The 113,018-nt window shown below is 37.4% G+C and overlaps 1 protein-coding gene and 1 pseudogene across 3 annotated transcripts; one reads left to right on the top strand and one right to left on the bottom strand.

Annotated features, from left to right (window-relative positions):
- Positions 1 to 18,493: 18,493 nt before the first annotated feature.
- PNPLA8 (patatin like domain 8, phospholipase A2) lies at positions 18,494 to 85,177 on the top strand. 3 transcript variants are annotated; one of them, XM_090287365.1, is made up of 10 exons: positions 18,494 to 18,585; positions 27,149 to 28,298; positions 28,446 to 28,595; positions 40,941 to 41,092; positions 45,292 to 45,386; positions 56,404 to 56,575; positions 62,633 to 62,690; positions 64,729 to 64,923; positions 79,288 to 79,483; positions 82,894 to 85,177. In XM_090287365.1, exons 2-10 carry the CDS (start codon positions 27,237 to 27,239, stop codon positions 83,166 to 83,168), a joined length of 2,355 nt encoding a protein of 784 aa, XP_090143491.1. In that variant the 5' UTR covers positions 18,494 to 18,585; positions 27,149 to 27,236; the 3' UTR covers positions 83,169 to 85,177. The 3 variants fall into 3 exon arrangements, with proteins under 3 accessions (XP_090143491.1, XP_090143492.1, XP_090143493.1); XM_090287366.1 differs by having other exon boundaries at positions 18,494 to 18,628; XM_090287367.1 differs by lacking the exon at positions 18,494 to 18,585 and adding an exon at positions 18,668 to 18,830.
- On the bottom strand, positions 49,032 to 50,568 carry LOC150001794 (keratin, type II cytoskeletal 8 pseudogene; annotated as a pseudogene).
- Positions 85,178 to 113,018: the final 27,841 nt, after the last annotated feature.

The raw sequence follows: 113,018 nt of genomic DNA, 5'->3' as shown, positions 1-113,018 counted from the left end.
TATGGAAAGTTGTTATTCCAGGAACTGGAAGGTATGACCACATGACTCTAGCAGGCCAACAGTCAATTCAGCCTTTACCCCAGGGGGTCTGCAAGCCATGGAGAAGGTATCTGAGCCATTGTGTTCAAAGGAGCAAACACTCACAATGCAGTTAAAGAATTGTTAATCAACAGATAAAGAAATGCTATGAAAAATGACTGCAAATTTTATCCAATTAACCTTTTTCTAAACCCTTTACCTACCCTTCTATCCAATTAACCTTTTTCAAACCCATTATCCATCCTTTCTTCTCCTTATAATAAAGTCAGCTTGAAAGGAGATGTTAAGACAATTTTGAGGGTACATAGCCCACCATCTTTTCAGATTGCCAGCCATAATTATTCAATACTTGTTTCTACTTATTGGTTCTGGTAGTGACAGGCAGGATGAACTTCAACTTTTCCAGTTTCATATTCTAGCACCCCCATGGGACACCTTCAGGGCTGTTTGGTAAGTCTGGATATTTGATGGGGAGTCCCATTGGCTACTTGGACTGGGTGGAAGGGGAGAGTCGTGGTGCAAATTTGGAGACTCCCTAGCACCTGCCAAGTGATTTCACTTGGGGACTCTTCCTCTCCGATTCTTCACACTCCTCCTCATCTCCACTATTTATTGAATCACTGCATTTTCTGGTTCAGGAATGCAGTTCCAGGTTAATTAAGGTACCTTCTGGTTTATAGCACTCAGTCTGGTATTAAGGCGTCCTCTGGCACCTCCTGGTTTACAGAACTCTGGTAGAAAGGTGCCTTCAGGTGCCTTTTGGTTTACAGAGCTGTGTCTAGTAAAAAGGTGTCTTCTGGTGCCTTCTGGTTTATAGGGAACTGTCTGGTGAAAACGTGCCTTCTGGTTTAATGAAGGTGTCTTCTGGTTTGTGTGATATTACAGAGTTATGTCTGGTAGAATGGGTGGGCCTCTATTCCCAGAAACAGCCCATTGGGGTGACTTCTTTCTTGTATGTGTGATGTTACAGAGCTCTGTCAGGTAGAATGGGAAGGGGAGCCTCCATTCTGAGAAACAGTCCCTTGGGGTGATTTCCGGCTGATTGGTCAATCATGCTCATGAACCTAAGAAAATGATTTTTATTGTAATACTGCTCGGCTTATGCATAATCTGGACTCAGGAGAACACTGGCTACTGAGCATGTCTTTAAACTACTGTACTATACTGCAATTAGAGTTGTTTTGTCAAAGATCAGGGAAATGGGAAAATGATCCAGAGGAAAAACAAAATCTGCCTGTGGTAGATAGCTGATGCTCAGAAGAGAGGAACCAAGAAGATCAGGATGGCTGCTGTGAGCATGGTCAGGGCTTCCACAGCCCCTCCAGCCCTGGGGGATCCTCTTCTTAACTCAGCTGAGGAAGCCAAAGGAGGTGAGGACAAACCCCTACTGGGTCAGGGCAGTAATATTGCAAGGGAAAGGGGCACTGGAAAAATGAGTGCCCCAAGCAAGAGAAAGGAGATCAGAGTCTGAGAATTTAGGTAAAACTAACAGTGAAAAAACTGTAGACACTTTTTATTGAAACCAGAGTGGCATATCCCATGGTCAATAGACCTCTAACTGAACTATAACTGGAATTTCTTAAAGTTTTGAAAGCCAATTTTTCTTGACGCCATTAGAATGTGCTGTTGGAGATACGGTTTTTCTCTTCTGGGAAGGGAATTGTCAAAACTCCAAGCTCGAATTACTTTCACTCCAGAAGAACAACAGCTCCACCTACAGGTCCCCACAGTACATATCTGGCAGTTTCTTCTGAAACTGCAAGAAAGAGGGAAGCAACCCTGGCCAGAAGAAATTGAGAATCAGGTAAACACTGTGGGCTGCTGGAAGGCCAGGGAGGGTTAAACAAGCCTCTCCTGTCAATATTGACCTTGTCAAACTAGGGGAAGGGATTCCCAATAAGAGGCAGTAACCATTGTGAAAGGAAACCCTAGAAGGAATATGACCAAAAATTCAGAAGTTTCAGGAAAACCCCCTGCTCCTGGTACAATAGAAGGTTTAAAGGGTCATAAATGACATTGTACAGAACATTTATCCCACTGTTCCTAATCCTTATACCTTGGTTTGAACAGTATACCCAGGGACAGCCTCTGGTATTCAGTATTGGACTTAAGAGAGGCTTTTTATTTTTTTTATTTTTTTAGCATTATGGTTGACCAAGACTCTCAACTGTTGTTTGCTTTTGAATGGCAAGACCCAGAATCTCAGGTCAAGACTGAGTACTGCTGGGCAGTCTTACTATAAGAGTTCAAGAACTCCCTTGTGATTTTTGGGGAGGCTACGAACCAGGACTTAAAAGATCTAACATTAGAAGGAAGAACTCTTTTACAATATATAGATAACCTCTTAATTACAGGAGCATTTTTTTTTCAGCAATGTCTAATACTATAGCTTCCTTGAACCATTTGGCATTGTATGGCTATAAAGTATTGTTACAGAATGGGGGTGTCCAAAAACCCCCAGAGCCTGCAGGCTGAGGGATGGGAAAAGGAAGCAGCTTTGAGGATGCCTTCACATGCATGAGGCTAGTGGCTAGTGTCTTTGTTATGCAAATGGCTTTGATGCATCCAAGGCCCCAAGAAGATGGGAGGGGTCTTGGACCATGGGATGGTATGGAAAGAGCTTACAGAGCCTGCATGAGGTTCTGTGAATGGTCAGAACTGGGTACCATGCCCACTGCATCACAGAACGCAGTCAGGGATTTAAAAATAAGTGGCAGGCATTTTTAGGTGTGCACTCGATGCGGTTTTGAGAAGGGGACACCATTCTGCTTTGAAAAGAAGGGTTCTCCATGTGGTTTGGAGAAGGTGCTCTCCATGCGGATCAGAAAAGGGGAACGCCATGTGGCTTGGGAAAGGAAGTGTGAGAAACGCTCACAATAAAAACTGGGACACAGGACTTGAGCAGTAAAGTGAGGCCTTTATTCACGAATCTGCAGAGCCGGGCACACCCTCACAGCTAGGAGAATGTGCGCGCCAAGTAGACAAAGGAAACTGGTTTTATAGTCTTGGCTTCCCCACCCTAAAATCGCCATCCTAAAGTGATTATCTTCTCCACCCTAAAATTGCCACCCTAAAGTGAGAGCGATTAGCTTCCCCGCCCTAATGCAATTAGCTCCCCCTCCCCTCTCCTTCTTCCCCGTTTCTCCATGACTGGTTACTCCGGAGTTACAATCTAACGTGTTCACCTAAATGCCTCTATTGTGATTTGTGAATATGCTAATGCTGTCAACTCCCTTCTCAGAGATCCTTTAATTACATTTGCCCTTAAGACCCTTTAATTACATTTGCCCTTTGTTACCAATGACTTTTTACTGGTTTGGGAGTCACTATGTTCTTATTTTTTACAGAAGGAACACCATGCAACTTTGACAATACCTTGCGGCTTGGAGAAAGGGGAATACCTTTGTGGTTTTGGAAAGGAAAGACTGGGAATTCACATGGTTCTGGATTAAAAGTTGGTGGACACCACAACACAGAAAGACCTCCCCAATCAGGATTGAATGATTGGCAGGTACCCGTAAAGCTGAACTGTGTCTAGGAAGTAGGAAAACGTTTTCTCTAACTTTTCTAAAACTAGCCTGGTTTGGTAGGGGGAGGCAGAAATATGTATGGGTGGGTGTTTTAAGGAAGATAAGTCTTAATGGCAGAAATCTGCAAATAATATAAATCTGTATAACTATTAAATAAACAATTCTTTTTCTTTTCACTAAACTCTTGTATTGAAAGTTATAATTCTGGCGGCAGGCAATGAGGCCCCTAGCAAAAGAGCCTGTGAGTTCTGTTTCAATTGGAGCAGCCCAGGAGTTCTGTTACAGTATCAGTACAGAAAGCTCATATTTGCAAACAAGCAATAAGGTTTTTGGAATTCCTGAACCTGGAAAAGGGAGTCTTATTGGAAATAGAAAAGGAACAATAATTCAAATTGTGACAGAACCCCTGGGTCCTCCGATTTGAAACAGAACCCACAGTTTCTTTTGCTAGGGGCCCGATTGCTGGCCGCCAGAATTATAACTCTCAATACCAGAGTTTAGCGAAAAGAAAAAGAATTGTTTATTTAATAGTTATATAGATTTAGATTATTTGCGGATTTCGGCCGTTAAGTCTTATTTTCTTTAAAACACCCACACACACATATTTCTGCCTCCCCCTACCAAACCAGGCTAGTTTTAGAAAAGTTAAAGAAACCGTTTCCCTACTTCCTAGACACAGTTCAGCTTTACCGGTAGCTGCCAATCATCCAATCCTGACTGGGGAGGTCTTTCTGTGTTGTGGTGTCCACCAGCTTTTAATTCAGAACCACGTGGATTCCCAGCCTTTCCCTTTTAAAACCACAAAGGTATTCCCCCTTCTCCAAGCAGCAAGGTGTTCTCAAAGCTGCATGATGTTCCTTCCTTGTCAAAGCCGCCTGGTGTCCCCTTCTTAAAATATCTGCCATTTATTTTTAAATCCCTGACTTCATCCTGTGATGCAGTGGGCATGGTACCCAGTTCTGACCATTCACAGAACCTCATGCATGCTCTGTGTGCTCTTTTCATACCATCCCATAGTCCAAGACCCCTCCCATATTCTTGGGTCTTGGAAGTATCAAAGCCATTTGTATAACAAAGACACCAGCCACTAGCCCCAGGCATGTGAAAGCACCATGAAAGCTGCTTCCTTTTCCCTGTCCCCTAGCTTTCAGGCTCTGGGGACCCCTGGACAACCCGTACTGTAACAAAATGAAGGTTAAGTTAAGAGGATTCTTGGGAATGGAGGGCTACTGCCAAATTTAGATTCCAAACTTTGGGCTCTGAAGGGACCAGGGTAAAGCCCTTTAAAATGGATGGAGTGCACTCAGGTTTTTGAGTGCCTGAAGTCACACCTGGCTTTTCTACCAGCTTAGGGCTTCCAAACCTACTATAGCCCTTTCAATTATACATTCATGAAAGACAGGTCATTGCCCTAGGAGTCCTCAACGAAATGCTTAGTAACATTTCACAATCCATTACATAGTTGTCAAAGAAACTAGATCACACTGTTCAGGAGTGACCATCCTGCTTGAAAGCTGTGGCAGGCACCTGTGAGCTTTTATAGGAAGCTGAAAACTTTTGGGTGGTACAACCTATCACCATTTATGCACCTCCACCAAGTGCTGAGCCTGCTAAAGCAAAAAGGAAATGTGTGGCTTACTGCTGGAAAAATAGGCAGGTACCAAGCAATTCTTCCGGACAATCCCAACATGTCCAGAGGAAACAAACAAACACAGGAGACTTCCGGCCAAGATGGAGGTCTAGACTGACACACTCCGTCTCCCTCCACAACTAAGAAGGAATACAACTACCGCAAAACCAGAAATAACCAGAAGTACCCGAAAATAAATGGAAGCCCAACATATGAAGTTATAAAGAGGTGGGGCTCATCTGGACAGGTAGGAGGGGTGAAGCTGCGGAGAGAGTTCAAGCTCAAGCTGTGCTGTCCACAGCTTGAACAGCTGTAAGCACAGACACCTGTATTTAAGGGGAGGCAAGAAGCACCTGGGGAGAACTCCCAGCTGCAGACCAGACCCATCAGCTTGTGATTCCAAAGCCAGGGAAGGCAGACCTCCATTGACCTGGACTGTGAGGCCCAGAGGGGGTGGGTATGGAGGAGGTGGCTCCCAGTCTCTCAGCAGAGGGTGAATGGCAGGAATACATCTTGGACCCCCATCCCCCTAGAAAACACCACAGCATGGTGAGAAGGGTCGCCCGTTTGTGACAAGTGCATGGGGCTCTGCCTCCTATAGTGTAGGAGGTGTGACAGCCCTGCCCAGGAAGCAAAGGTAAACACAAAATGGTCAGAATGGCACAGATCATGATAGAGATCCCGGTGACACAGTTGACCAGACAGCAAATATCTAATCTAACAAAGCAGCAGATAGGAAATCTTTCTGAGGCGCAGTTCGGAGCTTTGGTTATAAAAATGCTTACAGACCTGACAGCAGATCTTAAACAAGACGGGGAAGGAATGAAGGCTAGTCCTGCTGAAATGAACAAAAACATATACAAAACTAGTGGTGAGGGCAAGAAAACCAGGGTTCAAATCAACAAATCGAAACATAGGGAAGGAACAATCAGTCAACCAGTGCAGAAAGAGGAAATGAGAAGTGAGGAAAATGAGGAGAGGCTCAGAAACTTATCGGACAACTATAAGCGGGTCAACATCTGAATCATAAGGCTGCCAGAAGGAGAAGAAGAACTAGAAATCAAAAATTTATGTGAAAACATAATGAAGCAGAACTTCCCTAAATTGTGGAAGGAAATAGACTTACAGGTCCAGGAAGCACAGAGAGTTCCAAAACAACTGGACCCAAGGAGAACCACACTAAGACACATTATAATCAAAATGTCAAAAATTAAGGACAAAGAGAGAATCTTAAAAGCAGGAAGAGAGAAGAAGAGAATTATGTACAAAGGGGCCCCAATAAGACTGCTGATTTCTCAAAAGAAACTCTGCAGGCAAGAAGGGACTGGCAAGAAATATTCAAAGTAATGAAAAGCAAAAACCTACAATGATGATTACTCTATCCAGCGAAGCTGTCATTCAGAATAGAAGGGCAAAGAAAGTGCTTCCAGGACAAAGTAAAACTGAAGGAGTTCATCAGATCCAAACCACTGTTAAATGAAATGTTAAAGGGACTTGTTTAGGAGAAGGAGGATCAAAACTATGAACATAAAATGAAAACTGTAACACAACAACCAACAGAAGCTATGAAATTGAAACAAAGGCCGACTAAGTAGGCAACGAGAGTGGGAAAAGAATTATAGGTATGGGGAATATTTTGTGGGGTGGTCAGTGGGGAGAGGGAAGGAGGGAAATGTAGGGAGATGGTACAGGAATTAAGAAGCATAGTAGGAGGGAGTGGAGTAGTCAGGAAGATGTTGAGAAGAACTATATGCACAACCAATGTGCATGGACTAAGGAGGCGGGACAACTGGAGGGAGGAGGTCAGTGGGTGGAGGGGAACAAAGGGAAAAGAAATTGGGACAACTGTAATAGCATAAAAAGTAAAGCACATTTTTTAAAAAAACATTAAAAAAACTGTAAGAAAATTAAATCCTGTCTCCCTTTTCCTAGAGCATGACTCAACCATGCTAATACTTGGCTTGTACTGAAATAATTGATGAAGATTGTTCTGCCAGAACTGATTTACAGGACCATCCTCTAGAAAAGGCAGATTGGACTCTCTATGCAGATGGAAGCATTTATATGCACAAAGGAAACAGAAAGGCTGGATTTGCAGTTGTGACTCTTGAAGGAATGGTAGAGGCCAAGGACATACTGTCAGGAACCTCTGTTCAAAAAGCTGAACTGATTGCACTGATGAGGGCCCTGGGTTGTCACACTAAAAAGAATGAATATGTATACCAATTCAAGGTACATTCTCCTGATATTGCATGTACATGGTTCAATCTAGAAAGAAAGATAGCTATTAACTACCAATAATAAGAAAATCAAACATGTGGCAGAAATTTTGAAATTATTAGAAGCTTTCCAGGTACCATTATAGGTGGAAGTTGTGTAGTGCCTCAGGCATCAGAAAGAGGACAATGAAGTGACTAGAGGAAACAATCTGGCCAATAAAGCAGAGAAAGGGCCTGCTAAAGGAACATTTGTAATGTCATTAATACTTATTTTATTTTTAAGTATATTTTATTGATTAAGCTATTACAGTTGTCTCAGTTTTTTTTCCATTTGCACCCCTCTGCCTGGTACTGTCTCCCCTCCAGCAATCCCACCCCCCACACTTTGTTCATGTCCATTGGTCAAGAATATGAGTTCTTTGGCTTCTCCATTTCCTTTACTAGTCTTAACATCCCCCTGTCTATTTTGTACCTACAAATTATGCTTCATAATCCCTGTACCTTTTTCCCCATTCTTCCCCTTCCACCTCCCCAATGATAACCCTTCAAATGACCTCCATATCTATGATTCTGTTCCTGTTCTAGTTGTTTGCTTAGTTTGTTTTGTTTCTTTAGATTCAGTTGTTGATAGTGGTGAGTTTGTTGTCATTTTACTGTTCATGGTTTTAATCTTCTTCTTTTTCTTAAATAAATTCTTTAAACATGTTTAGAACCCTAAGAACTTATTTTCAGCTCTATTAAATTGGTATTTATATGCTAATAATATTAACAAAATTTACTAAGTATTCTCTGTGTTCATACTGCTAGATTATACAGATCACCAGGGCTGGGACTACATCTCTTTTATTGACCAATATATATTCAAAGACAACCACAATGATCAGGTCATAAAAAGTGTACTATAAATTTTTGTTTTTAAATACTAGGCATTTTACATATATCTCATTTACACCTCTGTAAAACTCTGTACAATTGATATTATAGCACCCATTTTGTTGTTGTTGTTGGATGAGAAAAATAAGACTCAAGGAGGTTACAACACTTGTCCACCATCATTTTGGGAGTGATGAAATCATTCTGGTTCATGTGGCTCTGAAGTCCATACTTTGAAGAATTTTATGATATGATACAAGCAAGTATTGTTGTCTTTCAAAAAATAGACATTCTATCTCAAACTGGATCCAAATGTCTTGAAAAGGTCTTTGAAAACAAAATACATTTTTTCAAGCATTGGAACTGAGACTTTAAAATTAGGTAATTTTCTCAAGTAAGTGGCAAAGCTAAAATAAGAATTTAAGTCTGCCCAGTTTAAAGCCCTTACTTTTCACAAGTACTGTACTTCCCAAACAGTTTTAGTTCATGACAAATCTCTAAATTCTCAGGGATTGTAAAAAGCACTAAAGGAAAAGAGCTACTTGCTCTCTTGCATGTGAGTACTGATTTATTCATAGTTGAAGCCAGCGTTCTTTGGCTTGCTGTGTGGCCTAGCCATTTTGTTTTTCTGTCCTGCATATTCCCCTCCTTCTTCTGGGAAAAGAAAAAAAAAAAAAAAAAAAAAACCTTTCTCCCAAGACAAAATTCTGCGATTCTATGGAAGCTGCTAATTTCTTAAATAACCCGATACCTTAGGACATCATTGAGGAGTTTGAAGTAGCCTTAACATGCTGTCTAATTGTAACAAAAACCCCTGGGCTCTCTGATTGAAACAGAAACCACAGGCTCTTTTGCTAGGGGCCCAATTGCCAGGTGCCAGAATTATAACTCTCAATACAAGAGTTTAGTGAAAAGAAAAAGAATTGTTTATTTAATAGTTATACAGATTTAGATTATATTCAGATTTCTGCCATTAAGTCTTATTTTCTTTAAAACACACACAAACACATAGTTCAGCCTCCTCTTACCAAACCAAGTGAGTTTTAGAAAAGTTAGAGATACCATTTCCCTACTTCCTAGACACAGCTCACCTTTACCAGTAGCTGCCAATCATTCAATTCTGATTGGGGATGCCTTCCTTGTCTGTGTTATGGTGCCTGCTAGCTTTTAATCCAGAACCGCGTGGATTTCCCGGCTTCCTTGTAGCTTCCTTGTAAACTGCATGGAGCTTTCCCTTCTTAAAGCAGCATGGTGTACCTTCCTTCTCAAAACCACATGGTGTCCCCAGTTAAAATGTCTACTGCTTACTTTTAAATCTCTGACTGCTTCCTGTGACGCAGTGGGCATGGTACCCAGTTCTGACCATTCAAAGAACCTCATGCATGCTGTGTGCTCTTTCCATACTATCCCAGGGTCCAAGACCCCTCCCATCTTCTTGAGGCCTTGTAAGCATCAGAGCCATTTGCATAACAAAGACACTAGCCACCAGCCCCAGGCATGCAAAGGCATCTTAAAAGCTGCTTTCTTTTCCCCATCACCCAGCCCACAGGCTCTGAGGACCCCCAAACACCCCTGTTCTGTAACACAATCACAGTACCTCATCCCCAGCTATAGATCATAATAAGCTTAGGTGATTAAATTGGAATTCTGAGAACTTTTACTAATGAAGAAAGGGAGGTTTGTAGAAGTTATTTGCTCAAGGTATCACAACGAGTAAAAGGTAAATAAGTCTAGGGCTCCAATCCTGTCTTAACTCTGAAGTTAAGTAACACAAATATTGATACTTGCCTATAAGAAAATGACAATAAATTTTGATAGTAGGGCATTTTAAGATTTTTGCTAATTTTTTAACTTGATAACTTCCAAATAAGTATTAAGTCAAGAAATAACCTACAAAAGTATTATATAAAAGGTAAAATGTAAGTCAGATTCACAAGAAAGTTAAAGAAAATATAATTATTTGTCTCTTTAAGATTTTAATTTTGTGTTGTTACTTTTATGCTAAAACCTGAAATATAAATTGTTTATTAATAGAACTATTGTTTGTTCACCCAGAAAATTCCATCATACAACTGGTTTAGCTCCTCTGGGGATGTCCCAGCAAGAAGTTGAATAAATTGTTTTAAGCTTGATAGAGGCAAACTCTTTAAGGCAATTTTGGAGGAATAAAGAAATAGATTAAATAGGAAAAAAGATAATGATAACAGAGCTCCTCATTCCCTTCACAACTTGTCCTCTCATGATGCCAAAATGAATCTACTTAAAACTTAAGTTTGCCCTGGCTGGGTGGCTCAGTTAGTTGGAGCATCATCCTGTACACCAAAAGGATGTTGGTTTGATCCCCAGACTGAGCCTACATGGGCGCAACGATAGATGTTTTTCTCTCACGTTGATGTTCTCTCTCTATCTCTCTCAGTATTCCTCTCTCTCTAAAATCAATAAACATATCATCTGGTGAGGATTTAAAAAAACGAACAAACTTAAATTTGACCATAGTATTCTTTTGCCTTAAAAGCTAACAATGACTCTGATTACCAAGAAGAAATGGTCCAAGCTTAGCCTCAGCTTTCCTCTAACTCTTATATTGAATTTCCAGGACCAGCAACATGGAAAAGATCACAGTTCCTTTCATGCATGATGTTGTACTCAGTATCTGTGTTGTATCTTAACTCATTGCCTTTGATAATAATGTCTATTCTCTCTGTACAACTATCTCCCTTCTTCCACATCTTTAGTACCTTCACTACTGCCATCTTCCTTGCTAACAACTTCATCTTTTAAGACTCACCTCAGAAATTCCTTCTGCAAGTAAGTTTTTTTCAAACTCTATAAGTTGAGATGGGCTATCTCTGCTCTGAGTTCTTATAATATTGGGTGCATATCCCTATTAGAGCTCTTTCCACATCAGTAATATAATTACCAAACTTATACCATAAATTCTGTTGCCCTGGCTGGTTTGGCTCAGTGGATTGAGCGTCGGCCTGCGAGCTAAGTGTCGCTGGTTCGATCTTCCAGTCAGGGCACATCAGAGAAGGAAAACTCTGACTCCAAAAAACCTCCGCTGCCTTGCGGCATACCTCTTCAGGGGAAAGGCTAAGGGAGTAAACCCCGACAGAAAATCCGGAGCCGGAGTCCCTAAGGCGGTTTGACGTTGTAGTCAACACCGGCAACTCCTCCGGCGCACCTGAAGCCAAGCTGTATTGACTCTGTCTTTCCCTTGGACCCTTCAGCTGCGAAGAGAGGGGGGGTCTGCTGCATGGGCAACAGCAGACCCTCCATATCACCCTGCCCAGGCTCTGTAGCTTCAGCTTCACTGGAGAGGACACTCCAGCGTCATCGCAAGATGTCGATTCAGCACGGGAGGAGACAGATACCGTGTCACTCCCGAGTCGGACTGCACAACCATTCTCAGCAGTGCAGATAGACTCTTAAGAAGCTACACCATCGTCTCTCGAGACGGACGGCTGCCGACGACCATAAATTCTGTGAAAGCTCTTCAACTGTGTGTGTCTCTGTGTATGTGTGTGTCTGTGTGTCTGTGTGTGTGTGAAATAGCTTTATCAAATAGCTTGGTGCTTTTTGATAGGCAGATAGTAGGCACTCAGAAAATAACTGTTGAATCAGTGAATCTAATTCAGTCAAGATGCGCTCATCAAATATTTACTGAGTATTTACTAAATGCCAGGTCTATACGCTAAAAATCAGAACAGATATAGTTCTTGCCTTCATTTCCTCAAACTATATAAAGGTAGTTATATTCTATTCTATTGCTGCTGAAACAAAATATCACTTAGTAACTTAAAACAACTCAGATTTATTATGTCATAATTCTGTGGGTCAGAAGTCCAGGTGGGGTCATCTGGTTCCTCTCCACCAGATCTCACAAGGTCAAAATCAAGATGTCAGTCAGCCCAGGCTTTTATCTCATGATTCTGGGGGAGAAAATGTTTTTAAAGGCCATTTAGATTGTTAGCATAGCTCAGTTTCTTGTAGCTGTAGAAGTAAGGTGTCCATTTTCTTGTTGGCTATCAGCCGGGAGTATCTCTTAACTCTGTAAGCCCCCTATATTCCTTGCCAAATTGTCCCCACTTCATCCCACCACCAGTACCACTCAGTATCTCTGACTGCTCTCCTGCCACACTTCTACTGCTTCCAGCCTGAGAAAGCTCTCTGTTTTTAATGGCTCATATGATTAGATTGAGCCAAGCTGGATAAACCAAAATAATTTCCCTTTGTTAAAATTTATGCCCTTTATTACATCTTGAAAGTCCCTTTTGCTGTGTAACATAACATATTCACCAGTTCAGGAATTAGGACATGGACATTTTTTAGAAGGCCATTATTCTACTTAACACAATAACTATTTTTCTTGAATTATTTCCTGGCATACCCCTCACTCGAGTGATTTAAAAAAATATCCTGCAGCGATATGACTAAATTTATTTCGGGTAAAGCATTAAGTTTTTTTTTTTTTTTTATCAATAAAGAGACTAGAAATTCTTTTCAGAGAAGTTAATTATGAGCCAGACTTTAACAGTTAATAGGAGAGGTTGACTAAGGATTTAGAGAAGAAAAAAAATCTAAAATAGAACTTGAAAATGGAATAAAAACAGCAAGTAAATTATAGAGGAGCAATGTAGATATCTATTTTGCTTAGCAGCAAAAGAATATAATAAAGTTGAACAATTACTATATTTAACATTATTATAAGTATGATGTTTCATAAAGGCTACTAAGTATTGTTAGTCTGCTATTAAAAACAAGATATTCTATTTTACATACTACTAAATTTACTTTGTGTGAAATTAACTGAAATTCACTTTTTTTTTAAAACTTTTTCCAACATTAAAAGAATCATGAATGGGTTTTATTTTCTATTTCAACTTATTAACTATTAATCTAAATAAAATTAAAATTATATTTAACAATATAGAATTTTAAAACATCTACTATTTGATGGGTATTTATGCTAGATCCAAAAGATAGAAATATAGTTACATTACACACCCTGCCTACAGAAAACTCACAGGCATACAAACTAAGTTACAATACCCTGCAACCAGAAGAAGAGAATCAAGGACAAATGTAAGGAATGATTTACTCTATGAAGTGGTAAGACAAGATTTCCCTGTGTTTTCTTTGTTTGTTTGTTTTTTCTTTGTTTTTTTAAGGCAATGTTTTAGAGAGGTTTTTGGTTCACAAAAAAATTGAGAGGACAGAAATTTTCCATATACTCTCTGCCTCCACACATACATAGTCTCCCCTATTATCAACATAATAGGAATGGTACATTTGTTACAATCAATGAACCTACATTGATGCATCAAAATACCCCAAAGTCCACAGTTTACCTTAGGTTTTACTTTTGCTGCTGTACATTCTGTGGGTCTGGACAAATGTTTAATGACATGTCCATCATTGTAGTGTCATACTGAGTATTTTCACTGCCTTAAAAATCCTCTGGGCTCCACCTCTTAACCCCACCCATGCCATTCTAACTCCTAACAACCACTGATCTTTGTACTGTTTTGTACTGTCTCCATAGTTTTGCCTTTTTCCCAAATATGATACAGTTGGGATGGTACAGTAACATAGTCTTTTCAGATTTGTTTCTTTCAATTAATAATAAACATTTAAGTTTCCTCCATGGCTGGAAACTCATTTATTTTCAGTGCTTAATAATATTCCATTGTCTGGAAGTATCACAGTTTATTTATACATTCACTTACCAGAGGACATCTTGGTTGCTTCCAAGTTTGGCAATTATGAATAAAGCTGCTATAAATATCTTTGTGTATATTTTTATGTGAACATAAGTTTTCTACTTTTTGGATAAACACAAGGATCGCTATTGCTGGAGGTAAAAGTATGTTTACTTTTGTAGGCTTTCCTGGTTTTGAAGGAGGCATGAGCAAAGGCACTGAATTATGAAAAGGCACAAGGTATTTGGGAAACTTTAGGTATGGCTAGAGGGTAAAGAGCAAGGAGCAAGTTGGTGAAATTAAGGCTGGAAGGTTGGCAGGGTCAGAGCCCATTCTGCCACGCATTTTATTTTATGGTGGTAAAGTGACAGCAGAAACTTTTTAATTAGGGAAAACATGTGGTTGAACTTGCACTTTAGAAAGATTACATTGGATACACAGGAGAGGATGACTCTGAGTTGAAGGTCAGTTACAGGCTGGAAAACCAGGTTAGATAAAAACAAGGATACATTCTGAGAAATGTGTTGTTAGGCAATTAGATTTTTGTGTGAGCATTGTAGAGTGTACTTATGCAAACCTAGATGTTAGAGCCTACTATTGGGTTGGCCAAAAAGTCCATATGTTTTTTTTATTTTTCTGTAAAATAAAAGAAACATTTTTCATTTTCACCAATAACTATTGATTTGGATATTTTCAGTATGTCTGCTATCTCCCATGTGGTATAACATTGATTGTTCTCAATTAATGTCTTGATTTGATCGCTATCAACTTCAACTGGTTTACTGGACCATAGAGCATAGTCAATGAGAAATCTCCAGCATGAAACGTCACAAACCACTCTCGACAAGTGTGATCAGTCACAACACCATCTCCACATGCTTCATAAATCTTTTTTTGTGTTTCAGTTGCATTTTTACCTTTCTTGAAATAATAAAGCATAATGTCAAAAATGTTGCATATTTCTTCAATCTTCAATATTAAAATGGTTACACAAAAATTCACCAATTCTGATGTTTTATTTTAAATCCATGCTGATAGGACAGCTGTCATAATACAATCTAACAAAATTGTTCCTAATGAAGTTACAGATAACTAAGCGCTACTAGAGCCAACTTACAGAAAAAGAAACAAACAACTTTTTGTACACACCAATACGTACCTAGGCTATATGGTATACCACCATTGTATATGCAATCCATTGTTGACCAAAACCTAGTTATAGGAAACATGACTATAATATTATACAACTTATGGTAATGGATATTACTGGAATTATTTAGATGATTGTTTTGTACTATATACAAATATCAAACCATTGCATTATGTACCTAAAACTAATATAACATTATGTCAATTTTACCTCAATTTTTAAAAGTACAGTTCAAATTTAACATTAATTAAAGAGATGGGGTTGTAGGGATGAAAGTTTTAACTAAAGCAGCAGAAATGACAATGCAGAGCAGTGGACAGATTTTGAAGAATCATCAGATTTCACAACTGCCAAAGGTATGGATGTGCAAAGGGAAGGAAGGGAAAGGCAAGGGAGAAAAATGAACAGCAAAGATGGAGGAGGATTTGATGTTTTTGAAAATTTCTGATGTGGTAAAAAAAAAATCTAGAAACTTAATAAAGGCTGACTAAATTAGGGAATACTTTTTAAAAAGAGCTGAATGGGTGGTGGCAAACACTTTCCCCTTGACAAAACTTTTATTAGGTTTCTCTAAGCCCTCTTCTTGTCAAGGCTTCCTGTCTGGTCTTGTCTTTGGCCTGCCAAGTCCAGTGTTAGCAAGAATTCTGTTAAGTCAGTTTATATATCTAAGGCAAACAAACACAGGAGCCTGTCAGAATGAGGAGGCAGAGAAGTATGACCCAAAAGGGGAAATGGATCAAGGTTCCAGTGGGAGAACTAAGCGACAAGGAGATAGCCAACCTAACAGACACAGAATTCAAAACACTGGTGATAAAGATGCTCAGAGGCTTGACAGATATGCTTGAGTATGGCAAACGCATAAGGGAAGAAGTGAAGGCTATGCTAAGTGAAACGAAGGAAAATCCATACAAAACCAATGGTGAAGAGAATGAAACTGGGGTTCAAATCAATGATTTGGAACATAAGGAAGAAAAAAACAGTCAACCAATGCAGAATGAGGAAGCAAGAATTGAAAAAAATGAGGAAAACTTCCCAAATTTTGTGAAGATGGACATATAGGTCCGGGAAGCATGGAGGGTCCCAGGTGAGCTGGACCCAGAGGAGACCACACCAGAACGCATCATGACTGAGATGCCAAAGGTGAAAGATAAAGACAGAGTCCTGAGGGCAGAAAGAGAGAGGCGGAGAGTTGCCTACAAGGGGGTGCCATAGGACTAGCAGCTGATTTCTCAGAGGACACTTTCCAGGGAGGGAGGGACTGGCAAGAAGTATTCAATGTGATAAAAAGCAACCCACAACCAAGAATACTCTATCCAGCAAAGCTATCATTTGGAATGGAAAGGCAGATGAAGTGCTTCCCAGACAAGGTGAAGCTAAAAGAGTTCATCATCACCAAGCCATTATTAAATCAAATGTCAAAGGGACTTACTTAAGAAAAAGAAGATCAAAACTATGAACACTAAAATGACAACAAACTCACAACTATCAACAACTGAATCTAAAAAGTAAAAACAAAATCCAACTTAGCAAACCAGACTAGGAACAGAATCATAGGTGTGGGGATCATTTGGAGGGTTATCAGCTGGGAGGGGGAAGGGGGAGAAATGGGGAAATGGTGCAGGGACTAGGAAGCATAATTGGTTGGTACAAAATAGACAGGGGGTAGTTAAGAATAATATAGGAAAGGGTGAAGCCAAAGAACTTATATTCACGACTCATAGACATGAACTAAGAGGAGTGGGATTGCTGGAGGAAAGGAGGGTATTGGGCAGAGGGAAGCAAAGGGGAAATAATTGGAACTACTGTAACAACATAATCAATAAAATATACTTAGAGAAAAAAAAAGTCAGTTTATATAGAATCTCCCACCCTTGGTATCTTATGACACTTGGTAACTGATCAAATTCCTCATCTCTCACCCTTAATATTTGATCACACTGGTTTATCTTCAGCAAGAGTCCTGTAAAGTCAGTTTAATAAGAATCACCACCACCCTTAATGTCCCCTCTTAGTAAGTTCCCATCCACTGACTTCTTTCACTCTCCTCTTGGACTATATAGCTCCATCTGTCTTTGCTGTATTCATGGTTGAGGCCAATCTATCTCCCTTATTACAGTAGTCTTGACACCTACAGCAATGGTCCTAAATAAAGCTGTCCTAATCATTTTAGCAAGTGTAAGAATAATTTTTTCTTTAACAATGGGAAGAAACATCTCTCCAAAACTAAAGATACTCAAACATGCCTGCAAAGTTTAATTTGTACATACATCTTTTAACTTGTATAGCTAAATAACATGTCTGGATTATGTACTGCAGGGGTTTACCAGACATTATGATGACACAATCCATACATTTGTGTTCCAATAACCTAGCAAGCTGACTTTCTCATCTTAATAAAATAATAATGATAATATGTCAGTAGTGCCCACAATGTTTGGCAGCTTATAAAATTTCTTCCTAAAAGACTTTACAGTAGTTTTACAGAGGAGTGGACTGGTGAACCTAGGAGCAGAGAGTGACAGTCTTGATAACATCTTAAGTTAGAGGTATAGTAATGGCACTTCCCTAACCTCAACTTATTAGCAAGTTCAAGTCAAGAAAGGAAGGTGTTTACCCAAATTTGCTGCTGTAACATGGAAGTTGCTTGACGTGTAAAGAATGGGCGTGGCTGCGGTCTAATAAAACTTTTTTCATAAACACTGAAATTTGAATTTCATGTCATTGGCATGTATCCAAACATTTTTATTTTTTTAACCACAAAAAAAGTGTAAAATCTATTCGTAGCTCACAAATATTCAAAAACAGAGGATGGACCTTATTTATCCAAAGGGCTATCTATCGTTTGCTGACATAGTACGCATAAAATGTCAGACTTCAAAAAATATGTGTTAAGTGTGGGACCTTCTGTAGGGTAGTATACACTAACTTCACAGGCTAACTTCCAATGAGATAATATATGTTAAACCGCTTTCCAGTTATATTTAGTCCGGGAGCCAATGCCAGGAATGGTGACGGCTAAGTCGTAGGGGCCTGGACTGATGCTCCAAGAGACGTGGAGGCCAAGGTTTAGCTCAGCTGACAAACAATGGGGGCCCACAAACAAGAGAACATTAGAAAACAAACTGCTTTAGCCAGCCACAGGCGGCGCTGTTCCAAGCGCAAGCAGGTGCGTGCCCTCACACATGCCTTCCGCCTGGAGCTCACTTCTGCTCCATTGCGCATGCCTTGAGACAGGGGAAGAAGGTTGATTGGCTGGCAGAGACCTGAGCGAAGCTGAAGGGCTCCGCCCGGATGGGCGGATAGACGCGAACCGCGTGCGCGTCACTTCCGCTGGGACGGGGCGGAGCTGGGGAGGGGGTGGTTCCTGGGTGCTGCCCTTTGGTTTGTATTGGAAGCTCAGGTCATGAAGGGAGGCTGGAGTGGACGTCCATGCCAGGAAGAGGTGAGTCGCCAGTGTTGTCTTAGTAGTTGCGGCCTGCATCCGGGTAAGTGGCCGCTGGGGGACAGAGGCAGAAGGTGGAAGCCTGGTAGCCCCGGGCGCTTTTCGGCCATCCTTGTCTCCGTGTCTCTTCTTGGCGGACGCTTCCAGAGAGAGGGCGGGGAGACTCTCAGAATGCAGGAGGCCCCAAGACCTAGGCTCCAAAAAGCGACCGGACAGTCGGAGCTCTCGAGTGCTGGGGCTGTTTGGTGTGTTGTGCCTCCCGTCTCCTTGGCTTTTGCCAGCTCAGATGTGCAAATTGTTTTTGATTTCTCTGGTCCCTCCCCGCGCTTCCTGTCCCACCCCCACGACTCTTAGCCTAGTTACCCCGAGTCAGCTTGGCTTCCCGCGACGGTAGAGTTTTCAGCATTTCCCTGGTGACTGTCAAAACGGTTTTCCTATTCTACATCATTCTCGAATGTCAGCGCACTGGGTGTCTCCATTGCTTGGTATTTTTGTCAGCGACTGCTCTTTAACCCCGCCCACATTTAATCCTACCCCTAAACTACCGTTGCTTCTGTGGATTCAGGTGTGTGCTTTTTAAAATGATGCTGTATGAATCATTATGTTCTATGGCTTCCTGTCATTGTCATTTCTTTCATGTTGGGAAGAACCTGGGTTCTGTGCTTAATACAATGATAACTTTAAAGAAAAGTGGTGACTCCTAGGAAAAACTTCAGAAATTTGGCGTTAGGGACTCATATAATCCTATTTAAAAGTTTTTGCTTCCATTAACAGTTGCATCAAAAAATTACAAAAGTGTTTCAGTGTATCAAGAAAATGCTGTTAAAACAGTGAAATATTAAGAGTTTAAAGACAGAATTTTTAGAGTTTATGCCTATTAGGCTATTGTTTCAAGCCTATTGTAGTTACTTTGTTAAACTGCTTGTGCAGGTTAGTTGTGCTTTCAATATAAGAACATGTTCTGATTTCATAATTTTTATTAATCAAATTTTTTCTTAATGTTGATACTGTTTTTCCAGTTCTAAATGAGATGTAAATTAAAATCTTGAAAGCAGTATCTTTATTGAGTGATGTTGAATGAAAGGATCAATTTCACTAGTTTATTTACTTCACATGCAAAGTTAAAAGTACAGTTTGTACTTCGACTTGTTTTTTTTTGGTTCAGTCATTGACAAAGGACCTGTGCTGAAGGTACATATTGTGTCAGTTGCGTAACATATATTTATGAAAACGTCAGAGTTAGAGCTATTAGCCCTAACCCTTTTGTCTTAGTTCTCATCTTTCCCTGCTGTTTCTTATATTTTATTTTGATCATTATCCACCAGTTTTTAGAACTTGCTATTGTATTGATTTCATTGCCCTGACTCTTTTCAGGCTATCTTTTCTCCTGTGCTTTTTTGTTTCCTCAGAAGACTTCCTTTTCCTAACTCTGGATGGCAGTCAAAGCTCTACACTTGTTCTCTCTAAACCAGGGTTTTAAAATTTGAAACCCAAGGAATACATTAGTAGGTCCATGAATATCCTGAAATGTCATGGGAAATATAGTCTATATATGCAACTAAGCATTTTTCAAGGAAAAGGAGCTTTTTTCAGGTTCTGTGGTCCTCAGATTCTCAAAAATTATTTAGGAAAACTTTCTCTGGTAAATCCAATCTTAGAATTTCAGCTGTCACTATGCTTGTAACTCCAAACATAAATCCACAGCCTGTGTTCTTATAGTACATCTTCATTTCACTGTACCACTGTAATACAAGAGATTTTTCTTTCATATTTAATTGGCCCCCTTCCCAGTTACCTCATATTTACAAATGGCATTCTCCTTGTGACTCATTAAATACCCTGAGTTGTCTTGACACCTCCTTCTCCTTACCCGCTTCTTCCCTGTCTGGTGTTCTTGTTTCCCATTTTCCAAGTGTGGCTCAGAGTTACTGTCTTCTCCATTATAGTAATAATTGAAATTCTTGTCACTTTATACCTGCATTGTTGCAGTAACTAAGTGAAGTCCCTATAAATTCATTCTTTCCATTCTCAGCTGAGACAGAGAAGAGAGCAAGGGCCGAGCCTTGGAAAGGGCCATTGTTAGGGCCCCTTGACCCCTACTACACACACACACACACACACACACACACACACACTCATTCTCTCTCCCCCCTCTACCCCCCCTGCCTCCTAGAAATTCCCACATTTCCTTTCTATTAAATTTATACCTCCATTGTATTTATACTACCACTCAAAAGGTAGTCTAATCTTCCCTGCTCGTCTCTTAGTTGATAATGTCACCTCTCACTTTACATTCTTCTTTGTATATTTTTGCCATCTAACTTCATTTCAGCTGCATTTACTCTCAAAACACTTTATCTGCATTTACTAGCATTGTGATTTGAGATCGGTTAAATTAAGCTTCTTGATTTTATTAATAGCTCTATGTTTAGTAATATGTCTCGGCAATTGTTTCTAGAGAGGTATATTAAAATATTATGATCATGAAATTGTCTTCCTGTAATTGCCCCCCCCCCCCTTTTTTTTTTGCTTTATGTACTCTTTCAATGCCAGGTTGATAGGTATATTTATAATTGGTCATGAGGGTTATGTCCTATTGGAAAGATATAATTCAGACCTCTTACTGTAGTCTGGGCTTATGTAGTTCTGTTTTCTGCTTGACTCTTGGGCCCATCTCTACCATTTTTCCTGCTTCTTAACTTCCCTTCAACCACCTTTTGTTCTTGCTATTCCTGAATAGTCAAAGTCCATTCCTGTCTCCAAAGGTTGGTTGCTTTTTCCTCTGCCTTGAATGCTTTTTTTCCCCGATAGTTTCAATAATTTGCTTCCACACTTTATTCTCATCTCCAGTAAAATGTCAACTCAGTTCTTCTCCAGACCACCTCAACTAAAATAGCACTTTCTGTGCCTTTCCTCCCCAACCCCCAGCTTTATTTTTCCTTATGGCACTTCTCCACCTGATATTATACATTATATTAGTTTTTTATTTGTTAATAGGTTGTATTGTTCTCCAAGGCCCAAAAGGCTACCTGAAATTTAATAAATAAATGGTTTATTACTTTTCCTATTTACATAGTGTCCTTTTTTTCCCCTTATTTAATAATTTTTACCTTAAATTTGCCTTAAGGTACTTTTTTTTTTTTTTTTTTTTTTGCTTTCTTTTGGTTAGTATATGCCTGGTATATCATTTTCCATATCCAATTATTTTTCATCATTCTTTGTCATTATGGTACAGGTATGTCTAGTAACTAGCATGTAAGTGAAGTTTTCATTTCATAACTTTGCTCTTTTTGTTGACTCTTCATACAGTTCTCTTTCTTGTCTCATTTTTTTTAAAAATTATTTATTTGTTTATTTTATTTTTAGAGGGGAAAGGAGAAAGAGAGGGAGAGAAACATCACTGTGTGGTTGCCTCTCACTCGCGCCGTCAACTGGGGACCTGACGTGCAACCTATTAATGTGCCCTGACTGGGAATCAAACCAGAGACACTTGGCTCGCAGGCCGACACTCAATCCACTGAGCCACAGCAGCCAGGGCTGTCTCCTTATTTTTGTTCCTTCTGTTATATCATTGACATTGTAAACCTACTTAATTTTTTCTATTATTTCTAAGTCCTGGTTACACATTTTTCCACTTTGGCTGTATTTGCTAATACTCTCTTGAGGTAATGATTTATTTCCTTGCTTGTTTTGTAATCTTTGTGTATTAAACTTTAGTGCTGGTGGCTTAGTGTGGGAGTACCATTTGCCCTGAGCTTTGGAAGCGTTCTTAAATATTAATTTCAGTTGACTTCCACCAGCTCTGACTATTTTCATTTGCTTGGGGTCTCTACACCATCAAGGTATTGTGACTGCAGATCCAGGTCTGTAATTCCTCTTCACCTGGGGATTTCCCATTGTTTTTGTGTGTATGTGGTAAAAAACACATACAAAATTTACCATTTGAACCATTTTAGTGTATAGTTCAGTGGCATTACGTTCATTCACATTGTTGTAAAACACATCTCCAGAGCATTTTTATCTTGCAGAACTGAACTCTAAATGCTATACCTGTGAAATAACAACTACCCTATTCCCCCAACCCCTTATAACCACTATTCTACTTTTGTATCTGAATTTGACTAGATACTTCATGTAAATGGAACCAGTATTTGTCCTTTTGTGACTAGCTTAATTCACTTAAAATAATGTCCTAAAGGTTCATCCATGTTATAGCATGTGATGAGATTTTCTTCCCTTTTTAAGGCTTCATAATGTTGCATTTCTTTGTCATGTTTTGTTTATTTACCTGTCTATGGACATGGGTTGTTTCCACCTCTGTTATTGTGAACAGTGTTGCCAAGAACATAGGTGTGCAAATATCTCTTTGAGATCCTGCTTTCAATTCCTTTGGTTATATACCCAGAAGTAGGATTCCTGGATCATATAGTATTTTTATTTTAATAGTGTTTTGAGGGTCCACCATACTGTTTTCTATAGCAGTCACACCAGTTTTGTCCCACCAACAGTGTTCAAGGGTTCCAGCTTTTCCACATCTCTGCCAGCACTTGTTATTTATTTGTTTATTTATTTATTTATTTATTTATTTTGATAATAGCCATCCTAATGAAGTTGAGGTAATATGTCATTTGGCTTTGATTTGCATTTCTCTGATGATCAAGGATGTTGAGCATCTTTTCATATGCCCGTTGGCCATTTGTATATCATCTTTGGAGAAGTCTAGTCAAGTCCTGTGCCTTTTTTTTAATTGGGCTGTTTTTGTTTTTAAGTATATTTTATTTATTATATTGTTACAGTAGTTCCAATTTTTTCCCCTTTGCTCCTCTTCACCCAGAACCGCCCCTCCCCCAGCAATACCCCCCAAGTCCATGCCCATGGGTCGTACATACAAGCTCTCCCACTTCACCCTTTCATATATTCTTCTTTTTTTTTTTATTAAATAAATGATTAATTATTTTAACAATAAAAAATAGCAATCCCTCCCTCTCAGACTTAAGACCCTTTATAATCTTATAAAGGACAATGGGCGAAGGTCCCAAGCTCCTCTAGCTGCTTCGAGCTGGACATGGTCGTCATCCTACCTACCCTTGGGTCCAGAAATCCCTAATAAGAGTGGGGGTGCGGAGGGGATGGTGGCCTTCCCACATGGGGAAGGATCATGTAGACTCCAGGTCAGTTGGCTGTCCCCGGACAACGGCGTGCTTGGTTTAACAGACTGGCATCCTTGTTGTATTCTGGGGGCAACAGATTTGGCAACAGGGTTAAAAGACATCATTCAATCCATAACCACTAGATGACAGAAGGCAGGGATTAATTTTTCAATGTCCCACATTAGGGGAAAAAAGGGCTTCTTTGGAGGAAGGTGTGCCAGGCACATCTCACCCATCCAAAACCCTTTTGCCCAATATACTTAGTTTGAGCCAAGGGAAATATTTTAGGTTTCCCCCCTCTCAAACCTCTGGGCTCTTTCTGTCCAAGCCATTAGGATAAAAAAGAGAAACCGGTTTTGTAAAGTGAAGCCCACAGACCACCCCATATTTCACCAACCCAGCCACTTAGTTCAGTCAAACCGTTCAGTCTCAGGAGGCAGCGCTGCAGACAGGATTAAGTGAGGCCTATACGTACAAATAATCACTCAGGTAATGAGATCATAGGCTTATGCTCTATGAAAACAGAAAACACATGTTAATTTCTGTAACATAACCCACAAACAAGTCTCTAAATCCGTAAGACTGTCTTATTGGAAAGACATCCAGTTGCAAGGCATTTGACATTCTTCTTGCTTGTAAATTGAACGTCTCTGATGATACCACAGACATAGTTTAACTTTCAAATGAAAACAAATTTTAAATGAAACTTTAAAGACGGTTAGCTGCACTACTTTATAGTCTGCCATTGATCATTGTGATTTTCCTTGAATAACAATTTTTCTCCCTAAGATTACCCTCCTTGTCATTAAAGGGACTGCATTAAGTCCATTTTAAATTTATCCTGTTCATTTGCATAAACACAACAAGAGCAGCAAATGGTCACTTATGATCTTTAGTTCTACTTTGCTGGGACTTACGCAAGGAACTTTTAGGGTGACCTTCAGTCTGCCCTTCAGGGCACAGAAGCTGAGCCACATACCTGGCATTCAGCCTTGCCTGTACACACCTGTCTTTTCTAAGTCCTTCTGGTTTTCCATTGTGCCTTCAGGTCCCTTCTATAATTAGGCTGTTTTTTGTTATTGAGTTGTAGGAGTCCATTATTGATTTTGAGCATATTTTTTTATCCACAAGTAATATAATTGTATTTTATCAGATATTACTGTGTTGGGGATTTTAGAGCTTTTATGTTAATTCAGCTTATTACATTGACTGCAAGTCCTGAGGAGCTCAGAAGAGCCAGGAAGGCAGATAGGTTTGCTTCCTTTCTCTCCTCCCCTCTGTAAAATTGGGTATTTTGAAATACTATGCTCACATCCAATTCAGAAAGATGTTAGTTCAGACGACCATCTTCTGAACTAGGCTCTTGGTTGCTCTCTTTCTCAGTCTTGTCCCATTATTCCACTCTGTCAGAGATCTGCTGGAATCATCTTTTAATGTGGTTCCTTTGCTCAAAATACTTTATTGACAGTTTGATTTTTAACCTCCTTAACAAGATGTATAAGACCCTTCATCAACTGGTCCAAACTGACTTTGCGATATCATCTTCTGCCTCTCTCTCATTATTTTGTCCAGACCCTGGAGCAAAGCTAGACTACTTGCAGTTTTTGTTCGTGCTGTGTTTGCTTTCTTAAATGCTTTTTATTTTTGTTTATTTATTTTTTCGTTAGTTAGAATTCTCTCATCTTTTTTTTAAATTAATTATTAACTTTATTTGTTTATTTATTTATCTTTAGAGAAAGGAGAAAGAGAGGTAGAGAAACATCACTGTGCGGTTGCCTCTCACTCGCACCCCCAACGGGACCTGATGTCCAACCTAGTCATGTGCCCTGACTGGGAATCGAACCAGGGACACTTGGTTCACAGGCCGATGCTCAATCCCCTGAGCCACAGCAGCCAGGGCCTTCCTTCTCATCTTTACCTCATGATGATATTTTTTTATTTTGCTCAGTTTTTAGCATCTCTTCATACTATACTGGATATTTACTCTCATTTTGTGCCTTCCATTCACAGGGCACCATCTATAAATATGCTTTAAACTTTTCGATTTTTCTTACTACAAAAGTAAAATAAAAGGTAGAAGCCCTAATTTTCTTTTGATCCAACTCCTCAGTTCACAAGAATAAACTGGTGCTTATCCTTTCAGAATCAGTCTCTGTGTGTGTGTGTGTGTGTGTGTGTGTAGCCATAGTTTTAAACTACATATGTAGGCTTTTTTTTTTTTGTATTACATATCTACACATCTACATTTATGTGTCTTCATGTGTGTATACCATATACAGTATTGCAACTTGCCTTTTACTGTACTCGGTATGGAGGATATGTCAGTATTCACAGATCATCTGATTTGGTAATTCATTCCATTGTATGTACCATAATTTATTTAACCATTCTTTGCCGGAAAAAGTTTAGATTTGTTTTTTAGTGTTTTGTTATTTCAAGCAGTACAGCAGGGATTTTGTGTATATACCTTTGCACTATTTTGCAAGCAACTTTTAATAGGGGAATTGCTCATCAAAGAATATGTACTTTTAAAATTTGATAGATAGCATTTAATATTTCACTAGATACTCTCAAATAGCTCTCTGTGTCCCACTTCCCCAGCCCATTATTAATACTGGATATTATCAGTCATTTACATTTTTACCAATTGCAATAACAAAATACCTATTTTAATTGGCATTTTTCTTTGATGCAAAGATGCTTTCATAATTTTTGTATTTATTCTTCTGTAACTGGCCTGTTTATGTTCTTTGCCTGTTTTTCTATTGGATTATTCTTTTTTAAAAAATTTATATGTGCTCTTTTTATGTTGTGGTTATGAGCCCCTTTTCTGTTAGATGTTGCATATAGCTTCTTTTAGTATGACTTTTTAAATTTAATAAGAACTTTTTACTATATAGTGAATTTTCTTTACATAGCTATCTCTAGCTCTAAACTGAAAGGTCCTTAGTGTCCTGTTTGTGGTCTCAGCATCTAGCAACATGTAGTATGAACTAAATATTCTATAATGATTTGCAATGAATGAATTATAGGACCTGACTCTTGTCTTCAAAGACCATAAAGTCTAGTATCACATAAACTTGGCAAGACTTTAACAAGGAAGAAAAACAGCATACTATATAAAATGCACATTCAATTAAGTGTTGTATAAAAACTTACCTGTTGAGTAGCTTCTCTAAATTAGTGCTCATGAAACATTCTATTACTCTCTTTTTTCATTGACTTCTGTACTGAAAGATGATTTTCTATTAGCTTTAAAGTGAAATCTATATCAACTATCATGGAAATATACTATTCTGTCTTGTCTTTGAGACAAGTTGCTGAGTTTAGTTCGTGTAGTAATTAATGTATTTTTCTTTTACCCAATTTCAATTTAACTTTGAATCCTAATTTTTTTTTCTTTGCCATTTCAGGTAAGACCATGAATTATGGCATTTCTTAAATGAAGCATTCAGGAATGAAGTGAAAATCATAACATAGAAAATAAGTGATTTCTAAGTTATGTCTATTCATTTGACTATAGATATATATATTTACCTCCTTAGTAATGTGCGAAGTCTTTGTGGGAAGCAGAAAAGCAAGCAGCTACATTTCTTATGCTCACCTAAATATTACTGTAAGATAAGCCACATCAGTCTACAAAGAGGTTTTTGTACAAGCAAAATAAGATGTAAATGGACCAAAAGTGAAGCCCATTTTTGTAGTAAGCACTGCTACTCTCCAAGCAACAATGGTTTACATATTGGAATCTTGAAACTCAGCACTTCTGCTCCTAAGGGACTTACAAAAGTGAACATTCGTATGTCCCGTATCAAAAGTACTTTGAACTCTGTTTCAAAGGCTCTTTTTGGAAATCAGAATGAAATGATCTCACGTTTAGCTCAATTTAAGCCAAGTTCTAAAATACTTAGAAAAGTATCAGATGGTGGCTGGTTAAAACAGAAAAACATAAAACAAATCATCAAATCTCTAAAAAACTGTAGTGACAAATCAGCAGGAAAGAGTTCTGTTCCAGAAAAGCCAAGTCACATTATAGATAAAGATGAAGGTATTGGTAAACAAAGCCTTTTTCATTACACAAATAATATAACCACAAAATTTGGAGAGTCATTCTACTTTTTATCCAATCATATTAATTCATACTTCAAACGTGAGGAAAAAATGTCTCAAAAAAAGGAAAACAAACATTTCCAGGACAAACCAAAGCCTAAAGATAAAAAGGTTAAAGAAGAGAAATCCAGTTCTCCAGATCCTGGTATGCTGGCTGACAAGAAGCTAGGCTCAGAATCTTCTTCATGTACAGTGGACAAGCCTGAAAGTCCCAGTGGGACACCTGAGGTTCTTCCAGTTTCTACTAAACAAAGTATTGCTAACTTTCTTTCTCGTCCCACTGAAGGTGTACAAGCTTTAGTAGGTGGTTATATTGGTGGACTTGTTCCCAAATTAAAGTATGATTCGAAGAGTCAGTCAGAAGAACAGGAAGAAGCCACCAAAGGTGAGCAGGCTGGCAGCAAAGACAAAAATGCAGAGGAGAAAAAGCGTTTATCGCTTCAGCGAGAAAAGGCAAGTTGTTATTATGGTGGTTCTAAGTTTTAATTTGTGTCAGATTGATGTTTTATTTCCTAATGGGACCATAGAAACTTTAACCATTTGTTAGTATTACTAGAGCAGTTTCATATTGTAATCACATACTTTAATATGTCTTTGTAGATTATTGCAAGAGTGAGTATTGATAACAGAACACGGGCATTAGTTCAGGCATTGAGAAGAACAACTGACCCAAAACTCTGCATTAATAGGGTTGAAGAACTGACTTTTCATCTTCTAGAATTTCCTGAAGGAAAAGGAGTGGCTGTCAAGGTAATTTTAAGTTTCTTTTTTAAGTGTATTTTGTTGATTATGTTGTTACAGTATCACAATTTTTCCCCCTTTGCTCTCCTCTGCCCAGTACCCCGCTTCCGTCTGTAATTTTAATTTTTTAAATCTAGTTTTGTCTTGGAATAAAAATACTGATAAACCTTCTAAAATGGGGAAGGCAATGCCTTTCATTATTTTATTTAAATATTTTTGTGGCTTATCTCAAACATGTGATGTGTAATATTCTGTAAATTGCCCCATTCTATGATATGTTATTCTGAGATTAAACATTTTAAAATGGAAGCTAAATTTCAGATATTAGCTTTTCTTTGCCTCTCTTTTTTCAAATATAAAATGGTCCAGTTAATTTATACCCATTTAAATAAACTGTTTTCAGAGAAATCCTATAAAATATGAGTGATGTGGCTGAGTATCTGTATATCCACACTATAGGATTACTTGTAATATTTAATGAACAATTCGAAAATATAATGAATAGATAATGTTAACATTTCATTAGAGATCTGGAGTGCTTATTTTTAACTTGCCATTCAGAAAATTTTAAGTTAATTTGCTTCATGTTTATTCAACTTTTTGACAGTCATCTTTGCTGAAAATTATGTAAGTCATTGAATAATGTAACTTTATAATGTATAATGCATACATTTGAATAGCTAAACTTTCATGTTCATAAAATTTGGGATTATCTTTCATATAGTTATAATCTCTAACCTAAAAGATAAATTTTCTGAATATAGATATGCATTTAAGTCTATTTAACATTTTCAGTAATATACTGAAAGCAGAGAACTAGAATTTAATATTTTAAAGAACTCTTTAAAACATTTTATTGAAGTATGTTGTGCATATAAAATCCAATGAACTTTCACAAACTCAACACATCCATGTAACTACAACTAGCACCCAGTTAAAGAATAGATTTGACCAGTGCTTTAGAAACTTACATTGTGCCCCAAATCACAATCTCTCAAAAAAGTAATCACAGGTTAGTTTTACCTGATCTTGTACATTATATGAAATATTATGATTGACTTCTTGGTAGAAATCACTCATATTGTTGTGGGTAGTTGTATATCATTTATTCAGTGTTGCTTTTATATTTCATGGTTTGAATATTATCACAATTTACTCATTGCACTGTTGATAGATTTCTGAGTAGTTTTTAGTTCTAGTGTATTATGAATAGTCTTGCCAACTGAAATTTTGAGGACTCTTTATTTTGTATAATTGATCCCAAATCTAAGGACCCTTCAATACCAAGGAGAAACATGATACAGGAATATGTATGTATTCAGGTCAGTTATGAATGAAAATCTAGATAGTCTAAAGAAAGTTTTCACTGTTCTAAATAATAAGCATCTCAATAACAGTGAACTTGACATGTTAGCATGTGCACTTTTATGTGACTTCCCCAATTAAAATTTAATTATCAGCAAGAATTTAGCTTTTTAAAAATGTTAGAATTATTTATAAAATATCTATATGAGTTTTATTTTTGTGTATACCATATTTATGGTGGTCAAATCTAGGCAATTGTCTTTTGTATCTAATGCTCTAAAACAAACTAACTTATTTTTTGCACTATAAGATGCACCTTACCGTAAGATGCACCTAGGTTTAGAGGAGGAAAACAAGAAAAAAATATCCTGAACCAAAAGGTGTACTAAAATATTTAATAAAATATAACAATAATATTTCAACCATGTAAAGTGAACAGCAGTCAACAGCAGTATTAAGAACCATTATCACTGTCATTAACAAATAAGGAGAGACTAACCCCAGTGCCTGTTATGGCTCGTGACACCCCTTAATCCCCTCAGTGCCTACGTTACTGCTAGAATAGTGACCCCGCCATAACTCCCTTTTTATACTACAAACTTCAGCATTTATGGCTGCTCACCCAGTTACTGCTGGCCTCCTAACACAGAAATCTGGTGTACACTGGAAATGGTATGGAGGTAGATGAGACAGCTGTAGCATCTAATGGAACCAGTAGCCAGCTGAGAACATGTTACTTCAGCTCCACCCATCTGCCTCTTGTGATTGGCAGAGCTTACGACACAGTGATTGGTGATTGGAGGCAGTTCTACTGACACAGACCCCACCCAGTGTCAAAGACAATTGGCAATTGGCACTGTGCCTCATACCCATTATTAGCCTCAGCTGATTCAACAAATCAGCAGTCGTAGCTGGGAATGTCAGGCAGCTCTCTGCACTCTCCCAGGTCTCGGGTGATGGGCAGAGGCAGATGGCAACTGACCAGATGCCCTGAGATATAGCAGTAAAGTTGGACATTTAAGCATCCCCAGGGGTTTCACATGCGCCCACTGCTTTCTTGTCTAACAACTGTCACCACCAGTGACAGTCGGGTAATACACATCACGGTCTGTGACGCAATATTTACTCTGTAAGACACACAGACATTTTCCCCCATGGGGTGGGGGGGGCAGGAGTGCGTCTTATGGAGTGAAAAGTATGGTAGTTTCTTTTGTGTATATGTGTTTTGTGTACTGCACCATGGGAACCATATTTAGGGAATTCTTTGATGATTTTTTTCATTGTTGATTAAAGTGATTTCCTTTCACTTTTTTAAATGAACAATAACCTTTTATTATTTTTTAAAAAGCACATAGTGTAGAAATTTTTTAGCAAAAGAAAAGCAAAAATAAGAAAATAAAAACATATTTCTACTACCCCCAAGATTACCACTATTTTATTAGTTTCTATTCACATTAATCGAACTGAATTAAGCTCTAATAACAAACAATTCCAAACTCTCAGTCGCTTAACACAAGTTGTCAATCATGCAAAGTTGGCTGTGATTTTGGTTGACTCCAAGACAATGTGCTTCCATGCAGTGGTCACCTTGATCCTGTTTTTATGTCTCAGTATGGGGCCTTCTCCATCATTTCTATATCGGAGTAAAAGTATTTTAGTGGAAAGTGTCACAGGTTTGTTCTACTCAAAACTTATTTGTCCTGCCCAGTTGACTGGCCTGAGAAATACTTGCCTTTGTGTTCCTAGAAGGGGAAGTGAACTGGGTATTGGTAATGTCTACCATGATATTTCTCCAGAAATTGTTATTTATATATATATATATCAAAATAAAGTCATTGTATGTGTGCTGTTTTATAATCTGTTTATTCAGTTTGCATTGTACACCTTTCTGTATCAGTAAATTTTATCTCATCTTATACCCAGTTCAAAAATGTTCTTTATATAACTGATTGGATCTAAATGAGGTTCCAATTTAGACCATACATTCCATCTGGTTATTTTCTAAGTCACTTACAAGGCCTGTCCAGAAAGTATCCAGCCACATGATATGTAAAAAGAGCAACATTAATTGAAGAAGATACAAGCAACATTGCTCATAGGACAGTAATGCCTCAGTCCCGTTCAATGTAGGCACCTTGGGGCCTCACATTCATTGCATTGTCCCCAAAAGCCTTCTGAATCATTCGAACAGTTTCCACAGAGGAATGTTCAATCTTAATGCAAAATGTGATGCAGATTCGTTGCTCTGCTCACTCAGTCATTTTGAATGTGATGGCCACACAGTACACATACTCACTCAACAGTGTCTACCACCCCCACTTACCAGTACAGTGAAGTCATCTTTGTTCATGCATGTGCATTCCAGGCCACTCTCCTTGGCTGCCAGGTTATATCCATGTCGCCCAAACTGTTCTCTTTATATTAACCATGGCTGAATGTTTTCCAGACAGACCTCATATCATATAGCGTAGTCCTTCCTTACTTGCACTATCAGAGCTGACTAATTAAAGAAATCAGGCAGTTTATCTTGTAGGATGGCCCAACTTTCTGGATTTACCTGTCTTCCTCCTCTTGGTGTTTGCTATATTCTTCTTTTTTAAGTCCTAAACACTGGAATTTAAATATTAAGGCTTGATTGAGTTAAACATTTTCTTATCAGAACAAATTGTAGTTGATGTTATGTGATTCATATGGCATCCTATTAGAACACATAATTGGTTAAACAACCATTAGTAATGCTAACTAAGGCTGAAGACTCAATTATAGGGAGGTGACAGTCTGATCTTTTAATTGGACAGTTAAGCTTTAACCATTATTTCATCAACCATTAACCTAATTGTTTCCAGAACTAGTAATTTCATTAGGGTTGCAGAATATATTTCTTTATTTTAAAAAAAAATTTTTATTATTCTATTATAGTTGTCCCAATTTTCCCCCTCTTGCTCTCCAATTCCCCACTCACCCTCCTGCTCCCAGAATCAGAATTGATATTATTCTGTAAAAGTACAGCTTTCCTTCACTAGCCAAAGCCGTTAGGCTATTCTCAAAAATCAATTTTGCAGAAAAAGCAAGAGAAATTATTAATTTCTAGTCAATTTTCAAAATAAAGAGTTGCTTTAAAAGCTGCCTCAATGGTGATATGAGTTTCTGCATTTTTTCTTCACTATCATTACAAACTCATACTTTTTAGTAAATTGTGTTTCTGTAGTCTTTTTTCTTCCTGTCTTTTTTTAAATGCTGAATTTGTCTTAACTTTGACTGGTAGAGTCCCCTTCAAGTTGATTTATATATCTTTTTAAAAAGTTACTATAAAACTATCATATATAGCCCTGGCTGCTGTGGCTCAGTGGATTGAGCGTCGGCCTGTGAGCCAAGTGTCACTGGTTCGATTCCCAGTCAGGGCACATGCCTAGGTTGCACGTCAGGTCCCCAGTTGGGGGTGCGAGTGAGAGGCAACCACACAATGATGTTTCTGTCCCTCTCTTTCTCCTTTCCCCTCTCTCTAAAAAATAAAATTAAATAATTTTTAAAAAACTATCATATATAGAAAAATATATATCATGTGTGTACAGCTCCATTAATTCTCAAAAATTGAACACGTCTATGAAACAACCTCCCAGTGAAAGAAAAAGGAATGTTACCAGTGTTCAAACAGCTCCTTTATTCCCCCTTCTAATCACTATCTCCAAAAACACTGACCAGTTTTTCTGTTTTCTCCAGTGTAGATTAGTTGTGCCTTTTTCTTAATATTATGTAAATGGAATAATAGAGTATGTGGTTTTCTGTGTGTTTCTTTTTCCACTTAACATTAATGTTTGATAGAACCTTCTATATTTTGAACATAGTTGTGGAACCTTCATTCTCATCATGGTGTATTCTGTAGTATGAATGTAGCACAATGTATATATCCATTTTACTGCTGATGGACATTTGGATAGTTTCCCGTTTTGGAATATTTAGGAATAATGATTTGGGGATGTATCTTTTGGAAAACATATTTCTTCATGTCTTTGGATTGTACAGCCAAGACAAAATTCCTGGTTGTAGATTATGTCTGTTTTCTTCTTTAGTATATATTGCCTGATGGTTTTGCATAGTGTTTATACCAGTTTATACTTGCATCAGAATTGTATGAGCCCTCTGGTTATTCTGCTTCCTCTCTAACACTTCATATTATTTATCTTTTATTTTAGCCATTTTGTTGGATGCTAATTGATACTGAATTGTGGCTTTAATTTGTATTTTCCTGGTAACAGTGAAGTTCATCACCTTTTCCACTGTTTATTGGCCATTTGAATACTTCCTTTGTGAAGTGCATATTCCAGGTCATGCTCATTTTTCCATTGGCTTGATCAGCTTTGTCTTACTGATTTGGAGAATCTCTTCATATATAATAGATATAAATATTTCTATATATGTTATAATATATGTATATACAATATCGTCGTCGTCGGCAGCCGTCCGTCTCGAGAGACGATGGTGTAGCTTCTTAAGAGTCTATCTGCACCGCCGAGAATGGCTGTGCAGTCCGACTCGGGAGTGACACGGTATCTGTCTCCTCCCGTGTTGAATCGACATCTTGCGATGACGCTGGAGTGTCCTCTCCAGTGAAGCTGAAGCTACAGAGCCTGGGCAGGGTGATATGGAGGGTCTGCTGTTGCCCATGACGGAGTCAATACAGCTTGGCTTCAGGTGCGCCGCAGGAGTTGCCAGTGTTGACTACAACGTCAAACCGCCTTAGGGACTCCGGCTCCGGATTTTCTGTCGGGGTTTACTCCCTTAGCCTTTCCCCTGAAGAGGTATGCCGCAAGGCAGCGGAGGTTTTTTGGAGTCAGAGTTTTCCTTCTCTGATGTGCCCTGACTGGAAGATTGAACCAGCGACACTTAGCTCGCAGGCCGACGCTCAATCCACTGAGCCAAACCAGCCAGGGACTGTATACAATATACACTTATATTTATTATGAATATATTCTCCCACTCTGGCTTACCTTTCTTTTCTAATGGTTTTTGACAAACAGATATTCTTAATTTTAATATTGTCCAATTTATAAATATTTTCCTTTATGCTTAGTGTTTGTGTCCTGTTTAAGATATCTGCCTATCCTAAGATCATAAAGACATTTTCCTGAGTTTTATTCTAAAACTTCATTGTTTTACTTTTCTCACATATCTGCTATTCATCTAGAATAGATTAAGTTATATAGTGAGTCCTGATTTTTTTAATACACATATCCAGTTGACCTAGAACATAATTGTCGTAAATCAGTTGATTATATATGGATCTGTTTTGTTGGTATATTTATCCTTGCTCTTAATACTATACTGCTGAAATAGTAAATTGATAATAAATTGATGTCTGGTAGCACAAGTCTTTGTTCTTCCTCTTAATATTGACGTAGGTGTTCTTGGCAGATTGTATTTCTGTATAAATTTCAGGATCAGCTTATCTATCAAAAATTTTAAAAAGAATTTATGCTGGGATTACATTGACTCTGAAGCAATTTGGGGTGAATTTAGTCTATAATATTGCGTCTTCAAAGCCTTGAATATGATATATTTTTCCACTTATTTGGACTATCTTGTATTCTCCTTCAGTGTACTAGTACATTTGGACTGCTATACCAAAATACTAGCTAGGTGGCTTATAAACAACAGAGGTATATTTTCTGGAAGCTAGAAGTTCAAGATCAAGGTGATCACTTATGATGAAGACCCTATTCCTGGTTCCTAGCTGGTCCCTTCTCCCCATGTCCTCCCATGCTGGAAGGGGCAAGGGATCTCTGTGAGGCCTATTTTATAAGGGCTCTGATCCCATTTATGAGAGCTCTGCTCTCATGACCTAAGCACCTCCCAAAGGCTCCACCTCCTAATACCATGGTCTTTGAGGTTAGGATTTCAACATATAAATTTTGAGAGGACACAAATATTCAGATCAAAGCATTCAGTGTTTAAAGTTTTTCCAATGTCAGTGTCTTCCACATCTTGCATTAGATTAAAAAAGAACTAATTTCTAGGTTGGGGATAGTAATTTTATTTTTGGTATTTGTAAATATATTTTACTAATGATTATTACATCAGGATCTCCACTTGGTCTTTGATCATTTGGTACTGGTTTCACATACTGTATAATTTTTCTGGATGCTGGACATTGTGAATTTTTTAAAAATTGCTTAACCCTTTGAGTGCCATGAATAATTGCTAAAATTCATGTGAGAAATGCCAGGCTATTTTGCTGAGAAATGCAGAGTTTATGAAAAATGTCTATAAAAACTATTAAAATAATTTGCTGAAAATTTCATGCAATACAGTAAATACACTCCTCTTTTGTAAGCAGTGTTCTTTGATGCAGTTTAGCAAAAAATGTATTGCGTTAAAATTATTTTATTATAACAGTTATTTTAGAAAAAATAAGTTCCTTCAATATGGCTTTTGAAGTATAATATATGGCATAATATAAAACTTATGATTATAATTTGAAAAAACATAGCAACATGGATAACAAGCAAAAAGTATGCCAAATATTGCATACATTTTTGGAAAAAAACACTTCATAATGTACAAAAAAATAATGAACACAGATGGCATTCACACTAGAGACATATATCAATAGATATCAGCAGTAAAAAACAGTTTATAAACAAAAATGAAATGCAAAAATAATACAATAATAGTAAAATGTTTATATATTAACATTTGTGGCTATTGACGCATCTTGGATGCAGCCCTTTGTCACATCTCACACATACTGTTCTCGACCTGATTTTCTTTCTGGTGTTGAGCATTCCTTACACAATCTTAGCTTTCTTTCTGGAATCATCTTTATACCATATATGTGAGAAGGACCTGGAGGATCTTCTTCATTGCTGGATTTGTTAACAGTGTCTCTAACCTCATGCCATTATCTGGCAAGCTCTTATCTTATGGAGGTGTTGAAGTTCAAGCAAGACATTGGTTTATTCCCACCTAAAAAAATTTCCTTATAAAGAATGTATGCATTCAGCAGCATTCTTGATAATACATTGAACACAACCTTCTTCCAGTACTTTAGTGTTCTTCTCTCATCCAAATACATGTAAAGCATCATATCAGACGTGTCTATGCCTCCCTTGTATCGGTTGTATTCCAATATGATATCTGGCTTGGAAATTGGTGTCATTTGTTTTCGATGCTATGTTCAACACTGTTGGACCTGAATAAGAACTAAGGAGCAATACCTGCTTTCTTTGAGATTTCTTTTCCCTAAACCCACACAGTAATAGGAAGGCATTTCTAAAAAATCTTACCTCTCCCACATTGAACTTTTGTAGAATCTGGTGAGGGAGAAATTTTTGATTCCTACGAAGTGTTTCTGTAATGTATGTCCCTACTGAGTAGAGGTACCTAGCCAGGGGACTCTAAAAAAACTGTCGCAAAAGATGTGGTAACCTTTATTCGTATAATTTCCTATGGTAAGCAATTTAGTTACTACAGTATAGGCCAAACCATGTTTTTTCACATCATCTTTGTATTACTTTTTGCTCCAAGGTAAGCATAGAATACAAGACAGTAATTTAAGACTGCAGTACACATCATCCAAAATTTTACTCCCCAGCGATGATGGTGTTTATTTGGCAAGTACTGCAATAATCTGCTGTGACTTTTGGTACCAACCAAGCTCTCATCAATGCTGAATTGTTGGTAGGGAGTATAGTAATGCTGAAAGATAATGATTGGTGTGATCAACTATTGGCTGAAATTTAGCACATGGGTCATAAGATGGATCATCGGGAGTGGGGATTTTGGAATTGTTTACAAGATGAAAAAAACCTCAGCAATAACTGAAATCAGTTATGAGAGAACATGTGCCAGAACCAAGGAGTTTACAAAGATTTCTTTTCGACCATAAGCTGTACATGCTTGGTTTAGTACTTATGCCCACATTCAGTATACAAGCTATAAAAGCTTTTATTTCTGCAACTGTTGTTGGTTTCCAAGAACTCACTCTAGAATTAGGGGATAAGTTTTTGTGTGACTGAAGCTACTGTTGTGCATATCTGTTGGTTTCGGTGACCATCAGCTTCAGCTGCACTTCAGTGAAGAAGAGGTGAAAATAAGCAATTGGCTTAGAATCAGTCGGGGGGCATGCTTCAAACCTGCAAGCTCTGCAAACTGATGTTGAAGTTGTGTTGTGTCCTGCCCATCTGCATCCCTCTCAACCCAACAACTTTCACTAGCATCACTTTCAGAAGAAGATGGTTCAGTTTCATCTTCACTTCATCTTCAGATGCACTGCTTTCAAGATCACTTATCACAAAATCGCCATCACTCGATTCATCACTGATGAATTTAGAAATTTCTTCTTCATGCAAAGTTTCCTTTCTCTTCATTGGGGCACTCTTCAGTTTTTCTATAAATGCCTTTCCAGTATAAAAAGGCACGGACGCAAAATGAATGAATACTGGCCATAAGAATCATATAAGATCACTCCCTGACTAAAGTTCAACTGAATCCTTTTCTTCATCTACAACTCTGGAAAGTAGTCTTGCTCTTGGAGCACAGAAGAATGATCCACTTTAGTATGATAAGAATATCGTTTCACCCAGAGAATACCAACTTGGATACTTTTTATTCAAAGCAGAAGAAAGTGCACGTTTACAGCAATTACCACAAACACCGTCAGGCAGTGGTGATATCCAAATCTGCCCCAACGCAGAGAGAGACTAACCTTCGTTGTGTTTACAACCTACCAGAGGGATACCCTGAGAGCCAATGCAGCACCTAGCATTTTTGCAGTAAACAACGTTCCTCTCATTACGAAAGGCTGACTCATTGTCAGAGGATAGCACGTCCTTATCTCTCCAGATGAGGTGGTCAAATGTTTCAAGGACACTCATGATTCCATTGCTGGTGAAATGAACCTAAGATGCAGCACTTCACATTTCCTCAGTTAACAATGTCCCCACATCGGAAAGACTGACTCACTGTAAGATGTTATAAGGTCCCCCACTCTATATCATATCCATATTCAGGTTCCTATCTATCCATATGAGGTGGTCAAATGTCTCAAGGACTCTCCGCGTTTCCGTTGTAAGAGCAATAAACCTGCTCTGCCAAGACACTGGAAAAAATGCTAATACTATACTGTGAAGCAGTGAAAATGTCCACTAGCAAAAGCTTCCTTATCATGCACACTGCATAGAGATTCGGCGATTATTGCAAAGATAAATGAAATTAAAAGGACTGTTTAAAATGTAAGTAAAAGTTATTATGTCAGTATTTGAACAAGCATAAACATTTGAAATTTGGATCAACATGAGAAAAAATTATATCAGTATATAACCTGAGGTACAAAAAAGAACAAAACATAAAATACGAATTATTCCATTGTTATTTACATTTATAGCCATCAAAAAAAGAGTCGCCGGGAGCAATGCTGGCACTTTTGGGAAAATTTATCAGCGTCACTCACAGCGACGTTGGCACTCAAAGTGTTAAGATATAAATAGTATCAAATGATTTCTTTTTCCAGAGATAGTTTATTTGTTCCTCTGCTTGAATCATAGGTCCGGGCACTGATGACCTTAATTCAGTTTGGGTCTGATCTGGTTAAGGCTGGCTTACAATTTGCTGAGAACTTTAGTTTGCCCTGTTTTTAGGTCATGTGTCTCTAGTGCTTGCAGTTGAGAGCCCTTGCAGTGTGTTCATGACCACTACTACCATTACCCTCCTGAGCCCTAAAATCTCAAGAGCACAAGAAAATTGCACTCTCATTTCCAGTTTTTCAGCTTTAATATCCCAGACCACATAAAGAATTCACCAAATATCTTGAGGTGAAACCAGCCTTGTGATTTGAGACCCCTCAAGTATTCAGTTTTGTAGCTCCAAACCCATGAGACTAAATGATCAACTGGTTTATTTGTCCTCCCCTTTGTCTGCACCAATCTTTTTCAGTCTTTAGTTTCTTCTCCAACTCAGCAAATGCTTCCAGGGAAAAAAAAGCTCACATCCCAGCAATTATCCTCTTTCCAGAATCTTAGCCCCTCCTGCCCTTTTGGCTTCAATAGCTCTTCAGTGCTTTTAAACTGATGGCACTTTTTTTTTAAATCAAGCTCTCTAGATGGTCTTACAAAGAGACTGTTCTGTGCTACAAGAATGGAAATTAACATCTTCATGCACCAGCATTGCTCTGGTTCCTCTAGTAGGGCCTTGGAGGCCAACACTAAGCAAGGACAAATAAAACAAAAAAATTGAAAAAAAATTAGAACAATAGTATTTTACATTTGATTTATTTTAAAGAAAGAAACAAAATGGGTGATACATTGGGAAGTTATTTGACTTACTGGAAGTTACATAACACAAGTATAGCTGCAACTCAACTATTCCTTTAAATCTTTAATCTGGGCTACTGACCAGATACGATGCTTCTGTGCACAGAACCTAGAGAGTGTAGTAAATTCAACATAGAACTATGGGATTTAAGCTCTTTCTTCTGCTCAACAATACAAGTTGAATGCTTAGTATCTTGAAGTCCCAGGTTTGTTTAAACTAACTTTAATTGTAATGGTTAGCTTTTCCCTTCTACCTTAACTTAATTAACTTTTTTTCACATATCACTGTGAGGTACCGCTGTGTTCCATGTTCAGTGTATGCAAAATGTTTTTTTTTTTTTCTTTTAATAGTAAGTTTAATTTCCAATAATTACCATGAAGCAGTTTCATCTTAACTTTGGGATTTAGACAAAATATTGTATAAAATTTATAATGTTAACCTTTTGTTGTAATGTTCTTTGTAAACTTGTGTTAAGCAAATTACGTTTTCTTTTAATTGTTAAGCATTGCATCTTTAAAGGAAATATTTGGATAGAGGTAAATTTTTTACCTGAATATTAGGACATATGTTCTACATATTAATTGACATTAATATGTCAAGCATTAATGTATCATTTAAGATTACTGAGAAGGTAATAAACCTTGACTGCAATGTGATGGTATACATGTGTTGTTTACAAATAATCGTATATTTTCACTTTTGATTTGACAAAAGCAACAAAAAAATGTTTTCTCAATATAGGAGAAAATTATTCCATACTTATTACGATTGAGACAAATTAAGGATGAAACTCTTCAGGCTGCAGTTAGAGAAATTTTGGCTTTAATTGGCTATGTGGATCCAGTGAAAGGAAGAGGAATTCGAATTCTCACAATTGATGGTGGAGGAACAAGGTAAGACTGAAAAAATGACTTTAAAAAACTATAACTCCATTTCAGCCTGGAATTAAAAAATAATAATTTGGTGTAATTATATCATTGCACAATCAAATTTTTAAAATAAAACATGGAATAGTTTTTCTTACTTTACATGATCAATTTCAGGGCTTTTTTAATACATCTAAATTTCTTTTTAATTTGACCTGGGTGGGTTTTTTTGTTTGTTTGTTTTTTAATAGTTTGGTCTTTTCAGACAATTTTGGAACTTAGGACAGTTTATCAACCAAGATTCTCTTAAAATCTTGGCAGTGTTTTATAATGTTCACTTTCTTTGATTATATTTATATTACCTGTGTGTCAGCTGGCATTTAGTAAAATGATGGTTATAAAAGGAGCCCATATAGTAGCTTCCTGACTCCCAACATCTTCACTTGCAGATGTCAATTCCAGTGCCACACTAGAATTGTTAAATGCATTTTTAGCTCAGAAGGAGATAATTATAACTTCAAGTTTCATTCTTCTGACAGTCCAGCCATGTTTCTTACTCTGTTTAGATTGTCTAGTTTCTTACTACTGTTAGTTAAATTCTTTGGCTTGGTTTTATGAACCTTTCCCCAAATTTGCTAGCTTGGGTTCCAGTTTCCTCACATCTCTCTATTCTTACCTCTTAGGTTCATGGTACATGCCTTGCCTATTGTTCTTGGATTAATTTATCTCTCTGACTTCCTTCTCTGGTATATCTACTTTGCCAGTCACTCTTCAGTATGCTTATGTTTTTGTTAAATTCTGTAGTCCTGCATGTGAGCCAAATTCTTTAGTGTGAGTAATGAGAGGAGTAGGCTATTTAATAATCTAGGCAGAGGAAAATAAAATACTAACCTCAGGTGGTGGCGAGTGGGAAGAAAGAGAAAGGAACAATACGCAAAAAAACTGGAAGAAAAAAGGGGACACCCTTAAGTATAAACCCCATGGATGATTACGACAGAATTGCCAGGATAAAGGAGGAGGTGATTGATATTGAGAATTTGTTCTGTTTTGACCTGTTGAATATAAGGTATCACACTTCCACATAGAAGTGCTTAATTGGTACATGAAGATAGAGAGAAAAGTATTAGAAGACCTTTTGGATCATTCTTAAGGAGGTGAAATAATCCAAGAAGGTGGACATCATTCTTGTGATAAAGTTGTAATTAATTGGAGAGAATCATTCTAATTCATAGAATTGGTTCCAAGCAATGAAAAGTAAAAATGGCAGTTAAGTGAGTAAGGAATTTCAGTGAGATGTAGGAATAAGCCAGTCCTCTCTGCCATTAAGTTCAGGGGAGTTGAGAGGGATGGTGTCATTCATTGAGTCAACTATCAAGTAGTGATTAAGTGTCTGCCATTTTCTAAGTACTGATTTAGATCCTGGTGTGACTCAGTGAATAAAACAGACAAAATCCAAGTCTTCATTGTGCTACTATTCTAGAGAAGGAAGCAGACAACAAGTAGAAAAAAATATTATTGAGTAATAGGTGCAATGAAGAAGAGTGAGCATGACTGTGACTTCCTTTTTGAAGAAGAAACATTTAAGTGGAGATCTGAAAGAAGAACATTAAAGGACATTCACATGTTTGTTTAGAGTGAGGGAAATGATGAGAAAAAGAGCTTATGACCAATAAGTATTTGACTTCCTAGAATGGGAGTTTGAAAAGTCATAGGAAATTGGAGTGAAGATAATTTGGGAAAACCTAGAGGTGGGTTAAGATGAAGGTAAGGTTAGATCAGTGATTCTCCACTGGAGACATCTTTTCCTCCTAGAAGACATTTGTGTCTGGAGACATTTTTGGTTGTCACAACTGGGAGGGCTGCCATTTGGATTTAGTGAGAAGACAGTTGTTACTGAGTATCTGCAAGGCATTGGGTAGCCCTCTAAAACCAAGGATTATGCCTCCCAAAATGTCAGTAATGCTACTGTTGAGAGAAACCTTGGTTTAGGGCAGTGGTTCTCAACCTTCCTAGTGTCGCGACCCTTTAATACAGTTCCTCATGTTTGGTGACCCCCAACCATAAAATTATTTTCGTTGCTACTTCATAACTGTAATTTTGCTACTGTTATGAATCATAATGTAAATATCTGATATGCAGGATGTATTTCCATTGTTACAAATTGAACATAATTAAAGCATAGTGATTAATCACAAAAACAATATGTAATTATATATGTGTTTTTCGATGGTCTTAGGCAACCCCTGTGAAAGGGTCATTCGGACCCCAAAGGGGTTGTGACCCACAGGTTGAGAACTGCTGGTTTAGGGGAAAGTGAGAAAACAGCCAGAATGGGAAATTTGTGTTGAAAGGAGTAAGATATAAGGGTTTGTAAGACAAAGAATTCTTATCTTTTCTTTCTTTTGCTTAAGAAAGCCTGGTACAATGTTAGGCTATAGAACCAACCTGGCAAGTATATTTATTTTTAAATTTATCCTGAGTTAATTTCGACATACAGCATTTACAAATAGTTTTCTTTCTTATTATACAAGTAAAACTTCATAGAAAATATATATATAAAGTAAAACAAATCATAGTTTAGAATTTTAGTATTATTTTTAATATTTTGATTTATTCAGATATTTTTGTGTGAATATGTGCATGTTTTATTTCATTTTTATAATTAATGGAGATCATATTGAATATAGTTATCCAGCATTCTTTAATTCTTCATGTCTCACCTTCAATTCATAACAGAGCTCTCTTATAAGCCATCTTATGTTCTCTTAACGCTTCAGATCCACATTACTTCTTGCAATTAAAATAAGCATCAGCATTTTTAATTTTCTGGTGACTTCCTGTTAGCAGTATCAAAGTACAGTTTGGCACTCTCAATTTTATTTTGTGATATCTGACCACCATTATGTTCCAGGACTTCTCTGCCCCACATCTTGTTTTGGGATTATAATGTTTCATTATCTCTGAATATTCTCAACATTTTTGAGGGTACTATGCTAAGTGAAGTAAGTCAGACAAATACCAGAAGATTTCACTTACATGTGCAATCTAAAAAACAGTAAATGAACATACAAAACAAACTCATAGATGCAAAGAACAAACTGATGGCTGCCAGATGGGAGGGGGCTGGGGGAATGGGTGAAAAAGGTAAAAGGATTTAGAAGTACAAATTGATAGTTACAAAATAGTCATGGGGATGTAAAGTACAGCACAGGAAATATAGTCAATAACATTTAATAACTATGTATGGTGTCAGGTTACTAGACTTATTGGGGTTATCACTTTGTAAATTGTATAAATGTCTAATTTCTGTGTTGTTTACTTGAAACCAATATAATATTATATGTCAACTATAACTGAAAAATAAATATACAAAACTTTTCTAAAAAGAAATGTCCACCCTGAATTGGCCTACACACACCCTGAATTGACCTACGCTTCCTAGACTGTTTCATCTTTCATATTCATTATGAAATTATTTGTGGCCTTTGGCAAGAATCCAGAAATGAATAAAGTCAGTAGCATAAATTAATACATCCTTATGTAGAACATTGTCCTAAGGTTAAGAATTTTAAAAAAATGAATAAAAGCTTAAAAATATGACTAGTGAAATATATAAAACAAAATCGTATAGAAGCATAGGTAACCAACTACCAGTATATTGGTAAGAGAAGAAACCAATATATGGCATCCCTAAACTGGTGAGTGGAGGCTTTAAGTATTTTCCACGGTTGGGGTATTCTTTATTTTTTTTATCTTTATTATTATTTTTTTAATTTATTGATTTTTTAGAAAGAGAAAGAAACATCAGTTTATTGTTTCACTTATTTATAGATTCATTGGTTGGTTCTTGTATGTGCCCCGACCAAAGACTGGACTTGCAGCCGGGACAACACTAACCAACCAGGCTACCCAGCCAGGGAAATTTGGCTATTTTCTTTTTTACATCTTATATTGACAATTTTTTTTTCATCTTACATTAGCATATCTTTGTAGTCTTTATAAGTTTTAAAACATGCAGCTATAGCACAGGTTTTGTACCATTATTTAGATATTGGATATTCAAAAGTCACCTTAAAAACTTCAGCAACTTTTGCTTATGCTAAATTATATTACTAGTTTTCATGTTAGCATATAAGCTTAGAAAAGCAATTTTTAGGATTGTTTTATTCAGTAACTTAACATTCCTTGAAACAGGAATTCTCATTTTGCCTTTGTCCTTTCTATAGGGGTTTGGTTGCTCTTCAGACACTGCGAAAATTAGTTGAACTTACTCAGAAGCCAGTTCACCAGCTGTTTGATTACATTTGTGGTGTAAGCACAGGTAATTATTATGGGAATGGTCTATCCTAACAGTGCATTAAGAAAAAGAACATTAAGCACTTAACATTCAAGATAATTCTTTGAAATGATGAGTATTAATTTCATGTTTTGATGATGACTAATTCTTTGGTTTGCTTAATGAACTTTTAAAAATATTTACTGAGAATAAGTTAACATTAAGAAAAAAGTTTTTAATATGTTTTCTAATATTTTTTAAATAAGTCACAGTGATAGGTTACAAACTATGAATTATTGCTTTATGATATAGTCACCTGAAGGTCAGTGATAAAATGGAAGGACAGTAGGTACGCAAATTGTACTTGAACCAATAGAATATTAAATATGGATAAGATTGTACTGATTTGTGAGAGGTGTCCTTCTGTAAGATAATTGCTTCTTCTAACATTTTTCTTTAATCTGGTTGTTTGAAGCCAGAATTTAAATTGATAAGTGTGAGAATCTTGTGTTTATTAAAGGCTGTTTTTAATATTGCTAGTTGATACATATTTAAAATTAACAGTTTCATGTTTGTTTAGAAGAAATTGGCAACTTAGAATACAATTGTACTGAATAATTTCTGTTTTTATTGACTCACCATCAGATGAATTTTTGTTCTTTCTGTTTTATTTTTCTATTTCCTTATCCCAGCTCTCTCACCCATCTGTTCCCCACCCCTTCACATCAAATCTTTCAGGATACCTATTGCAAATCCTTGCTGTATTTTATTGACATGATAACTTCTGACTTTAGTTTATCTTCATAGATTTTAATTTCTACATCCTTTTTTTCTTATTTCTTAAAAATTATAACACTTCTAAAGGCCACTAGCAACAAAATCAAATGATTTGTCCACATTATCTGTGTCAAGTATGAGAAGTTGTGAAAACTAACTGAGAACAGTCGCAGGAATGATTCAAAAGCATAATCAGTGATTTCTCCGATGTTATGCTGAATACTAATTCTTCAAGATGTTAGCATATTTGGAAAATGTTGGGTTATATGAAGTTAAACAGCTTTCTTTACAGAGGCACTTCTGAGATCTTTTAGTGTGTTAAAAATGCATTGTGACTTTAAGAACTGGAAAATAATATGTATATCCCAGTTTGATTTAACTATGAAAACTTTTCTTTTTCTTTTTTTTAAAAGAATTTTTATTTTTTGGTTTTTCAATTACAGTTGTCCCATTTTTCCCCCACTGCTCCCCCCCACCCAGCCCACCCCTTCTCCCACAATCATATCCCTCCCTGTTGTCCATGTCCATGAGTCATTTATACACGTTCCTTGACTAAACCCTTCATTTACTTATCCCCCTTCTCTCCCTCCCCCCTTCCCCCTATTGACTGTTATTCTGCTCCTTGTTCTATTTAGTTCATTTGTTTATGTTGTTCTTTAGTGTCCTGTATTAGGTGATATCATGTGGTATTGTTCTTTCTTTGCCTGGCTTATGTCACTAAGCATAATTCTCTCTAGTTCCATCCATGTTGTGGCAAATGGCAGGAGTTCCCTCTTTCTCTCTGCTGCATAGTATTCCATTGTGTAAATGTACCACAGTTTTTGATCCACTCATCTACAGATTGGAACTTAGGCTGTTCCAGCACTTAGCTATTATAAACAGTGCTGCTATGAACATAGGAGTGCATAAGTTCTTTTGAATTAGGGTTTTAGGATTTTTCGGGTATAATCCTAGCAGTGGAATCACTGGTTCAAAAGGCAGTTTCATTTTTAGTTTTTTGAGGTAATTCCATACTGTTTTCCATAGTGGCTGCACCAGTCTGCATTCCCACCAACAGTGCAGTAGGGTTCCCGTTTCTCCACATCCTCGCCAGCACTTGTTGTTTGTTGATTTGTTGATGATGGCCATTCTGACTGGTGTAAAGTGGTATCTCAGTGTGGTTTTAATTTGCATCTCTCTCATGGCCAATGATGTTGAGCATTTTTTCATGTGTCTATGGACCTTCTGTATATCCTCTTCGGAGAAGTGTTTGTTCAGTTCCTTTGCTCATTTTTTTCATTGGGTTGTTCGTTTTCTTGATGTTGAGTCGTATAAGCTCTTTATATATTTTGGAGATCAGTCCCCTGTCTGAGATATCATTGGCAAATATGTTTTCCCATATGGTTGGTTTTTTTTTCATCTTGCTGATGTTTTCTTTTGCTGAGCAGAAACCCTTTAGTTTGATGTAGTCCCATTTGTTTATTTTTTCCTTTATTTCTCTTGCCTTAGGAGACGTATCTGTGAAAATATTGTTACATGGGATATCTGAAATTTTCCTGCCTGTGTTTTCCTCTAGGACTTTTATGGTGTCACGGCTTACATTTAAATCTTTGATCCATCTTGAGTCTATTCTCGTGTGTGGTGTAAGTTGGTGATCTAGTTTCATTTTTTTGCACATCCCCGTCCAGTTCTCCCAGGACCATTTGTTGAAGAGGATCTTCTCACTCCATTTTATGTTCCTTCCTCCTTTATCAAATATTAGTTGACTGTATAGTCCTGGATTTATTTCTGTTCCATTGATCTATATGTCTGTTCTTATGCCATTACCAGACTGTTTTGATCACAGTGGCTTTGTAGTATTATTTGATGTCTGGTGTTGTGATTCCTCCTGCTGTGTTCTTCTCTCAAGATTGCTTTTGCTATTTGTAGTATTTTTTTGGTTCCATATGAACTTTGGAGTATTTGTTCTAGCTCTGTGAAATATGTCGTTGGTATTTTAATAGGGATTGCATTGAATCTGTAAATTGCTTTGGGTAGTATGGCCATTTTGATGATGTTGATTCCATTTGCTTCCATTTATTTGTATCTTCCTTAATGTCTTTCTTCAATGTTACGTAATTTTCAGAGTACAGGTCTTTTATCTCTTTGCTTAAGTTTATTCCTAGGTACTTTATTTTTCTTGTTACTATAGTAAACGGGATTTTTGTTTCTTTGTTTCTATCTCTGATATTTTATTATTGGTGTACAGAAATGCCTTAGATTTCTGTATATTTATTTTTAGTCTGCTATTTTGCCAAATTCACTTATTATATCGAGTAGTCTTTTAGTGGAGTTTATAGGGTTTTCTATGTATACTATCATGTCATCTGCATATAATGATAGTTTTCCTTCTTCTTTCCCAATTTGGATGCCTTTTATTTCTTTTTCTTGTCTTATTGCTGTGGCTAGGACTTCCAACACTATATTGAATAGGAGTGGAGATAGTGGACATCCTTGTCTTGTTCTTGATATCAGGGGGAATGCTTTCAGTTTTTGTCCATTGAGTATGATGTTGGCTTCAGGTTTCTCATATATAGCCTTAATTATGTTAACGTATGCTCTCTCTATTCCCATTTTGCTGTGTGTTTTCATCATAAATGGATGTTGTACTTCATCAAATGCTTTTTCTGCATCTACTGATACGATCATGTGATTTTTGTCTTTCATTTTGTTTAGGTGATGTGTTATATTTATTTTTTTTTTGGCAGAGCCAGGTGAAACTTTATTTTGGGGAAAAAGGAAAACACTTGATTTGGTTTCTAGTCAGGGACATGGGGAAAAGGCAGTAAACTTCCCCCACCCCAAGGGTGAGCTGAGAACTGGGTGGGGCTGAGCTTCAGGTGGGCCTCCTGTGCCCTCCACCCCCCTGCGCAGCAGCTCGGAGGACCTCCCGTCAGCAGCAGTCATTCACTTGGGCAGGACATCAGATGACTCAGACACCAGCTTCTCATCGCGGGTCTCAATCTTCTTCGCAACCACCATCTTGGAAGAGCTGGAGCTGGTGCGGCTGAAGGAGCCAGAGCTCCCGCCAGAGCCCAAGCTGGCCTGGAAGCCCATGCCGTAGTTGAGGTTGCTATAAACTGGGCTCAGCGCACCTGAGTAGCCGCTGGTGGTCTTGGTACGGATACTCATGTTCTGCATCCCAGACTTCAGCCGGCTCTCCTCGCCCTCCAGCAGCTTGCGGTAGGTGGTGATCTCAACGTCCAGGGCCAGCTTGACGTTCATGAGCTCTGGGTATTCACGCAGGTTCCGGGCCATGTCCTGCTTCACGGTTCTCAGAGCAGCTTCCAGCTCAGCCACCTTGGCCTGAGCATCCTTGACGGCCAGCTCACCACGCTGCTCAGTGTCAGCGATGGAGGCCTCCAGGGCAGCCCTCTGGCCTTTGAGGCCATCAATCTCAGCCTGGATGCGGCTGATGCTCCGATTCATCTCAGAAATCTCCGTCTTGGTGCGATGCAGGTCATCCCCATGCTTCCCAGCCAATGTCTGCAGCTCTTCATACTTGATCTGGTACATGGTCTCAGCCTCAGCCCGGCTGTGGTTGGCAATCTCTTCGTACTGGGCCTTGACCTCGGCAATGATGCTGTCCAGGTCCAGGGAGCGGCTGTTGTCCATGGACAGCACCACGGACGTGTCGGAGATCTGGGACTGCAGCTCACGAATCTCCTCTTCATATAGCTGCCTGTAGAAGTTGATCTCATCGGTCAGTCCTTCCAGGCGGGACTCCAGCTCTACCTTGTTCATGTAAGCTACATCCACATCCTTCTTGATGAGGACAAATTCATTCTACATCTCTGTGCGCTTGTTGATCTCATCCTCATACTTATTCTTCAAGTCCTCCACCATGCCCTGCATGTTGCCGAACTCCGCCTCCAGTCTCAGTTTCTCTTGGGACAGTGTTTCCAGCTGCCGCCGAAGGTTGTTGATGTAGTTCTCGAACATATTGTCCATGTTACTGCGAGTCGTCTTCTGCTGCTGCAGAAGAGTCCACTTGGTCTCCAGAATCTTATTCTGCTGCTCCAGGCTCCGCACCTTATCGATAAAGGAAGCAAACTTGTTGTTGAGGGTCTTGATCTGCTCCTTCTCCTGGTTGCGCATGGCCTGGATGTTGGGGTCCACCTCCAGCTTCAGGGGGCTGAGCAGGCTCTGGTTCACTTGGACGGCTTTGATGGACCCTATACTCCCCGCTCCGCCGAAACCTCCAGCCAGATTCATGTTGGCGCCCTGGCCAACCCAGTAGGCGCTGCCCACCCGGGAAAAGGCCGAGGAGCTGATGCTGGGCCCACTCGAGTATGAGCGGCTGCTGAAGGCCTGGGTGCCAGAGGTGGACACTTTGTAGGTGGTCTTCTGGGTCATCCTTGTGGACATGGTGGAGGCTGGAGTGGAGGCAAGAAGGCCAAACCAGACAGAGGTTCAAGAAGGAGCCAAAAAGCTGCTTGTGTTATATTTATTGATTTGCGAATATTAAACCATCCTTGCATCCCTGGGATGAATTCCACTTGATCATGGTGTATGATCTTTTTGATGTATTGCTGGATCCTGTTTGCCAATATTTTGTTGAGGATTTCAGCATTTATGTTCATCAGTGATATTGGCCTATAGTTTTCTTTCTTTGTTGTGTCTTGAACTGGATTTGGAATTAGGGTAATACTGGCTTCATAGAAAGAGTTTGGGATTTTTTCCCTCTTCTTGGATTTTTTGGAATAGTTTGAGGAGGGTAGGAGTTAGTTTTTCCCTACATGTTTTGTAAAATTCGCCTGTGAAGCCATCCGGTCCAGGGCTTTTGTGTGCTGGGAGATTTTTTATTACTGTTTCAATTTCCTTCTTTGTTATTGGTCTGTCGAGACTTTCTACTTCTTCTTGATTCAGTTTTGGAAGGTTATATGTTTCTAGAAATTTGTCCTTTTCTTCTAGGTCGTCAAATTTCTTGCCATACCATTGTTTGTAGTGATTTCTTACAATCCTTTGTATTTCTGTGGTATCAGTCATGATTTCTCCTCTTTCATTTCTGATTTTGTTTATTTGTGTCTTCTCTCTTTTTTTCTTGTTGAGCCTGGCTAGAGGCTTGTCGATTTTGTTTATTTTTTCAAAGAACCAGCTCCTAGTTTTGTTGATCTTTTGAATTGTTTGTTTAGTCTCTTATGTCATTTAATTCTGCTCTGATCTTGATGATTTCCTTCCTTCTTCTTGCCCTAGGCTTTGTTTGTTGTTGTTGTTCTAGTTCTTGTAGCTTTAGGGTTAGATTTTTTATTTGAGATTCTTCTCTTCTTTTCAGATATGCCTGTATTGCTATGAACTTCCCTCTTAGGACTGCTTTTGCTGTGTCCCATATGTTTTGAACTGTTGTGTGTTCATTATCATTAGTTTCCAGAGATTTCTTGATTTCTTCTTTGATGTCATTGTTAACCCATTCATTATTTAATAGCATGTTATTCATTCCCCATGAGTTTGGATGTCTTTGATATTTTTCACTGAGGTTGACTTTTAGTTTCAAGGCATTATGATCTGAAAAGATGCTTGATATGATTTCAATTTTCTTGAATTTTTTGAGGCTTTTTTTGTGTCCTATTATATGGTCTATCTTTGAAAATGTCCCATGTGCATTTGAAAAGAATGTATATTTTGCTTCTTTGGGGTGAAAAGTTCTATATATATCACTTAAGTTCATGTGGTTTAGTGTGTTGTTCAATGCCTGTATATCCTTGGTGTTTCTTTGCTTCAAAGATCTGTCTGTTGTTGCTAATGGAGTGTTAGTCCCCAACTATGAGTGTGTTGCTGTTAATATCCTTCTTGTGGTCTTCTAGTATTTTCTTTATATATTTGGGTGCTCCTATGTTGGGTGCATATATGTTTATCAGTGTTATATCTTCCTGATGGATTGTTCCTTTAAGTATTATGAAATGTCCTTCTTTATCTCTTTTTATTGCCCTTGCTTTGAAATCCGTTTTTTCTGATAAGAGTACTGCTACCCCAGCTTTTTTTTCATGTCCGTTAGGTTGGAATACTTTTTTATATCCCTTTACTTTCAGTCTATGTAAATCTTTTGTTTTGAGGCGTGTTTCTTGTAGACAGTAAATATGTGGGTCCTGTTTTCTTAACCATTCTGTTACCCATGTCTTTTAATTGGAGCATTTAATCCATTTATATTTAAGGTTGTTATTGACAGGTATTTATTCATTTCCCTTTGTACCTGTGTGTTCCTCTCTTTTTTCCTTCTTTTTCTTAAAACATTCCCTTTAGCATCTCTTGCAATGCTGGTTTGGTGATGTATTCTTTTAGTCTTCCTTTGTCTGGGAAACTCCTTATTTCACCTTCCAGTTTGGATGAGAGCCTTGCTGAGTAGTGTATTCTTGGTTGTAGGCCTTTGGTTTTCATTGCTTGAAATATTTTTGACCATTCCCTTCTGGCTTGTAGTGTTTCTGTTGAGAAATGGGTCGATAGCTTTATCGGAGCTCCCGTGTATGTTATTTGCTGTTTTTCTCTTGCTGCTTTTAGGATTCTCTTTTTGTCTTTGAATGTTGCCATTTTAATTATCATGTGCCTTGGAGTGGGTTTTGGGGAGTTCCTCTTCATTGGGACTCTCCCTGTTTCTTGAACTTGCATAACTTTTTCTCTCATCAGGTTGGGAAAGTTTTCTGTCATTACTTCTTTCAGCTTTTCTATTCCTCGTTCCTCTTCTTCTCTGTCTTTTATTCCAATGATCCTGATATTATTTTTTTCTCATGCCATTCTGTAATTCCCTTACATCTTCTTCATATTTTTTCAATCTTTCATTTTGTTGTATTGTCTGGGAATTTTTTTCTACATTGTCCTCTAACTCACTGATCCGATCCTTTGCTTCGTTTAGCCTGCTTTTGATTGATTCTACTATGTTTTTCAGTTCAGAGATTGTATTCTTCATTTCTTCCTGGTTGTTGTTAATAGTTTCTATGTCCTTTTTTATGCTGGTGCAGTTATCCGTAAGTTCCCTGTAATTTTCTTGGAGCTGCTGGTAACTTCCTTGGAGGTTTTCATAGTTGTTTTTTAGGTTGTCGAGTATATTGAGCTTCTTCACCACCATTGTTTTGAATTCCATGTCTGACATTTGGGCTATGTCTATTCCATCTACCTCTGTTTCTGGGGATTCCTCTTCTCTTTTCTTTGAGAGGCTGTTTCTGCGTCTTTCCATGTTAGATTCTTCTTGTTTGTTTTTGTTTTTTGGATTTGTCTGCTTTGACTTCCCACCTTTGTGGTATGAGATTCTTTATAGGAGATCTGGTAGTTTCAGTGGCACAGTCTCTTTGATCTCCTGAGCCTGATGTTCTTGGGTTACCCTTTATGTCATTTGTTTATGCTGTGTGGTTATATTTCAGATGCTCTTTGGTAGGATCTTCCCTCTGGCTAGCTGATTGAGAGACACGCTGTCCACTTTGTCTTGAGTTCTTTTGTGGAGATGCTGTTAAAAACATAAACACACAGCCCAGGCAGGAAATCCAAACCCTCAAAAATATCCCCCACCCTCTATCCCGCTATCGTCAGCAAATGAGCCAGTATTAATATAAATGTAAAGATTAGGGCTTTTATACTATAGGAAGAATAGATAAGAGTTGTTTTTAAAGAGGGAAAATATGATGTTTGAGAGAGGGGATGATAGATTAATAATAGTAGCAAGTAGTGTCGAGACTATGCAAGACAGTAGGTAGTATTTACATTGTATGTTAATAATAATAAAAGAAAAAGAGGGAAGAATACAGAATATAGTAAGAAAGTGGAATTGTATAGTGTTAGATTTATATAGTAGTTATATTCTATTTATTTAGTGTGAAAGGGAGGCTAAACAAAACAGACAAAAATTAAAGAGGAAGGATGAGAAGTAGAGATGGTATGAAACAAATTAAAGAGACAGTTTAAAAAATTTTTGTTTTAAATAAAAGTAAAAATTAAAAATAAGAAATTAAAAAAATTAAAATAAACTAAAATAGAAATAAAAATTTTTAAAAAATACAAAAGGAAAGTTTTTACTCAGTTCAGCCTTTGTGTGTCGTCTTCTTTTTCTGGATTCACAGCTGGTCTAATGAGGTGGGCCAGAGGTTACTGATCCTGGCGGCAGCGGTGTACACCTGCGTGCAGTGTTAGTCGGGCACCCGGGTTACTTCCGCACACCCGAGCTGGCCGGTGCTTTAGTTTGGCTCCTTTTGGAGCCGGCCAGGGTACTTGTGAGTACGTGCACGTCGCATACATGGTGGCCTGTGCACTAGCCTCAGGCCTGCCGAGCCCCGCCCCGGGAGTTGGTCTCTCGCCCTTTGGGGCGGTGCCTCAGACACTTGTGCTCAGTGTAAGTGAGCGTCTGTGAGTCACCGCCGCCCACTGTTCCCGCGCTGCAGACGCCCGCCGTTACCGCACCTGCCTGGGCAGGCACAAGCAGAGCCCGCGCAAGTGGTCTGTGTTCCAGCCTGGTGCCCATTGGGGCTGGCCAGGGGTGTCTGCACAGGGTCTTCTGTGTGCCCAGAGGGCCCTCCCTGCGCCCGTTGGGGCACTGATCTTATGTCTGTTGGGGTGTGTCCGAGGGGCACCCGGACGCACGGCCAGCAACCTGGCTGCGCACCTGGGCCAGCGGATGAGGGCACTTCCCTGTGCATGCATTGCCCCCGCGACCCAAGGGGAGGGTTGGGGAGTGGGTGAGTGCACTTCTGCGCCTGTGCTCCTCAAGAATGTCCTATCACCCCTGACCTTTCCTCCCGTCTCCACAGTACACAAGAGAAAAACATAAAGGAAAATCATGTTCTCACATGCACAGAAGTACACTGTTTCTTATCTTTCAGCGCCAGATGCCACCTGGCCCACTCCTGGCTCTGCCAGCGGGCAGAGGTCCACTCTCCTCCTGATTCCTCTCTGGGGAAGCCTGGGTTTGCCAAAAAGTCTTTGTGCACTTCCAGCTGCAGTTCGAGGAGCCAACCCAGTCAGAAATCCCGTCTCAGTCTTTTTCCTCTGCTATCCTCACCAAACAGGTCGTTCCCAGATGGTTTTCTCTAATCCAGCAGTGCCAAGGCTCGACTCCTGCCAGTGTCCAGCTGCTCACTGAGATTTTCTGTCTGCAATTAGTCCAAACTACAGATGGGTCTCGAGAGCCAAAGAGCGCAGCCACCCCTCACTCCTCCGCCATATTCTCTTCTCTGAATACTTTTCTTGAAGAGACATTTTTTAGGAATAGAGTTTCTTTCGTACTTTTTTTTGGAGTTATTACCTTGACTTTCTTTTACATTTTAGAATGGTCCTAGCAATTCAAACATTTAAACGTATCTACAAGGTAGCTTCTTGCTTTGACACTATTCTTTGTAGGTGGGTGCTCGGTAAAGAGAATTGTAGGTCACAAAGATTCACCCATGGATAACAATATAGTTTACGTAATATGTACATTTCTGTATTAATCACAATATATCTTTTGCATTATTTTCTAGCTTATGTTAAACTTAATTTATAATTCTGTAATTACAAATTTTCTTTTTTCTATTTGTATATTCTAATGTAGAAATTTTAACTTATAACTTCTATAGTTAATAAATACATACTTAATACAAGTGTGATATCCTTACCATTTCAATAAAATTCAGTTTTTTTAAATATCTGCTTATGTATATAGTAGTCTGCATGAAAGGAAAGAAACTTGACTTTTTGGTAAGTTATTTTTTGTGTTAATTACAACTTTTCTACAAATTGAAAAATAATACATCTTTTATATAATTATGCCAACATTGTGTTTTAAAATATAAGTTGTCTTACCTTTTACTAGAATAAGACTAAATATAATAAAATACATAAAATATGTAAAATACAGTATGATAGTGATTTTAAGTTTTCTCTTTCTTCGTAATCTCAAAGTAAGCATTGATGTTTGCTGTACTGGTCTTTGCCTTGTCCAACTGTCTCCCCACCCCACTTAACCTTTCTCCAAATTTTCTTGTTAGTTCAGGGTTAGGCCAATTAGGTACACTAGGTGGCAGTGTGTCCTACCAATTGCAGGTAGGATAAGAAATCTGCCATTTAAAAGGACATCCCAAAGACCTAATTTCTTTAATTACATTAGTTCCCAGGACCAAACTGCAGGAGCAATTATGTTAATGAATTGGAAAGTTATCAAATATAGTGTGTTCTGTGACTGAAACTAAGGAATTTGTTAAGGTTAGAAAGGACATTTTCTACCACAGTATCTTAATTATATATGATTTGATGTAAGGTAAAACAACTCTTAACATCAACACTGACAAAAACTAAAGATTTTTTCTTTCAGGTGCTATATTAGCATTCATGTTGGGATTATTTCATATGCCTCTGGATGAATGTGAGGAACTTTACCGAAAATTAGGAACAGATGTGTTTTCACAAAACTTTATCGTTGGAACAGTCAAAATGAGTTGGAGCCATGCATTTTATGACAGTCAAACATGGGAAAATATTCTTAAGTAAGTTATAATTATTGTTTTTAAAGACATATTGATTATCTGGGTAATATTGCATATTATAATTAGAAAAATGCTGAAAAATATCAGGAAGAATATCAAATTATTGATCCCACTAGTTAGAGATAATCACAGTTAATATTTGGTGAATCTATTCTAGTCACTATTTTCTTGGGTTCGTATGTGTGAGATCTGCATGTAAAAGTTGCAATTACCATTTAAAAATTGAGACCATATTGTATATAGACGATGTCTGCATCATATTGTTTTTATTTATCATGTTAGTCTTCCTCAGAAGTCATTAATTTTTAAACATTTTTTCAAAGCACAACAAAACTATAATATCCACTTTCCAAAAATTGAAGCATTAAGTAGAAACTTAAAATTATCCACAATCTTAATATTTAGAGCTATAAACCTTGTAATATCGGTCAGTTTATAAGATGCATAATTATTAGGCCAATACTAATGTGTTTTAAAAATAATCATATAGGAAATAGAGAACATATGAAGAAAGCATTGAAAGTAATGTAAAATCACACTATTAACATGGTTAGGTACTTTTTTTAAAGAGTTTCTTACAGATAAATACGTGTATGTGTGTATGGGGTTGTGAATGTACATGTGCTTAATAACCTTCACAAAATTGGGATGATAATGAACATGTGATTTTGATCCTGCATTTTTACTGTAGCATTTTATTATGAATGATTTTCTGTGTCATTGTTTTCTGAGGTATGTTTTAATGGTTGTTCACTTTCCTATTTAATCGATGTACTATTTTTTATTTAACCAATTCCCTATTGGAAAAGAAGGCTACTTTAGAGACATTTACAGTTCCAAATAAAGTTTAAGTGGACATCCTACATCTGTACTTAAATCTTGGATTGATCTTTAAAGTAAATCTCTAGAGTGAATTGGGTCAGAAAATATGTTTTAAAAATTATTAGATATATGATATATATATTATGTAAATATATATAAATATAATAAGTATGTATGAATTGTTCTTCAAAACAGTTGACTTAATTTACTCACCCATCAGCATCAGTTTTTATTTTCATCAAACATTTTAATTTTAAAACTGTCAGTTTGAGAGATTTTTAAACTGGTGTTTGAAAAATGTTATGACTTGGATTATTGATGAGTTGGAAAAATTTTTGTTTTTTTATTATATACATATATTTTTCTTTTGGTGGATTTCAAGGGCATAAAATTTTCTCATTTCCTCTCAGGGTATTCATCATATATTGTAAGTATATTAAACATTTATATATTGATTGTGTTTTTAATTAATATTTTTTAATGTTTGAGGAATTTAAAATCTTTAGTCAAATCTTTTTTAACTTTACTTTCAAGTTTAGGGAGGTGTTTTTACATAAAAATGAAGTACATCTTTATTATTTTCTAGTGGTAAGGTTTAATTAATTTTGTTTTTAATTCTTGTCATCTGAAATTTATTTTGATGTATATTGTAAGGGATCAGACTTAATTTTTTACTCCAGTGTTAATTCAAATGCCTCTTAGCTATTATCAAGTACTTTTCTTTTGTTTTTATTCCACTGATTTGAAGCACCAAATGTGTCATATTTTAAGTTCTTATCTACATTAGAGTCTATGTTCAATCTTTTTTTTTATTGATTTTAACATTTTCAGTCCAAATTCATTGTTTAATTATTGATCCATTCCATAATGTTTTTATATTGATTTTCACAAATATGTGGTCTATTTTCATTTTATCTCCAGAGTTAATCTTAGGTTACTCTTATTTATTTTTAAGAAATCACACTTGTATTTTGATTGAAATTATATGAATTATAGCAGTTATATTTGGAATACAGTAATGGCATCTTCCCAGTTGAGTGATCTAAACATTTATTAATGTTGTTTGTTGCTTATTTTTAGGTTTTCTTTTGTGTCTAGCAAAAAAAAATTGTATTATTTCTCATCATGAAGTCATAGTACTGGCAGAAAATTTTTAAATGAAGATTTGAAAATTTACCATAAAACCAGCCTCTGTGCTATGACATGTTTTTTTCTTTTGTTACTCATTAGAATACCTTTATGTGTTTGCATATTGCTATTTCATTGATACTCCTTCAAAGACTTTGTTATTTCTAATCACATCATTGATAAACTTTCTAAGTGTGATCAGTTGTTTTTTCCTTTTTCAACTTTTCAACTCAACCTTTGCTATAAAACACACCACTCTAAAACTTGGTGTTTTTAGAATGATAAGTTAGTCTCATGCTTCTGTGGTTTGAGGGTGTTTCTTCTATTCTTGTCTAATAAGCTCACTCACATGGCTGTTGGCAGTCAGCTGCTCAGCTGAGATGGCTGGGACAGCTTGTCTCTCTCTCCGCATGGTCACTCTCATCTTGGACTTTTATCTCATAAGGGTGGTCTCAGAGTTCCCAGAAGGCAAGCCCCAGACAATAGTACTTATCAAGCCTTATTTTATTTTATTATATTTTATTTTATTTTTGCTGCTATATATATTTTTGTTTGTTTTTAATCAAAGTGAATCAACAGTTACACATCATAAATTCTTTTTGATATGCACTAAAATAGTCACCTGGAAAACCCGCTTTTTGTGACAAAGTATAGAAGAAGGGTCGGTCATATTTAAATCACTGAGAACTGGAGAGAATTACTATCACAAACTGTAATTGACATTACATCCATAACAATCTTCCCAGTCCTTATTGTTAAATGCAGTTGCTACATGGTAAACTAGCACAGCATAGAAATAAAAGCAAAAACAAACCAAGAAAAAAAGCCACAAGTCTAGAATTGTAAAACAGTTAAGTTTAAACTTAGTAATCCAATTTATCATTGGGCTCATTAAAACAAATCGTACACCTTGTAGTGTATGATTTTTTCAGTTTTATTATATTTTTTTAAGATTCCACATATAAGTGAAATCATATGACAGTTGTCTTTCTCTGACTTATTTCACTCAGCACAGTGCCTTCTACGCCCATCTGTGCTGCTGCAGATGGCAAGATTTCATTCTTTTTTATGGCTGAGTCATATTACATTCCCTGGCTGGTTTGGCTCAGTGGATTGAGCGTCGGCCTGCGAGCTAAGTGTCGCTGGTTCGATCTTCCAGTCAGGGCACATCAGAGAAGGAAAACTCTGATTCCAAAAAACCTCCGCTGCCTTGCGGCATACCTCTTCAGGGGAAAGGCTAAGGGAGTAAACCCCGACAGAAAATCCGGAGCCAGAGTCCCTAAGGCGGTTTGACGTTGTAGTCAACACTGGCAACTCCTGCGGCGCACCTGAAGCCAAGCTGTATTGACTCCGTCTTTCCCTTGGATCCTTCAGCTGCGAAGAGAGGGGGGGTCTGCTGCATGGGCAACAGCAGATCCTCCATATCACCCTGCCCAGGCTCTGTAGCTTCAGCTTCACTGGAGAGGACACTCCAGCGTCATCGCAAGATGTCGATTCAACACGGGAGGAGACAGATACCGTGTCACTCCCGAATTGGACTGCACAGCCATTCTCGGCGGTGCAGATAGACTCTTAAGAAGCTACACCATCGTCTCTCGAGACGGACGGCTGCCGACGACGACGACATATTACATTGTATATATGCACCACTTCTTTATCTACTTATCTGTTGATGGACACTCAGGTTGCTTTCATACTTTGGCTGTTGTAAATAATGCTGCAATGAACTTGAATGCATATGTCTTTTTAAATTAGTGTTTTGGATTTCTTCAGATAACTTCCCAGAAGTGGAATTGCTAGGTCCTTCTTTGTTTCTTGTTATAGCCTTTGTTGTAAAGTCTGTTTTTTCTGCCTTAAATATTGATACCCTTCCTTTGGGTTTCCATTTTTATGGAATATTTTTTTCCATTCCTTTACTGTCAATCTGTGTGTGTCTTTCAATTTGAAGTGAGTCTCTTGTAGACTGCATGTGTAAGGATCTTGCTTTGTTATCCATTCAGCCACCATAAATCTTTTAATTGGAGCATTTAATTCATTTATATTTAAATTAATTACTTATAGATACGTAGTTATTCCCATTTTTAAATTCATATTTCTGATCTTTTCCTTCTTCTTAAAAATCCCTTTAACATTTCTTGTAAGACTGATTTGGTGGTGATGAACTCCTTTAGCTTTTTCTTTTCTGAGAAGCTCATTGTTTCTCCTTTGGTTCTAAATTATAGCCTAGCTGGTTAGAGTAATCTTGGTTATAGGTCCTTGTTTTCCTCACTTTGAATATTTTGTGCCAATCCCTTCTGGTTTAAAAAAGTTGAGAAATCAGCTAACAGACTTATGGTAGCTCCCTTTGTAAGTAATTAATTCTCTTTCTCTTTGATGCTTTTAAGATTCTTTGTCTTTAACCTTTGTTATTTTAATTATGATGTATCTTAGTGTGGGCCTGTATGATTTAACTTTTACTTAACATAGACCAAGTTTAAAATTATCAGTAGAGATTATAAAAATGAAAAGGTTTTGCTACAGCACGTTTGTCTTGTCCCATTGACTAGAGCCACTCAAACAAACCCAGAGTCTCTGTGGGAAGGAACTACACACAGGGATGTGGATATCAGGAAGTATAATTCATTGGGGACCATTATTATTATAATCTACCACACCTGCTTTCTGGTTCTTTTTCTCTTGTTTTTCTTTCTCTCATTGTTTATTGAGAGCATTTTTATAGTTTTTGGTTTTTTCTATGATAATAATTTTGTGTTACTTAGTGACACTTTTAATTATAGCATCAGCAGAATCTATAAATGATGAGTTTGTTTGTTTTTTTCTTGACATCTCTCTGAAATAAACAATGTTCCTGACTTTCCTTTTGTGAATTTATATTTATAAATTAATTCACTAACACATTTTGGTTCTGTTAATAAAATCATAGTTTAAACAAAAATAAATGTGAACTTTGCTTAAGGTGTGAAAGCAGCATGCTCCCTGGTTCTTTGCCCCAATTTTACAGTGAAAGTGCTATGAAAAGGTAAAGTGAAAGACCTGTAGAAGAATAAAATTACATTGATCTTCATGCAGAATAAACATAGGTCACGTTGGGAAAGACAGAGATCTTGTGTGTTTTGGAAAGTATTTTACATTGATATTAAAAGATTGTGAAGGGAGATTACTATAAAATTGTAAATACTTCCCTTATGTGACTTCACTAACATTCTAGTTGAGAAACATAAATATTATTTGGAAAAAAAAATCATTAGAAAAATGTTTTTTTCTTATTGAAACAAGTTGGTAAAAAGCATAGTCTTTATATTCAATACAGGGGGGAAAAAAGATGGTTTTTAAATCAGAAAAAATTCTGCAGTGAAATAAAAGTCCCTTATGATGGAATTGTAAAAAATTGCTGCCCAAGGACAGTTTCTATACTGTTAATAGTAATTCAAATGCCAACTCAGATGACTTAAAAAACTTTTTTGGGGGTCCATTTAGAATGGAATTTAAGATGGTCTGTTAGGGTACAAACCCGCTATATTCTCGGATCACTGACCATTTGAATAAAATGGCCATAAAGATTTTTTTAAGAAAAAACATTTTTGGGGGGATGACATTGGCTTTGTGTTGCTAATACAAGTTTAGAGTCTGGTGTTTGGATTTCTCTAACTAACCTACCCATTCTGCAGTTTTACCTCAACACAGCTCCTTTATTCTGTTGGGAGGATCCTGAAAACAATAGATTTATTCTGTGTCAGTGCCTTTCCCCTGTTTATGTCCTGAATTAGAATGTGTTACCTTGCCATGTTTTGGTGTCCTTTTCAAGCTACGCCTCCATGTATCTTTCCCAGATACTGCAGTCTATTCAATTACCCCCACCCCACCCCCAGAATGTAGATAATTGGCAGTTTGAACCAGAGGTTAATAAATAACCATATATTGTTTCATGTGCTTTGATTGGATGATAAGCCTCCTAGAGGAGATTCTTATAATTTTATTTTTTTTTAATTTGGTCCCTCATAGCGCTTTGACAAAGCCATGGGCAAACAATAATTGCATAGCATGTGTTCCCTGATGTTAAGAGAGAAAATTAATTTGATATAATTTATTTCTTCTCCTTTAATAAAGGGATAGAATGGGCTCTTCACTAATGATTGAAACAGCAAGAAACCCCACATGTCCTAAGGTAAGTTTAAAGTATATAATACCTAGTTAGAGATGAAAGTCAGGTGAAAATACTTATATTGAAGGCCCTTTATTAAAGGAAAAATTTCTTAGGAACCTGTTTTAATAAATTCATTGATTCCTTATATATTGAGTCATTCTATGAAAATATATTATGTAATCATTAGACCTTTTCTATATATAGTAAAAGTACAGTAAAAGTTTAAGAACATGAAAAACTGAGACTAAAGGTAAGGCAGAATTATAAGGGTTAATCAAATCCAGTGATTAAGAAAAAATTGTGCCATTTTATTTCCTAGATTTTTTAGAAGAAATTATATATGCCTTTTAGATAATTAGATTAATACACACATGAAATCCCAGTTTTAAAAATGTTATTATTACTAGATTAAGTCTGAGTGTGGCTTCTGTTCCTTTATTTTGTTTGAAACTCAGTGATATGAGTATTGCTTGAGTTCTTTGTTCTTTGGTAGTACTTGTTATTTGATTAAGGAATAGGATTTCTGTACCTAGGAATTCCATGCAGCTTGTATTTATTTTTGGATAACAAGCTATAGTCGTGAGAAATCACATACAGCTCCCTCTGTTGATCTTTCACTCTTGTTGTTTATTAATATTTGCATTGATTAATTGTGCACCCATGTGTCAGAATTGTGCTAGGCACTTTGGATACATTATTGACTAAATGCAGACATGGAGTTTATAGTCTAGTAGGGCTGAGTATCATTAATCAAAAAATTACACATATGAGGTAAAGTTTCCCTGAAATAAGTGTTATGGAGCATAAAAACAGTTCTCTGAAAGCATATACTTACAGGGACAAGAGGGAAGGCTACTCCAAGGAAATAAGATTTGAGATCTCAGTGTGAAGGCTGATGAGTAGGAGTATTCCTGGCAAAGGGAATGACCTGTGCAGGAGGAATTCTGGAGATATGCAGGAACCGAAAGAGTTTCTGAAGACTAGAGCCTAAGGATCCAAGAGCAACTTGTGAAATGAGGCTGGAGTGGTAGGTGGATCACACCATGCAGGGCCTTAGAAGCCATGATACTGAAAGGCATATAGTTCTTTTGGAGAGGACCATAGAATGCACTGTATACCTCTTGTTTGTTCCCCTGTATCTTCCGACTTCTTGTTTGTTTTTAAATCATAGGGTTTGCCAACTTTAAATAATAGAGTATTAATAGAGTAGGTGTGGGGGGAGCTTTAGACCCCTCAAATAGTAATTCACACATGCTAAGTGGAATAGTCACCTGTATGTTTCTTAATTCAGCTATCTATACACCAGTTGATAGAAAGACCTCTATTGTAGTATATGGCCAACTTTTATTCATAGTCACCTTGAGCTATACTTGGATCACTCACAGGAACTTGGGACAGGGCCTTTAGTAGTTTATATGATAGCAGGGCTTGACACAGGACTCTTAAATAGCTTTGGCCTTCTTAATACCTTTCACTGTTTAAGTTTATATTTCAGATCATTAGTAAATATAGCACATAAATTAAGCTGACATTGATAAAATCTGAGACCCAAGATGAACATTAGTTTTTTTTAATAAAAATAATTACCCAGTTGCCAGTTATTAACTATAATTAGAAAGTCTTGAGAGTTTGTGTAGTCTGAGTTTCAATTGTTAGTCATAATGTTTTCAAAGAGCATAGAAACAAAAATAATTAATAAAGTATATTATGAAAATAGTATATCTTCAGGTAGTTTTTATTTGTTGCTACTATTGCTGTATCAATTATATAAAATCTACAAATTTACACCTTCTTGAATGTCTTTTTTTAAATTGTCAAATTATGTAGTAAAAAATACTTTTATTATTGTTCTCATATTTCTCAAAAGCATCTCAGTCCTATATCTACTTCTTTATAAGGAAATACCTATTGAAAAAGATCGGGTTCCCATTGCTTAACATCATAGTTATTTTTACATTTATCTTGATGGGTAGAGTTGTAGGTTTTTGTTCATGCTACTAAATAATATTTAATTTTTACAAATCTCAAATATTGCTTCTTACACTTTTTAATTTACTAGGTAGCTGCAGTAAGTACCATAGTAAACAGAGGGATAACACCAAAAGCTTTTGTGTTCAGAAACTATGGTCATTTTCCTGGAGTCAACTCTCATTATTTGGGAGGCTGTCAGTACAAAATGTGGCAGGCCATTAGAGCCTCATCTGCTGCTCCAGGCTACTTTGCAGAGTATGCATTGGGAAATGATCTCCATCAGGTAAGTTGAGTGTGTGGCCTATCTTTTAAAACTTTACATGATTGCTTTAGCCAGGTGGCTCAGCTGGTTTGAGAGTCATCCCATATACCAAATGGTTGCGGGTTTGATTCCCTGTCAGGGCACATACCCAGATTGCAGGTTTGATCCTCATTTGGGGCATGTGTGGGAGGCAACTGGTTGACCAATGTTCTCTCTCACATTGATGTTTCTTTCTCTCTCTTTCTCTGCTTTCCTCTCTCCCTAAAATCAATAAGCATATCCACAGACAAGGATTTAAAAAAAAAAAAAAACTGATTAAAAAGAATCAGCATTTATTAAATGTCATTGAACTTACAGTGAATCAACTAAGGAGACTTTCTTCTTCATGTCTCCATATGGTAGATGTGCAGTACAGGGTATTTTGTTGGTGGTGGTTTTTCTTTAACAAGCCTTCTGGCTTAAAGAGCATATTTTAGGAAAGATTCTTTTTATTTTCCATAAGATGATTCATAGCCAATTATAATAATGATTGGCTTTCCAAATGTCAAAAATAAAATATGAATCACAGTCCCTAGAAATATAGAACACAGTCTGTTTGACAATTTGGGCAGTCATTTAAAGAAATTTTTTTTTCAATTATCATTGACATACAATATTATATTAGATTCAGGTGCACAACATAGTAATTTAGTAATTTATAGACATTTATATAACTTATAAAATGATTCCTCCAATAAATCTGGTACCCATCTGACACCAGAATTATTATATTATTGACTATATTCCCTATGCTATACTTTACATTTGGTGGTCATATTTTGAAGGAGAGGATATATATAATAAAGGTAAACAAGTTAGCTGTGTGCTAGACACTTCATAGTCCTTTGCATGCATTATCTCATTTAATCACATTGCTTATGAGGTAGATAGTTATTTCCATTTTACTAATAAATTTGAATCTTTAGAAAGACTAAGTACCTGGACTAGGATCAAAGCTGTTAAGTGACAGTATGCTTTCCGTAATTACACTCTTTTAAAATGTATGATTACATGATATATAAAGTTGAATATTTCTGGTAATTTATTCTTTTTCTGTCATACAGACTCATTTACTTATCATAACTTTTTTTCTTCTGTCAAAAATTTTTCCCACTATTTATGGAACTCTTAAGTCATAACTTATACTAAGTGATAAAGGCAATAAAGATTTTGAGCTGATACTGCTAAAATATATTTTATATATGCTGAATTTTTTATGATATTCCACTTAAAATTAGTCCCATTTGATGTAGTCAATAGCCTTAACTTTCCTCTTCAGTCACTGAAGTATGGTATGCTGTCTTTATTTGGTATTCAGATATATGTTGAGAAAAATAAACTAAAATTTTGACAGAATTTTCAGGTATTATTCAAAACATACATAGAACTTCTATATAAACTACATATCAACTATATAATTTTAACTTATATATGTAGTGTTATAACATTTTTATGTTATTCAAAACATCATATATAGACCAGCTCTTCTCTATATAAACTACATATTAACTGTATAATTTCAATTTATGTGTGTCAATGTAATAACATTTGTATCAATTTTGTTTGTTTTCTGTTCAATAAATAATTAAATGTAATATTTTACAGAATCCCGTGATACATTGAGGCCGTAATAAGTGAACCGCGATATAGAGAGGGACTACTCTATTTTCAAGTGTGACTGACAGGTCTCACTTTCTTTCTGTCTTTGTAATTAAGAGATTAAAGTAGGATTTCTTTTGTCTTTGGAGTCACTTCTATTTCTTTGTCAAATCAGTCATTGTTGAATTATATAAGACACTTCCTTTTCGTATCTTTCTCTTCTCTTTTCCAATCCTTCAAGATAGAAGGTGCTAGCTATAGAGTTTTTCTCACGTTGCTTTCAGGCATCATTGGTCAAAATAAAATTTTTATTTTAATATGTAGCTTGCTCTTTTTAACAACTATTTCTCCATATTCTTACAGTGTCATAAATGGTGAAGTAACTTAGTGCATCCAAAATTTAATAGTTAAGTTTTGTAGGGATTAGCAAAAAAACATACATGCAAAACCCAGATGCAGACAACAGAGTAGTAGTGATGGCCAAGAGGGAAAGGGGGGCAGGGGCAGGGGATGGGTGGAGGTGAGCTAAGGTAGGGGGGAATGGGGCCATTTATTATAGTGTCAACAATAAAATAAAATTAAAAAGAAAAATGGTTGTCATGCTACAGAATTGCCGTTATGACAAATATTAGTGAAAGTCTCAAGTCACTGCATTTCAGAACCATATGTTCCCAGATTTTTTAATTTCATTTTATCTAAGAAGTAGTTCTGAACTTTAATTCAGCCTTATAGAATACATGTAACAGAAGTAACATGGTTCTTTTTCACTTCAGATAGATCAGTGATATTTCTTTTCTTTTTATGCTTAGCCATTTTTGTATTGATAAACATAATCTTTGAACTTAGGTTGAAATAACTTTTATGTAAAGCATATGACCACATGTACAAAGAATGTGTTTTTATGTAAATAGGGACTGGCTTCAGAAAGATTAGCAAATCGAATTTAATAAGAATATTCAAATGGAATCTGGAGTCTAAACAAATCTTAAGTAATGTTTTCTTCATTGTATATTTTTCCCAATATTTGAGGGAAAAATGGGGTATTTTTTTCTTCATAGGGCACTATGAGGAGAGCAATGAGGAGGAAATTGGGACAACTATAATAGAACAATAATTTTTTGAAAAGAAAGAAAAGCTATTAGTTTAAGCATTATAACTTAATTACTGGCTTCAGTTCTTTAAATAATAGGGTAAATCTGAGTGTTTTTACTCTGAAGAGTATTGGTTGAAATAAATGGTCAGCCTTCACAAAAGAAAAAAAAAAGACACTGAAAAATTGATTAGCATATTCTAAAGTGTGAATAATCTTGATTGCTTAAACAAAGAAAACATTTAAGCAAAGTTTCTTTTCAGTTTTTCAGAAGTTGCCAAGAAATTTAAAACCAAAATTTGGTACTTACTACAATCCTCTTATCTGATAAGTTCTTGAAATATTCCATTATCTCCAGTCTCATTTTAAAAACTCCTTTTAATTGTCATGTCTGACATGTTTTAATGTATAATAAGTTACTTCGTATATTTTTTGGAATCAAGAGAGTATAAATTATAGATTAATATTTTATTTCAGCACTAATTGAAAGTAGTGCTATAATTATTTATGTTTTGGAAAGCAGCTGTATATGCAGAAGTGGCCTCCAAATGCTGAATGAGCTGAGAGACCAAAGAATGGGGCAGACAAGTCCTGCTTGTAAGTTAAAAAGAGTTTAATAGAGGATTTATGTGCAGAAACATAGTCCTGGGCAGTACTAATAAGACAAAAATGGATCCCCACAACTTTCACCCCTCAGACCTTGTGCTTATTTCTCTCCATATTCTTACTATGTCATAAATGGTGAAGTCACTTACTGCCAGAGATAGATGAGTCAAAAGATAGACAACATTGAAAGCAACTCACCCTGGAAAGAGAACTATGGTAAATCCTGTGAAAAGCCCAGAGCTCTGTGTACATATTCTATTGGTCACCTGGGGGAAGCTGAGAGGCTCAAGGATCCATGTTTACCCAGATGTCAAGATGGCAGATTAAGGTGGAGTCATTTATGTTTTCACACAAGGTAGATGAACAGATTTCATTTGCCTTTGACTATAAAGAGAATATTGTTACAGGTTTATTTCATGTCCTAAAAAATTATTGTCAACCCATGGTCGTAGGAATAAATTCAACATCAACAGGCATCCCTAATTTGGGGTGCAGTGAAGAAGGAAACTTTATTCAGTGCAAACAGTTCAATTATGTAACAGAACAGCTGTGAGAACAGCGAGGCTGTAGAACAGCTCAATTATGAAGAAGCACAGCTGTAAAATAGCATGGCTGTGAAGCACTGGGGCCAGGCCCCTCTTTGGCTAGACAGCTCTGCTCTACTCCTTTTCAGTTCACTCGGTCTGCTATGCCCTACTCTGCCCTGCCTGTTCTTCTCTGTTCTGGTCTGGCAAGATGTCTTTGGTGTTTCAAGTACAGCCTGGGACACACAGTCTTCACTTTGTGATGGAAAGGGAAAATGTGCTCTCAGAACCAGAAAGGAGCTGACTTATATAGAAGTCCCTGCCCCTGGTCCCTGATTGGTCTCTCCTCATGCAAATGAAAACTCCAGATCCTCCCAGATTGGTCCAAAAAGCACTGTTCTGATAGGTGAAAATAGAGCAGCACTGATTGGTTGGTGAAAATGCTGATGGGGGTATAGGTGTGCAGCTTTGACTTTGGGTGGGAAAACCCTCAGTCTTATTGGTTGAAGTACTATTCCAGGAACTACTTTTTAAGGGCTGGCTCAGATGGGAGGAACACAGTGCAGGCAGGCAGTTCAGTGCTGGAAGCAGGCAACTTAATGCAGGATTCTCCCTGAAGTGTGATTTATATGAGAAGCCCCTGTGTGGAAATGGCTGCTAAGCTCTCTTTTTAATATCTGAACCCAGTTAAATTACTGAAGGCCCTTAGTAGGTATTTTCTTTCTCATGGTTCACATTATAAAAGTAAGAAGAATTATTTTTGAGTAGTTTCCAATGTATTACTTCTCACCAGTTGCCCAATTAGCATCATATTTATCTTGAAATAGTACTTTTTACACAAAATTATTCTCCCCTTCCCTCCTCTCTCTACCTCTCGCCCCAGCTTTTTTGAGCTATAGCTGATATACACAAAAAAAAAAAAAAAACGCACACATTTGATGTATACAATTTGATGAATTTAGACAACCGTTTTTATTCCCTGTCTTTGGAGAAAAAGCATGATAAATTAGTTTGCACTAGGAATTTTGATGAGAGTCTCATATTATTTTTTAGGCCTTATTTACATTTTAAAAGGTTATGTTCGGAACTCAGAATATATTAACCTAAAGGGAATTATGATACTTTGTATAAATGTTCTAGGTAAAGAGCATTTTTAGCAGCGAGTCTGCCTAGCACCTGCCAGATTGTGCCTGTGTCAGGTCACAACTTATCGTTGTTATGCCTAGACAAAAATGTCATGAATGCTTACTCTGTGCCAGGCACTATGTTAGCCATGAGAAATTCAAAGGTTTTTAATGATTGCTAGCATATTGTGTTTCCTGGATCCTACCCTCAAACTAGAAGAATATAAATACAGTTATAGAATTAGATAATACATTCAATAATAAAAATTAATACAGGCTTAAGAACTAGTGTACAAGATGTGATTTATTTTGTCTGTATTGGCTTTACAAAGATGTTTTTATCTGAATTGATATATAAAGAATGAATAATTGATTAAGATAGAAACAGATGGGAATGGGAGAATGGGGAGTGATTTTAGATGGTTAGAGTTTTTGTTTGGGGTAGATAACTTCTTGGAAATAGGTAGTGGTGATAGCTGTAAAACATTCTGAATGTAAGTAATACCACTGAATCATAAAAATCTTTTAAAAGACCAATTTTATGTATATTTTACCACAATGAAAAACGAACTTCTAAAAACTTAAAAAAGAGGGTGATACGGGGTGAGTGGGGCAGGGGTGTGCAACGGGGGGAAAATTGGGACAACTGTAAAAGAGCAACAATTTAAAGGCAAAAATAAAAAATTAAACTTGTGGCAAAAAAAAGATATGATTAAAACATTTATGTTGTCTATTGGTTATTTTCTGGTAGGTGCTCTGTTTTATGACTTGAAAAAATTAAATATGCATTGAAAGTAATTAAAAAGTACCTAAAATTCACGCTATTAAGTACATGTACAGTGTACTGCAGCTAAAATGTAATCCTGTATGTACCTCTAAGAGAAGCAGCAAATTGTTTTTCAAGTCTTTTTTTTTACCTCAGCACCTAGCAATGTGCCTGGCGAATGCCAAGTATACAATAAGTAAGTAAATGTGAATTTGACTACATAATGGAATGGAAAGGCTGCATGAAATACCATAGACATAACATTTGCCTAATGACTTAACTCTTAGAAGAGGCATCTGACAAGACTAGGCTAACTAAATCGTTTAAGGGATGTTAAGCCTCACCGATAGAGTACAGTGAGCACCAGAATCTTAACTTCTGCACTTTTTTGAGGGAAAGTAGAGTTTTAAAAAATAGGAATTTACTGTGAAGTATGGCTATTAAAAGCACTGCAGAGACATGCTGCATTTCCCTCCACAACTAAGAAGGAATACAACTACCTCAAAACTAGAGACACCCAAAAGTTCCAGAAAATCGAGCTGCATAGAAGTCCAACAAAGATATAAAAAACAAATATCCAGAGAGGTAGGAGGGGTGGAGCCGGGGCAGAGAGGACTTGGTGTGGTGGTGGCAGCAGTGGTGGCGACAGCAGACTGGCAGAAAGTGCAGTCAAGCGTTTTAAAAAGTCGGGAGAGAGACTTCCGGCCAAGATGGAGGCCTAGACTGACATGCTCCATCTCCCTTCACAACTAAGAAGGAGTACAACTGCAAAACCAGAAATAACCCAGAAGTTCCAGAAAATAAAGCTACCTGGAAGTCCAACATATGAAGTTATAAAGAAGTGGTGCTCGTCCGGACAGGTAAGAGGTCAAGGTGTGCTGGCGGTGGCAGCTGCGGCGACAGCGGCAGGACAGTGGAAAGCACAGACACCTGTATTTAAGGGGAGTTGAGAAGCGCCTGAGGAACACTTCCAGCTACAGACCGAACCATCAACTTGCGATTCAAACGCCAGGGAAAGCTGACCCCCATTGCCTTGGACTGTGAGGACAGGAGGCTGTGGGGATGGAGGAGGACGCTCCCAGTCTCACAACAGAGAGTGAATGGCAGGAATCTATCTTGGATCCCCGCCCCCACACAAAGCGCCACAGTGGTGATAAGGGTCACCAAGTAGTGACGAATGAATGGGGCTCAGCCTCCTTATAGCATAGGAGGTGTGATAGCACCACCCAGGAAGCAAAGGTGAACACAAAACTGTCAAGATGGCGCAGATCACAATAGAGATCCTGGTGACGTACCTGACCAGACAGCAAATATCTATAATCTAATGGCTCAGCAGATAGGAAATCTTTCTGAGGCACAGTTCAGAGCTTTGGTTGTATAAATGCTTACGGACCTAACAGCATATCTTAAGACGGGGAAAGAATGAAGGCCAGTCCTGCTGAAATGAATGAAAACACATATGAAACTAGTGGTGAGGGAAAGAAAACCTGGGATCAAATCAACAAATCGGAACATAGGGAAAGAACAAACAGTCAACCAGTGCAGAAAGAGGGAACAGAAAGTGAGGAAAAAGAAACTCAGAAACCAATGGGATAGCTATAAGCAGGCCAACATCCGAATCATAGGGTTGCCAGAAGGTCAATAAGAAGAACTAGAAATTGAAAAATTATGTGAAAAAATAATGAAGCAGAACTTCCCTAACTTAGGGAAGGAAATAGACTTACAGGTCAAGGAAGCACAGAGAATTCAAAAAAACTGGACCCAGGGAGAACCACACGGAAATACATTATAATCAAAATGTCAAAAATTAAGGATAAAGAGAGAATCTTAAAAACAAGAGAGAAGAAGAGAATTACATACAAAGGAATCCCAATAAGACTCTCAGCTGATTTCTCAAAAGAAACTCTGCAGGCAAAAGGGACTGGCAAGAAATATTCAAAGTAATGAAAAGCAAAAACCTAAAACCACGATTACTCTATCCAGTGAAGCTGCCATTCAGAATAGAAGGGCAGAGAAAGTGCTTCCAGGACAAAGTGAAACTGAAGGAGTTCATCAGATCCAAACCACTGTTATATGAAATGTTAAAGGGACTTTAAGAGAATGAGGATCAAAACTATGGACATTAAAATGAAAACTGTATCACAACAACCAACAACAGAAGCTAGGGGATTGAAACAAAGGCAAACTAAGTAGGCAGTGAGAGTGGGAAAAGAATTATAGGTATGGGGAACATTTTGGGAGGAGGTCAGCGGGGCGGGGGGAGGGAGATAGTACAGGACTTAAGCATAGTAGGAGGGAGTAGAGTAGGTAGATGTTGAGAAGAACTATATGCACAATCAATGGGCATGGATTAAGGGTGGGGAGAAAACTGGAGGGAGGTGGGTCATTGGGTGGAAGGAAACAAAGGGAAAAGAAATTGGGACAACTGTAACAGCATAATCAATAAAACATAATTAAAAAAAAAAAGTCAGGAGGGACACCTGGGGAGTGCTCCCAGCAGCAGACGAGACCGCGCAGCTTATGATCCCAGCACCGCGGAAAATAAAGACTCATTGCTATGAAAACCAGTGTGTGTGGGTGCGGAGGAAGAAACTGCTGGTCTCTCAGCAGAGTCCACTTGTTTAAAGGGCTCCCACAACCCTAGAATATCCGCAGACGCACCCACTCTGGGAGCGACGACCAGGGCAACAACCAGAGAGGTGCCAGTCCCATAGAGCAGTGGGAGAAGTGCCTGGAATAGGGGCGAGTGCTGAGCAAGCAGCATTGTTCCCTCTCAGACGTCTCCCCCACATACAGTGTCACAACATGGTGAAACAGGTCGCCCTATACTGACAAATACCTAAGGCTCTATCACTTACAATGTATCAGGTGCGACAGCTCTACTTAAGACACAGAGGCAAACTAACAGGAGCCTGTCAAGTTGAGGAGACAGAGCAGAATGGCCCAAAAGAGAGAATGGATCAAGGGTCCAGTGGGAGAACTAAGCAATGAGGAGATAGATAACATAACAAACGAGGAGGTAGCCAGCATAGCAGATGCAGAGTTCAAAACACTAGTGATAAAGATGCTCACAGACTTGACAGATATGCGTAAGTATGGCAAACACATCGGAGAAGAAGTGAAGGCTATGCTAAATGAAACGAAGGAAAGTCCACACAAAACCAATGGTGAAGGGAAGGAAACTGGGGTTCAAATCAATGATTTGGAACGTAAGGAAGAAAAAAGTCAACCAGTACAGAATGAGGAAACGAGAATTGAAAAAAATGAGGAGAGGCTTAGGAACCTCTGGGACAACTTTAAATGTGCCAACACCTGAACCATAGGGGTGCCAGGAGGAGAAAAGGAAGAGCAAGAAATGGAAAGCTTATGTGAAAACAATAATGAAGGAAAACTCCCCAAATTTGCCAAAAGAAATTGACATACAAGTTCAGGAAGCACAGAGAGTCCCAAAGAAGCTAGGCCCAAAAAGGACCACACCAAGACACAACATAATTAAAATGCCAAAGGTTCAAAATAAAGAGAGAATCTTAAAAGCAGCAAGAGAAAAGCAGAGAGTTACCTACAAAGGGTCTCAATAAGACTATCAGCTGATTTCTCAAAAGAAACTTTGCAGGCAAGAAGGGGCTGGCAAGAAGTATTCAAGGTGATGAAAAGCAAGGACCTCCAACCAAGATTACTCTATCCAGCAAAGCTATCATTTAGAATGGAAGGGCAGAGAAAGTGCTTAACAGACAGTGTAAAGCTAAAGGAGTTCATCATCACCAAGCCATTATTATATGAAATGTTAAAGGGGACTGACTTAAGAAAAAGTGGATCAAAACTGAACACTAAAATGACAGCCAACTGACAACTATCAACAACTGAATCTAAAAAATAAAAGTCTAACTAAGCAAACCAGAATAGGAACAGAATCATAGGTATGGGGATCATTTGGAAGGTTATTAGCTGTGAGGGGGAAGGAGGAGAAATTGGGATATGGTGCAGGGATTAAGAAACATAATTGGTTGGTACAAAATAGGCAGGGGGAAGCTAAGAATAATATAGCAAAGGGTGAAGCCAAAGAACATATATGCACAACCCATGGACATGAACTAAGCAGGGTGGGATTGCTTGAGGGACGGGGGATACTGGTCAGGGTGGAGCAAAGGGAAAAAAATTGGCACTACTGTAACAACATAATATACTTTTTTAAAAAAGCATTGCAGATCTGACGACTTTAATTTGGGATTGATCTTACTGTTTTCAATTCTTGCTAAACTTTGTCTCTTCTTTTCTCCCCTTTTTGTCTTTTCTTATCCTTCATTATAGGCATTTATAATAATAAGTGTTTCATTTAATGTACCCAGATAATTAGAAGTTACACAGAGAATTTAAGATAAAAATAATTGAATAAAAGAGTTAACTTTTGCTGAATTAGAAATTAAATGTTACCTCTATTATGGGTTGGGTATCATTCTAATGTACTGTTAATTGAAAATAAAGCAAAAAGCTGAAATGATTAACTTTTATTTGAGAAAACCTTTAGGAAATAATTTATTTATTACCTACGTTTAAGGAAACTAAGAGATTTAGAAAGTTAAACAGTACAAATTCCTGGCCAATTTATGACATATAAAGATGGCTAAATTTAAAAATAGTTTTTTTCATCTGGTGAATGGATATACAAACTGTTATATTTGAATGATTTGAATAATTAACTATTACTTATCAATGTGCCAGTTGAGATTGTGAAAAGGTATGAGTTATCATAAAAAGGAATTAATTAACATGCATGGATCTTAGAAGTATTTTCTAGGTGAAAGAAACCAGACTTAAAAGACTATGTGCTGTGTGTCCATTTATTTTGATAACGAAAGCTAATGTGTGACCTTGGAGAGTAGGGAGAATACTTTTTGTAGATAAGAGGATTAAGGAACTGAGAGTCCAAGGTATTGTAAAGATGTGAAGTAATGTTGGTTAATATAAAGAATTCTGCCCCTTTCTACATGGGGTAGAAAGGAAATCTGTGAGCCCTGTTTTGGTTGATTTGTTGAAAGAGGAGTGACTGGAAGTTATTAATAGGTGACAGCAATGATGGGGAAATGGTAGCATGGTTGAATAGCAGAGTCTTTAAAGAACATGAAGGAAAGTGGGCCCCGTGGCTCTAAAAACTTGTCCCACTCTCCAGAGTGATCAGTTCCAGCAGCTAAAGTCTCAGTTCATCTGCGTCAAACTTAGCACACACGAGGATCATGCTTTCTGGCCTGTCATAGAGTAGATGGACATTTAAGTTTTTAATGAATGAACTGAAACAATCTTCTTGGTATCAAAGACTTACTTTTCACAATCTTAACTTGCACTTTGATAAGTTTAGTTTAGGATTCTGTTGTTCTGTGTATATTCTCTGCCATGCAACTTTTGAGTTTAGGAATGATTCAACTATTACTATAGCATTTAACTATATTGCTAAGATTTACATTGAAAAATTAGGCCTATTGAGTCTATAATAAAGATAAGTATGATGCTAACATGTATGCTGCTGCTTTGTCATTGTGCTCCTGGTACAAACTTCCGTCTTCTTGAGCCTAAAGAAGGGAGGGAGGTTTCACTTTTCTTAGGATACCTCCTGCCAGTTGGGTGGCAAATAAGGTGAACCCACCACTCCTCCATTCTCACCTTTTTTTTTTTCTATCCCAGATCTGGGTCATTTACAGACCAGCTTTCTTGTCATTTTTAGGTTTCAGAGACAATTTCAACTTAAGCACATCTCAGCCACAAAGGGACATTTATGAAAAGAGCCAAAGACCTGAAATATGATGGGGCTGTGAATAAATGTGCACTTAATGACAAGAGATTTCTTTTAAAAGGACAGCCTTTTCTCATGAAAGTCACAAATGTGGAAACACACTTTTGAAGAGATGTAGAGTGGTGGAGGTTGGCATCTCAGGAGAAGGTGGAGATTGGATTGGCCCATTCTAAAATGGCGAGCAGAGCAAACAATGAGAACATGTGACAGAACAGCTTTTCTCAGAGTCCACACAACCCTGTGTATTCTTGTCCCAGAGGTATCATAAAGCTACATATTGGAAATGAATGATATATTCCATGATAAAGGAACATTAAGTCACATTGACTATTCCATAACTAAAGAGCCAATTAACTTTCTCTGGAAAGTGTGGTTCTATTTTGGAACATTTCTACACTGCTGCCTTCTAGTGTAATCTCAGCTAGTTGAACCAGACTGTTATTTGAGATACTTGTTTTTGAGAAAGTTGTTTTGGTAATGTTTAAAATGAAGAGTTCTCATTACCAATGATTTGTGAAATAAATATGACGTCTCCTAAAATAACAATATAAATACACAAAAGGATTAGGAGTGTTTCTCCTTCACAGTCCATGACAAATTTTAGCAACAGTAGTATACTTCATTAGCAGAGCAAAGGCCTGCATAATGTTTTTAATGGGGCCTTCCAGCCAGAGAACACTAATATTGACAGTGGTGGAGGTCTAGAGTAGATGATTTTTCTCAAGGATACGTTCCTTTGATCCTTTGAGAAACTAATTTTGTAAAAAGACAAGCAAATGATTACCTCACTAGAGGTTGGGTTGCTGCATGTTCTTTTTTACCTTTATTAGAAACTTGCAAATTATTTGAAAGGAAAACTTGTTAAAGTTCTAGGGCCAATACTCAAGTAAGTTGCCATTGAGCTCATTTAAAATTGTACGTGTACCTATAATCAATACAATCCCTAACCATAAAATTTTGGAACTGGAATGGACTTTAGAAATTATGGAGTTAAACTTTATTTTTACCTGGCTGCTGTGGCTCAGTGGATTGAGCGTCGGCCTGTGAGCCAAGTGTCTCTGGTTCAATTCCCAGCCAGGGCACATGACTAGGTTGCACGTCAGGTCCCTAGTTGGCGGCGCGAGTGAGAGGCAACCACACAGTGATGTTTCTCTCCCTCTCTCTAAAAATAAATTAATTAATTAATTAATTTTTTAAAAAAACTTTTTTTTAAAAGTTATGGTGCCTCAACCAATGAGCTAGTAGTAAGTACAAGAGCTGAGATTAGAATTATAAATATCAATATTCCTAATCTGTGTTTTCCCCACAATCCTGAATCCTCAAGAAAAAACTTACATACCATTATTATATTTTTTTTAAAGTATATGACATTTCAAAAAAAGTTAATTTTTAAATATACACATACACAATCTCTGCTGTAAGGAAAACTCTGCTATGCAAAGCAGTTCATTTGCCAAAGATTCTAGGTTACCATAATTTTACCATACTAGTACATTAAAAAAGAATTTTGAAAAAAATGTATTTCGCAAAAAAATATAGTTCATTATGTATGTATCTTTACCTAAGAATATTTGAATTTACTATAATGATGGTAACTTCCTTTAAAATATGTATTGCATTATTGCATAACAATTTATATTTCTCATCCTATCATTGTGGAAGACATTATTTCAAGATTCTTTTTTCATGTACTAATATCAAATTCAGTAATGTCTTACCTTCCAGGAGAAATGGATTGTTTTCTACTCAGTATGTTAGTATCATTTCAGTTATGTTAATAGATGACTCTTGGATCATATTTTCAAGAATAAGTGATGGTTAATTGAGCAAAGAAGGGGGCCCTGGACAGAGTATTTTGAGACAACAACATGAGCAAAGGCATGAAGGCAGGAGAATGTGGTTCATTCAGAAACTACAAATAACTCACAAATGGCTAGATTGTAGGATTAGATAACCATTTTAAAAGTACTCTTACTAGCATATTTTACCCTTCTTTCCTTTTAAATTCTTCAAAATAATATTGATTATTGATGAATACTAAAAATATAGGTTATGTTTAGGTTATGTCTACATTATAATGAATGTGATACTTTGAAATTGTACTGTTAATAAAATTTCAACTTAAATTAGTTGCATTAATTTGGTTATATTTGACTTATGAATGAAGAACTGGTTTTAATTGTTTAGTAGAACCACAATTCTTAGGTTTTTTATAGAATCTATATTAACCACTAAGCAAAGATAATATATCTTTAAAAAGTAATTCAGTTCCTTGCAGTAGTTTGCAGCAAAATGGACAAAGCAATTCAAGAAGTTCAAAGAACTTTCATAATAAGAAAAGAATACTAATAAGGCCGGTGAGGCCAGTGAGTTTTTGCATGACTTTTTTGTATCTGTAATATATAAAATAAATTCACTTTAAAGGAACCTTTTTTTTTAATGGTAGCTTGCTTTTTTAAAAGATTTTATTCTTATTTTTTTAGAGAGAGGGGGAGTGAGGGAGAAAGGGAGGGGAACATTGATGTGAGAAAGAAACATCAATTAATTGTCTCTCGTATGTGCCCAACCAGGGATCGAACCCGTAACTTAGGCATGTAGCTTGACCAGGAATAGAACCAGCAACCTTTTGTTTTGCAGAACAATACTCAACCAATTGAGCTACATCAGTCAGGTCATTTAAAGGAACTGTTTGTTTTTAAATAATATGTTGTCGAATTTATTATATAGTCCAGCCTTCCCTGTGAGTACATTTCAAGCTGTTTAAAATACTATTTTTTTTGTTTTCATATTTGTAAAATAGAATTTCACTCTTAAGAGTTCTATATTATGTTTTCTTGACTTATATTTTGCAGGATGGTGGTTTGCTTCTGAATAACCCTTCAGCATTAGCAATGCATGAGTGTAAATGTCTTTGGCCAGATGTCCCACTAGAGTGTATAGTGTCCCTAGGCACTGGACGTTATGAGAGTGATGTGAGAAACACTGTGACTCATACAAGCTTGAAAACCAAACTGTCTAATGTTATCAACAGCGCTACAGATACAGAAGGTTAGTTGTTTGCTACCTTAGAGCACTTTAACTTCTAGAATTCAGCTTTTGTAGAATATGCTGATGCTTACTGCAAAAGAATATGTGTCATGTCTGTTTTATAGGCTTAGGAAGCACATGAGAACAAGTCTTCTATTGTTTTTATTTCTCCTCACCCATTTCTTCTAGGTTATCCTAGAATAGAGACTCTTCTCCATTTGGGAGTTAGTGCTGCGTTTGCCTATTTACAGTTGGAGAAGTATCTAAAGCTGGGTTAGCACAAGGGCTTGGTTGGAGACTTAAGCCATTTAAAAAACAAGGAAAAGAAAAAAAGTCAGGTTGGTTCACATATACACACAACAGTGAGAGAATTAGAATACTTACAGAACTAGATTATTAGTAATGTTGAGGCAAACTGGAATTAGAATAAGTGCTTCTGCCCTTCTTGCCCCTGTAACCTAGTTTTCATATAAAAGCTGAAGTGATTTTTTAAAAACATAAATCATGTCTCTTAACCCTGCTCAAAACCCCCTAGGCTTCGCACCATATTAGAACCAAATCCAGAAGTCTCATTCACTGAAGTTTACCAGACTACATCCCTTCCTGCCCTCCCCCCACCAAAAAAAATGTGTCCCTTTTATAAACTGTGTCCAGCTACACTTTAATTTTTGCTGTTCCTCAGGAAGTCTCCTGCCTCAGGACCACTCAGTTGCTGTATTCTCACCCTATAAGGCCTTTACGAGATACATGTTTGATTCATCCCCTTACTTTATTCAAGTCTGCTCGGATATTTCCTTAGAGAGACCTTTCTTGACCACTTTCCAACCCTCTCACCATCTTACTCTTAATACTCTTATCCTGCTTCTTTTTTTTTTTCCCCAGTCTCTTAGAGCATTTATCTCATTTGGGTATATGTTTCATGTTTGCTTGTTTAATTGCCTATTATCTCTGTCCTACAAGAATGTAAGGCAGGAATTTATCCAGCTGAATATGTTGACTTCAGTGACTGGCAGTCAGTATTTGTTGAATTTCTAGTTTTGGCCTTGAGATCTAGATCTCCTTATTTTAGTATTTTATTTCTAAGTTCTATGTGAAATCAATTATTACATTTTTTAAAAGAATTGTTACCACATAGCCCCTTGCTTCTGAATCTCACTTTTTCCATATTATGTTATATTTGCCTATGTAGGATCTTAAACACCCACTAAGGACTTTCATCCATTAAATGATAACCCAAGAAAGGCTGATATACGTAATAGTTTTTTCAGTATGTGAAATTTTGTTGTCAAATCAATAAAATATTCTTAACTGTAAGCAATCTACTGACCAAAAGATAACTTTAAATTATGCAGCTTCATAATGCTTAAACACATACCTTGTGCAAACCCTATGATGAGCTCACTTCAAATTTTCAGATATGAAATGCTGCCTTTCTATACTCATTACACTGTAGTTAATGAAGAATTTATATGGCTATCCAAAGGACCTAAAATAGCCAAGACAATTTTGAAAAGAACAAAGTTAAAGGACTTGCACCCTCTGATTTCAAGACTGTAAAACTACAGAAAGCCAGGGACTGTTATTTGCATAAGACTGTTATTTGCACATAGATCAGTGGTACATAATAGAGTACAGAAGTTGATCTATACATATAAGCTCAAAAGATTTCTGAGAAAAAGAAATTTTCAAATTGTATGGGGACAACTAGATAACTGTATTCAAAAAAATTGAACTTTGATCCTTCGTTTGATATACAAAAATTAACTTGAATGGCTCATAGACCTAAATATAACAGCTAAAACCGTAAAACTTCCTAGAAGAATACCCTGGAGAAAATCTTTATGACTTTGTGCTAGGTAAAATTTTTTAGATATAACACAAAAAAGCATGAACTGAAAAAGAGAAAATAAATTAGACTCTTGTCAAATTACAGGTTTTCCTCTTTGAAAGACACTTCTGATTATGAACAGACAGACTGAAATAAAGTATTAATAAAACATGTATCTGATCCATTATCAGATATATATAGTCTGATTTATTATCAGCAATATGTAGTCATACCCAAAATATATAGAGAATTCTTAACATTATATCTATCAAGAATATATAAAGAAGAAAACAAGAAATTCAGTAAAAAAATGAGCAATCTTTGGCTGGTGTGGCTCAGTGGATTGAGATCTGGTCTGCAAACCAAAGGGTCACCAGTTCAATTCCCAGTCAGGGCACATGCCTGGGTTACAGGCCCGATCTCTGGAGGGGGCACACAAGATGCAACCACACATTGATGTTTCTCTCCCTCTCTTTCTCCCGTCCCCTCATTCTAAAAATAAATAAATCATATCTTTAAAATGGCCATTTTAAAAAAATGAGCAAAATATTTGAATAGACACTTCATGAAGAAGATATACAGAGGACTGGTAAGTACATGAAAGACTTCTCAACCTCATTAGTCATTAGGGAAATGAAATTAAAGCTCCAAGATACCCCTACACATCTTCTAGAATGGCTAAGTTTAAGACTGACTACTAAGTTTTGGCAAAGATAAGAAGCAGTGAGAGCTCTGGTGTATTAATGGTTGGAATGCAAAATGGCACACCCGTTTGGAAAACAGTGTTACAATTCTTAAACAGATAAACATACTTTTACCAATTTCATCCCCTGGCATTTACCCTAAAGAAATGGAATCATTTATCTGCAAAAATACTTAGGTGTAAATGTTTATAGGAAGATTATTTCTAATAGCGAAAAACAGAAGAGGAACAGAGCTGGAGAGAACAAATGATGCTGTATTGTACAATGGAATACTAGTCAGCAATAAAAAAGAAGTAACTGTTTACACATGCTGCAACACAGATAAATTTTAAAAGCATTTTGCTAAGTAAAATAAGCTAGACATAGAAGGGCTATATCCTTATGATTCTGTTTACATGAAATTCTAGACAAGGCAAAGGTAAGGGGAGACCACCTAGAAAGAGGAATGAAGGAACTTTTTGGAATGATGGAAATGTTCAATGTCGTGATTTTGTGGTGGTTATGTAAGTGTATATATTTGTTAGATCTTGTCAAATTATACACATAAAATTGTTGAATTTCACTGTATGTAAATTATGCCTGAACAAAGGTGACCCCAGAAAATTAAAAACAAAAATAAGAGGTTGGAAAGGCATTTCAGCAGTGATTAACAGTATGACCAAAAACAGAGAGAAGAGAATATAATTTAATAGAAGTTAATATGAAGTATTCTGGGAGATTAATTTTATTTTATAGTTATGTTTATTATTATGGATTTCTTTTGTACTGTTAATTAGCTGGAATGATGAAATAAGCAAGGCTTTGTAATTTTCCCTAAAGAAGATAATTTAAAAAAACAAACATTTGGTCACTGCAGAATAACTTTTCTTATTCACCCTATTCTCTCTTTGTTTTAACAGAAGTCCATATAATGCTTGATGGTTTATTACCTCCTGACACCTATTTTAGATTCAACCCTGTAATGTGTGAAAACATACCTCTAGATGAAAGTCGAAATGAAAAGTTGGATCAGCTGCAGTTGGAAGGGTTGAAATATATAGAAAGAAATGAAGAAAAAATGAAAAAACTTGCAAAAATATTAAGTCAAGAAAAAACAACTCTGCAGAAAATTAATGATTGGATAAAACTAAAAACTGACATGTATGAAGGCCTTCCATTCTTTTCAAAATTGTGATGAATGTGTGTGTATATTCTCATAATGAATGCCCATTCAGAAGGTCCACCGAATTCAGTGAGGAATCATAGGGTTCAACATGAGTTAACTTTGAAATACTTACAAATTCTTGGGAATCCCAAAAAAGACTGCTTGGACCAGCTTGCACAGCACAGGGAGTATACTTGGTTTCAGAATTTATAAGGAAATTAGGTTTTTATGATGTTAGTAATTAACTATGCTTTAGGAATCTTATTGTGCTATTTGGTTGTAGTAAATATTGGTGTTCTATTGTTTGGTGTTTGAAAATTTATTAATATATGTGCCAATTAAGAACTGAAAAATATCATATATACTTGCTATTTTTTTTCTTTAGTCACCATAATCATGTTGAATTTATTTGATCATTGATTTTCTTCTATGTGGAAGCTAACTTATTAAATTTACATCACATGTTTTCATGAGCTACATTCTGCAATCCAAATGTTGCCTTTTACTGTAATATCATTTAAACATACAGAAAATTGGGATTTTCTTTGTCAGAGGACTTTTACATTGCAAATATGAAAGAACCAGATATAATTTTCTGTTCAAACTTGTTTGATTCAAAATCATAGGAGAGATTCTGGTCAATCACTTTCTGCCCTTGAAATTTCAAGATAATTCTGTCAACTTTTCTAGCTCTAGCTTATTATTCACTGTTATAAAATTAACTACTTGAATTTACTAAGAAAATATTCCTATCATTAACAAAAATAAGCTATTCTGATAATTTATTGTTAAAAGGCTAATGTCATTTTAAGATTATTGTTTGTAATGTAGCTCCTCATTTCTTTGTAGGATTTGAATATAACGGTTAACAATAGTATGCTTAAAAAAATGTTAGGCTTGTTTTACCATATTAACTCCTTTAATTGTCTGGATTTCACAAAAATTAATATGCTAACTCAAATCATTGTTTATGCCAAACAAATTAATCTCTGTTGTATTATCTGTCTGCCTTGTTAATCATGTTGAGATCTGTGAAGAAAATGAAAAAAGGCAAGTGCTCTTTGCTTTATACATATAAACTAAAGCAAACATTTCCTGTTGCCCATATTGTCGTATTGCTTCTTTGCAACACTGAGGGCAGACAGCCTTTCTGGGTTTCAGATACTTCATTTGTAAAATTAGGAAAGCTAGCTCTAAAATATTAAAATACTATTTTCTTTATGACAGCCTAAAAACTAAATCCTTCAAATGTACAAGCAAAAGATAGGAAGAGATAAGAAAATGAATTTCTAGTCCCACACAGGTAAGATTATTTTTTAAAGAAGCAAAGAAGAGCCTATTTTAGAAAAAAAATGTAATAAATTCTCCATTTCATCAATTACATTAAAAAATATAGAGAATAAAAGTTGGCTCAGGCCTTCTTAGATGTCTCAAAATTCTTATCTCTGTAGTAAATGGCATGCTGTTGATATTTCAGTTCCCTACTTGCTGCAGATACTATTCCTTATTTAAAAGAGTACCTCAGATAGATTGGTCCCTAGAGGCATATAGGCTGGATGGGATTTCCCCTAGGGGTTGGAGGGAGCCTGGCCTGGGTTATAATTATACTGTGCACTTATTTCTCTCCCAAACTACATTTTATTCAGGAGAAAGTAGATGTCCAAGGAATCTTCTGAGTGGGGAAGGAAGTCACAAAAAGTCATTCTGCAGTCTGAAGGGGTAGAGGAGGATCTTACAACTTTGTTTTGGTAGTTGAATGGAGGGGTCCTTTTTAGCTTCTCCTGTCCCAGCAGCTACTGACAACTGTCAGCTGCTAATTACTGAGTAGCTAGGACCCCTAGAGTTCAAAGCTCAATTTTAGCTAACCTGTTTTGCTCTAGAAAAACTTCCAACAGTTTTCAATATTTCACAAGTATTGGTGCTAATAATATGATTAAACACATTGACTTTTAACATCTGGGTTACAGTTGTTAGGTGCAGTATAAGCAAATATGAAGGTACCAGTTATTTCTAAAAATGTAAATTCCTTTTGGACAACAACTATTTCATAGTCATATGCGACTAGAAAAACTTGTAAGAAAAATAGAAATAATTGGAAACTAGAATATTTCTGAGTATTCTTTGTAATAAGCCGAATTCATGCACAATAAAGTGATATTTAATGCATTTTGCAAATGTGCACCTATCATGTAGTTAACCCTCTCTGTCCCTTGATTTTGCTTAGCTGATTATTTTCCTCTCGGATAGCAGTACAGTATACAGGGTGGGGCAAAAGGAGGTTTACAGTTGTGAGTGTTCGAAACAGTTTATTCTTCAATTATTTATTAATTGTATTATTTTCCATACGAACAACTGTAAACCTACTAGTGTCCTAAGTGTACTCTGGCTGTAGCTTCTTTCTTAAACTACATAGTATTTTAACAAGGTGGTTTGGGCCAGGTTGTTGGGAGGTGGGCGAGGGATCCCAGAAGTAGGGCCAGAGCCTACACCCCGCCCCGAGAGGGACAGGGGTTGCAGGAAGTGCCAGAGGCCGCCTGGATTGAAATCACAGCCAAAACCTTGTAACAGCTTTCCCACACCCTACGGCTACTGTAAACAAAGGCAACTAATTATGCTGTGAACCCACGAACCAAGGTTTGCCCTAGCAGCTGAGCAACTTGTGACACAGCCTGCAAAGGGCCAGGTGAGCTCTGGGGACCAGACGCCCCACCTCAGGTTGAGAGGCTTGTGTGCCTGTGCACGGCTGGGAAATTTATGCCCCCTTCTGCAAAATGGCTGGTGGAAGCGCAGCAAAGACACTGACAAACACACGGACATTAGCCCACAGGTGTTGAAAAACAGGATACCCCCGTCGCACATGGGCTTTTGGGCCTAGGCTTTAAAAACAACATGTGCAGAAACGTGCTCTCTACCTTGGCCAGTGCCTTTGGTTGGGGTGCAGAGCATTCACAGGACGCTGGGTCTCACTTGTAGCTCTTGCCCTGCTCCCACAGTTTAGAGCAGGCCCATGCGAAGGACACGAGCCCCACCAGCGGCGGGCTCCGGCGAGAAGCTGCAGCCCTGCCACCACAGCCCTAAGAGCGCACAGCACGTGGGTAAGGAAGGTTCTCGGTCCCAGGGGCACAAGCAGCTTTGGATGCTGGCGCCTCACAGAGGGTCCCCCTTCACCACCAACTGGAGTGACCCGGCAGGGTGCATCCCAGACCCTGGGGCAGAGAGGAAGCTGCGAGACATGAAGACTGGAACCCACAGGTGCACGTACCCTAGAGAGCCTGAAAGCTGGAGAAACAGAGACTGGTTTGTGTAGATACCTTGGGCTCCAAAAGGACAGATAAGGAATGATGGGTAATGTATGGGCGTGGGTTTGGATTTCTCTCTGGGAACAAGGTAATTTCTGTTTTGCAGAAGAGCTTGGCTTGGAGCAAGGATGCTCCCAGACCCACGAAATTGGCTACTACCCTTTTGATAAAGACTTTTCCTTCTCCACCAAGCCTCGTGTTATACTTGCACAGGGCGACAGGCAGCTGGACCCCAGGCTGCTCAGTTACAGCATGGCACCTAAGTATGTTCCCATCCTGCATGTTTTTTAGTTCTTCTCACTCTTTAACCAAAAGTAGACCCAGTTGTGCAGTGTACCAGTTTTCAGCCATTGCTGTTTGCATTTGTATTTGAAACTGGATATCTGAAGAGCTGTGTAATTCACCTGAAATAATCCTCATTTTATAATGAAGCCAGTGTTATTCTTTGTCCAAAAGCAGATTGGATTTCTTTTCAGGAAAGAGTAGAACTGAAGAACAATCTTTTTAAAGATGAGAACTCACTACCAAGTAGGTTATGGATTCTCCATTGGACTGTTTTAAAGTAGAATTAAGTTTTTTATGACAGAAGTTTTAAAGTTAGATAAATGGCCTAGTTAGGTTCTTTCCCATCCTGTAATTCTGTGAAAACATATACTACAATGGTCAGATAAAGGAAATGTTTGTTGGTCAAAAACAAATTAGGATACCGTATTACTTGTTTATTCATATCACTTATTTTATAAGATTTGACTTTTTTAAAGTTTATGCTTTTTTTAAAACTTACAAATTTAAATCAGTTAGTTTTCATTTATGCCAGTGGATCTTTTGTTAATCATTTTCATATATTTAAAATATGGCAGTGCGTGCCTTGACCGTGGCTATATTTTGAAAAATCTGATTGAGAAAACAATTTATCCACTGTCAATACTTTTATTACAACTAACTTTGAGTAACATTGATCAAATTTTGGTTCTATTTTTACATTAAGAGAAATTTCATAGCTATGGAAATAGAAAAACATAAATGTGTTTTGTTAAGTATTTTTACATCTGTAGAGGAAACTTGAATATTTTTATGATGGTTAATAGCCAGTACCTAGCACCTATATGCCAGGCACTATACTGAAAGATCTATATCTGTGATTTCATTAGGTCTCATTATACATTATTATGCCTATTTCCAAATAAGGACACCAAGGTTATAGAAAGTTAAATAATATTTTTCAGGATATGCCCACAATGATGCATTATGCTACTATGAAAATCATGTACACACCTTCGTGAAGGTGTATGATTTCATTTCTGTTAAATAGATAACTGGAAATGGAATTGCTGCAGTCTTATGGTAAATATTTATTTAACCTTCCAAGAAAGAGCCAGTTTTCATAAGTGTCTCTCTTAAACAGCCCTGGATATTGTTTGTCTTTTTAATTATAGCCATCCCTGGGGATATGTAATGATATCTCATTGTGGTTTTAATTTGCAGTCTCCTAATGATTATTGATGTTGAGCATCTTTTTAGGTGCTTATTAGTTAGCTATTTGTATATTTTCTTCGGTGAAATGTCCATTCAAATATTTGCCCATTTTTAAATTGGTTTGTTTTATTAAGTTGTAAGAATTCTTTATATATTCTGGAAACAAATGTTTTTTCAGATAAAGCATTTGCAACTATGTTTTCCTAGACTGTGGCTTGTCTGTTTTTAATTTTGATGCTCAGTTTATCAGTTTGTTCTTTTGAGTTAATTTTATGTCTGTTATGAATAACGATCACATTTGCTTCATTCATTATCTATTTATTCATTTATAGGGGTATCTTGTGTTTCATCATCATTTATTTAAAAACATAACCTCTCACCACTGAACTGCTTTTAAACTTTTGTCAAAAATGTGTTTTCATTATATTTGGGAGTCTATTTTTGGGACTCAGTTCTGTTTCATTGACTTATAAGTTAATCCAATGCCATTACAACAGTGTCCTGATAATTACAGCTATATAAGTTTTGAAATCAAACAATATAATTATTTTGGCTCTTCTGGTTCCTTTGTATTGCCATATAAAATTCTAACCAGCTTATCAATTGACACAAACACACAGAGAACCTGCTGAAATTCTAATAGAGATAGCATTGATGTATAAAGTTGAGAGAACTGCCATATAAACAGTATTGAGTCTTTCAGTGATGTCTGTATTTTGAAACATACAATGAACATGGACTCTCTCTCCATTTATTTAGATATTTTAAAAAGTTTTTCTAAGCAGTGTTTTATAGTTTTCAGTGTACAGATCTTGCACATTATTGTAAAATTTAATTCTAAGTCACATTTTGATGCAGTTGTAAATGGAGTCATTTTTTAAATTTCATTTTCTGATTGTGACTAGTATGTAGAAATATGTACATATGATGATAGGATGCTCTTTCAGCTTGTGAATTTTCAAACTAGTAATCTCACAGTGACCTAATCCATGAAGTATAGACTGAGTGCTACAAAATGTGAAAAATAGTTGTAGTAGTATCTTACTGATAAAGCAGGAGTCTGATAGTTTTGAGTTGTTTTTATTTTGGGGCATCGAACACCTGTTTTAAAGGGTTTGGTTCTAATTGTGCAACTGTGTATGTATATATGTTAAATATCATATTTACATTACTGTTATTTTGGCATAAAAATATGTAAATCTCTAGAAATATTTACTTAGAAAAAAGTCAGATCCTGTCCTGGCTTCTGGATTGGATTATTTGTTACAGTCACTCGGTATCTGGTAAGCTACTCGTTATATTTTAGCATTTTGTTATTACATAAAATGTTTTGAGATTATTTATAATCACATATGTTGAGTTGGATTCGAGTTCAGTCTCAATTATCAATTAGTAAAAACATGAATTGCAGACTATTTCAGAAAAGAACAACACATTAGGTCTCAAAACATTTATTAAGAAGTAAGGAATTGGAGAGCATGCTTTTCTTGTTTTCATGTTCCTTTATTGTGGATTCCTGTGCTGAATACATATTTAATGAAACAAAACATTTTGACATAGGCTGGGCAGTTGTGAACTATCAAATATAGAAGTTCCTGAATTGTATCTATTTGAAACAGGAGTAGTGGTGAATTTAAAATATGGCACAAAATAAGAAACATGAAAGTTTATCTCAGATTTTATAACTTTATTAAAACACATACTTTTTTTCACCAGTTAAGAAGACAACAAATAAGTCATTTCTAGTGGTAGAAATTGCCATTTGTCTTATTTTTAGTTATTTCTGAAGCTTCTCTGATTTACCTTTGTTTCTTCCAATGTACATTATTCTGACAAATTCCTGGTCTTTGTGAATGACAGCCATTAAATATATAAACTCCTATTTGCTACTTTTATGCCTAATAGCCATACCATCTGGGTTCTTGCTGAACACCAAGAACTGAGCTAAGAGGGTTACATGCATTAGAACTTTTAATCCCCATAGTGAGCCAGTGAGGTAAATAACATCATTTTCCCTTTCTTAGAAAAAGTTGCCCAAGTTATCATAGAAAGGAAGTGGTAGAGATAAGATAAACCCATTTTTTTTTTTTACCACGACACGTTTCACTCTTTCCTAAAACGTCCTTTCCTGAAATTTACAAAATGAATTCAAATCTAGTTTACTAAACTGAAATTGGTATATTTAGGATTAGTCCGTGAAGCAGTGTAATTTCAGCATCAAATTGTATTATACTCCTTATGTCCTTGTCCACCGCAGTGGTTCTCTATTATGTGTGGCATTACCCCTGTTCCTGAAAGAGTTTGGAAATCTGGAAGAATGAGGAGAGAGTGGGGGTAATCAGAGATTTTTTTTTAAGTGATGCAAATATTTTATTTAAATCAGTTGTCAAGTCACAATTTCTGGAAATGAACATAAGGCAACATTGTCTGAAAAGAGTGGGCACAAATATGGCACAGACACAATCCAGCATCTATGAAAATAACATTTGTAAAGAACTTGACCTGCTTCATGCTGTGTGTGAATGTGGTCTAGCATCTAAGAGTAGAATCAAAAATTTAAAAACCAGTCAATTCTTTTCTTAATAGTATGAAAGACATATCACTACATAACACAGAGCATAGGACAGAACCTCATAATGAAGAACTCTCCCACCCAAAATACCAACATTACTCCCTTTCAGAAACTATAAGCTGCTTATCCACAGAATGCAAAACATTTCTTCCACAAGAAATTGAGGAAAGACTTCAGGCCAAGCAGGAGACCTAGACGGACATGCTGCATCTCCCTTCACAACTAAGAAGGAATACAACTACCTCAAAAGTAGAGACAACCAGCCCTGGCTGGTGTGGCTCAGTAGATTAAGCACTGGCCTCTGTACCAAAGGGTCACAGGTTTGGTTCCCAGTCAGGGCACGTGCCTGAGTTGCAGGCCAGGTCCCCATTTGGGGGCACGCGAGACTCAACCACACATTGATGTTTCTCTCCCCATCTTTCTAAAAATAAAATCTTAAAAAAAAACAAAAGAAAAACAAACTAGAGACAACCAGAAGTTCCAGAAAATTGAGCTGCAGGGAAGTCCAACAAACAAAGATATAAAGAAGAAGTACTCATCCAGACAGGTAGGAGGGGCGGAGCCAGGGCAGAGAGGACACAGTGTGGTGGCAGCAGCAGCAGGTTGGTGGAAAGTTCCGTCACATGTTTTGGAAGGTTGGGAGGGACACCTGAGGAGTGTTCCTGGCTCCTGACCAGGCCACGCAGCTCAAGATCCCAGCACCAGGGAAGATAAAACCTCGTTGCTTCTGAATGTGAAAACCAGTAGGGGTTGGGGTGGAGGAAGAAACTGCCTGTCTCTCAGCAGAATCTGCTTTTTTAAGGGGCCCCCATAGTCCTGGAGCATCCGCAGACCCACCCATTCTGGAAACAATGGCCAAGGCAACAGCTAGAGAGGTGCCACTCCCATGCAGAAGTGGAGGAAGTGCCTGGAAAAGGGGCAAGTGCTGAGCAGGCAGCATTGTTCTCTCTCAGGCCCCTCCTCCACATACAGTGCCACAACATGGTGAAACAGGTCTCCCTGTACTGACGAATACCTAAGGCTCCACCCCTTACAATGTAACAGGTGTGACAACTCAGTACCTAAGACACAGAGGCAAACAAACATAGGAGCCTGTCAAGTTGAGGAGACAGAGCGGTATGGCCCAAAAGAGGGAACAGATCAAAGTTCCAGTGGGAGAACTAAGTGAAAAGGAGATAGCCAGCCTAACAGATGCAGAGTTCAAAACACTGGTGATAAAGATGCTCACAGACTTGACATATCCTTAAGTATGGCAAACGCATAAGGGAAGAAGTGAAAGCTATGCTAAATGAAATGAATTAAAATCTACATGAAAACAATGGTAAAGGGAAGGAAACTGGTGTTCAAATCAATGATTTGGAACATAAGGAAGAAAATAACAGTCAACCAGTACAGAATGAGGAAACGAGAATTGAAAAAAATGAGAGGCTTAGGAACCTCTGGGACAACTTTAAATGTGCCAATATCCAAACCATAGGGGTGCCAGAAAGAGAAGAGGAAGTGCAAGAAATTGAAAATTTATGTGAGAAAATAGTGAAGAAAAACTCCCCAAACTTGGCAAAGGAAATAGACATAGAAGTCCAGGAAGCACAGAGAGTCCTAAACAAGCTAGACCCAAAAAGGACCACACCAAGACACATCATAATTAAAATGCGAAAGGTTAAAGATAATGAATCTTAAAAGCAGCAAGAGAAAAGCAGAGAGTTACCAATAAAGGGGTACCTATAAGACTTTCAGCTGATTTCTCAAAAGAAACTTTGTAGGCAAGAAGGGATTAGCAAGGAGTGTTCAAGGGGATGAAAAGCAGGGACTTGCAACCAAGATTACTCTATCCAGCAAAGCTATCATTTAGAATGAAAGGGCAGATAAAGTGCTTCCCAGACAAGGTAAAGCTTAAGAAACTCATCATCATCAAACTATTATATGAAATGTCAAAGGAACTTACTTAAGAAAAAGATCAAAATTATGAACATTAAAATGATGTTAAACTCACAACTATCAACAACTGAATCTAAAAAATAAAAACAAAATCCAACTAAGCAAATCAGAATAGGAACAGAATCATAGGTATGGGGATCATTTGGAGGGTTATCAGCTGGGAGGGGGAAGGGGGAGAAATAGGGAGATGGTGCAGGGATCAAGAAGCATAATCGGTTGGTACAAAATAGACATACGGAAGTTATGAATAATATAGGGAAGGTGAAGCCAAAGAACTTATATGCATGACCCATGGACATAAACTAAGGGGGAAGGGTTGCTGTACTGGAAAGAGGGGAGCAAAGGGAAAAAAAAACTGTGATACTCTAACAACATAATCAATAAAATATACTTAAAAAAAGAAATTGAAGATATACTTTGCTTAGAGTTGGGGTACATAAACCATTTGTAAAATTCCATTTTGATTCTCTTCCAACAAGAATTTTTAAAAATGCATTGCTCCTTTTTCTTCCTGTTTTATTTTTATTTTTGCCAAGTTTATTTTTTGTATAGATATGCCACATTTTATTTAGCCATTCATTGGTTGATGGACATGTGAACATTGGTGTGTAAATTTTTAGGTGGACATATATTTTCATACCAAGTAATAGAATTGTGTGATGGGGTTTCTGTTTTCCTCTATTCCCCCAAAACGTGTCCCAAGGTATGTTCCAAACATGTATATAGATTTGGCCCAGAGTTCTTGCCTAAACAATACAGAAGGAAACATGAAGTTTCCTTAAACAATTTTTTTTTTATTAATTTAATTTATTAGGTTGACATTGGTTCACAAAACCGTACAGGTTTCAATTGCACAACTCAGTAAAACATCGTCTGCACACTACATCATGCTCCCATCACACCAAGCGATTTCCGTCTTCATTTTCCCAACCTTTGCTCAGCTCCACCTACCCCAACCCCCCTTCCCTCTGGCTATCACCACACTGTTGTCTGTGCTTACTATTTTTTATTAATCTCTTCACTTTCATTTGGTCCCCCAACCCCACTCCCCTCTGTTCCACATATTCATGCCTTATTCCTATTTTGTTGGTCAGTTTATTTTGTTCATTAGATTCCACATATAAATGAGATCATATGGTATCTGGCATTCTCTGATTGGCTTAGCATAATAAGCTCCAGGCCCATTTATGCTGTCACAAAAGGTAAGATTTCCCTTTTTTTTTTTTTTTTTTTTTACGGTCAAACATTATTCTGTTACATAAATGTACCATAGCTTTTTTATCTGTTCATCTACTGATGGGGACTTGGGTTGTTTCCAGATCTTGGCTATTATAAAGAGTGATGCAATGAACATAGGGGTACATACATTCTTTTTTTTTTTAAGTATATTTTATTGATTAAATTGTTACAATAGTTTCAATTTCCCCCCCCCTTTGCTCCCCTCCGCCCAGCAACCCCCCTCCCCCAGCAATTCCCCCTCCCCCCAGTTCATGTCCATCGGTTGTGCATACAAGCTCTCTGGCTTCCCCCTTTCCCATATTATTCTTTTTTAAAATAATTAATTAATTTTTATAACAAAAATAACGATCCCCCCTCTCAGACTTAAGACCCTTTATAATCTTATAAAAGACAATGAGCGAAGGCCTTGTGCTCCTCTAGCTGCTTCAAGCTGGGCATGGTTGTTATCCTATCTACCCTTGGGTCCAGAAATCCCTAGTAAGAGTTGGGGTGTGGAGGGGAGGGTAGCCTTCCCACATGGGCAAGGATCTTGCAGACTCCAGGTCAGTTGGCTGTCCCCGGACAATGGCTTGCTTGGTTTAACAGGCCGGCATCCTTGTTGTATTCCAGCCACTTAGTTAAACCACACCGTTGAGTCTTAGGAGGTAGCAATGCAGACAGGATTAAGTGAAGCCTATACATACAGACAATCACTCCAAAACAGAAAACATATGCTAATTTATGCAACATAACCCACAAACCAGTCTCTAAATCTGTAAGACTGTCTTATTAGAAAAACATCCAGTTGCAAGGCATTTGACATTCTTCTTGCCTGTAAATTAAGCATCTTTGATGATGCCACACCTAGTTTAACTTTCAAATGAAACCAAACTTTACATGAAAAGAAACTTTAAAGACAATTAGCTGCACTATTTTATAGTCTATCATTGAGCCATACATTCTTTAAAATTACTATTTTTGGTTTCTTTGGGGGTCCTCCCAGAAGGAGGATTGCTGGGTCAAAAGGAGGTTCCATTTTTAACTTTTTGAGGAAACTCCATACTGTTTTCCACTGTGACCACACCAATCTGCATTCCCACCAACAGTGCACTAGGGTGCCCCTATCTCCACATCCTTGTCAGCACTTGTCTGTTGATTTGTTAATGTGGCCATTCTGACTGGTGTGAGGTGATATCTCATTGTGGTTTTAATTTGCATCTCTCCGATGGCTAGTGATGTTGAGCATCCTTTCATATGCCTATGGGCTCTCTGTATGTCCTCAGAGAAGTGTCTGCTCAGGTCCTTTGCCAATTTTTTAATTGGGTTATCTGTCTTCCTGGTGTTAAGTCATATAAATTCTTTCTATATTTTGGAGATCAAACCTTTGTCTTAAGTATCATTGACAAATATGTTTCCCATACAGTTGGTTCCCTTTTCATTTTGCTCTGTTTTCTTTTACACAATGGAATACTGCACAGTAGAAAGAAAGAAGAAACTCCTACCTTTTGCGATAGCATGAATCTCTGGAGAGTATTATGCTTAGTGAAATAAGCCAGGCAGTGAAAGACAAATACCATATGATCTTACCTAATACAGGAATATAATGAACAAACAAACAAATGAGCAAAATAGAATCAGACATGTAAACATGGAACAAACTGACAGTGACCAGAGGGGAGGGGAGAGAGATAAAAGGGGGGAAGGAAGAGGAAGGGGCTAGTCAAAAAACTTGTATGAATGACCCCTGGACATGGACAGCAGGGTGGGGATTGACTGGGAGAGGGGATGGGGTGGGCAGGGCAGCAGAGAACAATGGGGAGGGATGGGACAACTATAATAGAAACACAATAAATAAATAAATCATCATAATAAAATAGTGATATTGAGCATATTTTCATATGTCTATTGGCCATCTGTATGTCCCCTTAGAAGAAGTGTGTATTCAAGTCCTCCCATTTTTTGAATTTGGTTGTTTGTCTTCCTGTTCTTGATTTGTGTAAGTTCATTATCTACTTTGGAAATTAACCTCTTATCAGATGTATCATTGCAAATGAGTTCCTCCATTCATTGGGTTCCCTTTTCATTTTGTTGATGGTTTCTTTTGCTGTGCAGAAGCCTTTTAGTTTGATGTAGTCCCATTTGTTTATTTTTTCATTTGTTTCCCTTGTCCAAGGAGATATATCAGAAAAAAATACTGCTACAAGAGATGTCTGAGATTTTACTGCCTATGATTTCTTCTAGGATTTTTGTGGTTTTGCGACTTAAATTTAAGTCTTTTATCCATTTTGAGTTTATTCTTGTGTATGGTCTAAGTTAGTGGTCTAGTTTCATATTTTTGCATGTACCTGTCTAATTTTCCCAGCACCATTTGTTGAAGAAACTGTCTTTATTTCATTGTATGTTCTTGCCTCCTTTGTCAAATATTAGTTGACCATAAAGGTATGGGTTGATTTCTGGGCTCTGTTTTGGTCCATTAATCTATATGGCTCTTTTTATGCCAGTACCAGACTGTTTTGATTACAATGGCTTTATAGTATAGTTTGATATCAGGTAGTATACTTCTGACTTTGTTCTTCTTTCTGAAGATTACTGAGGCTCTTTAAGATCTTTTGTGCATCCATATAAATTTTTGGAATATTATGGACCTGTGAAATATACCGTTTGGTATTTTAATAGAAATTGTGTTGAATCTATAGTATCTTTGGGTAGTATGGACATTTTGATGATATTAATCCTTCCAGTCCAATGACACAATATATGCTTCGACTTATTTATATCTTTCTCAGTTTCTTTCTTCAATATTCTATAATTTTCTGAGTACAGGTCTTTTACCTCCTTGGTTAAATTTATTCCTACGTACCTAATTTTTTGTTGTTGCAATAGTAAATAGGATTGCTTTCTTAATTTCTCCTTTTTATAGTTCATTATTGGTGTATAAAAATGCCACCAATTTCTGAATATTAATTTTGTATCCTGCTACTTTGCTGAATTCACTTATTAGATTTAGTAGTTGTTTGGTGGAGACTTTAGGGTTTTCTATGTACAATATCATGTCATCTGCAAACAATGACAATTTTACTTCCTCCTTTCCAATTTGGATGCCTTTAATTTTGTCTTCTTGTCTGATTGCTGTGGTTAGGACTTTCAATACTATGTGGAATAAGAGCGATGAAGGTGGACATCCCTATCTTGTTCCTGATCTTAAGGCAATCCCTTTTAGTTTTTGCCCAATAACTATGATGTTGCCTATGGGTTTGTCACATGTGGCCTTTATTTTGTTGAGCTATGATCCCTCTATTCCCAATTTGCTGAGTGTTTTTTATCATAAATGGGTGCAGGATTTTATCAAATGCTTTTTCTGCATCTATTATTTAATCATGTGACTTATCTTTCATTTTGTTTATGTGATGTATCACAGTTATTGATTTGCGAATATTGTGCCACCCTTGCAACCCTGGAATAAATCCCATTTGATCAAGGTGTATGATCTTTTTAGTGTATTTCTGGATCCAGTTTGCTAATATTTTGATGAGGATTTTAGCATCTCTGTTCATCAGGGATATTGGCCTATAATTTTCTTTCTTTGCAGTGTCTTTACCTGGTTTTAGGGTTAGGATAATACTGATCTCATAAAAAGAGCCTGGAAATCTTTCCTCCTCTTGAAAATTTCGGAATAGTTTAAGAAGGGCAGATGTTAGTTTTTCTTTGAATGTTTGGTAAGCTTCACCTGTGAAGTCATCCAAACCAGGACTTTTGTTCACTGGGAGTTTTTTTATTACTGCTTCAATTTCATTAGTTTTAATCAGTCTACGGGTTTCCTGATTATTTCTAAGTCAGTTTTGGAAGATTTTATGTTTCTAGGAATTTATTTATTTCCCCTAGGTTGTCCAGTTTGTTGGCATATAGTTGTTCATAGTCTTTTCTTATAATCCTTTGTATTTCTGTGGTGTCAGTTGCTACCTCTCCTCTTTTATTTCTGATTTTATTTATTTGGGTCCTCTCTTTTTCCTGAGTCTGGTCATAGGTCCATCAATTATTTTTATCTTTTCAAATAATTAGCGCTTGGTTTTATTGATGTCTCTATTGTTATTTTAGTTTCTCCGTCGTCGGCAGCCGTCCGTCTCGAGAGACGATGGTGTAGCTTCTTAAGAGTCTATCTGCACCGCCGAGAATGGCTGTGCAGTCCAACTCGGGAGTGACACGGTATCTGTCTCCTCCCATGTTGAATCGACATCTTGCGATGACGCTGGAGTGTCCTCTCCAGTGAAGCTGAAGCTACAGAGCCTGGGCAGGGTGATATGGAGGGTCTGCTGTTGCCCATGCAGCAGACCATTTTAGTTTCTATGTCATTTATTTCTGCTTTGATCTTTATTAGTTTCTTTCTTCTACTTACCCTGGGCTCTCTCTCTCTCTTTTTTTTTTTTCCTTCTTTTCCTAATTCTTTTATATGTAAGATTAGATTGTTTATTTGAGATTTTTCTTGTTTCCTGAGGTAGGCCTGTAATGGTATGAACTTTCCTCTCAGGACTGTTTTCTCTGCGTCTCGTAGATTTTTTTGTTGTTGTGTGCTCATTTTCATTGGTTTCAGGGAACTTGTGATTTCTTCCTTGATCTCATTGTTAACCCATTCATTGTTATTTAGCTTCCAAGTGTTTGGATTTCTTCAGTTTTTTAAATTGTAGTTTGTTTTCAGTTTCATACCATTATGGTTGAGAAGATGCTTGATATGATTTATGTCTTCTTGAATTTTTTCTCTTATTTTGTGTCCTAAATGTGTTCTATCCTTGAGAACATTCCATGTACACTTGAGAAGAATGTATATTCTTCTGCTTTGGGATAAAATGTTTTTTAAATATGAATTAATTTAATCTGACCCTGTGTGTCATTTAAGGTCACTTGCATTGTTGATTTTTTTTTTTTTTTTTTTGGTCTGGAAGATCTATCCACTGATGTCAGTGGGGGGTTAAAAACCCCTGCTATGACTGCATTGCTGTCGATTTCTCTCTTAAAGTCCACCAAGATTATTTTTATATATTTAGGTGCTCCTACATTTGGTGTATATATATTTACAAGGGTTCTATTCTGTTGTTGGATTGATCTTTTAGTGATATGTAGTGATCTTCTTTGTCTCTTGTTTTGACCTTTGTTTTGAAGTCTATTTTTTGTCTCATACAAGTATTGCTATCCCTACATTTTTGTTTCTACCTGCATGGAGTATTTTTCTTATCCATTCACTTTCAGTCTGTGTGTACCTTTCATTCTGAGGTGGGTCTCTTGTAGATAGCATAAATGTGGGTAGTTTTCTTACCCATTCAGCTATCCAGTCTTTTTTTTTTTTTTTTAAGAGAGAGAGGAACATCAATTTGTTGTTTCAGTTATTTATGCACTCATTGTTGATTCTTGTTGTGCCCTGACCAGAGATAGAATTTGCAACTTGGTGTATTGGCACAACACTAACTTGTAGAGCTTCCCAGCAAGGGCCATCCCTATGTCTTGATTAGGTCATTATCCATTTACCTTTAAGGTTATTATTGATAGGTACTTTTTTGTTGTCATTTTATTGTTTATACCTATGTTTCTCCCTCTCTCTACCTTTTTAATTTATTCTTCTTCTTAAAGCAAGCCCTTTAACATTTCTTGCAATACTGGTCCTGTGGTAATAAACTCCTTTAGGTTTTTTTGTTTGTTTGTTTTCTGGGAAGCTCTTTATTTCACCCTCAATTTTAAGTGATATTTTTACTGGATACAGTGGTCTTAGTTGTAGGTCCTTCTTTTCATCATTTTGAATATTTCATGTCAGTCCTTTCTGGCCTGAAGTGTTGCTGTTGAGAAATCAGCTGACAGCCTTATGGGTCCTCATTTGTTTTTCTCCTGCTGCTTTCAAGATTCTCCCTTTGTCTTTAACCTTTCACATTTTAATTATAGAGTGTCTTCATGTGGGCCTCTTGGGGTTCATCTTTATTGGGACTCTGTGCTTTTGAACACTTATGACTTTTTCCTTCACAGAATTTGGGAAATTTTCAGCCATTATTTCTTCACATAGGTTCTGTATTTTCTTGCTCACCCTCTTTTCCTTATCGTACTCCTGTGTTGTGGATGTTATTATGCTTATTTTGTCCTACAGGTCCCTTAGACTTTCTTCAGTTTTTTAAACTGTTTTTAATGCTCTTCTTGGGTGCTTACTCTTATCTTTCTTACCCTCTAAATTGCTGATTTGATTTTCTGCTTTATCTATACTGCTGTTGATTAATTCTAGTGTATTCTTCATTTCTGACTGGTTCTTATGATTTCTGTCTTTTTTTAAAGTATATTTTATTGATTATGTTGTTACAGTAGTTTCAGTTTTTCCCCCTTTGCTCCTCTCTGCCCAGTACCCCCCTGCCCTCCAGCAATCCCACCCCCCTCCCTTAGTTCATGTCCATGGGTCATGCATATAAGTTCTTTGGCCTCACCCTTTCCTATATTATTCTTAACTTCCCGCTGTCTATTTTGTATCAACCAATTATGCTCTTTAATCCCTGCACCATTTCCCCACTTCTCCCCCTTCCCCCTCCCAGCTGATAACCCTCCAAATGATCCCCATACCTATGATTCTGTTCCTATTCTGGTTTGCTTAGTTGTCATTTTAATGTTCTTAGTTTTGATCTTTTTCTTAAGTAAATCCCCTTTACATTTCATATAATAATAGCCTGGTGATGATGAACTCTTTTAGCTTTACCTTGTCTGGGAAGCACTTCATCTGCCCTTCCATTCTAAATGATAGTTTTTCTGGATAGAGTAATCTTGGTGTAGGTCCTTGCTTTTCATCACATTGAATACTGCTTGCCAGCTCCTTCTTGCCTGCAAAGTGTCTTTTGAGAAATCAGCTGAGAGTCTTATAGGTACTCCTTTGTAGGCAACTCTCTGCTTCTCTCTTACTGCTTTTAGGATTCTCTCTTTATCTTTCACCTTTGGCATTTTAATCATGATGTATCTTGGTGTGGTCCCCTCTGGGTCCAGCTCCCCCAGGACTCTCTGTGCTTTCTGGACTTGTATGTCTATTTCCTTCGCAAAATTTGAGAAGTTTTCCTCCATTATTTTTTCACATAAGTTTTCAATTTTTTGCTTTTCCTCTTCTCCTTCTGTCGCCCCTATGATGCAGATGTTGGCACATTTAAAGTTGTTCCAAAGGTTCTCAATCTTCTTCTCATCGTTTCCAATTCTTGTTTCCTCATTCTGTACTGGTTGACTGTTTTTTTCTTCCTTATGTTCCAAATCATTGATTTGAACCCGGTTTCCTTTCCTTCACCATTGGTTTTATGTGGATTTTCCTTTGTTTCACTTAACATAGCCTTCACTTCTTCTCTTATGCATTTGCCATACTCAAGCACATCTGTCAAGCCTGTGAGCATCTTTATCACCAGTGTTTAAAATTCTGCATCTGTTAGGTTGTCTATCTCCTAATCGCTTAGTTCTCCCACTGGAACTTTGATCCGTTCCCTCTTTTGGGCCACACTTCTCTGTCTCCTCATTTTGACAGGCTCCTGTGTTTGTTTGCCTCTGTGGCTTAGGCAGAGCTGTTGCTCCTGTTACATTGTAAGGGGCGGAGCCTTAGGGATTCATCATACAGGGAGACCTGTTTCACTACCTTGTGGCACTGTATGTGGGGGAGGGGTATGAGAAGGAACAATGCTGCTTGCCCAGCACTTCCCCCCTTTTGAGGCACTTCTCCCACTTTCGAATGAGACTGGCATCCCTCCAGCTGTTGCCCTGGCTGTCATTCCCAGAGTGGATGGGTCTGAGGACATTCTAGGACTGTGGGGGCCTTTTAAACAAGTGGAATCTGGTGAGAGACTGCAGTTTCTTCCCCCACACCAACCCCTACTGGTTTGCACAGTCAGAAGCAATGAGCCTTGATTTTCCCTGGTTCTGGGACTGTGAGCTGTGCAATCTGGTGAGGAGCTGGGAACGCTCCCCATGTGTCCCTCTTGACTTTTTAAAACATGTAATTGTGCTTTCCACCAGCCTCCCGCTGCCACTGTTGCCACCGCCACACTGCATTCTCTCCGCCCTGGCTCTGCCCATCCTACCTTTCTGGATGAGTATTTCTTCTTTATATCTTTGTTCGTTGGACTTCCATGCAGTTTGATTTTCTGCAACTTCTGGCTGTTTCTAGTTTTGAGGTAGTTGTATTCCTTCTCAGTTGTGGAGGGAGATGCAGCACGTCTGTCTAGGGCTCTATCTTGGCCAGAAGTCTCTATGTGTTTTTTAATGCTTACTTTCCCTTTACTGAAGTGTTCACTGTTATCATCCATTCTTCCTCTAAGGTCCTTGAGCATCCATATAACCATTGTTTTAAACTCTGCATTTGATATTTTGGTTGCTTCCGTTTCATTTAATTCTTTTTCTGGGGTATTCTCTTGTTCTTTCATTTGGGGTATAATTCTTTGTCTTCCTATTTTGTCTCTGTGCATTAAATCTGCTGTGACTTCCTACTTATTATGATGGCTTTATGATGAAGGTCTCTTGTTTGACTTTCAGTGGCACAGTCTTCCTGATCACTTGAGCTCGGTGCCTCAGTTATATATTTTGTGTGAGTTATGTGCAACCTCTTATTGTATTTGAGTCTTTAATGCTGTCGGCCCTTTTGTGGGCAGAGTTAATCCTTCAGGCTGGCTGACTATAAGGGTAAACCTTGATAACCATGTATGAGTCACTGCACATAGGCTGCCCCTTAAGCCAGAGTTGTTCCCAGCAGGGTCTAACGTCTGCTGGGATCCCCCTTTCAGTGCACCACTTGTGTGACTAGTTGGATCAAGCTCTGGTGTGATCTGAAGCCCAGCACTGTTTTTGTTGGTTCTGGGTTCACTTGAGTGGGGTTCAGGTACCATGGATAATGTGGTAGCTCCAGACAGGTAGCCCCTTGGTGTCTGGAGCTACCATACTATTCACTGTTTGTGGCTATGTCTACTGGGCCTGAGTGTGTGTGGCAGGGGCCAATCTGTGTACAAGGTCTGGTTCCTCCAGCTTAGAGCTGAAGGCATATCTGTAAAATGTTTGAGGCTCCCTGAGGTCCGCCTCCACCTGTCAGCTACTTAACCTCCAGAGCTTTCCAAAGGAAAACTGTAATGGGCCCAGGCTGGCCACACCCACAGGACTTCTCGCCAGTTGGGAGTTTGATATGGTGAAATGGCTGGGGTTGAGAAGATGGGACTAGTGAGTCCCCTACTTGAGATCCACATGGTCAGGCACTCAATGAGGGGAAAGTGGCCACTACTCCAGAGCCAAACCCCTGAGTCTCTGCCACAGTCTCCAACAATAGCTCCTCCAGGAGCAGCACATTGCAGGTTCAGGTTGGGTGCAGCTGACCATCTCCTCTGCAGGTGCAAGCTTGGCAGGGCAGTGCCACTGGGGTTTGGGGGAAGACAAAGCAAGAGTCTCTCATTGAGGATGGTGCCGGTTGAGCCTGTAGTTGGAGGTCAAGCACTTTGTCCTGATCCCCAACGGTAGCTTCCAAGAGAGACAGACTTCAAATTTCCCAGCTCCAAGCAGCCCTCCCTTCCTCCTGCAGAATGAAGCTCAGCTGGTTGGGGCCAGTGGTACTTCAGAGGTGGGGTGCAGATCCAAACAGCATCTCATTGGGAGAGGTACAGACAAGCCTATAGAGGGGGGAAGAGCAATTCTTTCCCTTCTCAGTATAGCGTGGCCTGAGCTTGCAGTGAAGAGAGTAGTTCTTTCCAATCCCCCACAATGTAGCCACACAACCCACCACTCACCTGTCTGATTTATGATGAAAGCTTCCATGGGAGACAGCACTCCAAAAGTACCAGCTCTGCATGGTTTCTCTCTCTCTCTCTCTCTCTCTCTCTCTCTCTCTCTCTGCCAAATTTAAATACAACTGAACTATTCACTTAATCTCTCTTTTTTTTGAACCAAATCTATGGCAGCTGCTCTTCTTAAATAGGAAATAGGAAGGAGGAAGACCTATTAAAAATAAATAAACGAATAGTTTGTTCTGTTCCTGGATGGAGCTTACCACCATCCAAAAAAGACTCAGAGTACAGATGACCCTGAACTAAATTATTTTCATGCACTTGCCCACAGGTTTGATAAGTTTGTCTTTTTCAGAATTCACACTGATTGCCTTGTTTATTACAACCTTTATTCAGCTGATGCAAGTGGCTTGAAAATGATCACTTTACAGATTTGTATTAGTAGTCTGTATAATTAGTTAAAAAGAAAGTACTCACTGTAATGTTGACTTAACCTTCATGATAAAAATTTTTAACTTAATACAGATTCATTCCTTGCCTTTAGATAATATTTATTATGAGATGTATTTTAAAGATCTCAGTTTTATTGAATATAGTCTAAAATGGTTGAGTTCAGTTGTAGTTGTAGCTGACATTTAGCCATTTAATATTCACAACAACCTTATGTTGTATTGTATACAGTACTAGCATTGAAGTGACAATGGTGAGAAAAGTCCTCTGTTTCTTAACTGCTATTTAGACTCTTTACAGATTATAGTGTGAACATGGTGTATAGTGGTCTTTCTTAAATTACATATCTAAGAGATAAATACTAATACCATTTCACATATTCTAATCTAACTCACACTATATTTAAATGCCTGGTTTGTATTAATTAGGCAATTTTTAAGGATCAAACCAAGGTAAATGTACCCATCTCTAGAAGAATAAAATAGTTAACAGTTACTCTTTGTAGCATTCTTTCTTATAGAATACACTACTACTGACAATGTTTATAAAAGACAAAGTGACAGCAATCCAAAAGTACAGTTATCTGAGAAGAAAGGAAAGCTGTGTCATCTTATGTTAATTACATCAGTTTGTAATCTTAACATACCTTACTCCTAAATAGTATTTAATGTAGCATTGCAATTAAATTACCTATCAAAATAATTTTGAAAGAACTGTGAGTGTAACTTCCAGCCAAGATGAAGTTGTAAGTAAACACACTTTGCCTCCTCGCACAACCATAAGAAGGATTACAACTATCTCAAAAAAATAACCAGAACTGCCAGAAAGTTGAACTGTATGGAAGTCCAACAACCAAAGAGTTAAAGAAGAAATATTCATCCAGACAGGTAGGAGGGGTGGAGATGGGGAGCATGGGCAGAGATGGGGAGCAGGGGCAGAGAGGACACGGTGTGGCAGTGACGAGGCAGCAGTGGCAAGGCAGTGGCAATAGCCAGCGGAACAGGTGGTCCCAAATTCACATGTGGTGAATAAAAGCTGGGAGGGACACCTGGGGAGTGATCACAGCCCCAAACCAGACTGCGCAGCCCAGGGTTCCAGCGCTAGGAAAACAAAGCCTCATAGCTTCTGGATATGAAAATTAGTGGGGTTTGGGGCAGCAGAAGAAATTGCCAGTCTCTCAAGAGGGTACACTTAGAGGGCACCCATGGGCTGAGAACATATGCAAACACACCCACTCTGGGAACTACCATCAGGGCAACAGCTAGAGTGGCTCCAGTGGCATACAGGAAGTGGGTGAAGTGACTGGAAATTAGGTGAGTGCTGAGCAAGTGACATTGATCCCTCTCTGACTCCTCCCCTACATACAGTGCCATAAAATGATGAAGCAGTTTGCCCCACACTGACAAATACCTACAGCTCCATCCCTTACAATGTAACAGGTATGCCAAGACAGGGAGTCAAGGCAACTCTACCTATTATACAGAAAAAACACAGGGAGTCTGCCAAATTAAGGAGACAAAGAAACATTGCCCAAATGAAAGAAAATATCAAAACTCCAGAAAAAGAACTAAGCAAAATGGAGATAGCCAACCTATCAGATGCAGAGTTCAAAACAATAGTGATAAGGGTGCTCAGAGCACTCACTGAGTATGGCAAATGCATAAGGGAAGAAATGAAAGCTACACTAAGTGAAATAAAGAAAATCTAGAGGGAACCAGTAGTGAAGAGAAGGAAGCCAGGGTTCAAATCAGTGAATTGGAACATAAGGAGGAAATAAACTGTCAACCAGTACACAATGAAGAAACAAGAATTAAAAAAAGAAAAAATGAAGACAGAATAAGAAGACTGGGACATCTTCAAAAGCGCCAATATCTGAATCATAGGGATGCCAGCAGGAAAAGAGGAAGAACAAGGAATTGGAAACTTATTTTTAAAAATAATGAATGAAAACTTTCCTAATTTGGTGAAGAACATAGACATACAAGTCCAGGAAGCACAGAGAGTCCCAAACAAGTTGGACCCAAAGAGGACCACAGCAAGATACATCATAACTAAAATGCCAAAGGCTAAAGATAAAGGGAGAATTTTTTAAAAAGCAAGAGAAAAGAGAGTTACCTACAAAGGAGTTCTCATAAGACTATCAGCTGATTTCTCAAAAGAAAGTTTGCAGGCAAGAGGGGATGGCAAGAAGTATTCAAAGTGGTGAAAAGTAAGGACCTACAACCAAGATTACTCTATCCAGCAAAGCTCTCATTTACAATGGAAGGGCAGACAAAGTGATTCCCAGACAAGGTAAAACTAAAGCAGTTCATAATCACCAAGCCTTTATGATATGAAATGTTAAAGGGACTTATTTAAGAAAAAGGACATCAAAACTATGAACAGTAAAATGACAACAAACTCACAACTATCAACAAATAAGTCTAAAAAAGAACAACAAAAACAAACTGAGCAAACAACCAGAACAGAAACAGGATCATAGATATGGAGATCATATGGAGGGTTATCAGTGGGGAAGGGGTAGGGAGAATGGGGGGAAAGGCACAGAGATTAATAAACATAATTGGTAGGTACAAAATAGACAGTGAGAAATTAAGACTAGTAAAGGAAATGGAGAAACCAAAGAACTCATATTCATGACCCATGGACATGAACTAAGGGGGCATTACTGGAGGGAAGAGGGTTACCAGGCAAAATGGGGCAAAGGGAAAATTTGGGACATTTGTAATAACCTAATCAATAAACTACACTTAAAAAAAAAACCAGTGCAATTAAAATAACCCACATCTGACCAAAAAGAAGAATATTAAAAGAGAAAAAATAAAAGTTACCAAGGGTTCTATGTCAAGATCCACGGTTCTTGGTACTCAGTATCGGTATCTCACAAAAGAAATTCTTTTATTTTTCATTATGGTTTGTACAACTGGACCACATTTAAAAAAATCAAAGTTCTAGGATAAGAAACATAGTCACTCTACTTTTGTATTTGTGGTAACATAAATGAATAATCTAAAGAATTCTTAATCAGAGGTTTCTCAAATTGAAAAAGTTAAAGACTAGTGTAACTTCTCTCTGCCTTTCAGATTTATTTAAAAAACAAGTTTTTTTATAAAACTAGTAGAATTAATAGCCATTTAAAATCACAAATTTCTTCTGTGTCTTAGTCATTAAAGCCACATTCTTGTAAATTACCTGTGCTCTTATTTTGCTTGTTTTGATTAACATGTTTGGTATTAGGATACTTAATCCATACACATCTAAACATGCCTTCAGGTATCCATTTCCAATTTGAGTTATGGGAAAAGTGCTCAATGCTGTCACTCAATCACTGCAGAAGCAATGAAACTTTAGATTATAATTATTATGTAATACAGATATTTGTTTATATATGCATATGGTCTATAACAAGGAAATATGTGCTTCAAAGGTTTTAATGAGGCTTAGATAGTATAGAATTTTAATATAAGCTTTGTCAACCAATAGTCATTGGCCATCAACTCAATACCAAAACGAATCCACTATTTCAGGTGCAATAAAGAAAGAAACTTAATTCAGTTCAAATAGTTCAATTGTGATACAGCACAGCTGTGAGAACAGCAAGGCTATGGAACAGCTCAATGTGTTACAGTTCCATTATGAAGTAGAATGGCTGTGAAACAGCATGGCTGTGAGTCAGCCCTGGGGCAAGGCCCTTCTCCAGCCAGACAGTTCTGCTTTGCTCTGGTCTAGTCCACTTGCTCTAATCCAGTCAGCTTTGCTCTGCTCATTTGAAAGAACTTCAGTATTTCAGCTCCAGTCAGGGAAAAAGTCTTCAGTTTCCAGTGAAGGGTAAAGTGCACTCCCTGAGCCAGGGGAACTGACTTTATGTAGGCAGAAGTTCCCGGCCCTGGCCCTTGATTGGTCTGTCCTCATGCAGATGAGGACTCTTAAGTCCTCACAGTTTGATTGGTCCAAAAGGCACTGTCCTGATTGGGCTGGCTCAGATGGCAGAAATACAGCACAGAAAGGCAGTTCAGTGCAGGAGGCAGGCAGCTAAGTGCAGGCTGCTTCCTAAAGTATGGTTTGCTTGAGAGGTCCTTGCATAGAAATGACTGCTAGGTTTTTTTGTTTGTTAGTTTTGTTTTGTTTTATTTTTAATTTGAGCATAGTTAGTATCAGGAGCCCTTCCAAGTAGGTATCTTCTTTTTCAGGGTTCACAGTTTATACCATTATCATTTTTGAGCATGGGTACTTATCATGGCTATGTCCTGATATTCAGACAGTGTCCCATGTGTCTACAGAGGGAAAATGATGTTACATCCATCTTATTACAAGCATAATCAACAGCTCAAAGAGTAAGAACACAACTGCAACTCTCTTTAGAGTAATTTTCACAACCAGCGTTACTTAAAAAATATATATCATAAATGCACTGCAATCATTTGAAAACATCTGCAAAAGTCATGATCACAATTTTAAAACATGTAGATAAAACTATTATATGTGCTTCTTTATGAAGCATGAGAGAAAAATGGAAGAAAACAGTCATTGGGCAATAACTAATTGAAATAATACAGCTTTTTAATTTAATTATTTAATTATTTATTTATTTAATTATTTTATGCATTCCCAACTCAATTGTCATATGCTCCATAAGAATATCTCAGAGTTGTAGAACTGTGCACTTGAAACCTGTATACTTTTGTTAACTGGTCTCACCCCTAATAAATTCAATAAAAAGGAAAACACTAAAAATTTAAGAAATGTAATATTTTAGAAAATAATATCTCATAGCCTCTAGCACCTTGCTATATACATTATATGTCCTTAATATTTTTCTTAAATTAGGCTTAGTTGAAATCTGCTTTATGCCATTATGGGGAGATAGGCAAATGAAAATGCTGATGGTAGAATCAAGACTGGTGTCATTTTCCTCAGTGTGAGCAAGATCCTTTCCAGACAATAAAAGCCTGTCATTTCATTCCACCTAGTGCCTGAGGTAAACATTATTCACACTGTTTGCATATCTTATATGTTGATAGGGACTCAAATACAACCCTCTGGGCACAGAAGAAAGATTGCTTTTGTTTGGAGTGTGAGGTTTTTCTTTGTCCTCTTTCTTTCTGACCAGTATCTGTTTATTCTAAAAGCATAGGTCTCATCACTTTCTCCTAGCTTGGGGTCTTTCTCATTTTGTCAGATTGAGGCTTTTTATTGGGCTACCTTGTTGCTTAGATCCTTAAAGATACACCTTATTTTATTAAGTTTATGGATAGGGAGCTCTGTACCTTCAGTGAACAATAGCTATATTAATACATGTGTATACAACAATTACTTATAGTTGCATAGAGCATTTATATACTTTCTGAAGCACCTTTAAATATACTTCTTCATTTTATTCTAATAGCCATCCTGAGGGTTTGGCAAGGCCTGCATTGTTATCCTAACAAGGAATATATGAAAAGTACAGCACTGAAATTTCCAAAGGTGTGTTTGACCTCATCCTGTTAAATAAGATGGCTGGAGCCAGTGGATTCTCAGCCCAGGGATCTTTCCTCTACTTTCCAAATAATAGTTGGGGATGGTGAGATTGGATGCAATAAATAGGTTTGATCATGGTGGCAATTTGTATTCTTTCCCAATATTGACAAGAACTGTATTTCTGTGAGATTTACTTTTATATTTCTAACATGGGAGTCCATCATCTAAATAACATTTGTTAAGTGCCCATTTGTATTATCAATCTTAATTTGAATGACATTACAGTATATTAAAGATTTTGACCTCCGAAGGTTCTGTGATTGTTACAGAGCAAAAGGGGGTTCTTTCACATGGTGCCTTGGTGTAAAACCCAACAACTAGTGTTGAGGAAAACAGGTCTTTATTTACAATATTCCAACCTGGGGAAAGTGAGCACTTCAACTCAGAGCCCTGTTTTCCCATGGGACCCAGCACTTCCCTTGCTCCCCAAAAAGCTAGAAGCCAAAAACATGCCCAGAATTTCCCCATCCCTTATCTGTCAGCTGTCTCCTTCAGGATCTGGGGTATGATGTCATCAGCCTCTGTATAACAATGCAGGAAAACATGTGCCATGTTACACTGGATCATGCATGGTTCTTCCTTTGCCCTTTCAAAGCCACATGATATTCTCGCTTCTCAAAACCACATGAAGAACTTAGCTAAAATGTCTGCCGCCTATTTTTAAACCCCTGACTGCGTCCTCTGACGCAGTGGGCGTGGTAACCAGTTCTGACCATTCACAGAACCTTGCACAGACTGTGTGTGCTCTTCCACACCATTCCATGGTCCAAAACTCCTCCCATCTTCTTGGGACCTTAGAAATATCAAAGCCATTTGTGTAACAAAGACACCAGCCACTAGCCACAGGCATGTGAAGGCATCTTAAAAGCTGTTTTCTTTTCCCCATCCCCCAACCCGCAGGCTCTGGGGATTTTTGGAGACCCCCACTCTGTAACATGATGATCTGGATTTAAAAAATTAACACACTGAGTGATATCCTATACATGCTGGAAGTACACAGATGGAACAAAGATCAACATAGTATTGCCCAGTTTGTACCTAGTTTCTCTAAAGTCCCTGGTCATAGTCCACAGGAGGTAATAGGTTTTCTTTTTTAAGATTAAGGTCTTTGTCAAAACTTGAGTGGGTTCAAAGAGAAGCCTTAGACAAGTTACTTCACATACCTGAGAGTTACCTTACCTGAAAAATGCAGAGTTATGAGCACTAGGAATAATGGAAGTTAAAGTGCCTGGACTGTAATAGATGATCAGAGTAATAACTGTTTTTGTGTTCTGAGCAATTAAAATACCGAGGGAAGTACATGAAATTAATTTTTACTGTAATGTGTATTTCTAAAAGTGTGTGTTTTTCAAATACAATTTCACAGATCTGAGTTGTGCAAAGCTCCTTTCCTCCAGTTCTTGAGATGAACACTTTACCCACTCTTGTTTATATGAAAATAATAATATAGATCTTGGATACTAATGCTCTTGTTGCACATGAATTAATGCATTTCATGTTGTTCCCAAATAATTGTAAACTATTTTCAATGCCCTAGTTTCTGAAATTGATTTTAAAATAAAACAAGTATGAACTTAGAAACTGTAAACCTTAAATGTTCTGTTTATGCCTAAAAAGATACTTTAAGATATTCGGCAAATTATGTTTCCCTTAGGTTGCAAAAGTTACTAACTGTGCAGGTCATGCTATTTAAAATGAAAACACTTCTGACTTCCTACCTTGACAAAGATAACTTCATAAAGATATTGATGTCCAGATTTGAGCTTATAATTCTTGGAGTGCCATGACAGAATGTGGTGGTATAGGGAGAGCAGCCTCAGCCCCCAGCCCATGGCCTATCCCTTGCTTAGACTTGAACCTTCAAAGTATTACAGAACCCCTGGGCTGCTCCAATTGAAAACAAACCCATGGGCTCTTTAGTTAGGGGCCCGATTGCCCACCGCCAAAATTATAACTCTCAATACCAGAGTTTAGTGAAAAGAAAAAGAATTGTTTATTTAACAGTTATATAGATTTAGTTATTTGCGGATTTCTGTTGTTAAGTCTTATGTTCTTTAAAACACCCATAATCACATATCCTTGCCTCCCCCCTACCATACCAGTCTAGTTTTAGAAAAGTCAGAGAAACCCTTTCCCTACTTTCCAAACACAGTTCAGCTTTACCAGTAGCTGCCAATCATTTAATTCTGATTGGGAAGACCTCGTCTCTGTTATGGGGTCCACCAGCTTTTAATCCAGAACCTCATGGATTCTCAGCCTCCTTGTAAACTGTATAGTTAGTCCTTTTGTAATCCACATAGTCAGTCTCAGCCTCAGTCAAATCCGCACAGTCAGCCTGGTTAAAATGTCTGCCACTTATTTTTAAATCCCTGACTACGTCCTCTGACACAGTCGGTGTTGCAAACAGTTCTGACCATTCACAGAACCTTATGTAGGCTCTGTGTGCTTTTTCCATACCATCCCCTGGTTCAAGACTCCTCCCATCTACCTGAGGCTTTGGATGCATTAAAGCCATTTTGCATAAGAAAGACACTAACTACCAGCCTCAGGCATGTGGAGGCATTCTGAAAAGATGCTTCCTTCTCCCCATCCCCCAGCCGCAAACTCTGGGGATTTTTGGACTCCCCTGTTTCTGTAACAAAAGGCCTCTGGCAGACTTAGGTAACACCTCAACCTACATGTCCAAGTTCTGTCCACACTCCTGTATAAGCCCTGATTAGAAAAACAGCTTTTTGTTTGTTTGTTTTTGTTGTTTTTCCAATTTTAGCAAGATATATTTGGCACATAACATTGTATAAGTTTAAGGTGTACAGTGAGATGATTTGACATATGTATTTTTGCAAAATGATTAACACAAGATTAATTAACACATCCATCACGTCACAGTTACTTTTTTTTTCTATTGAGATATAGTTGATATATAATATTATATTAGTTTCAGGTGTACAACATAATGACTTGATATTTGTATATATTATGAAATGATCACTACAGTAAGTCTAGTTAACATCCATCACCACAGTAGTTACAATTTTTTTTCTTGTGATGAGAACTTTTTTTTCCTTCTTAAAGAAATCCCTTTAACACTTCTTGTAATACTGTTTTTGTGGTGATAAACTGTTTTAGCTTTTTCTTGTCAGGTAAGCTCTTGTTCTCTCCTTGGATTCTAACTCATAGCCTTGCTGGATAGGTCTTTGCTTTCCATCATTTTTAATATTTCATGTCAATCCCTTCTGGCCTGAAAAATTTTTGTTGAGAAACCAGCTGACAGTCTTATGGCAGCTCCCTTGTAAGTAACTGCTATTATCATACTGCTTTTAAGATGCTCTCCTTCTTTAAACTTTGGCATTTTAATTATGATGTGTCTTGGTGTGGGGCTCTTCACCTTGTCTGGGACTCTATGCTTCCTGGACTTGTATGTCTCTTTCTCTCACCAGGTTAGGGAAGTTTGCAGCCATTGTTTCTTTAAATAGATTTTCAATCTCTTGCTCTCTTTTCCTCCTGGTACCACTATAATACAAATGTTGATGCACTTGATATTGTCCCAGAGGTCCCTTAAACTGGACTCATTTTTGAATTTTTCCCCCCTTTTTGTTGTTCTAATTGGGTGTTTTGAATTTCAAATTATTGATTTGATCTTCTGCTTCATCTAATC

Source organism: Furipterus horrens, unplaced genomic scaffold (assembly GCF_987537825.1).
Source record: "Furipterus horrens unplaced genomic scaffold, mFurHor1.1.pri manual_scaffold_9, whole genome shotgun sequence".
In the NCBI taxonomy this organism is placed as follows: domain Eukaryota; kingdom Metazoa; phylum Chordata; class Mammalia; order Chiroptera; family Furipteridae; genus Furipterus; species Furipterus horrens.
This window is presented reverse-complemented; position numbering and strand designations above follow the sequence as displayed.

Bases quoted from the DNA above. Each gene is read 5' to 3' on its own strand.
- PNPLA8 (XM_090287365.1), top strand. From the start codon at position 27,237: ATGTCTATTCATTTGACTATAGATATATATATTTACCTCCTTAGTAAT. The intron at 56,576-62,632 runs GTAAGTTATAAT...CCTTTAATAAAG, and splicing joins ACATGGGAAAATATTCTTAA to GGATAGAATGGGCTCTTCAC. The intron at 64,924-79,287 runs GTAAGTTGAGTG...TATATTTTGCAG, and splicing joins TGGGAAATGATCTCCATCAG to GATGGTGGTTTGCTTCTGAA.